The sequence below is a fragment of the Toxotes jaculatrix genome, chromosome 8 (assembly GCF_017976425.1).
Source record: "Toxotes jaculatrix isolate fToxJac2 chromosome 8, fToxJac2.pri, whole genome shotgun sequence".
Taxonomy (NCBI): Eukaryota; Metazoa; Chordata; class Actinopteri; family Toxotidae; genus Toxotes; species Toxotes jaculatrix.
In genome coordinates, this window is record NC_054401.1 from 24835734 (window position 1) to 24979912 (window position 144179).

At 40.8% G+C, this 144179-nt stretch overlaps 2 protein-coding genes across 3 annotated transcripts; both read left to right on the forward strand.

The window, feature by feature from the left end:
- Window positions 1-1433: 1433 nt before the first annotated feature.
- Window positions 1434-115046, forward strand: ascc3 (activating signal cointegrator 1 complex subunit 3). 2 transcript variants are annotated; one of them, XM_041044617.1, is made up of 42 exons: window positions 1434-1457; window positions 2279-2423; window positions 8175-8325; window positions 12262-12839; window positions 19347-19464; window positions 27616-27811; window positions 28454-28589; window positions 30519-30644; window positions 44352-44555; window positions 46185-46325; window positions 57873-58037; window positions 66729-66905; window positions 67191-67262; window positions 69800-69934; window positions 77534-77725; window positions 78607-78831; window positions 79691-79810; window positions 80273-80437; window positions 81010-81096; window positions 81340-81516; window positions 83125-83350; window positions 83541-83695; window positions 85383-85481; window positions 85600-85768; window positions 88137-88357; window positions 88972-89057; window positions 89262-89428; window positions 89532-89677; window positions 91575-91695; window positions 92142-92284; window positions 94524-94661; window positions 94835-94955; window positions 95153-95285; window positions 95926-96051; window positions 100470-100581; window positions 100704-100838; window positions 105529-105753; window positions 107992-108143; window positions 108762-108912; window positions 110945-111151; window positions 112033-112208; window positions 113050-115046. In XM_041044617.1, the coding sequence occupies exons 2-42, from the start codon at window positions 2334-2336 to the stop codon at window positions 113195-113197; spliced, it is 6612 nt and encodes a 2203-aa protein (XP_040900551.1). In that variant the 5' UTR covers window positions 1434-1457; window positions 2279-2333; the 3' UTR covers window positions 113198-115046. The 2 variants fall into 2 exon arrangements, with proteins under 2 accessions (XP_040900551.1, XP_040900550.1); XM_041044616.1 differs by having other exon boundaries at window positions 1452-1512.
- Window positions 115047-119690: 4644 nt separating this feature from the next.
- On the forward strand, window positions 119691-136939 carry sim1a (SIM bHLH transcription factor 1a). Its single transcript, XM_041044905.1, has 11 exons — window positions 119691-119865; window positions 124431-124513; window positions 125787-125876; window positions 125962-126070; window positions 126174-126259; window positions 127152-127351; window positions 127495-127601; window positions 127905-128052; window positions 134491-134659; window positions 135448-135841; window positions 136221-136939. Exons 1-11 carry the CDS (start codon window positions 119691-119693, stop codon window positions 136937-136939), a joined length of 2280 nt encoding a protein of 759 aa, XP_040900839.1.
- The last annotated feature ends 7240 nt before the right edge of the window (window positions 136940-144179 follow it).

Here is a 144179-nt window from a genome sequence, read left to right on the forward strand (position 1 = left end):
TTTTCCAGTCTTCAGCTGTCCAATTTTGGTGAGCCTGTGACCACTGCAGCCTCAGATTTCTGTTCTTGACTGACAGGACTGAAACGCTATGTGGTTTTCATCTGCCTCAAAGTTGGATGTGTTGTTCATTCTGAGACACTTTTCTGCTCATCACAGTTGTACAGAGTGGTGATCTGAGTTACTGTAGCCTTTCTGTCAGCTCCAACCAGTCTGACCATTCTCCTCTGGCCTCTCTCATCAACAAGGTGTTTCCATCTGCAGAGCTGCTGCTTCACTGGATGTTTTTTTTTTTGCTTTTGGCTCCATTCCGTGATAAACTCTGGAGACTGTTGTGTATGAAAATCCCAGGAGATCAGCAGTTTCAGAAACACTCAAACCAGTTTGGCGCAACAGTCATGCCACAGTCACTGAGATGACATTTTTGTCCCCTCTTTGTCCCCTCTTTCTTATGTTAATGTATGAACATTAACTGAAAGTGCTTAACTTGTATCTGCATGATTTTATGCATTGTGCTGTTGCCACATGATTGGCTAATTGCACAAATAAGCAGGTGTTCCTTATAATGTGCTCTTTCAGTGTATGTACAGCCATTTGTATATGTTATGATAATGTACAAATGTTTTTCATGAATGCTCCTAATATCCCATACATATTGGATGTTGTCTGCAGTTTTGTAGAGCAGGGTGGTGCAGTGATAGAAGAAAGAAATTTGCATGTGATTATGAGCACTATTTTCATTGCCACCATGATGATGATGATGAGCATGATGGTTATGATGCTTAAAATAAAAGGTATCATCATTCATACTATCGCTAGAGGTTATTTTTATTTCTACAAAATCATAAAAACATGTAGAATGAAAAAAAAGGGCAAAAATAAAATTAAATAAGTGATTAACTGTAGAAATTGAAACAGATTTTAAATGCTTTGTAGAATTGTTGCCTAAATATTTTCTATTTGCATAAATTCCTTAAAAGTATTCTCTCAGACAAGGAACCGAGGCTGAATCCAAAGGTCGACCCTTATGGACTTATGTCATACAGGGTTGACGGACATTTGATTTAGATTCAACCCTTTCTGTGGTTGCGCTCGATATTGGTACCAGGGCAACCGAACTCGTGGGTGGAGTTAGGCGTCGTATAGATAAGAGTACCCATGGGGGAGGGGGGGCTTCTATAACATGGGAATTGAATTCGAAAACAAGGCTCAGTTTTGGCTGCATCGATGTCGATTCCTTCATGCGCCGGCGTACCCCGTTTTAATTCGAATACTAACTTCGCCTATACGGGATCAGGTTTACGCCGGTGGAAGTTACAATCGAACATTGTGTGACGTAACATCCGCTGTGTAGGTGGGTAACGTAGTCCTTTTAGCTTTGTCTTGTGACAAGTTTTTGCCGAAGGAACTACAATACCCACATTATCTAGAGTGCACGCCACTTCTGTTGACATCTGCCGGTAGGCCCCTGCACACACGCCTGACAGTTCATTATATTACAAGGCGCTTTGGAAGGTATAGTAATCTAAATGTAAAGCTTTACGTTGATAAAAAAGACTCCGATTCGTCTCGGTCCGTGTTATATTGGCAGTTCTTTACAGTGCTAAAGCTAACACGGCAAAGGTAGTGACAGATAGGTTGACAAGCTAACATTAGCTAGCGCAACAGACTCTCATAACATCTTAAATTTTGTTGTGTTTAAAGTTTTAAGGGAAAAGTGGTGCAAGAAAACGTATCGTTTGCACAGTGATAAGTTCAGGTGTGACACGTTGGCTCTAGCTCGTGGCCCACTCCTCTGTCTGCAGAGAATAACGTTCGGGTCCTTAAAACACCTGGTTTGATATCACCATAGTTTTATTGTTAAATGACGTATGTTTTAGACGGCAGTCTTCAATTCAGCGTACACCCTGTTCACCAAGCAGTTTTAATATCCCTGCTACTCTGAGGTTTATTGCAGGTGCCCTGGTGACACCCCTATCAACTTAGCTAACGTTACTTCCTTGCAGATACAAATTACAGTTAAAGATTTAACGGCGTTTAGGTGTTTCATCTGGGGCTCATTATAATGCCGAACACACCAAAAGTCCCAAACGATGTCTCACAGTTCTTAATAATATTGTACTCTTAGTGTGTGATTCTTATTTAGGAAGGTAAGTTTAAACCGACAGCTTTTTTGCTTGGAGTTTGGCGTGTAGTTAGGCACGTGCTGGAAAGTCATATCTGTGTCTATCAATAGAGACCAGACTGCCCTGAAAGTTTACTATTTGTATCTTTCTGTCAGTTATTTGCAGAAATAAAGTGGAGAACCAGTGTATGGATGAGTTCTGTGGAGAACAATGTCTCCTCCACGGCTTACAGGTGCTCTGCGCTCCTTCTCCCATGTCAGCAAGAAGGAGGACTTCACTGAATACCCCTATGATCTGAAGGTGAGACCAACTAGTGAATAACTAGTCAAAACTTGTGCTGTCACAATAGATCATTGAATTTCATAAGTGCAAAAAAACAACAACACATTCAGCAGTTTCACAGCACCACTGTGTTTCTACTTCTATGTTCCATTGCTTAACAGCCACTGGATGTGGTGCTGACGCTGAAATTTAATTTTGCAGCAGGAACTTAATGAAGAGTCTAAAGGTGCATAAAACAGATATGCCATTAATATGACGGAATTGTTTACTAGTCGACTTTCTGACCCTTTAAATCCCATAGTGACCGTCAAGCACAGTTGAGGGTGGTATTTGTGGGACTGAGTCAAAATGCAGTACAGTGGTTGTGTTCATGGTAATGAAGGAGTACGTCAACCAGAGCAACTGTGCGGCTCAGTGATGTATTTTTCATAGTCTTTGGACAACAATGGGTCTCTGTGGCAGTAAATATGCAGTATCAGCTTTTAAAAAATTGGGATTCTGCTGCTACACTCTGTTGGCACATACTGATAAATAAATGAAAACTATGGATAGGGAATTGCAGTGGCACTACACCTCAATGATGCTGAAACAATGTAAATATAAACAGGCATTGATGTTTTATGTGATAACTAATGTGTATCTGATGATGCTGGCTAAAACAAATTGGTAGTTAGTAAATTAGTTAAACACAAGTAGTAGGAAGAAGACATTATACAGGCTGTTTTCACAGGCTGAGTGGTCTCACCAGTAAACTGTCTGTCATGTGTAAGTCGGTGGAACGTCCCTTTAATATGTGATATAATTCAGAAAAACCAAATCATTAATATCCATCAAGAAAATCAGAATCAAGTGAGCATCTTTTCCCAGACTAAATATTCTACCAGAGCAAGAAATGTGTTCTGCTTTGACACTCACTGGAGGGTTCCCTCTTTGGCATCGACTACAGCAGGTTGTTTTTCTAGCAGCTCTGAGCAAGCGAGTAATGGGATTTTGTATGTTAGTTGTATTACGGAAATATTTTATCTTTGATGACACAGCTTGCATACTGTTCCATTTTGGATCGATGGAATATCCAAAAACACAGATGGAGACAGTTGTTGGTGTGATAAACAGAGGCTGTAGTATCAGTGCTCGTGAAGAGTGATGCTTTGTACGTGCAGCTCCAGGGCACAAGACATGTTCTCATGATAACCTGCTGGAAAACTGTAAAGTTGTATGTGACAGTTAACTACATGACATATGCAATTCAAGTGGCTGATGGCACCTAGTAGCAGTATTAACACTAACCCACTCTACACTAAGCTGTAAGCTATTATAGGGAGTGAGAAATGAGTGGAGTGTTTTCCCAGGCCATCATTAGGCAGCACAAGTTCAGAGCACAGAAGCACCCCTCATCTTACATATTAATTACATTTTATTAATGCTGGTATGAAATTCCTTCTGTGGGCTATGAAAGTATACCAGAAACTAAATATAAGCCAGATGTCTGGTGATAAAACTGGTAATTAGATGCTTGGAATGTGTACATGCATGTGTAAAGCTTGAATCATACAAGACAGTGTAAAGTCCCAGTAAAGGTACCAACACAGCAATGTAAGAATACAAAAAAATAAAATAATAACTAAAAAAAAAAAGCATTAGAAGTAAAATTCATAGTCTTTTTTTTCTTTAATTTTCAGCCTTTATTGATAGAACAGCGCAGAGACAGGAAAGAGGGAGAGAGAGAGAGGAGATGACTTGCAGCAATTGTGCTAAGGACTCAGCCTTAATGATATGTGCTTAACCAGATGAGCTACTGGTGTGCTGTCCTGTATTCAAAATCTTTAGTAAAAGAAGCAAAATGCACTTCAGGTATCACAAATAAAATGCTTGTTCTGCAGTCAAAGCGACTATTAAATTATTAATACTGATGCAAGAGTATGTAAGCAGCATTGTACTGCTGTAGCCGCAGGTGGAGCTAGTTTATTTAACTACTTTATTTTAGGTTCAGATAATATGACCAAAAATATTATGTCAGTATTTTTTTCTTGTTGATCCATCTGTAACCACACTGCTGTGATCTAACAGGGTGACTGTGCAGATGAGGACTGACACAGATGCATTTATTGTAAATTCAGTTTGTCATCCTTATTGTGTGATTTTTTTTTCGTAACAACGATCAAGATTGTTTTATTCTCCAACCCTACTTTATATACACTGTACACTAAGCTGTAAGCCATTGTAAGGTGTGAGAAGTGAGTGGAGTGTGTACCAGACCATCAACAGGCAGCACGAGTTTACTAGTTTGGTCCAGTGGTTCCCAACCTAGAAGTGGGGTCCCTCCATAGGGGCCAAATAAGATAAACCTGAGGGGTTAGGAGATGATTAATGGAAGAGTAAAAACAAAGTTATAACTACAGAAAATTGATTGTACAGTGTGAGGGTAGCTAATGCTGTTTGCAGATACCAGGCTGGTGTCACGAACAGGAACAGTGCAGATGAATGAGCAGTCACAGTCCACATGTTGGTGTAATGATGATTCCCATGTAGGTGGTGCAGTTTTTTTTGTTATTCTTTCTCAACTGTTTGTCACATGTAGGCCTAAAAAATACAGATGATCAAGTTTCAGTCATTTTCCATTTGCCAAGGAAAGTAGCCGTGAAATAACCTAACCAGGAAATGTGTTCACATTTAGCCTATAGTGTGCACTTTATATCATTTTACATTCAGGGGAACAACAGTGTTTCTCACTTGTGTAAAACAGAAGAATTGTAAGTTCCTATGATAACTGAGTAATCAAAAATCACATCAAATTGAAATGAATCAGTTCTGGACTTTGTGACTCGAAATCTTTTTTTTTTTTTTTTGATTCACCAAATTGAACAACTTGTTAAATATGAATGGCCTCTGGCAGATTTCAGTCTCGTTCCAGATCACAGCAGAGGCTGCACCGATAAAGGTGTTAAATGACATTTGTTTGAATACAAACTTTAGTTTTGCTGCTGCTTGATCTTGCAGCATTTAATACTGCGAACCATACAGTTCTTTACTGGACAGACTGGAAAAGTGGGTGGAATTATCTGGTACAGTCCTCAGTAGGTTCAGATCAGATCTCGAAGGCTTGGGCTGTGTGTTGCCATTGGTGATCATAATTCTGAGCAGGTGACCAAGTGACTCTGATAATTAAAGTTATTGCTAAGCTTGTTTCCAGAGCTATAAAGATGAAAATCCATGTTAGAAATCTCGGTCTTAATTGATTCAGATCTGAGCTTCAGCAGCCACATCAAGGCAAGAACTAAATCAGCATTTTATCATCTCTAACACACAGCAAGAATTAGAGTAGCTAAGGGAATTAGAGCAACTAAGGAATTAGAGACACTAATTCATGCCCTCATTTCCAGTGTGGTGGACTATTGTAACTGTCTCCTGTCTGGTCGTCCCAGAAAGGCTGTTAGACAGCACCAGCTCATTTAAAATGCTGCTGCCGGAGTCCTAACAAGAACAAAGAGAACTGAGCACATTACTCCTGTCCTTAAATCTTTGCACTGGCTCCCAATGACGTATTGAATAAATTTTGAAGTGCTCCTGCTAGTTCATAAATCACCCAGTAATCTTGAGCCAATATACATTTCTGATCTCCGTGAAGAATATAAAACCAGTAGGGCTCATAGATCTTTAGGAAGGAGTCAGCTGGTACTACCTTGAGTCAGTATTAGGCTTCACGCAGATGGAACCAACTTCTTTATGATCTCAAATGAACCCCAACTCTGTCCACTTTCAAATCTAAATTAAAAACTGCAGTTCTCCTGTGCCCTTGATTGATTGGTTTCTCTACTGCACTCTTATTCTGTAAGTTGCACTGGGGCAACATAGCACTTATTACTGCACTTTGATTGCACAGTATTGCTGGTCAGTTATTATTTTTGTATATTTTTATTTTATTTTCCTTTTTATGCCTTACTTAGATACAACCAGCTGCTTATGTCTGTGAATGTTCTCATTCATCCAGGTCATTGTTCTCTCTCTCTCAAATGGAATCGAAGGCAACTGGACTTTGTCTGGGAAGACTCTTATCCAAGGGGCTTCATCAGTTCCTATGCATCGGTCTTTCTAGTCCGCACTAGTCGTCAGACATCCAGCTATTTTTTGAGAAAGGTCTGAGCACAGCTCATCCCCTTTCAGTTCAGTTTTCTGCCCTTATCTTTTACTTTGGACACAACTTCCACTGCTTAGCGATGGACAATGTTGGTAGGATTCTGCAGGATTGGATTGTCCGTTTTCACTGGTTTGCATTCAGGTACTTCTGCCTTTGTTTCCAATCTTTTTTTTTTTTGTTTTTTTTTTTGGCTTTTGCTTGGCATTTTACAACCAGCACTTTCCTATCTTTTAAAATCATGATCCCCTTATCTTTTTGATCTATGCCAGTGATTTTTTTTTTCTTAGATCAGTTCTCTTCTCTTTCTCAGACTTTAAATTAAATTGGGAGCAGTATTCAGCGATTCACTTTTACCTGGCTCACCTCCAGCTAAATCCTCTAAGCAGAAAAAGTGCTTCTCTGTGGAAAGGATGGCAGGTGTCACTCTGAGATTATCGCATAGCTTGTGTGTAAAATACTTAGTTTTAGAAGCCATGGAGATGGTAATTGTAATGGAGTCATTGTGTTAATGCTCATCCTCACCTTGCAGTCTTAACTGTCAGACCTGTTCAGATTTAACACCTCATTGCTCTAATGGGAGAAGTTGATAGAAAAAAAAAGTTATGCTCATTAACATTGACTTTTCTCCAACACTAATGAGAATGTATTGTAACTTTAATGTGAAAAGCACTTGGGAGGCATCAAAAATAGCATTATTTTGGTATCATGAAAAAAAAAAATCAGGCATTGCATTGGCACTAGTATCAAATACCATAATGATCAGACATCATGATGCCCATTTACAAGTATACTCTGCTCTTTACACAAGAGTGCTACATGACTCCATTTATCTGTTAATGGATAATATAATACTTGAAAGAGAATATTCAGTGACATTTTCTATGACCATTAGTTGACTGTTTCTAACAAACGTGGTGCATTACTGAGATGTAAACACAGAATCATTACTGTGATTATACTAACTAAACATCTCTCCTCTGAAGTGGCCATAAGCAAAGCAACACAGATGCTCTGCCCAAAGTGACTAGTCTCACAGTGTCTACTACTTCAGCAGGGTTATACAATTTTTTAACAGAAAATTGGAAGGGGTGGAAAACTTTACCAGCGTTTACCAGGTGACTGATGATGCTATTGAGTTAAATTATGAGAAATGTAGGATTAGGTGTTACTGGAGCTTCAGTTTGCTATAAGTAAAGTACATATTGAAAAGTTGGCCAACACTGGTGCATCTATGGAAATGTTTATTCATGTAACTGACTGTCCCAGTGATCTTTTAGTAAATGGGATAAATAGCAACAAACCTGGTGTGGTTCTTTAGCTCGATCACAGTGACTTGCCAGAATCATTTTGGTTTCAAGACATGCCACAAAAAAACGTACGTTGTCTTGACTGATTCTAGAGTAAATATGTAAGATGAATTACGCTATTATTACTATCGCTGTCAGTGACCACACGGACTGCACCACATCTTGTTTTTACAAATTATCTACACCGTGTTGGAAAACTATTACAGCACACTGGTCTTATCCAAGGGAATGTGGGCAGTTAGAAATACCTGAGGTTTATTAGCCCAGTGAGCGCTACAGTTCTCTTTCTTGAAAAGTAATTGTTTTTCTCCCTGTGACTCATGTTAGACCAAACGTCTGAAGAGACAGAAGCTGTTTGCCAGAGAGGGCCTCACTTGGCAGAAGATCGTCCATTTCTGCACCGAGCATCAGGACAAAGCTAAGCATCAAGCTGCCAGTCAGGAACTGAAGAGCTTCCTTCTGGCAGCCAAACAGATTGGTAATTAACTCCTCAGCCTCAAATCCATTGTCATTTCTTTCAGTCTATTTTCATGTGTTTGTGTTACACTGATGAAAACATTGTTGGGAATAACAGAATGTCATCTATTTTTAGACTGCTTGTATGAAAGTGAGCATGATGCCCTTACCAGCTGCTGAAATTATGCTATTGTTTTCATGCCTTTGGTAGAGGGGAATTAGGAATCAATTTGGGTTTAAATAAAAAGCATGTTGTTGTTTTATTAAACTCTCAAGTTAAAAGGTTAAACAGTTAACCAAATTACAGAAAACATATTTCTTTATTTAACTCTAGTGGCATGTTGTCATACTTTTTTCCCCCAGATTTTGAGGTCTCTGAGATTTCTGCCTCAGTGACTGGAATGGTGCAGAATAGCGTTTTTTGTTGTGCTCACATATTTGACAAAATAACCACACAAAAAAAGCCATGGAAGTACTTGTTTTGCTTTGAAGACTCTTCATTGAGGTCTGGGGATTATCCAGATTAACATGGACACTTTCTGCAGAGAGATGTTGCTGTTGAGTTTTTTTTAGATGTTGTTTTTCAGTACTTTGAGCAGCACGTACTACATTCACCTTTATTGAATTGGGGTGGAGGCAGAAATCTCAAAACCTGGACAAATCAATCCAAAACGATTTGCCTGATAACCATCACAACCACTAGAGCTAAGTGAGAAATGTATGTTAAAGCTATTTCCCAAATTTCCGTTCGGTGCACAAAGTTATTTTCTGTTTCATTGTATGACAAGACTGGATATTCTGGTGAGAAACTAATACATCGCATGTGAACATTTTACTGATATGTTCAATATTAGCATATTTGGATCTTGCCAAATGCCAACTGGGCACTGCATTTATAAACTGCAGCTCGGAAAAGATAACTGCTTTGCACCTGAACTTCTTCTCCAACCCTGTACCTCAACTCTGCCAAGCTGCAAAGCAGCTATAGATGAGTTAGAGATAGATGTTCCACCTGCAGCACTCAAATGCACAAGTACCAGTTTTTCAGTATTCAGACGGCTTCACTTTTCACACATTAGATTGTCTAGAACATGATTGGACTCCACCTCTGGCAAATTGAATTTATTGGACGTAGTTCAGAAAGGCACACACCTGTATAAGGTCCCAAAATTCAAATGCATATCAGGGAACTTAGTCAGGGAGGTTACCAAGAACCCAGTGGTCACTCTAACAGAGCTTCAAAGTCCACTGCAGCGATGGGAAAATTCTGCCAGAAGGATAACCGTCTCAGCAGCACTCCATCAATCAGTCCCTTTACTGTTAGAAAAAGATTCTGTGGTCTGATGAGACAAAAATGGAAGTTTTTGGGGCAAACACGAGGCACTGCTTATCACCTGTCTAATATCATCCCAACAGTGATGGATGGTGATGGTAGCGTTGTGTTATGTGGGTGTCTCTCAGTGGAAGGAGAGACCGCTCGGAGTTGAGGGAAGGATGAATGCAACCAAATACAGAAAGGTCCTTGTAGAAAACCTGCTCCAGAGCTCACCCAAAATGAGACTGGGGCCGCTTCACCTTTGAGCATGATAATGGCCTGAGGTATACAGCAAAGACAAAGCTAGAGCAGCTTCATGACAAGTCTCTAACTATTCCTGAGCTGCTCAGCCAAAGCACAGACTTAAACCCTGCTGAACATCTGTGGAGAGACCTGAAGATGGCACTTCACAGATGGTTCACATACAGTCTGATGGAGCTTGAGAGTAACATGGGTTGAGCCAGTGTGACCTTCCTGGAGAAGTGTGAACACTTTACGGCACTGCGTCAGTAGGTCACGCCACCAGTTCAGCTAGCTATGAGAAGAAGCTAGTTCAGTACTCTCAGTATGCACATCGTAGCAGAGGTGAAGAGATTACCGGTAGCTCAATGTGCTCTGAGGCAGGAGAATGCATATTACCCAGTCATTAGAAAGTTTTAATTATAGTTTAATTATAGTAATTATTTGCTGTCCATTCCCCTGGGTAAAAAAAACTGTCCATATATTTAGCTCATATATGTATATTTAAGGGTTTTTGTTTTTATCATCTCATTTGAGAATGCCCCCCCAACAAAATGAAAACAAGCTACATATACTCAATAGACAGGTGTTTGATAGCATGGTGTAGATGCTGTAATCCTTGCTTTACGACTTCAAGTGTTAGCTGAACTTAACAAGTCAATTATGGAGCTCACATGAAAGACTCTTAAATTTTCATTTAGTTTGTAGTCTTCATTCACGGCAGTATGTTTTTCCCCTCTTATTCATCTGTCAAGAGTAACAGTATTTGTTGTTGTGATGCTCTCAGCTGCTTTATGTGTTGAACCAGCCCTCTGTCTGTGTGACTGGATCCAGATAAAGAGTTGCTCTTAAGCGCACTCTCAGAGGGGATGAAAGCAGCCATTCTCTTCTACTGTGTGCAGCAACGAGCCTGATTGCGGTAGACTGCTCTAATTGGTTTATATCCTTGTCACATGTTTATCTTTCCTACACCTAACCGGCCTTCTTCACTATGGTCTCCCTCTGTCCCTCTGACATTTTTTCCTCTAATTGGACAATTACTCTATATTTCTTTTAGTTGAGCACAGTTCTGGCTAAGCATGAATTGTTTGGATATTATTTAAATGAGGTGCAGGGACCTTAAACGGTGATCTCATGCTGTAGCCTTTGCAGCTCAGAGGAAAAGCTGCTGATTCTTTTTCTGGAGCTATGAGTAGTGCTGAACTCAGATTTAATGGCCATACAAAACTGCTACCTAGGTACCGCCAATGATAATATAAATGGAGAAGGTGATTGTTGCAATCAGTAATAATTTGAATACTCACCATCATTAAAATCATAATAAATATCTCAGCTTTAATTGTCCCTCCGGGTTTCATTTATTCTGTAGTCAGGATCAGGATTTTACTGAGGCTTTCCAATTAGGCAAGGTAAGAAACTGACTGGGACACACAACACCAAGATAATTAGTGTTTTAGTGATGCTAATAGCTATAGTGTTGTTAGAATATATGGGAGGATCTGATAAGAGAGAGAGCATCATTAAGTGATATTTCTTTAGCAAAAATCCAGAGAAAGATTTAGATGGTTGACTTCCAATATTAATCTGGGGGACCTAAATGTTATTTATTTCATCATGGTTGTTCTCTAAAGGTTATTTATCTATATTTACTGGTCCAAGCTGTGTGAACCCCATTGTGTTTGTTTTGACCAAGAGACATGATACTTAATGACAAGGTCCCCTCAGTGCTCAGGCCCCAAGACATGAGGTACTGTACCCACAGATGGTGCTGTAATTAACAAGTTTGCATTTTGGTTCATTTCTCAAAAATGGTGTTGCCCATAAAGTTGGAATAATTTTGTTTTCAGACAGATTCCTCTTTTTATTCCTATTTATACACATTAGTAATCACATTGGAAGAGATTGAATGATATGCACTTTGTCTATCAAGAATAAATCACATTGGAAGAAAAGGGTTTGACCTCATATTGGCAAACATCACTATTCCTGAAGTGTTTTAGAATGACTTTATGCACATTCAACAATATCAGCTTTAAAAGTGCTTTCAAACAGTGATCAGTGCCAACACGAATGCACATGGTCTACCATCCAAGCTGAGTTGATGCAGGAGCTATTTTTACAATAGACTACAGCTAGCAAGCAGGATAACGATGTACCATCGATTCACGTTACACAGAAGCAAGCACACAAACTCACACTTCATACACAAAGCAGCTCTGTCTCCCCACTCAGCAATATATTACACATTCTACTGTGGTAAATTCATTCATTGCACAGGCACAGACACCACAACACTGTACAGCCCTGCTATGGCCCCCAAATTACTAAAACTGCCTCTGGCTTTGCTGACCATTGCAGTCATGATATAAAAGCCTAAAAATGTTGTGTTTTTTTTTTTCACAGTGGGGAATGAACATGGTCAGGAGGCTATTGAAAGTGCTGCTGTCTTTCTGTTTGAGACCTTCCACAACAAAGACCATGTGGGCACAGAGGAGACTCGGTCCATTAAACAGATGTTTGGCCCCTTTCCGTCGGCTGCAGCTGAAGCCGCCTGTGAGTGTGTGTCACGACTTGTGGCTCCACTTGGAAACTCCCGAGTGGAAGACTTTATTCAGACCCAGAGCTCCCATCACAACCCCCAGCGAGGCTCCACTTTCGGACGTAACATTGTCTTCTCACATGACTGCTACACATTGAACCCGCTGGAGGATCTGCCCTGCTCTGGTATCCATGAAGAAAATGAGAGCCTTGACTTTATCAACTTCCTCAACAACCAGCAGAGTGGGAGGAAGGCCACCAGTGAGGACGTGGCGTCCAGCTCAGGAAGACCTTCGAGCTCTGGGGATGGAACTATCCTTAGAGCAGAGGTAGAGAATTATCTGAACGGAGGGAACATGATCTCATCCAGCCCAGAGGAGCTGTGCACATCCCTGTTTGAGATGCTGGCCTCCCACAAGACTGACGATGAGCTGCAGAATGAGGTTTGTGTCATACAGTCTAATATATAGATACTGTATCTGATAAATTGTTCTTGGGAATTTCACTATATGATAGCTTAAAATCAGATCCTGACGCAGAATTTACAGGACTTTAATAAGGATGTAGCTTTGCCAATGGTAATATCTCATTTACTTCAGACCTTTAATTTAGTACTTGGTAGAAGCCCCTTTGGCAGCAATTACACAGTCTTATTGGACAAGTCTATACAAGCTCAAGCTCTGCACACCTGGATTTGGGCAGCTAATCCCATTTGTCTTGACAGATCCTGCCAAGTTGTCACTTGGGTGGCATGTGTCTGAGAACATGCAGTCTTCAGGTCTTTTCACAGATGCTGTATGGGGTATAAGTCTGGGCTTTGGTTGGGGAAACTCAAGGACAGTCTGAGACTTGTCCTGAAGCCACTTCAGGCTTTTCCTTGGCTGTATGGTATGGCTCATTGTCTTGCTGAGAGCACCCCAGTCTAGGGGGTAGTGTCCACTCTGGAGCAGGACTCTCTTTATTTGGCTTAACAGAGCGCCAACAACCTGAGTTATGTGCTTGAGAAAACATCCATGCATTTAAGGGTTAAACTACTTAAGGTTATACTGTTGGGTTGCTTAAACCAGTGCATCAAATTATATAAAATCATCGTGTTTTGCTGTGTCATAGACCTGTCAGAGGTTGTTTCAGGTTCTATTTTCCATCACCCTTCTCTGTTTCCATTACAGTTTATTCTCAATAAGGTCATTTTGACTAAGATTCAGTTTGTAAAAGTTCATAGCCTGCTGGCCTGCTATGTTGCTCTCTGTACCGTGTACATTTAACCTAAAAAAAAAAAAAAAATTGGTGTAGTTATTCAGCCAAAAAAATAAGAAACAACGAGGGGCATCTCAACTGATGTTTCAAAATTCTGTGTTGCAGTGGTATGTTTCATATTTCTGGGCTCCTATTGATTCTGTAACCTTGACCTTCAGCAGCAGGCCTTTGGAGTTCAGATACAGATCCAGATACTTAATGTATCATGTCATGGCTGTTAGATCAAGTCATCTTTGGCCTTTAGTTCTAGACATTTTTAGACATATCCAACTTTTCCCTTTGACCTTCATTACCAATGAAGGTCAAAGGCCCTTTGGAAATATTAACTCAACATGTGCACATAAAAGCAGAGGTCAACCTTTAACATAATAGTCTTAAGAATACTAATTTACTATTTTAACATTGTAGAGGATAGAAATATGAGATGAGACCCGGTTATCAGACTGAATGGACATTTCATTTTCACATCACTTTTTAGCCAAACATCTTGTTTATCTCAGCTGAGTTCTTTTCCCCAACTGATTAGTAGTGACTGGTGTGTCTGTCCCATAGATATCATTTACGTTTGACAAAGAAGCGCAGTTAACTTTAAATTCTTAGTGTTGATTGATTTAAGAGTTGTAATTTCTGTAAACTTACAAAAACCTGTTCCATCTTGTACACGCTGGTCACTTGTGGCTTGGTTTTTCCAACTAGGGAAACAGTTGTCAGTGAGCAGCAAAAGGCCTATTTGAATCGCTGAACAAGACTGAGAAGTGAGCAGTGAGTGGGAGGTCTGGAACCACACTAGAGGGAGAGCTGGTATACATATGTACGAAAAAACCTCTTTTTGTTTAAATCTCAGTTTTATTTTGATTCTTTTAAAACTGATTCTCACATTCAGTAAATAAAAACAGGGGCACCAGTTTCAGGCCCATCGTCTCATAGTCCAGTGCCAAGCCATTCACTCATGTCCTTAGTCCACTAAGTTGCAGTACGAAATGGAACTGGCAGTTAAATTTGCTGTCTGTCAAACAAGTGTTTTAAAATTTGCTGTTTGAATCAGAAACACCAACAGATGTCGATACACTCCTCTCCTGACTCGGGGACACTGAGATAGAGGGACTGAAAACAGCGCACTGCCTACACTGAATTTTCACTGGGATTATTACATTTTTACAAATAGCCCAGAATCATCTGAAAGATCACATAAAAAAAAAGTATCATTTTTAACATGAGCATTCACTAATTTATGTCAGATCAAGTTCAATCTAACTGTGAATGCTATTTGAAAAACTGAAGGGATGACTCATATTAATATGCAACCTATGTCTTTGTGTGAGGCGACAGTCAGCATCTCACCAAAAAAGGTTTCAAGCTCTTGAAATTAATGGAGGAAAATGTTCTGCTAAATGTTTTCAACATTCTTTTTGTGTTTAGTTATAAAACACATCTGCATATGCTCCGGTATAACTCTACAAAATAATAAGTACAGTCACCGCAGGAGAGAGATTTCCCATGAAACCACAGATTGCATTGACCTTGTACAACAGCACAGCTAAGAGAAGTTCAACAGAAGGCTACTTCTTCTGTTCTGATCTGCCTCCACGTCTTCCTGTGTGAGGCAAAGAGAACAGAGAGGAAATATGAAATAAAGGTCAGGATCAGGTGCTCACTGTAGGCCTCTGTTGTGTCTCATCATGTTGAAACCTCCAGCGGTTATTTGTCATCCTTTACATTTACTTATGAATCAAGGAAGCGCTCCATCATTCTGTCCCCCTGCATTTTCACTTCCTGTCATTCTCTATCACCTATACTTCAAGGCTTTTATGTTGTCCATAAAAGCCCTCAGCAGCCCCCCCCCCCTCCTTTTATCAATTGCTTCACCACAGAGGCAGAATTGTACAACTTCAGCTGGTTACAGTTGGTTCCAATGTTCCTCACGTAGCTGACATTTGGAAGTGAACTCTCCCACTGACATCTTTAGATGTAGAATGCCTTCTCTGTGTGAATGTGTGTGTGTGTGTGTGTGTGAGAGAGAGAGAGAGAGAGAGTGAGCGAGTGAGTGCACCTGCAGACTCTCCATGAATCTACCTCTGTGTGACTCCAAAGTCAACAGTTAAGTTTAAAGGCTCTGCACTCAGTGCCATTAAAGCTGACAATGGACAGAACCTGCTTCTTATTATTTCTCACTGGTGACCCCGGATTTCTGACATTTTGTGGCAGTTGCTGAGCACCAGAAGGAGGGTGGTACAGTGGAGAGCCATTAGGTTATGTAATGTATGCTGATTGGGAAGGCAGTGTCACACTGTAGGTTTCCATAGCCTCACGTTAATGATACAGTGACTTGTTAAATAAGAGGGAGACTGGAGCCTTTTGGACCTGGATTGATTGACTAGGAAAGGTACCATAATTGTATTTCCGTCTAGTCAGGTGATGCACTTGAGAAAGATGACTGAAAAGCTGAAGATTGGTATGTGTATTTAAAAATTAGGAATGATTCCAAACTGTACACTGTACGTACAAGGAGCACAATGCACTGTATTTTATTAGGACTAGGTATCAAAGCTCAGTACTTTTCAGGTACCAGCTTAAGCAAAAAAAAAAAAACCTGTCAAGTACTGAGCACTGGGATCTCTTAAACATACAGATTTTTAATTTATTTAAAGAGCATCTTAACACCCAGTTTTAGCTTGGAACACACCTTCAAACCCTGAACCTAGATATGAGTTACTAAATAATGGTATTTCTGATTAGTTTTTGGAAATGAAATTAGATTTTATTTGGGCATGTGACATATGAGTAGGTTGTTTTCTTTTGTTAAATAGAAAAAAAAATGTTGTACAGAAAAATATATCATTAGGGTCTAGAGGACCATCCCGACCCTGGCACTGAAGGTGCCAGGAACCTTTTTAGAGATTGTTATTATTATTCTGCAACAGAAACGCAACTCGGGAAAAATTGGCACAAACACCAGAACTAGTGAAAATTCCAAAGTTCTGTAGTGGGCATCCGTGGTGCAGCAAGTTAAGAGTGCGGCTTTGGACTTTGGACCGGCCTGAGATCGGAGGGTTGTGGGTTCAACCAAGCGCAAAAAAAAACCAGATAAGGTGGTGGTGAAGGAGGCGCGCCTCCCCTGCCTCTGCGACCACGGCTGTGGTGCCCCCTGAGCAAGGCACCGATCCACCCCACCCCAGCGTCTCTAGTACATGTGCATGCTTGTGTGTGTGTGTTTCGTTCACTTGGTTTGGTTAAAATGCAGAGAGTAATTTCCCCCGGAGGGATCAATAAAGTAATTAAATTAAAAAATTAAGCTCTGATGTGGCCAAAGGGCAACAGAGCCCACAAAAAAAATGGCCATGTTAAGATAAAGGTGCTTGGATGTTCATGAAATTCAGTGGGATCATTGTTATTATCCTTCTTGTCATAATACATATATTTAAATTGTCAGAAACTCAACAAAGTAGCCCTCATGGTACATTGTACCTAGACGTATGAAAACTGGTAGGCATGTGTATCATATCTAGATCCACAAAAAAGCCTCTCGGAGCCATGTCTTAAACCCAACAGGAAGGCAGCTGTTTATAATTAAGTGTGCTATTAAAGTGCACCTTTTTGACATTTACAGGTGATATACTTTAATGAACTTGAATGGACGTCAGGTGTGGTTTGTATAATCTAAAAAAATTTTGCAATACTAAATTGTGATGCTTCTTAGGCTCCCCAGTTGCGAGTTTGATGTGTTGGCAAGAAACGGGGAATATATATTGTCCAATGTGCCCCAAATTTCACGTTTGATGTCTTCAGGTCCCAACCTGAAGACATCTAGGCCAGTATTCAGGTATGGTCACAGTGCCGCTGACTGGTAACAGGAAATAAGCTTTGTGTGACAGTCGTTTAATTGCACAACATTTTCATTATCTGTTGATATAATGTTTAGCTACTTGCTGCCCCTGACGGGGTCAAAGTATTGGCACCAAAACTCATGTGTCATATTGACATAAATAATTAAAACAATTCAGACAATAGGAAGGTCCAGGGTTTCAGCGTTGTGTGTAAAATAAGATAATTACTCATCAGGCAGCCTCCAAAGGGTTGTGATTCAATTTTCCTTGATAATATCAATTTCATCGCATTGTTTGGCCAAAAACCTGGTTAGAGTTTCCTCTTCCAACTCTGGAAATATTGTGACATTCAGATTTAACAGTAGTCAGCTATTTCATCAGCAGCTTTCACCTGGGGACCTGTGAATGAGCAGAGAAATAGCCCATTACTAATAATTAATGCTCGGTTTGAAAAGGTTATTCATATATATTTCTATACTGTCAGCATAGAGTATCACAGAGGATGTATTTATAGTCTTGCATTTTAATTTACAGCGTTGTTTACGCCTTCAAGTAAATGTATTCATGTCTAATTTTTTTTTTTTCACAAAAGAAGGTCAAAGTACGTTTTACGTAAAACTAAACTTAACTTTGAAATTCTGGTATGCTTTTTTTTTATATTTAAATTATACTGTCATCATTTATCATTGTTGGAACTGAAAATTTGACTACATCAAATCAATTTAAAGTGCAACTTTTCCCCCATATTGGAGTTCATGTTCAGTTTCCCTCTTTCCAGTAATTTTTTTTTTACTTGTTAAAATTTACCAGCTGAAACACTGAGACTGCAATGCTGAATATTTAATCACAGATAAAGGAGCAGAGAACAGAGACATTTACACTCCTGACCTGTGGCCTTGCAGATGTGGAGTTATTACACAGCTAATGCTTTAAAATGGGGCTTTAATGTAGGATGGTAGACTGAACAGAATCCATCTGAAAGGGAAACTCTGCCTCTCAGACCCTGCAGAACCAACACCTGATAGTCCACTCCAAGGACAGAATTCATGAGAGTTCATCAAAACAAAACAAAATAAAAAACAAATAAAACCAACCTTTGAGCAGGAACAGGTGAAACCGCCTCCCAGTACACTCAACTCTAATAAAACAGAGACATTCACAGGAACCAATAGAAGTTTGGAACCCATATAAAAGAGACCACAGAGGGAAACAAAGATAACCCCAACAAAGACGATGGCTGACCTGACATCAAAGTGCGTCTGTTGTTTTAGTTCCCTGCTGTGTTGACTATTGCCTTCCCAAGGGAGGACAGACTGAAAGAGCAAGCCGTACCTCCATCCTGAAACCCATCCTGAAAGGGGAGGAGAGAAGATGTCGCATTGTTTTACAGGCCCTCAGGTCTGCTATTTTCCAATTAGAAAGCACCAACTTTATCATTGCTTCTGTTCCATCTCGCAGTGATGTTGATGACTTGTCTGTGCAGCCCAGTCTCTGCTATGCTTTTAATTGTGTGCTGCTGCTGCTGTGCACAGGATTTCTTGTTGTTGTTTTTCTGTCACTTGCTAAGTGCCAGGTGGCTATATTTGAGAGGCTAACCAACAGAGCATATTCTGTACCGGGCGGATGGTAATTACCAGGTGCTCAGCCTTGGCAGTAGCCGCGTGTTTGGGAGTGATGGTGAGCCATAGGATGTGTATACATGTTTGAATATGTGTTTGGGTGTTTGTGCAGTGGTATGTAGATGACTGTAGATGACTGTAATTTTGGCTTGCGGCTACTGATTTTCATTTCCCGGCTTCCTCTCTCTCTCTCTCTCTCTCTCTCTCTCTCTCTCTCTCTCTCTCTCTCTCTCTCTCTCTCTCGTTCCAGCTGTTCGAGCTGCTGGGCCCCGAGGGGCTGGAGATGATCTCCACCCTCCTCCAGCGAAGGGTCGCCATCGTCGACTCCCTCCTTACTGTCGCGCCTGATAGGATTGGCTTCCCACCAGGTGAGACAGCCCCATGGCAACCATGTCATCTCCATGGTAACACACACTCCTCTTGTATCAAATATTTGAAATAGTCATGAATATCAGATATGAATTTACTGTCCAGGACCGTAAGTATTTGGACAGTTGCAGTGTGTTTTGTTCTTCAGCATATTCAGTTTAAAATAATAAAATAATATAATAATATAATAATATAATAATAATAAGGGATACTACATTAAAGTGCCAAGTATTAGCTCTGATTTGGAATACCAAAGATAGTTGGTTTGCCAAAGTTAACCAAAGTTAGCCTGGTAGATGAAGGGGTGCACGATACCTGCACCCCTTGGTCTGAGCCCAGTGAGCTCCATGCAGCTTGCTGAAGCCCAGCCTAAAGGCAGAGAGACTGCACATTAAGCAAGAGCTGAAGCTGGCTGCAGTGACGGTCTGGGAGAGAATCACCAGGGAGGATACAAAGCATCTGCTGATGTTTATGGGCTAAAGACTTCAAGCAGTCATTGACTGCAAATGATTTTCCTCAAAATATTAATTTTTTTTAATGTTTAAATATAATTTTGTTTGACTTCATGTGTATTTGTCCAGTTACTTTTGAACCCCTAAAGTCTGGGTGCTATGTCTTAAAAGGGTTGTATCTCCCACACAGTTCTTTCAATATTTATGTAAAACCTAGTCACATTAAAGCAGAGACTCTGCACTTTAATGTATTATCCATATTTTTTTTTTTTTTTTTCAAATTGAATGTGCTCAAACACAGAGTCTGAACAACAAAAAAATGTCTACCTGTCCAAATACTTACTGTCTGCACTGTATGTAGATAAAAGTAAGAGAAAGAAACAGAGATTAACAGTGCAGACACACTGACTGAAGGCTGACACTAATGTTGCACAGGGAGTGTGTAGCCTCATAATCAGACTGAAGTGCCATTTCACTTCATGTTAGTAGATTTCTGTTTGAGAGGAACATTTTAAACGTTTTCCCAACCAAGAAAACAGCTGTCTGATAGCACGACAGTCCTGTTTGAACACCTGAATAATTTGTAGATGTGGACAGTGATTCAGAGACACAGTGCTTTGCAGTAAAAAAAAAAAAAGTCAAAGCTGAACGCTGGCACAACACACGCATTTGTTTTCAGGAATCAGCCCCATTTCTTGTTTACGGTGATGGTGGTACTCTGTCTCCAATATCCATCGTAGATTTCAAAAAAAAAGAGAAAAGAGAAAAAATGTTTTCCTTAGAAGCATTCTTACCTTCTTTACCATTATCAGGTTCAGACCAGCTGATTCTTTTTTGTAGATCCATGGTTACAGGGCGAATTGGAACTGTGCATGGTGCAGATTAATGTAAATGTAAACAAATATAGCTCTTGAAATTTTCCAAAATAAAATTCTAAATATTATCAAGGCCTCATTACATGTACAAAGCTCAGTTTTTAAAGAAAAGTCATGCAGTATGTCCAGTGCAGTTCTGACCGTTAAAACACTCCCTTTCTATTTCCATTATTCATTTACACCTGGACCACAAATTTAGAATCCAAACTGGATATTTTAGATTTACTGCTTTTTTTTTTTTTTTAAGTCAAAATTCAAATTTTGTTTTTGATTTTGTTTCCCTTGATTTAATTTGTGGTTTAGAAATCTTGGTACTATCTAAACATAAAATGATGTAAAAACTAAAATAGCGTTTGTATACAGTAAACAGAAAAATAAGGCTTTCCTGATGATTACCGTTAACTAACTTATGGTGCAGGACTTTACCCACTTCCTGTGGAAACACAGATATTTTTGTGAAATTAACAGATGCTAACTTTAAGTTACACCCCCTCTGCCTATCACTGTGGGTTTGTCGGAGCTGTGTAACGCTCCTGTTTTCTACATGGTAGTGAAATGGCTCAGTCCACTGAAAGGCTATTACCTAAAGATTGGCCTTTCACTTCAACTCAGTTCTTCATTATTTCTTTCACGTCCTTCATGCCATCTACCAGGAGCGCTGAAGACCACACTAAAGCCTCCCTTGCGGACAGGCTCTTTATTTCTGTCCCTGCTTTAATACCTCTCATGAATAAGAGAAATAATCGAATACCATACCATACTAATAGAGAAGAAGGCTGACATGCGCGTGGTGCTGCTGAGGCCTAAATAAGCTCAGGCTCTTGTGTGGAACAGGCTTACACTGGTTTTTTTTTTTTTTTTGTTATCTGCCACTCCGGGTGGCTTTAAGCTGAGTTCATTGATTTTGTTTGAGATTGTATTTCAGGAGGTTTGATAGTGAGCTGTACTAAAACAGCCCTCCTAGTACCAGCCTTCCATGCCTACTGTTATTTATTTATTTATTTACTTACTTATTTACTTACATACACACATTTCAAACATCATGCTCCATCCTGAGCCAGCATTGTGTCTCGACCCCCCCCCCCCCCCCCGTTTCCTTTGTCCTGGGGAGGCAGACTCCTCTTCTTGTTTTCCCTCTTCGTCATGTGCAGAGTGGAGCTGTAGGTAGTTCAAGATATTGCTTGAAAGATAGAGATGGATAATTTATCATTGCCAGAGCCGTCTTCTGATCCATATGCAAGGTAGGCATCGAGCAGCGGCTGAAGATTAGAGGAGAGAGCTCCTGCTTTGTCAGAATAATCCCTGCAACTATTTAAAGTCACACAGACTCATCCTTTAGAGTTTTTGCAGTGAATTTGAAATTCACGGGTCCTAAATATAGATTTTAACACTGGGTGTGCAACTTTAGATGAGCTGATTGATGCAGAGTAGTAACCCACACTCGCATTGGTTTGGCAGGTGAAATCACTAATGTATACCATTGCCTCTGATGCAGATGTAATATTAGACAGTGAAATAATGAGTGTAGCCAGAGATGTTCGTGATGAACACATTTGCAACCTCGACAAAAGAGCTCAGTCACAATGTAATAAATGAACTCCTATTAAGTCAGTTGCTAATGTTTAATAATTTAAATGCAATAGCTTGTTATCAGTGTTGGCACTGTGTTTGAAATTTTACCCTGCTGAGTTTTTGACCATCGTTGTGCTGCTGATTAATGTTTTCTGAGCAGGTTGCTGTTTTGTTACTGTGTGGTACAGGCACACAAAGATGCACTCTCATCAACACAAGCACAGGGGTGGCACGATGCTTACAAGTGGTGGCAAAAACTAGGGCTAAGCCAATAAACTTGACTTGGTTCTGAAATTTGGTCAGTCGGACCAAGGGTTATCATTTCCCCATTGGCTGTTTCTCTTTCAACATGAATTGGGTGAACAGATCCTATCATGTCATCGGGGGGGGGGGGGGGGTTGTTTACAGGCAGTGTTGCCAACCTAGCACCTTCGTCACTAGATTTACCAACTTCTCAGACCCATTCATTCATTCATTCATTCATGTATTTATTTTTAAAAAAGCACCTAGCGTCAAATCTAGTGACTTTCTGGACATCATTTAATTACTTTCCATAGAAGAGAGTCGCCACTATTGTCTCAGCAAGCGTTAATTAGTTAAGTAGCTGACCTGCTCTGACAGTGTGACTTGCATGCTGTGGTCTGACTTTATAGAACCTGCACTGCTTAGCTATATTCAGTCTGGTGTTATGTGTCACTTGGGAAACACCTGACATGTTTTGCTCTTGTTCCATTATCATGCAACCAGTACCAAAGTTGGTACTGAAAGAGGAGCTGCAGCTGCAGACCATCATGCTTGTTTCCAGCTGGGACAGGTGTGTGTGTGTGTGTGTGTGTGTGTGATCATGGCATGACAGCAAGAACTAAAACAGAGGCAGTCTTAAGGACGCAATGTTGTTTATCTGTCTGTCTGTCTGTCTGTCTGTGGACAGATTTTGTTAGTCAAATAGTGTCACAACTGTGCAAAACCCATTTGCAGACCTTCACAGGAGCCTAGTTGAGGTCAAAATGAAGGCCGAGCTTGAAGATGGGTGTGGTCTGAGCAGTGTCACCAGAAATGGGGGTAGAAAGTAGGGAGGGGGCCATTGGTGCTCCCATTTTACGCCCTTGGCCCACATTCATTTGAAGCAATGGATCACAAGACAGAACTTGGACAAATATGTGTCTAAAATACACGAGTGTGAAGTTAGAGCTCACCTTTATTCAGGCAGTGTATAAACTAATGTAAAAAATGCAGCAATATAAACATTTTACTATGTTTCAGGCCAAAGAAAAAAAAAAGCTTCAGTTGCGGTCACACCCGTATGCTGCTCCAAACCTCAGCTGATGTCATTGTGACAAACTTTTGATCAGTGTTAAAATTTTCACTTGCCAGACAGCTTTTGAGATTAGTGTTGCCTTGACGACAGAGGGTGAAGTCGGAGGGGGTTAAAAAAGGCTGATTAAATTTTCCACTATTTGCATGCCATCAGGAAGAGTGGGATTTAGTGGGAATGCCTGTCTCTTGCTGATTAGCTTTTAAATTGCAGTTTGCAGCTTGGCACTTGCATGTTTATCAAAGTGGCTCCTCTCCACATTTCAATGGCTGATAGAGGCGGTGGTAAATGGAATGGACAATTAAAAACACAACACGTCCTCCCATACCAAAGGTTTTCATCAGTTGCTTGATGAATCTGAGGATATTTGAAGTGAAAGTACAAGCACATTTACATACTGTAATATAATATATATGGCTGCCCCTAAATGTCTGTCCCCTGATTCTAACCTCATGTCCTCAGTCAAAGCATCTTTTCCTGCTGTGTCATTGTACAATGTTCAATATAACCTTTTATAAACCTGCTGTCTCAGATTTTTCTCACAGTAAAAACCTGCATTTAATGGAGATATAGAAGGGAATGGGAAAGGAGGCCAGAACTGTGCACTACAGAGTTTACCAATGCGTTGATGAATTGAATAGTCAGTTGACATAAAATTGATCTGCAAAGAGTTTGATAGTTGATTCATTGTTTAAATAATTTCTACAGCAAAAAAAAAAAGTCTCATGTTCACTGGCTCCACTTTCTTAAAAGTGAATATTTGTGGTTTTTCTTAGTCTTCTATGACAGTAAACTGACAGTAAACTATTCTGTGATTTTGGGCTATTGAACAGACAGCGCAAGATATCAGCTTAAAGAGTAGCTCAGTACCATACAATAAATAAAAAAAAAAAATCTACAGACAAGAAAAAGCAGGAAGCACAAGAAAATAACAAAATAAAATATGAAAAATGTTTCATGTCAAAAACCTTTCACTTTGCTATTAGTTTGTTTGCACAAAGTAATAGAACGTAATAAATAAACTGCTGTTCAACAAAATCCTTTACATTACAGGAGACACTTATATTAAGTGTTAATGTTATTCAGTGTCTGCTGGATATGTAAATAGGATTTTTTTTTGCTAACAGCTTTATATTTTTATTGTATTAGTGGCTCAGCTTCATATTATTTCTTTCTGTTTACTTACTTTACTGTACTGTTGCAGTGTAAGGAAAACCATTGTCAAAGTCTCTCTTTTCTGTAATGCAGCAAGGAGACAAACCAAGAGGTGGTGCCCGGCGGGATGCTGACAGCTCCACCCTGGTAGAAATAGCCTCCCATCGAGTGTTTGTGTTTGTGTGTGCAAATGCCTTTGAATGGGTCATTTAGCATATTTCTTTTTTTTTTTTTTTTTTTTTTTCCCCCCCTCGCTTAAGCGTGGTGCAGAAGGTGTCGAGGAGTATGTGTAGAAAACTGCACAGAAATCAGTTTCCCACACTTGATGTACCTTAGCAAATGGTTCTGACGTGAATTTAACAAGAAGATGATGCCAGTGTTTCTCTCTGACAAGCATTTTAGACAATCTCCTCAGGCCATGATCAGAACGGAGGCTTTTTCTCTGCTGCTCAAATAAAACCTCAGCTCACAGCTCTGAGTGTGACAACTAACACAGAGAACAAGAAGGCAGTGGACGCAGGGGGTAGGTTGCATCAGCCTCATTGCTGAGCGAGTTTGACAACGAGACAGTCAATTTGACTACCTGAGGTACTCGGGCAGTTTATAGAGTTTTTGACTGATTGGAATCCAGTGTTCTAAATAACCAGCAACTCTGTTTTATTCAATAGATTCCTTCATTTCTCACACCTTTTTCTTATACATTGACGATTGTTTTGACATTTTTCATTACACGTCATTCACATTCAAATGACTGTTTGACAACTAAAAAAGGATCACTTACACATTCAGCAGAACCTAAATTTGAATTTTGAGATTTCTGTATTAAAAAACAAATTAGAGACATTGTTACATGTAGGTTTTTCAGCATGAAAATGATATTTTTCACAGTCAAAGACAAAATTGAGGATCTTGTAGTTATGTAGGGTGATATAGTTTAATCTTCTATATATTTTGACTCTAAAAAGACTGTTTTTGAAAATCTAATCATGATTTTAAAGACTACAGTTTCAGATGTGTGAAAACACCTTGAAATCATCTTGTAAACAAACAAAATCTATCTTGGCAATGCTCTTCACGGTGATTATGGCGCCATGATCGCTTGTGGGAAATGAGAATCCTGGAGATTTGGAGGCAATCACTGTTTGAGACACATAACAAGGCACAATAGCTCCCTCAGAGAGAGGGAAAGTAAAGGATGGGGAATGGTTTAGACGGAGGAATTGGTGTATGGAGGGTGACAGAGTTAAAGGGGTTGGGAGTTGGAGAGGTAATGGGAGGGAGGGTAAGAGTGACAGGAAGAGGGGAGCTGCTAGAATGAGAGGGAGGCCGTGCAGCAGGTAGAGCTGCTAGACGAGATAAAGAAGAAATCATTCAGTCAATCAGCCCAGGCCCGTGGTACAATCATCAGATCTCATCTGTTTTCAAGAGCAATTCTGCCTTTTATTGAGCTGTTGTGCCTCAAACAGGGAGGCTGCAATAGGGAACATTAACCCCTGCATTGCCACACACACCTGCACCTGACATCAGCGGGCCATCGAGATTACAGCAGAAGTATGAATCAGTTTTTACCACTGGCTGACCCCATGTTGCTGTCTCAGTGTGACCAAACAGTTTTGTTTTTCACTCCAGGGATAAATAAGACTGCCTGCATCAGAGGATGCTTCAGATATTCAGCATTATAATATCTGTGCTGAAAAGCTTTAAAGTACGGACCGTGGCAGGTGTCATGTGGAAATGAAAGAAATGTGCACACAGATAAATAATTCATGCTCTTAAATTATTTTAAGAGCATGAATTATTTTATATTTATTCACAAATGACCTATTTTGGAATCTATTATTTGTGTAACTTAACTGAAGAAAATGAAGTTGCAGAATTCACATTTTAACATGTTAAAGGATGTCAAGGATAACGTGTTATTTCCATGCATCTTGATTCAAAATGAAACAGAACAGCATGAAACCCAAACTTAACATTTAGACTGACTGTTTGCATTGCCTTAGACACAGATACCTGCGTCTATCAGCTTGCCAGAAGTGAAACGATGTCCAGTGTAGCATCTAGAGCTAAATAGCTGAGCCAGGCTCATATTGGCCAATATTAGCTAATTATAGCAACTCTCCACCAGTCAGTTAGAACTGAAGAAGCTTTTTGGATGAGAGGTGAAAGGTCTTCAGCAACCTCAGGCCAGGCCAGCTGCCGTCGTAGGCTATAGCACTTGACCTTGAAATACCATGACCTGGATGACTGAGAATCTTCACAGATATTTAGAGAGAGAGAGAGAGAGGTTCAGTCCTCCTTCACTCCCTTTTTCACCTCCGCACAGCTGCCTAATCGCAGCGTGAGGCGGCTGTAAATGTCGGATTGTTGGTTTTGGAAAGTTACAGAAATGGTTGGACACACTCCCCTCATCTGATGTCAGAGTGGTGTGGGAGAAGGACGTCTGCAGAGCTATCTGACCACCTGACAAGCAGTTCAGATAGCTACAGAGATATAAGTCAGCTTCCTTTTAACAGTTTGTGATGAATGCACATACTGTGAAACCACTGAAACTACATAATGGTTGAATATAGTATATATGTGATGTTTGCATTGATGTTTCTAATGGATGTCTTACTTGAATTATACCCTTTTATATTCTTTTGCTGTCAGGTGTTTTGATAGCCATCAAATCTGTTTATAGAAGTGAAAATAATTTGGTCCAGTCCAGGAAAACCTTTAAGGTGATGGCATTTTTTTTCCTTTTTATTTACGAGATGTTTGTGCTTGTGTTTCCTCCAGATGCGAGCCAAAGAGTCGAAATGACCAAGCCGATCTTCGGGTGCCAGGTGACCATCCAGTCAGAGCAGGAAAAACAGATGATGAAGATGTACCGCAGGGAGGAAAAGAGAGAGAGGAAGAGAGGCAAAGGAACAGATGACAGCGAGTCCTCTGATGCTGTTATGACCTTCGACCCCAGAGAGATGAGAGCCCACCGGTATATCCTCTCTCCAGACTTTCTCTTGGTCTTTTTTTCCCCCTCCCTCTTTTTCTCTCCTGTCTGTCCGTTTCCACCTGTGCTCTCAAGTATCCAAACCAAGAACGACAAGCTTCTGAATTTTTCAGGACAACTTGGCTGGAGCTTTAATAAAGTGGGGAAAAAAAAAAAAAAAAGAAAGCACATCGATGCTGCAGCTTGCCACATCTTTTCTTGTGGAGGATTTTCCTCCAAGTTTAATTTCAGAGGATGAAAAAAAGAGCAGTGATCTGTTTAATTAAAAACTTAGCATAGCCAAATCCAGCACAGTGTGCAGGAAAAGATTAGTAGAGAGGTAAGCCACTTTAGGAGGGAACATAATGCCAAATATCTTTGCCTCTTCATCTGAATCATCCATCAGCTGCACTATTTATTTTTAAAGTGGAAATATGGATGGGGATGAGGGTTCATGCATGCAGATGTGACCTGCTCATTTTTCCATTGTAAACATGTTGAAGTGACATTGGTGACATTGGTATTTCCTTTTTTCTTTACTTTGAAAATGCTCTCTTCTTTCGTGCTCGCTATCAAGCACTATTAATTTACGGTAACCATCCTTCCTGAGTTTTTCATGTAAAGCGTGTCTTGTGTTTTCTTGTACAGGGAGCAGGCCCTTTTGACTGCACGGCGTGAACCTGTACTGAGCAGAGAAAGAGCCTACGAACGTATTCAATATCCCAATGTGTACGACATCTACGCAGAGGCCACGAAGATGCCTGCGTTTGTTGGAGGAGCCAGGGTGAGGGTGGAATAAGTGTTGTTTGGTGTGTGTCTGTGTGAAGTGTCCGCATTGTGCAATGCGTCCTTGGATATTCAACGCAACTGAGAAAAAGCTCTTTAGTTGGAGCGATGCAGCAATTTTCTGTCTTTCTGAATTTTTTGACTACTTCGGTAGAAGGTTGGTTGATTTATCTCCGCTGCAAGGATGATCCCACCTTGACACCCTTAAGAGCCCTAGACACAGTGTGATAACATCAATCTTGCAAGTTCATTGCATGTCACACTGTGGGAGATGGGAGACACAAAACCTCAGTGTCAGACTGTACGATACCAGTTTTGTGGCAACAATAGAACTGGTTAAAAAAACATTTTTAAAGTGCAACTTTAGGAGGGCACATACAGTGGCACATTATTTGATTCTATATTCTGTAGATATAATTTGTCTGGTTTCCCAAGTGCTTAATCGGCTGTGGGTGGTCGTGTTGGTCACGGTGGATTGACAGCCCAAAATTTCACCACGTTTCACTCACAATTAAAAGCTTTATTCTGCTTCTGCATTACACCCCATTAACAGATATATTAGCCTTAAACTTTTGCTTCCATATGGTTTATGGAGTATTCATTTTATTAGTCCACTTCTTAAAAACACAGGCCTAGATTGCTCTCACTGATTTTTATCAGTCATAAACTCCAGTCCTTTTAAAGCTGGTTGTATGTGAATTGCCTTTTACAAAAATGTTGTTAAATGATTGAATGATACATTTTTTAATTTAATTGTCATTGTAATCAACCTCAAAAAGTTAAAATAAATAAATAAATAATAAGATAAGCTTAATTTCTGCCCATATAGTAATCAACTAAGTAAAGCTGCTGCCTGGAGCTTCCACTGTGCCATTATACCCAGTGCCACTAATGTTACTCAACACAGAAACGTGCAGTCTCTTAGATAATTCCATGCTGTGTGGTTATTTTGTTAAAGTACATTTTTTTTCTCTCTCAGGTTGTTATTGCTAAATGACGTGAAATACCAGAGCTGTGAAATCAGATCGCTGACGTCCTCAGAATGCTTTGCTTTGTTGTTGCTAACAGGAACGAAACACAAGAGCAGAGTTGCTGAATTGATCCAGAATTGATCGTAAACCCAAATGTGAATTGATTCAACGTTAACAAGCTCCACACCCTGCCATTACCATTATTGCAGGGTGTATGTTTCATTTAAAATAAATAAATTTTTTTTTTTAGTGTGGTGCTGTCTGACTTTATTAGCCTGTGGATAGTGATGTGACATGAAAACACCTGGTCAACCCAAACTGGGGATGATGTGGTTTGGTGTTCTGTGTCTCTCCTTTTTTTTTTTTTTTTTGTTATGAATCCATGCGGCTCCATGTCATCCCTCCCTCTTTACTACTCCACAATGAATCTCCCAAAGCACCACACAGCACACTGCGATCATGATAACTCATATCACACTCCACAGCACCACAAACTATAACAAAGTGTTTTTCAAAAATGCCATCCAACCATGCCCATGAATCACATTACTGTATCACTGTCACTGTATACATCACACTATGCACAAAAAGTGTGTCAAATATTTTATTTGTGGGATTTATTGCCCACATTTTAATGTAGTATGGCCAGTTACTACATTATGTTTTATTTAATTGGGCTGTTAACATTCAGTAATTCAGGTTTATGTTATTTATTTATTTACTTCAGATCTTTAAAGTGTGATTAATCTACCCTGTGTTCTCAAAGGAACATGAAGCATATAGAAATCAAAAAAGTGAGATATTAGCTAATTCAAATAGTCATTTTTGCGACTATAAAATATCCTCCCAAGTTTTAGAGTGTGTTTTAAAATCCAGGTATGTTGAATCATAGAAGTTATTTCAGTTTTGTTTATTTTTTGTGTGTGTGTGTGTGTGTGTGTGTGTGTGACATTCAGCTGCTGCTCCCTGAGGGAATCCGCAGAGAGAACAATAAGATGTATGAAGAGGTGGAGATCCCACCCAATGAACCCATGCCTGTCGGCTTTGAGGAGAAGCCCGTCTACATCTCTGAGCTAGATGAGGTAGGAGTTTGGTTTTCTTTTTTTGTGTGTGTGTTTGTATGCTGTCGATATGTGTGTGTGTGGTTGTACACTCAGGTTAGAGCACCATTTTTGAAGACTGAATGTGACATTTCTGTAAATGAAGATATATAGTGTTTCTGCCACAGAAAACTCTTATAAAACATATTTCAATTAAATCTTTGAGTTTTTGTTATTCACAACAAAATGGATTCAGCAATGGGCTCAGTAGAATTCAGATTCAGTGAGTGAAATGCCTCTGCATTTTTAAGTCCATCTGTATGACTACAATAGGACTTGTCTGCATGTCTGTTCTGCTGCCAGGGGAGTTTCCTGATGCCCCAAGTGTGTGTATATATAAATATGTGTGTGTGTGTGTGTGTGTGTGTGTGTGTGTGTGTGTGTATATATATATATATATAGTCCCTGTTATCCTCCATGGCAGTGAACAGGAGAGGACTGTGGCTGTAATGGCCAGTGAGTGATGTTCCTTCTTAATGGAAGTGCTGTAGCTCTCAGCCTGCTGTCAGCCGACACAATGACCCGTCAGTCTGGCTGACACCTTGACTGACAAACCCACACTCATACTGGTGCAACCTCCAGCAGCCTTTACCCAGCCACCACTGGGCAGTATTAGAGGGGCCACAGGCTGGAAAAGCAGGAGTTCTTTTTTGCCTGCCGGCCCCTCGGGGGGGAAAAGGTATGGCTGGAGGATGGAGAATACTCCAGCAGAATCCACACACATCCCGGTCTTTGAAAGACTCTGCTGCCATCCTGTCTGCCCAAATAGCCTTTGTAATCCATCATTACTGCTTCACTAGTGAAGATACCCGAGTGCAAAAAGTCACCACTTCTTCTCTGAATTTGGCCTTTTGTTTTTGAAGGCCCTAAAGTACAATATCCATAAACCACCTCAGAAGCATTTTGTCACACTTCAGGGAACTAGCATTGACTGCTCATCTCTCTTAACCTTCCTGTCACTCATGCTAATGGACATAATGATAAACACGATCCAGCTTTGGTGAATGTGTGTGTGTGTGTGTGTGTGGTCTAACTGAGTGTGGACGAAAAGTGTGTGTGCCATGTGTCTTGTGCCATGACAAATTGATAAAAGGATGGTTTAATCACATCTACGCTGTTGCTCTTGTTGTTTTCACAGTTTATGATACTGGCTCAGGTGTGTGTGCGTGTGTGTGTGTGTGTGTTTACATTGTGAGTGCTGAGGTCTCTTCAATGCCTGTCAATTTCAATCCTCATCAGGGTGGTCTTTGAGGATTTGACCATTAATCCTTCCATTAGGCACAGAGATGTGTCCACAGAGACACAGGAGTCAAATAACAGTTTGTATAGATGAATAGCAGTGTGTGTGTTGGTGTGTTTGTGTGTGTTTCCATGGATTTCTTTATTTTTGGCTAGACTTTTTGTTCAGCTTTAGATGAACAAAAAGGTAAAAACTACTGTATAAGAAAATATGGTGTGAAGTTAAGCTTTTAGGAGACTGTCCTTGTCTGACTCACAACTTAAGTAACTTGACAAAGTTGTTTGGAAAAAGGTTTTTTTGTGTGTGTGTGTGTGTTTGTTTGAAGGTTTAGTCATCCACGGCTTCGGCGGTTGTAGTAGCTGCAAGTCAAAAGAACCAGGGACCTCATTTACCAAAGCACACACACTACAAGTTCACAACAAAATGTGTGCGTGGGAACTGTCCCAGAAACAAACAGTGATAAATGTCATGTGTTCTACATCCATCTGCTTGTGCATGTACAGGCTCATTAACATACAGAAATGACGCTAGGATGCCAAATATGGTCAACTACATCCCTTTCAAAGGCTTAGTAGTCACAATGGAAACTACATGTTGTGGACAAGGGTAAAAAACAAGAAGGATGAAGATGAAAGTTGCAGTAGCATTCCAGGAGAAGGCATGCAGGAAAGCTTCCCAGCATGCTTTGGGACAACACAGAGAGACTTATTTTCATCTCGTTGTTCATGTAAAAGATGTATAATGACAGTAAAAGGCGTTCTATGTTCTCATGATTTTATATGTGTTCCTGTACTGTTTCAGGGGTTCCTGCATTACAAATTGTGTATTACAAAACTGGTTTATTCTTCAAGCCAAATAATCCAAATACAGAGCTGGTGTCAGAAGGTTCGTTGTGTCTCTGCTCCAGGATGATGTCTCTGAATTTGGAGAGTGTGTGTGTGTGTGTGTGTGTGTGTGTGTGTGTGTGTGTGCGCCTCACACACTCTCCGGCTGCATAATGCCAGTTATTCATGAAAAGTGAATGATAAGTTTACATTTTTAAACTAATTTAAACTAATCAAATGGAGTCTTTTTAGTACAAAATTATAGCAACCAATAGCCCAATAGTTTTGATATAGATCAATACTGTTAAATTTCCTTTAGTACCGGTGTTGCTGGACTCTTTGATATAACCTATACAGTTTAAAAATGCTAGTGTATTTTATTTATTTATTTATTTTTTGCATCACTAGTACTATTACTACTGCCTGCATCAGTAACTAGTTGTTGTAACCTTGAACATTTCAAAGCTTTCTCCTCCATCTCCACCATGTAAAGTTTGGCTACAGGGACCGGATCAAATGAACAACCCAGTTTCTGTTTACCAAAAAAAAAAAATCATCCGCTGATATCAGCTGTTGCCTCACAGTCTGAAAAGTTTAGAGCCTTGAATAAAAGCAAAACATCATCCGACAGACACAGCGTCTAAAATTATGAAATACAAATTTACAAAATGACAGAACAAAAAACTGTCAGATCCATTAACGTACAACAATTACATGTGTAACGCGTATGTGTCACACTGGGGCTGAAATAATGAGAAGGAGTAGTGTTGTTGATCCAGTATCACAGGAAAGTTGAAAAATCGAAGGAACTTTTTCCGATAGAAAAGGTGCTTTCACACATGCACTGCAACCCTGAACTTTTCTAGACTCTACCCTGAGGAGCTGTGTGTGAGAACACAAAAGTCTGAATCAGCTGGACCAGACACCAGATGGACTTTACCTTGCCAGCCCACGAGTGCAAAGTCTGTAATGTCCGATTGAGCTGATGAGTGAATAGAGCCGGTTACTATCAGGAGAACTGGGTTTGTTGATGTTGTTACAATCTTTCCATATGCCCCCCCCCCCCCCCCCCCAAACAGAATTCCTAGTTGGTGTGAACGTACTTCACATGGACACTGTGTGCTGCATGTGTGAAAGGGAAATGTCCAGACCTGATTCTCCGGACATTGTCCACAGGTCACAGGAGACAGCAGCTAGACATAAATCAGTTTCAGGACTAGTTGTCCTGTTTGGGTATTGCTTTGTTTTCCATTAGGTGGGATGATTTAGAGTGAGTCAAGGAGATGCATATGTCTCCAGGGAGCTCCTTTCCTTTTTCTTTTTTTTTTTTTCCAAACATTCAGCCATTACTGAATCTCCTGCAAAAATATAAACCTACACAAATTCTCTGAGGCTTCATCTCTGTCTTCTCTTACTAAAGGCTAATCTCTCCTCCCCCCAAAAAAAGGCTTATCTCCTTTTTTTTTTCTCTCCCAGAGTTTTTCCCTAGCTCACTAGCAGTTTTCCCTTAATCTTTGAAAGTCCCTGTGTAACTGATATAGATTGATATGCAACCTCTTCTGCTGAGCAATGTGAATTATCCTCCGTCGAGCAGCGGCTCTGTTCATTAGCTTAAGCCTGGGCAACTCTGGAACAAAGTGCCTCACTACTCTAAAGTGCCGGCATACAATGCCTAATAAGTCTTTATGTGCTATTAGGAAGGCTTTGAAAGGCAGCATGAAAAGTCTGATGCTCCCCCTCCTTCCCGTTTACGCTTAGTGCCGATTGTCATTTATTGAAAGCTGTAATGGGAAACAGGGCTGTGCAAGCCTCTGTGCACCTTTAATAGCTCTTTGAAACATTAAAAATGGGGAATTTATTAGAATGCTTTTTAACTAATGAATCACGGTCTAGGCGCCCCACACTTTGCCACTGTGGTAAAAGCCTTCCTAATTTATGTGAATAAATATGTTACGGAGTGTGTTGTGTGTGAGAGCAAACGCCGCTCTTTAGCAGTCCTAATAGACCAGAAGTTGTACAGAAACGCACACTAGTGCTACTACATTGCTGATGTACCTCATGATATGAACAGCAGAGTGGACACTGCGACTCAAACTACAGACAGAAGCACTGACAGCACACACACAACTGCATTTCCTATGAACTAGTAATTGACAGGAATCCAGTCAGGCTGCTAACACTCTCTGAGAAATGACAGTTCCCACGGGGGAAGCAGTCTGTAGAGGGAACGGATTAAGGAACACAGAAAGCTGTGCACTTTAGCTGCTACAGGAGAGCCATCGTGGGTGTGGGTGTGGGTGGGTTGAAAGGCATAAGTAATGAATGACTCTTCCCTCCCAATTTGTACTGTATATCTATCTGCTGCTTGACACTTAAAACTTTCTTATGGCATGATATTCTACTCTGTGCTGTTTATCTCTCAGACAGTTATGGTATCAAATACTGTTTTCTGCGTGAAGAAAATCCACTATTCCAATAACTGTAGACTGAACTAAGACCCAGCATGAATACATGAAGAGGGGGTTCTAATCAAAGGACAGGTAAAACACTGATTGATGTGAGATTACCTGCACTATAATGGAGTATGGCACTAATTTCATCAGCACAACAACAGTGTCATGTCGTAGTCACCACTCTGCTGCTGCTTTTTTTTTTTTTAACAGAAACAAGGTTTTTAGTCACTAATTAATAGCAGTCACTTCTACTGGGCCATTTTTGGATTGGTGGCAATGAAAATTCTGCCCTTTTGTACTGTTTTTAACGTTTTAATGTGAAACTCCTGTGCAGGTGGTGTTGAGTGTCACTGTCAGTGACAATTGAAAGTAGAAATGACTGCAATTAGTACGAGTGCAACTTTTTGAGAAAGAGGAGCTCGGGTTAGAGGCAGGGTGCTGTTGTCTTGCTTTTATTTGCCGTGCCTGTAGTTGAAACAAGCTTAAATTAAAGGACGATCCATGGATTGATGCAGTTTAAACCAAATCCTCAGAAATCAAGCAGAAATTGAGGTTCTCCGTGGTACCACCTTAAATGTGAATTCAGTAAGATTAACATTGTGACGGCACTTCTTCACTAACACAACAAATACTCAAAATACTCCACCGCTTCAAGTTTTCCTGTGAGTGATGCTGCCTTCATGTTGTGCTCTGCCGTACTTTCACTCAGTGTTTAGCTACTGTTAATGAAACTCAACTTCCTGCAGATGTTTGACATTGAAAGTCCACCAGGAATCTAAAAGGATTATGCCCTTGGAGCAGCTGGAAAGCTTTTGATGTGAAACCAGGTGGAGAGCAGTGATTCACGTCTTTCTTTAATGATGGCAAATAATAATTTAAGGCATTACGTACTCTGCTTTTCTGGCCTCCTTTTTTTGTCTTGTCTTTTCCACCACTCAAATTGGAGGGTTCATATGTTCAAACGTGGGAGAGATGCAGTTAGAGGTGTCAGATGAAGGTGAGGGTGTACTGTCTGCTACTTTCAGCCTCACCTGATACAACAGGTGAGCAGGCCTGCTGCCATCAGCTCCCTCACTCCTTTTATTCCCCTGGCTTTCCCTTTCGAAGCAGCCTTTATGTGTATGCACATAAATATATGTATATATATGTGTGTGTGTGTGTGTGTACACCTGTATGTATACAGCCACAGCATTAAACCAGTTACCAGTGTTAATGTTGTGGCTGCTCTGTGTGTAAGCACAGATGAGGCAGAACTGAACAGCCATCCATAATTAATCCACCTTGATTGCATTTTCTAATCCAGTTTTGATATGGTTCCCCCAAAGCACACACGTGTGTTTGCTGAGACTTGCTAAGTAGAGGCCATGAGTCCTCCAGGCTCCTTTGAAGGATACAAGGGTTCACGACATTTACGATCTCGTCTGAAGGAATGGCAGTGCCGTCAAAGGGCACTACAATACATCATCTATCTGTCCGAACTGTCATCCATTAAAAGATGTGTGTGCATTGTGCTTCACTAAGTCTAAAATTAAATTAGACTCATCATGTTGTGCTTCATTCGTAAAATTTAGTGCCTGATCTCAGTTTGGTTTTATTATTTTGACAAATAACATTAAGTCTTAGTAGATTATTGTTAAGTTTAGTCTAAGCAAAGGAAGGACACTGAATTATTGTTATATATTATATTTAAATTCAATTGTTGCCATTGATTTTCAAAGTTTTTTCAAGTGGAAAAAATTGTGTGGAGGCATCATGAAAGTTTTACACGTTTCTTCAATCATATGAAGAAAATATAACCAACTAAGACATACTTTTGCATTTGATGACACTGGAAATGATGTTATTGTCCACAGTTTGCAAAAGTAGGCTGTCTTTCATCGTGTGTTGTCTCTCTGTGTCTGCCCGCATTCTTCATTTATGCATGTAATGACCTGAGGGATAATCAGTAATTATGTCCCTCTAAAATGTAAAATTTGAACATAATATTTCCCTGTTGTTTTATATGTTCCAGAAATTATAATGAATTTTAATGCTCATAATAACTGGAATGAACTGTGACTCTCCGAGCTCCCAGTTTAGTTCTTTACTCAGGTGAGGCTCATGGAACCATCAGCTGTATCTGTGCAAGACCGGTTCTTTCATAAGAATCTCATGAGAAATTTAAAAAAAGCAAAAATTCTCTGTAATTTATTTTTATGGCGCATCAAAACTCCCTCCCACCCTTTAGGTCCACAGCATTTGCTCCTGGGTAGAGCCACATGTTTTTTTTTTTTACTGGTAAAAACAGGAACGTTTTTATAATCCTGAGAATGATAACTTCAGAACAAAAAACCATGAGTAATAAATAAATTTAAACAAAATACTAATAATAAATAAAATAAAATGTTTGAGTGGAGCATTAATTAGACCTGAACGACTAATTGCTTTTCTATTAAAAACTGATTTGAGTGCAATTTTAAAAGTATGAGCCATTATTATAACAATATATTATATCATTAGCAATGTCTTATGAGCTGTTGCTAATTAAGCTGTTAATTACACGAGTTGGCTTACGTACAAAATACTCTTGGTTGCTGCATAGTGTATATGCTCTGGTTTATGTACCATTTTCCCTCAGCCATAGATTTTTTTTTTAGAGAAACAGGCACCACTCTAAAATTTTGTTTGTTTTAGCTGAAACTGAGTAATATGAAATACACTACAAATAGAAGATCTATCTCAGTATAAGCGTAATTGGATATGTTTATAGAAAACTATTGATGTAAACGTATTAGTATAATCTTTTGTGGTGCTGTGTGCACCACTTATACAGGTTTGGAGTTCACTGAAAACAAAAAACAAAAAAAAAAGTTAAAATCACATTATGGTGAGAAGAAAATGACAAAACACTATTAATGTTCGTTTAATTAGAAATATTACTAATTAGTTGGAAGCTGGAAGTTGTTGATGGGACCGAGGTGCAGGGTGGGCGGTCTTGTGTTGGTTCAAAGTTTTGGGGCTCATAAGGCTCTCAGTGCTTCTCCAGCAGGTGCTTATGGAAGAAGTGATGGATTACCTCAGTTTTTGCTATCTCCATCTTACTCCCAGCTCTGTTTCTCCCTTCTATGCCCCCCCCCCCCCCCTTCTCCTTCCTGCTGCTGCTGTTCTGTAGGGAAATGAATGGGCCTCCTGTTTGCTGCATCTGCAGCTCACTTTGTCAAACTCCACCATGCATCTGTTAAGGGTTTGTGCGCTTCTGAGTGTTCAGTTTGCATATGGATCCATAGGATTGGCTCTGGGATTTACAGTGTGTGTGTGTGTGTGTTTTTGCTAGTGTGTGTGTTTGTTACTCTGTTTGTGGGGGAGTGTTTGGCCAGGTCATCTAGTACTCTGCATGCAGGCTTGGAGCTGGCTGATAAGCTGTTTGCAAAAACTGGCAATTAAAAGTTGATCAGGCTGTCAATTCAAATGGAATGAAATGGAACCAGAAAGTAATTAAAAGGATGGCATGAAAATGACAACAATTATATCTCTTAGCTTCCCATTACTGATGCACAGAGGAATTTAATTAGTTTAGGAGCTTGTATAGTGACTCATACAGTAAACACACAATAACACAAAATAGAAGCCACCATAAAAAAAAAAAAAAAAAAAAAAAATCGGGTTGCTTTTGGTGTGTACACACAGGCTAGCTAATCTCAGTTTCACTATTAAACCCACAAACATGGTTATGGACAACACTGGTGTTTAGTTATTGCTGTTGAATCACTAGTGCAATCTATGTGGGTCCAATTAGTGTGTTTTAAGTGGCTGGTGGGTTGGCGGGATATTCCCAGTCCTCCCAGTTCGCCCATATGTCCGTAGGCTGTGTATCTGCAGTGTTAATGAGCCTGTCAGTTTCCATCCCACTCAGGGCTGGCCCAAGATGGGCTGATGGGCACCTTCTTATGCACACAGCATGTACTGCTGAGAACGACTGCTTACACTTCATAGACAGCGTACACAGCATACACACACACACACACACACACACACACACACACCATACACTCTCCTCTCATGTACAGCCAGAGATTGCTCACTGACCAAGCATCTTCATAGTCCAGGAAATGCTGTGTAGCATGGCAGGGTCCTGCTGGAACCACCTGGGTTTTTTTTAGAGATTGATTCCGCCCCAGACTCAAACAGCTGCTCTCATTAGGAATTTTTATTTAACCCTGCTCTTGAAATGTTGACCACAGATGTGTATGGTCCTATATTGGCCAGCTGGGCTCTGCAGAGATTTCACTCCATGATGTAAATGCTCGGGACTTGTTTTAAACAGGAAGGGGGGGGGTGAATGTAGCCAGGTGTATTCAGCTTCAGTGACGGGGATTGATTTGCAGATAAAGCAGCAGATCGTTGTCATGTTTGGTCCATGTTTTAGTGGGTTTTGGTGACTAGACTTCAGAGATCTGATTGTAACAAAACACAAAGCTTGTGAAGTCCAGTACTTGAGTGCTGTATCAGGGGAAAAGTGGACCAGTGTGCCTGTTGGCTCTGTTTTTTTTTTGGTTTTTTTTCCCTGTGAATTTCTGCTTTATAAAGTCCTCTCAACTCATGCCAACTTAATTAACTTGGCATCTTGCCTGGTGGTATCAGTTTGACTTTCTGGCTCAGGGTCAGCTTTCTCTTTGTGTGACTTAATGTGATAGTGATGAGTTCTAGTCACTGACTGATTGATCAGCTGTGTAATGTGATATAAACTAGACTGTTAAACAGCATAAAAGCTCTGGATAATAACGTGGTTGTTTCAGATTGGCCTGTTTAGAAAATGCTTCTGCCAGGAGCCGCCATTGTGAAGTGTTTGCGTTACTGTGACTTGTGTCTATGTAAAATGAAAGTGTTGTGCAAAATAAGATCAACTCTTTACTACAGCTGTAGGATTTCCCAGAGGCTTCGAATACAGTCTCAAAAACTACTTCAGGATTATAAGATTTATTTTCAGTGCTCTCTAAATATATACATGTTAATTAATTTTCAAAATGACCTCTTCAAACCAACCCTCTGGCCATCATTGAGTTGATAGATCAGATGTGAAACTGCCAGCACCCACAGCAAATGCTGGCAGATGTGATTTTTAATGTTACAGGCTTGAAATATTTTGCGTTTCCAAATGAACAGGAAACAGGAAAATATCTGCCCTCGCAAAGTCACATTATTAACAACATATATTACCTAAGAATGCAAGGCATTTCTGTTAATAAATGAATCAGGCTTTCAGCAGTTACAACGTGGAATAGCATCTCTCTTCCTGCTGAACACAGAGGGAAGAGCAATGCAATGTTATCATAATAATCTACTTTGAACTTAAAGGAGAACTGTGATTTATGAAAACATGTTTTAAGGTGGCCCTGGTTTCCCACAGGTTAAGGCACTAACTATGAAACAACGTGCCCAGTTTGGATATGGTCAGGAGCCACACACACACACACACACACACCACACACTGTTCAGCAGAGATTACTGGTTGACAATGACATTTTTATTTTTTTTTTTTTTTTTTCCTTTTTGACTCTGATATTCACCTTGATTTTGATTTTAACATTGAAAATACAGGCTGATGAATTCCCTGTTTTTTTTTTTTTGTTTTTTTTTTTTAATTTTTAATAAAAACTGAAAATAATGAGCCCCACTTACTTCCATCACGTAGGAAGAGCACCTCAGGGCCATTAAAAAAGCTGGACAGAATTAGCACAGTTTTACCCTGAGGTTCTCTGGCTGCTGAAATTCTTGATGAGCAAGGTTTCGGCAAAGTAGGATTTGTCCTATATGTTAACAGCTGCATAATGTCCAGTGTAGTACAGTAACTACCTTCCCACAACACTGACATCACACCCTCGAGACAAGTTTTGGCAGGCACAGCTGGATCTCCAATTGGAAGATGTGTGTGCATACATTAACATAAAAATAAAGCCAGAGAGGTTTTAAGGAGAGAATAAAAAAAAAAGCACTGAAGATTTCCAAAGATCATTAAATGATGGCAACTTTCTGTTTACAACATGTGTGCTTTACCTCAAGGTGAATACTGGGGCAGGCATACATTTGCATGAATTAGCATGTTTAAGTAGAGCGGGGACACTGGCTTTTCGTTACAAACAGACAAAGTCGATAAATCAAAATGAGGGCCAGTCGCTCAAGTGATTGTTGTGGCTCTCTGGTCACCACAGAGACACGGGAATGAGTCTGCACAAGCCTCTCAAAATAGGGTGTAGCTCATTGGTCCATAATTCAAGAATGAATATGTATAAGTAGAAGCTCAGTGGACTCGGCCCAGGGGGAAATAATTTGGTAGGAGACTGGAATCACCATCTTATCTCAGAGAGAGGTGAGGAAACCGTGCAGTCATTGTAAAGAGAGTGGGCTTCAGTGAAGTCCGTTCTGTACCTTTACATGTTTAGTCCTGAAAGGAGTGGAGTTAGAGACAGCAGTGTATGTGGAGTTTGAGATATAAAGGCACATTTGGGATTTTTCAAAACTGTGAGCTCAACTCCGTTCTGCTGTAAGCTGGATTTCCTTGCAGTTGGCTCTTTTTTAGCTATATGAGTCGACCCTTGAATTTTGCAATGTGCAGCCTTTTCCATTTGCGCACTGGAGCTGTTGTCTAAGCATGGATGTCAGACAGCCACTTTGTGTTTTCTGTACACAAAAATCAAAAACAGAAGTCTTTCATTTTCAAAAGTATTCAGACCCTGAATTCACTACTTTGTAGAAGCTTCTTTGACAGGAATTAGAGCTTTCAGTCCTCTTGGGTTAGTCTCGGCATAGCTTTCCGCACCTGGAATTGGCCTGTTTATCCCATTCTTCCTGGGATACTCTCAGGCTCCATCAGATTGGATATGAAGTGTCCAGACATTATTGAATGTAGATGCAAAAATGCCAGTGTTATCTATTTAAAGTCTAATCTACAACACCAAAGACGAAGGGGTCTAAATACTGTCTGAAACGACTGTTGTACATCAGTGGCTGTGCCAAACTGTTCATCAGAAGCCCCCTGGCTCTATACAGCACCTAACTGAAACCTTAGCCGCCCTTCACTCCTTCCAGCTTAAGTGGACTCTAATAAAGTTGCTCTTTGATGCATTAATAACCTCTTCCTCCCTACTGGGCTGTGGGGCCAGCTTCCGAACAGCACCCCGCATATCCTTGCCTGACATGCACTGTTTAATTATTTCTTTCTATGAGTGTTGGAGCGAAACGAGGGGAAGAGGAAAGTGATGACATACTTCTAATGAATCCTTGAATAAATAATACTGCTGTCTAAGCTTAAGGCAGCCTGAACCGACCTTAGTGGGGAAAAGGTAGAATGCGGAGGAAGGCAGAGAGAGAGGGTAAAATGATGAAGATAGAAGAAGTAGAGAACACACCTGGAAGTACAGAGACTTTGGTTGTACACCACAACCTGTTTACATCATTAGCCTCTGAACTACACTGCTACTTGGCTTTATGGCGGTCCCTGCTAATTTGCTAGAGCTAGAGCTTAATTCATTTCAGTCGGAGACGATAAAAGCTATCTAAATAATATAAAGAAAAAAAGAGAGCAGAGGTGTTGGAGTGTACAGCGAAGTCCTCAGACTGAATTTTTATAAAAATAAGATGCAAACACAACTCAGACTCACATTTTATTTTGCTAAAATCTCAAAAATACAATGAAAAACTTTTTTTTTCTTTTTTCTTTTTGGCTCGGGAAGCCAGCTCTTCATGTAATTGTCGAACCTGGATTAATTATTTTTAAATTGTTCATGCGGTTCCCACATTCCATCTGTTGTGTTGAAACTGAATGACAATTTACTTGCACCTCACCTGTGCAGCTGCACAAAACTGTAGATATAATTTTTTTTTTTTTAAATAAGATTGAGGGAAATACAAAAATCTATGTAAAGATTGAAGGATTAAATTTACACTTCTGCAAACAACACTGCTTATGTTTTCTTAATACAGTCAGTGTTAATCAATAGCTTGTTTGAATAATAAAACCATGTTTCTGTTGAAGTTAGAAAAATAAGTAAAAGCATTTTAGAGTCGTCCTCGTCGTCAGAAGACCCTGCAAACTGAGCTGCAGTGAACAGCGCAGTGCTTGTATTATTTTTTTTTAAAGATATGTTTGAAACAGTGTTATTATTCAAAATATAAATGTTGAACTTCTGAAGAAATAAAACCCCTTATCGAGCTCAAAGCTAATATATCTTCATTCGTCATCCACGATATGATCAGAACATAATCCGATTTTTATGTGGTCTTTAAATGTGTTTTCGGTCTGTACACATTCTGTTCCTGGAGGAAATGATTCACCTGTGCAGCAGCTGGATGTTTTCACTCTGCTGTGTGTGTACAGGGTTTCATTGTGTCTGCGCCTGTCAGCGTGTATGCGTGTGTATGTGTTTCTGGTTTTTTTTGGAGTGGTGGGGGGGTCGACCATTTCTCTGCTTATCAGGAGCAGTGTGAGATTGAGGACCATCACCCACACTCTGTTGCCATAGTGAAGGCAGGCAGAGGGCAGTTTGAGTGACAGCTGATCCCACCACACGTTTTCTCTTCCTTCATGTTGTTTTTTTTTTTTGGATGCCCCACTGTCTGTGCAGCTCAGTCGATCACACATCCTGTAACTGATCACCTGTCTGTATTCCATGTCAGCGCACGGGGTGGAAGGATCTGCAGTGTGTGTTTTTTGCCAGAGAAAATGCAGTTGCCCCCATTGGCAGCTGCACTAAATGTTTGACAGTGGCCCAAATCTAGTTGCCAAGGGCAACTGGGCAACCAATACTGTTTTAGCTGTGTCACGCTGACTGACAATCACCAATGACACTGATCGCTGCCTGATTTCTGCTGTTGCGCCCCCAAAACTTGACATAATACAGTTCACATACAGCATGAGCTGTGTATGTTTTGAGTAAATGAAACAACATCACACATTGTTATATATTTTTATATTGTACTGTGCAATAATATGTTCAGTTTGTAAAATAAGCTGATTCTTTCTTTAGGTCACAGTAAAAAAGAAGCTTATTTAATTATTTAAACAAGGACAAATTATATATTTTTTATTCTACGTGCTTTCCATTTACAGGAATTATGACAGCTTATATCCATCTACTTGAATTGTGAATGTGTTAGCCCTTATTCATCCTTTCCTTGTTTTGTTTTGTTTGCTCAGATTGGGCAGCTGGTGTTCAAGGGGATGAAGCGCCTGAACAGGATCCAGTCCATGGTGTTTGAGACGGCCTATAACACCAACGAAAACCTTCTGATCTGCGCTCCAACTGGTGCCGGCAAGACCAACATCGCCATGCTGACTGTTCTTCATGAGATCCGTCAGCACCTGCAGCCGGGCGGTGTCATCAAGAAGGATGAATTCAAGGTCTAACAGTGGCACACACACACACACACACAGACATAGAAAACAGAGGTCCAGAATGTGGGCTTGCTTGTTGGTTCCACGGTGAATGTGATGCATCCACGTTGAGTGTTCGTAGGAATCCCTTCACCTCTACTGAATGTAACGTGTTCGTCTGGCTGTCGAGGAAAATCACAGTCAGAATTAAAGAGAATTTCTGTGTAATGTCTAAAAATGTCTGCTATGACTGCTTAATATTTCCACTGGTACTGCACCACAGAGTCTCTCCACATGCCTCATGGAGATTAAGGCTGCTCCTTGCTGAGATTCACACGCCCCACGCAGAGATTCAGATCTGATCCTTGGAGCATTGGAAGCTGAGATTACTAGGACCGTTTAAATGGGACCTATCTGATAGTTTTAAGTCAAGGGCAGCTGAATTTACTTGATTATGTTTCTTCCAAGAGGGTTTGCCTGTTTTGCTGATTTGTTTTGCTTCTTTTTTTTTTTTTTGGCATTTAGCCTCAACGGTGATTTCTACTAGTATTTTTTTTTTCTTATGAATATAAAATTATCTGAACTAATCTGCAGCAGTCAGACATTACCCAAGTACAGCAAAATAAAATAAAACTATTCCAACTTTAGGAGATCATATTGTGTTTGTGTAGGACCCCTTCACACAGCAAGAAATTGATTGAGACTAGGAGATTAGGTTTTAATGGTTTAATGCAGAGCTGTTCAGCTGTTAAAAAAAAAAAAAAAAACATGTAAAATGCTTTGATAATTTGAATTTAGGCCCATCGTAGGTGTAAGTGTGCTCTGTGCTGTTGTATAATGAAGGAAAAAATTCAGCCCAGTAATACTCATTATTAAAGGACTGATATCGGTGGCCAAACAAACATGAGAGAGGAAGCCTTACCTAGAGTACACACCCACAGAACCACCACAGAACTTCGAACAGTGATTTTACCTCGTTTGTCTTGCTTTTCATCTAACTGACACAGGCACAGTTAGGCTTCATTGACTGGAGTGTTATTTCAGATCTTTTTTTTTTTTTGAAAAATTGGATGTGAAATTCAATTTAAATACAAAAACAGCTGGGAAATCGAATCTTAAATAAATGCACACAAAAAGTCAGCTATTGACAGCTTAGTCTAAAAATATTGGTAGATGTGTTAATAAACCCATAGACTCAAAATCCTGACACACACACACAGACACACACGCTCCTGATAAATAATTCAGGCAGCCAAAAGTCTTTGTTCTCTGTCATGAAGGCACACAGACACACACAGACACACACACACACACACAGACACACAGCAGTGCACAGTGCCAGCTAGTGACAATAGCCACTTTTCATACTTCACCGTTAAACTTGAACCCATGCAAGTGTCTGGCATTATATATCTCTATAAATTGTGATTTGTGTTAGTTGCCAGGGAACAAATGATCCTCCCTCTGTTTGCTCATTCATCACTACAGTGTCCTTCCAGTCCCTCTGTCCTGTGCCCCACCCCCAACTTCTACCTTCCTCACTCTACCCCTTTCCGTTTATCCTATTCATTTCTATGTCTCTCTCTCTCTCTCTCTCTCTCTCTCTCTCTCTCTCTCTCTCTCTCTCTCTCTCTCTCTCTGTCTCTCTCTCTGTAGATAGTATATGTCGCTCCAATGAAGGCCTTGGCAGCAGAGATGACTAATTACTTCAGTAAGCGATTGGAGCCACTGGGCATCACTGTTAAAGAGCTCACTGGGGACATGCAGCTAACCAAAGGAGAGATCCTACGAACACAGGTACACACACACTCTGTCACATGCACACAGACACAGACACACACACACACACACACACAGACACACACAGACACACACACACACACACACACACACACACACACACACACACACACACACACACACACACACACACACACACACACATCCTTGTTTTATTACATTTGTGGGGATCCATTATTGACATAAAGTATTCCTTATTCCCCTACCCTAACCTTAACCATCTCAACTGGAAGCCTAACCCCAAACCTAATCCTAACCCTAAAACCAGGTCTTAATCCTCGAACAGCCATTTGAACATGTGGGGTCCAGGATTTTGGTCCCCACAAAGCTGTTGGACCTCACAAGTCGAGTGATCTCCTGGTTTCTGGATCACAAGAATATAGTAAAACAAGCTCTCTCTCTCTCTTACTCTCTCTCTCTCTCTCTCTCTCTCTCTCTCTCTCTCTCTCTCTCTCTCTCTCTCTCACACACACACACACACACAGGCATACATACAGTTACACAATGAGATCTGTCATGTTTCCAAAAAATAGTTCAAGCTTAGGGGACATATGCTGTCCCACCTCCAGGTTTCCTCCTCTACGCACATCTATGTGCTCTAGCACCCCCAAGTGGATTGGATTGTAACATTTAATGGAGGCCATTTCATCATACACACCATTCTGCTTAGTATTAGTCACAAGTCTAACTTCTCTATATATATAATTTAATTGTCAGCTACTGTAGCAGTGGATTTACAGTTGCTTTCATATAGAGAACAAATGATAAAAGGGGCCTGCCAGGAGCTCTTTAAGTGTCTGCTGTTCCTGTTCCGTTCTGTTCTGTTGACTGGAATCCTAGTGTCCTCATTTGCACAGAACCTTCCTGTTTTATGTCACTGCATATATTTTTCCAGTCATTTGTTTGCTGTTTGTTAGGTTTTTATGGTTGTGTACGTGCTGTACATCATTGGAGCAGTTCAGTTAAACAGTTCAGGTCTTTTCCAGTAGCTCTGCGTTGTGGACTTGTGGTGAGTGGGTCAGGTCACAGTTTAAAGGATAGTTAGTGACATTCTATAGCAATGAATGGCTCCACTAACAAAGTCATGTGTTGCACAGCATAATAGTGTCCAGTTGTTTTATAAAATGACTTTTATTTTTATATATTAAATCAAACCACAGCCTTATATTTGTGACCCAAAGATTGCTGTCTTCATTTGAAAGCAATAGTGAGTGAGTGAGTTATATGGGTCTGTACAATAAAATGAAACAAATGAAATGATCTTGAAATGAGATGAAAGATGTTGTGGGTATAAAAAGACACTGGAGCAGATTACATGTAAATCACAGGCAGTCCACAGGGTGCACTGATGCTTCAGTTGAGCTGTGCCTGCATGCTGCAGTCACAGTTGTTTTTGTTTTTGTTTTTTAATTCATTGTACAGTGCTTGCTTGTGTTCATGGAGGTTCTCTCTAGTACAGCTAATGCTCTCTTATATTGTGAAGTGTTTCTTCTTTGCTTCACCTTACTGCCTTTATTAAGCCATCATACTGTTCTGCAGGTTTGTTTGTTTTTTTTCTAGCTGACCACAGCAGTTCCTTATCTGGCTGCGCTGTGCTGCTCTAGTTTGTTCTGTGACAGGACCTACAGAGAGGCTCTGCTGGTACTGCAACACAGTCCAGATGCTAATGATAAACCTTCTTCTTTGCTTTTTTTTTTTTTAAGATAATTACTCAGTGTCACGCATCCATCATCGTGTCAAAGGTCAGCTGTCAGGTGTTTTGTCTTGTGCCTTGGAGAGTTTCGGTTTCAGTGTTTTTGAGTCTGCAGTAAATAATTAATTACAGGACCTCACCAGTGTTGATGGTAGAATTCAGTGAGTCATCTGTTTTCCCATGAAACTTTTTTTTTTTTTTTTGCTTTTTCTTTCTCTTCACATATTTACCATATTCCTTCTTATTATCGTGTCCCTGGTTTCCTTATCCAAACAAATGGCATGTCCCCCCAAGGCCCTATTCATATGAGTCCCCATAACATTATGGATATTAGATATTATTTAACTGATTGTATATTAATGACAGGATCAATAATTTGGTTGTCATTGGGAAACCTTAAAACAAATGTATTCTTCTTTTTAGTCTATTTCCCATTGTTGCTGGAGTTTCCCAGGTGTCAGTGCAGTGTTTCCCCTAAACAGAGCCATCTCTGCTGCAGCGTAGGTGTATGAAATATTCAGTCACAGTAAGAGTTTGGAGCCAGACAGGAGAATTTATTAAAAAAAAAAGAAAAAAGACAAAGTATATCACAGGATCAAAAGAGAACACAATCGCAATCACTTCTTCCTCATCTATTAAATATTATTGTGCAGAAAATTCATTTGAATCAGAACAAATTCCAAACCCATCGGTGGATGACTGTCCAAAGAAGCAGTGAGCAGAGTATGGGCAGTGTACTCAGTTGAATTTGGTTGTGATGGATGGGGGTTGAAGAGGTGTATAGAGAATATAAGAAGCCAGAAGAGTGATAGACAGGGATACTTAACCCAACCCAGGTAAGGAGCAGTTACATCAGCAGCATCAGCAGCAGATCACAGAGAGGATAGACCAACTTTCATCCAAACCTGATCTTCGGATCAGCACACTTCCTCAGCACTTGGTCGTTCAGGGAGGTCCAGTTCTTTCTCACAGCTGCTACTCTTTTTCCTTTTATGTACTTTGCTTTGTAGAGGTTAGATGTCCAGAAACTGGATTAAGACTTGGTTATCTCCTTCTTTTGCCTTTCTCGTTGTTCTCCTCTGTGATCGTGATGCTTTTGTTTTACCCTTCCCCTGGCTCACAGGTGTGGCTCATTTATCTCCTCATCTTCCCTACATTCCCTCTTTCTTCTCAGTTATAAAGGGCAATGCTGTCCTTTTCCTTTGCTCCTTTCTGCCACAACCACAGTTTTACCGCACCTACTGCAGAATCATAAATCTTAAAAAAAATCATCATTGAATTGGTTCATAAAGCTGAGAAACAGAGTTGCTGTCACAGATATTGGTCAAGAGCAATTTGGCAAGACAGTATATTTTACCACTGTATTACCTGTGATAAAGTCATGTCTCATACTTTTTGACACAGTTGTAAACATGGCTGACCACATGTTTCTAGTCTTTATCTGTCCAGTTTTGGTGAACCTGTGTCCACTGCAGCCTCAGATCTCTGCTCTTGGCTGACAGGACTGGAACCTGACGTGGTGTCTGCTGTTGTAGTCCATCCACCTCAAGGCTGGATGTGTTGCTCATTCTGAGATGCTTTTCTGTTCACCATAGATGTACAGAGTGGTTATCTGAGTAACAGTAGCCTTTCTGTCAGCTCCAACCAGTCTGACCATTCTCCTCTGACCTCTCTCATCAACAAGGTGTTTCTGTCCTCAGAGCTGCTGCTTCACTGAGTGATTTTTAGTTTTTGGCTCCAGTCTGAGTTAAACTCTAGAGACTGTTGTGTAAAAATCCCAGGAGATCAGCACTTTCAGAAACCAGCCCATCTGGCACCAACAGTCATTACAGTGAACATTAACTGAAGCTCCTGACCTGAATCTCATTGATTTTATACATTGCACTTCTGCCACATGATTGGCTGTTTGGATAATTACGTGAATAAGCAGGTATTGGGGGTGTTCCTAATAAAGTGCTTGGTGAGTGCATTTGTGTTTTATGGGCTCTGAGCCCATTGGCTCTTCTGTAGAAATCAGTGTGCCACAGACGGGGCAGGGAAATTGTTAGTAGGTTTTTTTATGGGATGTCTTGACAAAAACAAAAATATGGAGAAACACCAGCGTCATCATTGAAGTCACAGGCCCTTAAACTGTGGTGGTGCAGCCAACTTAGTAAATGGTTTGGGAAACTCTGGGATACATTACTGCCTTTAATTGAGGAGTCAACCTATCAAAAACACATAAATTAACCATGAAGTTGTTTATTATACATGTGAAGAATTCTCCAATAACTGCCTTAAAAACATACATCATCATGTTGAATGATACTATTAGTTTTGTGGTGTTTCCCAAATCAGATTTTACAACGTCTCTCTTACAAAGTTAGCTCTTTCTGAGCCATTGAAAGGGATGAGAATAATTTTGTCAGTGACAAAATTAGCCAATTATCTTCACTTATGGTGTTCAATTTGCCAGTCAATGAGATGTTTTATTTCTGTTGAGTAATCAGTGGGTTGTTGAAGTAATTAAGTACTGAGCAGCAGATGAAGTACATTTTTTTGTGTGTTTTATGAGGTTTTTTTTTTTTTTTTTGTACTGATGAAACGTGAACTTCAGATATCTTAGAGAAACCACCCCTAGGCACGTTTACATTTTTTCTTTTTCTCAGCTATAGAAAGAGGATGGGATGGCATGGAAGCTGCAGGTTGAGCACATATTTAGCGAGAGAGCAGGGCTCCTCCAGCTCAGAGGGAAGTGGAGGTCGGTGGATCCAGCATGAAAGACTGAACAATGAAAATGAGACGGCAGGGGAAACATGCATATCTGTTAAAATCCAAAGAGTTGGATTTGCCAGATTGCACAGCTTAGAGTTAAAGTTTATAAGCCTTATGGGGCTTATGAATACGGAAAAGGAAAGGTTGGGGTTTGGTTATGTGTGTGTGTGTGTGTTGGGTGGGTGGGGTGCGGGAGGGTTCGGGTGGTGGGGGCGTTCTCTTATGAAATGAGGCCAATTCCAGCTAATCTGGAGGTGTATTAAAGGTGTATTAAAGTGGCGTTTCTATCAGGTCGTGTGAAATGATTTCACAAAGAGAATGATTTGTCGGATTCACTGCAGCTCTGCAGCAATCCACATTCTCTGTTTCACATATCCTTGTTCAGTGTTTGCCTCCCACCCCTCCATTTGAGTGCGTTAGTGTCAGTACATTCACAGGGTGGATGATTGAAAGGGCTGTCCACACTTAACAGGCTGGAGTGATGCCACACACTGTAACCGTGGTTGTCTTCCGTCCTCACTTTTTCTTTCATCATGCCCTTTTGATGAGCGTGGTAGAATAGGAGTTCAGGCTTCTGACTTCAGCTGCTTGCAAAGGTGTGTGAAAAAGGCACAGCACTTCTGAAGGATCAAAACTCCAGCTACACCTGCAAAATGAATTATCATGATCCGCATGTTTTGTCCTGTGGCTTTCATCGGGGTCATCACACAGCACTTTACAAAGAACAGTTAAATGAGACAAGGTTGAAGTAAAACAATAAAACAAACGCTATTGCATGCAAGTTCATCCGAAGACATTCTCAGTAGTGTTTATTGTAATTTTTCTAAAATATCTCCAAAGTATATCACAGTTACTGGTACAAATAACTTATCGGTTTTTAAATGTTACCATTTTGTGGTAATTTTGTCAGTAGATACTGGACAGGAAGTTGGAAGAACTTTTATAATCTTTTTGACAGTGAGTTGACTATACAATAATCTTAGAGCTTCCTGTAATGTCACACAGTTCTGCCAACAGGCTCCACTAAAAATATTTGTTACAAGGGGCTTATTGGGAGTGAGTGATAAGTGAAGTGATAATGAATCCAACTCATATTTGACACACTGATCTTTACAACTGCAAAGACACTAGAGATATTTTCCTGATTCCTTAGAGTTGTAGTGGACATTTGTCATATTGATTGTAGAAGAATGCTGATTCAGGAGTTGTTAGTCTGAGTTTGTATTTGCAAGTTACAAAGCTCTGATTGGCTTGGTTGTTTTTTTCTAACTGAGCAAACAATGAGAATAATTGCAGAACAATTTGAATCAGTTAAAAAAAAAAAAAAAAAACGTCAGATGTGGGCAGTGATTCAGAGCGCTGGAACCAGGGCAGCAGAAAAAACTGCAAGGATAAAAATGACAAAATTCACAGGCATTTTTAGTTGAGTTGTTTTTGGACAAAAAAGAAAAACGTGGAGATGTGAAAAAAAGTTGAAAGCTCTCATAAATGAGGAAAATCTGTTTGTCCTTGCAATAACAAGATCGCTGTTTGCTGGAAAGAACGTCTCATGTTAAAATATGGGGTTTGAGTTGAAACCCAGCACAAACAGGAAGCTGGTCTGTTCAGCGGAAGAGCTAAGGATCATAATTAATGGTGTAATGTATCATCACTTTGAACAGGCTGCTATGGACCTGTTGTACTTATTAAAGTGTATTCATTTATTTTCTCCACTCTTCTTAATACCTAGTATCATCCACTGATCTTGAAGAAAAGAGCAGCTCTCATTGTAATTAAATGTTTTCTCATATTTAGCTAATTGTAAGTGGTATTCTCATGGGGGATGCAACATAAAGACACACACACACACAGCTATAGATGACAATGCAGCATTGAGAAGGTTTTCATTCCAGGCTGCCTTGACAAGCTGTTAGTTGTTCACATATTGCAATCCAGTAAATGTATTTCTCTTAGCTCCCCACTCCATCTTCCTCCCAGCCACCCCATCTTTCCACATCCTTCTCTCTCCATGGCTGCGAGAGTTACCATGGAAACAGAAAGGGTTTGGAGGGATGCTGCCATGTGGATGCCAGTGTGTGGGTGGGTGGCATCCTGGGACTTCCAGGCCCTGTTCCTTCTCTGTCCAGAGAGGAAATATCACTTAATGACATCCAAGAAGGAGCCGCCTCACAGCCAGACAGTTTTCTGGTAAAGGGAGGACCGGAGGAGAGTGTCAAAATTTCTTGGTAAAAATCAAGTCACATACAGAGAAATTGAAATAGCTGCTGATGTGTTTCAGCCAATTTTGCCCTCATAATATTGGGTTTAAAAAAAGAACACGAAAGAACAAAACGGTGGGTGAGAGAAAGTGTAAGGGCAAAGCCCTCAAAAGGCAACTCAACTATTACAAGACATTACTGAAATATCAGGCTGTATTGAGTCATAGCACTCACTGTAAAGATCCAGAATATTTTTTTTATAGTTCACCACTTGTCAGACAGACACATGGCAACATGATTAATTAGTAGTTAAGTGCTGAAAGTTAGTGAGATCTGCCGTGGCCTGTGTTGTGCATGGCTGCACACACCTACCACTGAGGAAAACGCTCATCACTCCCACTACACTCATTAAATTAACATAAAAAGTGTTCAGCATGAAGGGAAATTTTGCCATCTGTGGAAATGTACAGTGTTACTTTTATGATTTCGAAATGTTTTCAGTTTTAAAAGCAGTTGTGAGGAGGAAAGGAAAATAAACTGTGCTCTCAAATGACTAATTTAGGCTCTTGAATGACTTAATTTGTGCACTCAGACTAATAACATAAACATACACATGTGGGGCCGGTGTGACAGGCTTCCTTCCGAAGTCCCCCGAGTGTGATCAGCTCCAGGGTATTGTGGCCGCACCGGAGGACCAGCTGTTCAACCTCCTGTCTTGTACGCGGACTCGTCAGTGTCAGGGGTTTAACAGTTGGGTCTCCAGAGGTGCACTGGTTGGTGTAGAGTTTAGAAGAGCAGTAGGTGAGAGCATACATCCCTGAAGGGAACGAGTTCTGACGGTATGGGTGCTGGATATGATTCTCCCCATCCTCACCTGCTGCTTCCTGTCTGTAAGGAAGTCCGTGATCCACGGACAGGTGGAGGCGGGCACAGGGTGTCAATGTAGACTTATCAAACACACAGTAAAAACACATTCAGGTTGTCAGCCACAGCCAGTTGATGATTCTCCACAGTGTGGATGGATGGTTTTTCTGTAGCTGCTGATGTCCTGCAGATCTCTCCACACTGACGCAGAGCCCTTGGCTGATAATCTGCCTTCCACCTTTTCATTGTAGTTTCTCTTTGCTACTATGATCTTTTTTTTCTACTGCATTTCTGACAGGGTTCTACAGGATCCTGTGCCCACTTCTTTAGGCTTTCTGCTTGGCCTGACGAAGCTGCCTCTGATTTTAGCTGTCTGAAGCTGCAGCCTCAAAAACACGCCTATAGTTCCAGCTTTGCCTCACCGGTCCATCTTCCTAAAAGTCACCAGACAGTGATCAAGGAGTCCCACAGCTGCAGTGGCAGAGCGATAGGTGTCCTTTAATACAGTGTAGCCATTGTACAGTGTGCTTCTATCGCTGGTGGGACACTTAATGTGCTGTCTGTTTATGGGTAGTTTATGGCTGAGGTTTGCTCTGTTGAAGTCCCGCAGGAATAATAAGAGGGGACTCTGGCTATGTTTGCTTCACACTGGTAACCTGGTCAGGCCAGGTGTTATAATGCCTGACATGGCATGTAAACATCAACCAGAATAACAACTATATATGTATGTTTATGTATATATTTTATGTGGTGGTGCACATCTGTAAGTAATCTGAATTGATAAAGGCAGCTTAAAGTCCATCTCCATACCTAAACATATGGTAATATACTCCTGTGAATGCTGCAGGAAATGTCACTGCTGTCTCCCATATGCTGAACATGTCTCAACCAAAGAATAAACAATGGAAAAACCAGACATTCATCTACATACTTGTCAGGCACTGGCAGTAATATATATATAAAGAAAAATGTAAAACAGTACTTTGGTCCGTTACACATTTCTGATCTTCAGGCTCTGTGCTTCAGTACATTGGGTTTGAAATAAAATAATGGAGACTATGTTAACGTGCCAAATTGAGTAGATTAAATCATTATAGGAAGAACTCTGTTGGAGATAGTGTCCTATTAAAATCCTTTGCAGTCACTGACTTCCTGAAGTCTTTGACCCGTAGACATCACCAGACGCTTCATATCTTCCCTGGCGATGCTCTCTGAAGCCTTCACTACAGCCACCTTCAGCTCTGTGCTTGTAGTGGGGTCTCTCTGGTTTTTGTCTGGTCTTCAGTAACTGGAATACAGCTGAGTTGGATTGAGATTCAGATCAGGTGACTGACTTGTCCACTCAACCTATTCCACCTCTTCACCCTGAAAAGCTCTTTGGTTGCTTTGGCTGTGTGTTCAGGATCGTTGTCCTGTGACTTTTGCTGAATTTGACTGAATCTGAGTACATTGAATATTCCTGTATCATCAGTAAATCATCAATAAATGGCAGTGTGCCAGTTCCACTGGGGCCGTACATGCCCAAGACATAAAAGAACCACAACCTTGTTGGACAGGCGAGGCTTTGGGGGTCATGAGCTCTTCCTTTTTTCTCCATGCTTTCATCTTTACATCATTTTGATAGAGGTTGTTTTTGTTTCATCGCTCCATAGAACTTAATTCCAGAACTCCATCCATCCATTATCCTTACCACTTATCCTTGTAAGGTGGAACCAATCCCAACCAACTTGGGGCAAGAGGCAGGGTTCACATCACTTTTATTTTGTTTAAGTCGTGGCAGCTCATTAAAGTTATACGAAAAAGAAAAGGAAGCGTTTCCTTTTCCTCCATTTTGTTTTCCTTCCATCCATCCTTCTGTTTTTGGGCTGCTTATCCCGGGGTCGGGTCACGGTGGCAGCAGGTTGAGCAGGGCAGCCCAGACATCCCTCTCCCCATCAACATTTTCCACCTCCTCCTGGGAGTGTTCCCGGCCTGGGAACAGAGAGATATAATATAATCTCTCCAGCATGTTCCGGGGCCTCCCACCATTTAGTTTCACCAGGAAGTAAATACAAATATGATTGGAAGCTGCTCAAAAAAACGTCTCTGCACTTTCCCATATAACACCACTTGCTATGGTGCTTGGCATCAGTATTTCTATAGTATTCATAAGTGCATGCAAGTTTATGGGTTCAGGGACAATTTGACTTTCAAGGTTAGAAATCAGCATTTTTTATATATTAAACTACCAAATGTTCTGTCCTTTCCAAGAGGACATAATATTCTGACACCTTAGGTTGTCAGTGGTTTTTTGTTATCGGATTTTGATCTAGTCTGTGAAGGCATCACTAATAACACCTTTGAAATGGCCCCTGCTTGCACCTGCATGTGACAGTACCACATTCCATTAATCTGAATTTGACCAAAATGAGGCGTGAAGGTGATTGATTACCTGTCTCGAGCAATTTTCACATCTAGATTTGGATTATTTATTGTTTACTGAAGTGAACAGTGGCAGGCTCAGAAGTAGGACAACAGTGCAAAAATCTTTTCACATGCTTTAAAGCTTAGCCACCATCTTGAGTTCATAACAACGTCCTGCTCTCCTGTCTTCTTTTTTAATTTAAATATATAAACCTGGATATATTCCGATATATCCAGGTTTCCTGTTCTTTTTTTCTGAACAAGTTTATGAACTTTACACTTCTGAGGCATATTAACATGAAATATTAAGAGTCAGTGGATAGAGAGGATTGATTTCACTCCTGCTGCGATCGATTGATGAATTGGCTAAATGGCACCATTCAGCCAAACAATGGCATGTGTGTTGATTTTTTTTTTTTTCCTGCACCTCCTCGTGTGTGTTTGTGAGGCAATTAAGAAAGCACTTTAGCCTGTGCTCCATTTGCCAGAGCTTCCATTTAGATTAACCAGTAGCTCCAATTAGGAGCGGGCGCTTCCTTTTTTCTGTGAGCGCGCCAGTCTCTAATGGCTGGATAGATTGATTTAAATGCAAACTAGAGAGGATGTAAGAAACTGCTTTTACAGAAAGAGTTTAATTGGAATTTGCATACCCCCCAAACACGTTGCCAAACAGTTCACACACCATGAATTGCTCATTGTGGTATTTTCCTTGAAAGGAGAAAATAAATGTGTTGAAAACATATGTGTAGAAGTGTTGATACGGTTGAACATAATCTGTCTGATAGGGATACCAAAATAAAAGCAGCTATAGCAGCAATCACATCTGATATATTTTGTTGACATTGTGGATTATAGGCTGACATTGCCATCTGGTAACCTTTGTAGCCTGTAAAACTAATGTAACTTATTTCACAAGATGTGCGTTATTTTCTGTGTAATTTTTCTCAACAATAATCTATAAAATAATCTCAATATCCTTGGTGGGATCATAGAGAATTGTAGGACTGTACACATAAAGTTCTGGCAGTAGACAGCAAGAGAAGTGTGAGGGGGCCTGAATCTATTTCTGGGCAACCTCTAAAAGGATATGCAGGGAATTTAATATCGGACTTCATAAAGTTAGTCACAGGAGACTGTAAAAGATAATAAAGAAAATGGGTCAAACTTGAGCAGCTGAGACCAAGATATTTTCTATAACTTTTAGTATCTAGTTTGGTGTAAAGGATCATGTCACTTTTTTAAGCCTGTCTTAAAACAGTACTCAGTACTGTTTATTGCGAGTACACTGAAAGCATTATTTGTTGTTGTAATTGTTCCCTGTTTAAACACTGATGCAGTGTAATCCTTTCTTAAAGCAATGTCATTGTAAGAGATGAGGGACAAAATCACCTTCTGAAGTTTAGTTTAGCTGAAGTTCATATAATGCTGAATTAGTTTGTTCTAAATTCATAAAATACTAATTCTGTAACGAAAGAATAGTTATTTAACTTTCTTCCTGCTGTATATGTTTAGTCTCTCTTAAACTGTAAATATGTTTTTGTTGTTGCAGCATATTCTAGTAGCAAAGTTGTATTAAATTGGTGTTACAAAAATCAGGTTACTGTTCTTACTGGCTTCATGTTTCTATTCCAGATGTTGGTGACGACTCCAGAGAAGTGGGACGTCGTGACCAGGAAGAGCGTCGGAGATGTGGCTCTCTCCCAGATCGTACGTCTGCTGATCTTGGATGAAGTTCACCTTCTCCATGAAGATCGAGGACCAGTGCTGGAGAGCCTGGTGGCCAGGACCATCAGACAGGTTGGTCCTGTTCCCTGTCTACCTACCACTGTGTTTGGGTACTGTATGTCTGGTGTCTTACACGTTACGCCCCTCAGCTGTCTCTGGCATCCCTGTAAATCCCTGCAACATTTCAGAAATGTAGGACATCATTTGGAGGATGCAGCATATAAGAATAACATTTTCTCACGTTGTCTTAATTCTTTATACATTTCTATTTGAGCACAGATTTAATAACAGCACGTGGAGGTAATTAAGGTACTTATTAAGTCCTCAGCGCCTGACTGCTGCCATCTGAGTCAAAAGTTATAGCACACGATACACAGTTTCAGATTCTGTGTTCAGGATATCAATATCTCCAGCCTCCATTGCAAATAAACTACCATTAATCTGCTCTGAAATCATTGAAATCATATGCTCTGCTTATAACTCCAGCATTTGTTACAATGTTTTTAAGTTGTCTTTAGTATCAGAGTACTCCAGTAGCAGTTGTCTGTACTTCAATGGGTTCCCTGCATACGGTAAACAGTATAAATTTAAACAAATACAGGCTAAAAACAGGCCTTCCTCTTTACACTCCCAAACAACCGCCAAATTTACTGCCATGATTATCCTTCAGGTAAGACAAAGAATGATAATCCTGCTAGTAGATGAAAAACCATTAATATTATGATCCATGTTGCACTATCAATATTTTTTTTTTTTGACATTACATAACCTTAAAATGTTCCTTCAACATGGCTCTGATATTCCTGGAACGCTGACACTCACATTCACCCTCAGTGTGACAAACAACGTTTCAAGCACAACAAACTTAGTGCTGCACTTCTTCCTTATCATCTCCCTAAGGCAGCAGTGCACGTCTAGCCATTTCCCACGTTTACGCGTATTTGTCCACTAAATCTCCCTATAGCTCTTTGTTAAACGCTGTACTGAGGGCTGCAGAATGAGGTGCAGAGGCAGAGTGGGATTAGAGGGAGACGCACAGCATGGATGTGTGGGAGAGAGAGTTCAAGGAGGCAGGGCAGAGCAATTAGTTAAACCAGGGAGTTATATATTTAGATATATGTACCATGTTGATTAAAAAGGGTTGGCTGTGTTGGTTCCAGGTTGTGGTAAGTAACATGTAGTGTGCGTTGAGTCTCAATTATACATCATGTACACGGCCTAAGTAGTTGGGAACCACCACACTAAATCCAGTTTATGCTTTGATGCATCAGTGTCTGCCATCTAGGTCTGATACACTGTATAAAAATAATGCATAATGACTTTTACTTCTGATACTCAGACACATTTTGCTGAGGTATTAATCTCTGTACCTTTGATTAAGTACCTCAGTGATAACAAATTACCTGTTACATGGATACAGTGAATTATTCTGATTTCAAAGTGATTAGAAAAGTTAGCAATGTGATTTCTAATCTGTACACGAACAGTTTACTTTATTTATGGTGGCCATACAGTGGATTCAGAAAATATTCAAACCTCTTCACTTTTAGCACACTTAATTGTGTTGTAAGTTTAATTTTCAGTGGTTAAAATTGTCATTTTTGTCCATCAGTCTACACTCAATAAGCCATAATGACAAAGTGAAAATATGTTTTCAGAAATTATTGCAAATTAATTTTTAAAAAATCCAAAACATCATTCAGAACCTTAATTCAGTATTTTGTAGAAGCCCCTTTGGCAGCTATTACAGCTTTGAGTCTTCTTAGGTATCGTCTCTACGAGCTTTGCACTCTTGGATTTGGGCAGTTCATCCCATTCTTCCTCTCAGAGATCCTCTCAAGCTCTGTCAGACTGGATGGGAAGTGTCTGTGAGCTGCCAGGTCTCTGCACAGACCTCAGGATGGCAAAACATGAAGGGCTCTGAATACTTTCTGAACTCACTGTGTGTGTGTCTTGTTCTCATCGGATAATTGACATCATGCCGTGATGTGAGTAAATAAAGAGCAGACTCTTCCTGTAAATCAGTTAGGATTGCCAAGTTGTTACTTCATATTTGGTCTTTAGTTACTTGAGCGCCAAGTTGGCCGGTAAATTAACAACAGCACACTTTTCCTAAAGGAGTCCCAGTAACATATCATAGACGGCGTGAGTCCTGTCCCACTGGCACCATGCTGCTGCAAGAAAAAAAATAGTCAGCGCACTGTCTGTGAAGTTGATTTCCCCTGATGGTGACCGGCAGATCTCTGTGCAGGAGCCAGCCTGGACATTTCACATATTAAGAGTGCTTGTGTGAATTCAGACGGGCAAACAGAGTGAGGAAGCCTCAGTGTCCCCCATATCCCTTCCTGATGAGCTGCTGTCATGCGCGCTCGTCCATGGGAGGAAATTAATAAATGGAGAAGATGTATAAGATGTAAAGGGATATTTTTAGAACCCACCACCACCACTGACTCAGCCATCGTGCCCTGTGAATTCCATTTTGATCCTGAAAATGTCTCTGTAAAGGCATCCCCTTTTCTCTCTGTGCTGGGCAGCGGATGAGATGATTCAATTAATACCTAGTTTGTGAAAGATTTGATTTTGCTGCTCTAAACATCCAGGAATGTGTGAAGTCTGTGTAGGTTTGAGACTAAAAGAGCAGGTGTCTACACATGCTACACCACAAAATAAACAGAACAGTGAAGACGAGGTGAATATCGGTCAGATTGGTAACAAACTCGAGAGCAGCCGTCCCTACACATGACTCATGTGTCCAATTATGGCTATTTATAGAAACTCTTAGTTAATAATTGATTCACCTGACCTGTAAACCATCATCTGCACTAACATCTCATCATCTTTGTCATCGTTGAACTTCATAAAGGTAACAAAAGAAGGATTCAGCAGTTATACTGACAGATTCCGAACACTCTGAATGATAAAATGAAAAGAACTGGAACACAATAATAAAATTAGGAAATTATTTAAAACTCTAGAGGAGACATAATTAAGCCAAAATAAAAATAAATAAATAAATAAAGGTAGAGAAGAAAGTGGTTGATTGGCATATAGTAGTATGATGAATGGACGAACGGTATGATGGACCAATTCTCAGCATTATGAGAAGTCTTTAAAAGAAACGATAACAGCTGTATGCTAAAGGGCTCAGACCAGAGAGAGGAAGGCAGAGTGGAACAGAGAGGCAGAAATGCGGGGATGAGCTGCTGCGCTGTGCATCGACGGAGAGACCTCTTGGCGGGGTTAACTGCAAGGTAATTGAAAACTGGTCCGTACATGTGACCGCTGTTTACTCGGTTCACAGCCCATTTATCTGCAGGTTTAGCTGATATTACTGAAGAAGGGCTGACTGGGTGTTTTGTACACCTTAACACCTCTGGAGGTTGCGCTGCAGTGCACAAGTTTGAAGCCTCTTGACTGTCTGTTTGCCAGCAGACTGCACAGGTGCTCAGAACACAGACGTAGAGCTGGACTTCAGTAAACACTGAGTCCTCAGCGCTGTCGCTCGTGCAATTAGGGGTGTAACAGTACACAAATCCACGGTGCGACAGTGGATGATTCCTGACTGACTGCACCTTCTGCTTGTTTACGGGGCAGCCACAACAGACTGGCTGAAATGTGACTGTAGAACATAGTGGTTTGTCTCCAGCCGCTGTAACAGACTAATTTGAGTGATGCCATTGTAAATAGTGAAACAGGTTTAATATTTTCCAGGGGTATAATGTTTCCTAAATTCACTTTGACAAGTTGCCACACAGTTTTCATTCCACTTTTCCTCCAGTGTCGCCATAAGTTACCAGGAGAGCGTAACACTTCCAGGCAATAGATTTAAACGACATCCCAGCTCTGATTTCTTATGTGCTTTCAGCATACATCAAACTTGTTTTTGTTTCCCCTCGTAGAGGCAACGACCCATTCCACAGGAGCTGCGACTTTCCATTTCTGCCGTCATATTTTATTGTTGAAAGTGAACACAACAGGACGTGGACACAGTTTCCAGAACCTCCTTTGCAATCCAATGCAAATCAGTGGAAAACCCAAGCCATATAACCTACCTGGGCATGGGATTGGATGAAGAATAGGAACTTAACCTTTTTAGGGTTACATTCCCATTGCACTGTGATGTGCCAGGAGAGCTAACAGGGTCTAAAGATAAAGGATATTCAGTTCAGTAGGTGACGTTCTTTGGACCTTTTCAAAAGAAATAATATCTGTTGAATCCACTTTGTATTTAGCTTTGTCTTGTGAAACATGAATTCTACAGAGTGAAAGTCCCAGTGCAGGAAAGGAGAGAACAACAGAAAAAAATGGAGGGACCGTTGGAAGAGAAAGAAAGATTGGGGAAAACAGACATAAAACAGGAGGAGGGAAGTAAAGAAGGATAAAAAGGAAGAATAAAAAGAGGAAAGAAAGAAGGAGGAAGGAGTATGAGTGATTTAAAAGAAAAAGTTTAGCAAAAAAGAAGAATAAAGAAGACAAAAGAAAAATAAAGGCATCGGTCAGTACATTTTAAAAAGAAGTGGAGGCGAAGTTTAAAATAAACACACAGCATTTTAGCTGTGCTTAGTGGAATTAAAGGCATTAATGCAGTGGTTTGCAGCTTGCAGGTTGAGACCCCTCCATGGGGTCACAAGATAAATCTCCAGGGCTGGTATGATTATAATAATTTCCTAGGAAGTCTCCTGGGCCGAACTGTGTAATTTAGCACTAGGTACAAAAAACAGTAATCTCTGTGAAGGTAAAGATTAACATAAAACTTGGAAATTATTCGAGAATTGTTGGACTTTTAGAAGAAAATATTGCCAAACTTTAATCTTTCCTTTTTTTGTGTGTGTGAAATGGTTTCACTTCTTCACATTTCAAGTATTTAGCTATAAAAAACAAACAATTTCAAAAATTATTTAAAGGGGAGAATCAATGTTGGTGAAACTGCTCACATCTCATAAGTATGCAACCTGTGATGAGATTTTAAAAGTTGACACTGTTCCACTGAAGAGATTACAAACTAATAGAAGAGAGGTGGACTGTTGTTTTTAAATAAGTGTGGTTTTATTCTATAGTCAGCAAATGGCATGATAAACTCAGACTATTAGTCTTTCATTTCCATCATTTCTCACTTGTGCCACTCTTTAGCTCTTAGCTCCAAGTCCATTAGTCCCCACTGAAGACATCAATGTCTAAATACAGATCACAAATGTATAGCTTAATTTAAAAAAAAAAAAAAGTGCCCAGTGCTCCTAAAACAGTTAAACTACAGGATGTGTTCATGAGGGAACATGTCACCTGGTGCAGTGGTGTGGTTCTGATAGGCTTTTAATAATTTTTGGACAACAATGGAGCTCTGTGGCAGGTTCTGTCAGGCTCTGGATATACATACAATACTTGGTGAGATCAGTTCATTTTTAGTTTTGGCCTGCACACGGGCTTGGTTAATAAGAAGATAAATATAGAATACCACTACCCTTAAACTCTAATGTGTCCTGCCAGAATTTTGAACATGGTGACCTGGAGTATAAAAGCAGGTATGGTCTGTTGCAGAAGCTGCAGAGGATTCTAACTACAGAACATGTCTGACTTACTCTCATTAATTATATCTATATGTGAGTGGCACAGGGGCAGCATGCTTCTGTTTGTCCTTGAGTAAGTATTTGTAAACAGCTCGTGGCTCAGCCTCCAACAAAAGATGCTGGGTGCCAGCAGCACGCCTGGCAGGCCCTCCCCCAACCTTCCTTCATCTCTCTGTCCAATTATTGCCACACCTGACGGACCGCTATAAGTGATTGTGCTGAAGGAATTACGGCGGCCGCTTCTGATGTGCTAGGTGCTTAAAGTTCACGTCTTCAGACACATTAATATGGAAATCCCTGTAAACTAAATGGTATTTGTCCCCCTTTTTATGCTAATATTTTCAAACTGAGACAGTTATCACTTTGATGTTTTGCTTTGGAAGAGCTTTGTTTTGGACTACATTTCCTTGGCTGGGTTTACTTCCAGCAATTATGCACTGCATTCCAGATAAAGTCCTTCTAACCTTTAGCACATAGGCCTTTAATGTTGCTCTGTTGTAGTATTGTATTTATTAAAGAGCATGTATGCTCTACTTAAGCTTACATCAGGTGTGTCTTTTATAATGAGGTGCATTAGGTACGTGGCTTTTAATGCCCATAAAATGAGCATGAAATGTAGTTTTTATGGGGTTGAGTAGTCCAAATGATTGTTATCTTTGTTCGCTGTCGAAACACATTCTTGTCCATATTCTCTCCTTGAATAAAGAGGTGACTTCACTCGCAGCTCCCCAGGGAGGGCCGCCTCCCCGGGGAGCTGCGGTTGCCAAAACAACGAGAGTCTGACAGCGGGGCTTCTCATCTGACGGCCTCACTCCAGGGGACGCAGCAGAGTCTTAAGGCTGAGAAGCATCTCTGAAAGCAGGCAGGATCTGTGGCTGTGGCTCCTCGGCCCATCATAGTCTGATTGAACTCTGCTACACTCACTTTCCTTAACTAGACTTGTTGAATAGCAATGAAAGCAATTTCGTTGGCCGGACGACAAAACTGCCCCGATGCTGTCAAAGCGAGACTTACCGAAGTACAAAAACAAAATCATTTAAAAAATGATTTCACTCAGTTTGGTGTTCAGTTACGGCTACAAATTGAGGCTTGTTTCCGCTAAAGATGAAAAAGCAAACAGCTTGATTTAGAGAAAAAAAACAAAACAAATGCAGACCAAGGATAAGACTACCTGAAGGGTCAGATTGCTCAGTATTACAAATTCACATATTTCACTTAGCTCTGGTCATATGAAGGAAGATAATATTGACATTTTTCATAGTGATTAATTCTTTAACAGAACAATTATTATAATATTAATAATTGTCCAAAATTGTTGCTAGAAAAACATATTGCTGTTGATTTTAAATGCAAATCTTTATCACTGCAGCTTCACGTGGCTGTGCAGAGCTGCACAGTGAGTTATAGGGGGACTGTTCCAGCTGCCCACATCTTCACTCTTTCAGTTTACTCTCCCCTCTCATGGTACTGTTTTTGACTGCAGCCAACGGCAGACAGACACAGTCAGTGACTAGCAGGTGAACACAGTGGAGCATTTAAGATCTGCAGAATCTGTCCATTTAGCACAGTATCCTCTCATTTCACATATTTCACACTAATATGCTGATGTTATTTTTATTCCAAACAGTTGTTTCTTTGTTCTTCAGCTTAGTAGTTTTTGGTAGAGGCAGGAATCAGTTGTGAGTGTGTTGTTGTCTATCCTGCTAGAAGGGGCTTGGAAGTCCAGGCATTTCAGATGTGTGTGTGCGAATCCGACGATTCTGACAATTACTGATACTCCTTTTCTTTAGTTTAATGTGGGCATTCCTCTGTAGCTTTGTGGCGTGCATGGATCACAGTGCAAAGCCACAGAGGACTGTACAGAAATTGGAAATGTCTAATTTTAATATTGTGACCTATTTTTTTTTTTTTTAATTGAGCTCATTAACCACTCTGATTCTAAATTCAGCTGTTAATTACATTTTCCTCATGTTGTCCCAGTTTTTTTTTATGATGCCACAAACTTACCTGAAACATGGGATCTTCATCTCTTTTAAAGAGAAGCAGTTAAACACATGTATTTGCTCAAAGTAAAAGGTAATATAAAAAAAAAAAAAAAAACTACAGACTGTGACTCTCTGTAGGTGAACATTATGTACATCTGCAGTAAGGAGGTTCCACAGTGCTGGTGGGAATGTGTGGTGCAAGCCAGGTCTGGGAGTGGCTGGACCTTATCTTGATGGGATGGTTTGACAGGTACTGCATCACATTAAAGGCCTTACCAATCTTCCTTGTCACCCCCCCCCCCCCCCCCCCCCCCCACCGCCCCAGAAATCTTATTGAGGTCTTCTCTGTTGCTGACAAATTTCCACTGTACCATCAGCCGGTTTCGTTCTTTTTGCTTTTACCCCCCAATATGTCCACGCATTAAGGTTAGGCAACCTATATTTTCATCAAACTATGGTCATTACTAATACATATGTAATATGACATGAAAAATAGGATTAGGTAGCATCTTTGTCTTAAAGCACTACCACATCTCAGTGTTGCTCTTTTAAATAGATGCAGCTGTGCAGACCTACACATTTACTGTAAATCCTCAAGGATATATCCTGTATTTACCTGCAGAGAGAACCTCTACATTAGAGTCTCTATGCTCCTTATCTCCGCTTTGCGCACAGATGTTTCCAGTGGTGCAGTTGTCCAGAGGACATAATACCTCTCTTTCCTGAACGGCTTTTAATTTGAAACTTCTGTTTCAAATTAAAAATGTTGTCTTTGACGATAACATCTTTACTATGTTGTCGCAGCTCAACAGCAAAAAAGAAAGAGCAAAACCTCTGGAACTAATTAGTGAATAAAATTAGTGCTGTGGAAATGTACTATACATTATGCTAAGTTTGCCATTTCAATTATGAGTATTTGACTTGATTGTCAAACACCCCTGGTAAACATACATAATTCAAGATAATTACTATCCCTGTGATTTTGTGTCTTAATGGTGGTGTATAACGAACACTGTGTGTTTCACAGAGTCACTCCAATCCTCTCTGACTTTTTTTTTTTCCCCTCACTGCACACATTGCCTTTTCCTGTCTTGACCAGCAAGTCAATGTCACTTCATCAAAGTCATTTCAGGAACCAATGCCTTCTGCCTGGATGAATGCAGAGGATAGAGTTTGGTGTAATTGTATCTCTGTGTTGTTGTGTGATGAGTTAGGTGGAGTCCACCCAGAGTATGATCAGGATCCTGGGCCTATCAGCCACCTTGCCCAACTACCTGGATGTGGCTGCCTTCCTCCATGTCAACCCCTACATTGGCCTCTTCTTCTTTGACAGTCGCTTCAGACCAGTGCCCCTTGGACAGACCTTTGTTGGCATCAAAACCACAAGCAAGGTAAACAAATGATCAGTGTAATTACAAACCTATGGAACTGTGGCAGTTTTCACATGCACAGATAGTTGTTGTTCTTCCAGGTGAGACATACATAGACACAATATCAGAAACAGTGAGTGAAACTACACTACAATTAAGCCAAAGTTACATTTTAAGTTATTTTTTAAACAGTGTCACCATTAAATGATAGTATATACCTGGGATTCATTAGTTACTATAAGGAATTTGAACGTTGTAGTAATCAGTAAAGTTTAATTGCTCATTGGGATTGTGTGTCCTGTTCAGATCCAGCAGCTTCATGACATGGAGGAGGTTTGCTACAACAAAGTTCTGGAGCAGGTTAAAGCCGGTCATCAGGTAAGGGCTCTTCCTTATGTTTGATTCCCTCCAAAAATATACCCAAGTTGTTTTCAGTGATTCAAATAGTTTTGGTGTTGTGCTCATAGTTGCATGATTAAGAATTCAAACATCATCTTCCTGCGCCAGTGCCAGAAGGATGAACACGAAAGCTGGTGACTAGCAGTGACTAGACTACCACTGTGTTACCACTGTTCCCACACAGTGGTAACACAGTGGTAACAGTGGCATAAACTTTTGCTAATGCTAACACAGCTGAGTATTAGCGTTATTGAAAACTCTGCCTCCAGCTGATTTTATAAAGGTTCTAGCTGATATGATTTTTTCTTAAATAAGCATTTAAAATGGTCTTAAATATTCATGTAATGTTTACATTCTGTATATGATTTAATCCTAAAAGACTCCCAGCCAAAATGTCAGTCTTCATCGACTTTTTTTACGGGGGGTGTTGCAGGGTAGAACTACTTGATTCAAATGATTTGTTTTGGCATAATCTTTGATTGATTTTGATTATTACTGCAGAAAAAAAACCATACTTGTACATGCAACACAGTTGTACCATTTATGCTGATGATATTTTGTTCATGACTTATAAAAGAGAAAATTATTTGACGAAAAAAAAACAGAAGTCTAAATGTAACACAACCTAATGCAACTTTGGAAGGAGTTGCTTGAGTGTAAACTTTCCCAAACCAAATAAAGAGCAGAATGAGCTGATGATAGGTTGAATTTAATTTTGAGTACTTCCTGAACATGACGACAAATAATTCTTATTTAACACAACAGATATTATGGTTTTACTGAAGTTGTCACAATGAAATGTTTGGACGAGGACAACATGAAGAGGCAGAGAGCGATGTGGGTGTAGCGTGAAGAATGCAGCACATCTTTAATACAACTCCTATTTCCCTTGAAAATATTTCTCCGAAACTTTTTCATGAATAGAAACTCCTGCAGTAAATATTTTTGTGAACTTTTTGGAATGAACACCTGCTATCTAAAGTCTCTGAAGTCCTTATCTCCCCCAGTGTTACCCTCCACTTCCTTACCCCATCCCCCCCACCACCACCCTCCACTCATTCAGCTTCCACTCCACAGCCTGAGAAGGCCTATTGGGAGCATGAGAATTGTGAATTCAGACTTTACCATTTAGCTCCCATCTGCTACGGGGTTGAGCTCCCTATTGATCATGGTTGTTATCCTGTCTGCATCATTTTATTGCAAGTGCACACACAGGCACACACACAAACACACACACACACACACCCTTTTTCCTGCTTGTCCCTCCTTCCCTCTTCCTCAGAGACACACTTAATATGAGTCTTTCTGTACCCCTTGAGAACTTGCAAGCCAACTTGATTGTACTGCACCACTGACAACTTTTCTTTCTTTTTTTTTTTTTTTTAATCTCTGTGGTTGAAACGATACAATGGTCCCGTCCAGCTTGTAGGTTGAGGCCGCTGAGGCCACGGCTCAGCTGGGAAGGCCTCTCCTTTCGCTGAATATTAAATTGTCAAGAAGTGGCTGTGACATATATTAATTTCATCTGGGAGGATCTGATGGATGAAATTTCCTTTCCCGCCTCCCTCCTGGTGGGAAGCATGCTGCCAGAAAGAAGTTTAATAAGCGGAGAAGCCGGCGGTTACTGCCGACAATGATTCCACACAGCTCAGTAGTGCTGATAAAACACCTTCAATAAATAACATTTGCTGCAGTGGTCTCTTCGGACCCACTGTGTTTGGAGCATACACACATCTGGGTTGCTGCATATGTGTGCATGTGTGTGTGCAGGCATGCAGTATTTTTTTTTTTTAGTCTTCTAGCATATTTCAACACAAAAAAGTTACAAGTAGCAAATAAAACCTGTTTTGGGTGGAGATTCATCACCTGACTGTTGTTGTACTTAAAAAGTATTGAACCTATCCTTCAAGTCAAACAACTTACCCAGGGATAGAGATGTGGGGAACATAATAGAGTATATACATACAGTCACACCACAAACTGAAGGAGAAACCAGAATAAATGAGTGAAGGAACATAATGAATGCAGATGATTCCATACGGGGCGCCAATGCTCATCAAATGATTTGATTAAAATTATAAAAATGATGTGAATCATATTCCGTGGGCTTCACAGTCGCCAGATCTCAATCCTATGAACACTTACTGAAGATTCTGGACTGCTGTGTTCGGCATCGCCCTCCACCGCCATCATCCAAGCACTAAATGAGGGAATATCTTTTGGAAGAATGGCCCTCCAGCAGGGTTCCACACACTCAGAGAACCTATGACAAAAAGACGTATTACTGTTCTATAGACTTGGGATGCAACCACACCTTCATGAGACACTGTATGTCTATGGATGGCTGGAAGAAGGGTGGACCCATCTACATGGGGTTTGGGCAGTAACTGCTGAACCGGTTGACTTTAACTTGAAATTCTGGAGATTAGATGATTTCTGAACCAGCCGAACTTCTCTGCAGAATCATATGTTGTGTTGATGTGACCCACTTCACCTTGTATCTTTGTTTGTTTCAGGTGATGGTGTTTGTCCATGCTCGTAACGCTACAGTGAGGACGGCCATGGGGCTCATCGAGATGGCAAAGAACCATGGAGAAATATGCTTCTTTCAACCAGACCAGGGTCCAGACTACGGCCAGTGTGAGAAGCAGGTAGAGACGCTTCCAACTTTTTGTCTTTAATCCGTTTAATAGCAGAGAAGTCGCTGATGTTCTATTTCAGCTTCTTAACAGTGTTTAGCAAGATTGTTTTCTTATGCTCATTTAGATAGTGATATTGATAAACCTTCATAATCGTCTTCATAATAGCCTTAGCACACATGCATGTACTGTGTGTATATGATTAACGGTTAGCAGTTAGCACTGTCAGGGTATTTTGGTTTCCCACAGAGTCGTTTCAGCATTTTCCAAGCTTGAAAGTTCAAGTTCTGGGGCAGCATTCATTAGACATGATGGTCTGTGATGTGGGTTTCAAAACTGATTAGAGAAGAAATAATAAGAGGTGTTTTTTTTTTCTTTTTCAAGACAAAAATATGCAGAAACAAGCTTGCACATGTAAAAGTGCAGATTAAATAATAATAAGAAGTTTGACACATGTTGCTTTAGAGACACGTAGAAAATTATTGACATACAGCAAAAACAACGGACAGAAACAATATGAAACTTTGAGCCACTTTTTTTTTTTTAGCTGTGAAATATCTAAAAATACAATGCAAATTATTTTCAAAAGGAAGCCCTTGTGGCAATTAAGATTTTTTAGACCTGAATCCATGCAGACAGACTTTCAGGGACCAACCTGCTCCACATTCTTATACTACTGCACATTTACACTGAGAGCCACTTACTGTTTGGTTATGGGAACTGAACTGACAAAGCCAAAGAGAACAGATCTGACAATACAAAGACAATAGAATCCTGATTCACTGCTCATCATTGCTGTTAACTGTGCTTTTGGTGCTATATTGCATGTGTGTGCAGGAATGAGAACAGTGTGTGTGTGTGTAATTAATGGTCACTGTGCTGTGAGAGTATACAGAGAGGGAGCTATATTCTCCCCCAGAGGACAGTCAGTCAGATCCTAACTCCCATATTTGAATCTCCTGCAACAGAAGGCAGAGTGATAAATTTAGTAACCTTTTCCTTTGTTCCCTGGGGCTGAGCCAAGATTGATGCGCCTCTAATCTTCCCTCTATTTAAATGGGATATGTATACAAATCAGATCACTTTTCATCCTTTCTAAAACTGGAAATAGAGACTAGAGATTATGTCGGGGGACAAAAAAAAAAAATGCGCGTCGTGGCCTGGTTAGTCTTTGAAACAGTACCTTAAAAGCAATTGTGCAACTGCGCCTACAGTAAATGTACATTAATTAATCTGCACTAACAGTGCATTAATTCACTCCTAGCTCTTCTGCCTGTGTCCCAACACAGTATTATGTGAGTATTATCCGCTCCATTAGTCCGTCTTTGAGTGTTTGTCAGTCTGGCCTGCTCCGGCAAAGGAAGGGGGCGTCAGGTTGATTCCACTCTAAGCCCACACAGAGATAATGCACAGCTTATTTGCACTCTGGAAATTGCGCCCCCCCCCCCCCCCCCCCCACATTAATATTTATAGATGTTTTTTAATCTCCAATATGCATATGCAGTAAAATAAAGCACCTCTAAGGTCAGTCATATAATTTAGCATTTATTTATCCAGCTTTAAAAGTCAGAAGTGATTCCACTATATTTAGTCTCTCCTAATGTTATTTAATTGGCTTTATCTCAGGGGTTAGAGAGGCTGTCAATCAAGCTTAGAAATCTTAATGCACCCACTCCAATCAATTCCTGTTAACTACTGTTTTTTGGTGAGCCAATGGCTATGAACTGCTGTTGAGTAAATAATGGAAACATTTGGAAAACACTATCCAAAATGGCATTTTGTACAATAGTCCTACATTACTGCCCTTTGATCCTATGTGTTCACTTAGCATTTAAATAGTGTGTTGTAAAGAAAACATTGTGTATGTGTGAAAGTGAATCAAGATTGGTGAAACCAAAGGAGAATCCTTCTTTTGTCCATGAGTTTGTAAATGGTAATGACCTTGTTATGGTCATCTGGGAGGTCCCTCTCGTTGGACAACAGCAGGACGTCTGAGAACCGTCCTGCTCCAGCACCTGTTTGTTACCTGGGTCTTGATCAGCTTCAGTCTGGAGAATAATCCCACAACAGATACAGCTGACAATAAAACAATCTGAAGAGGTTGTGTCTGAGCAAAACTAGTAATTTGTAGTGTAATAAAGGGTTTCTCATTCTAGACAATTACATTATGTTATAACCAGATCTAAAATCCTGTTCATATGCAGTGCATGTACAGCTAATTAGCACCAGATTTGTTTTGAAACGTAGAAACATAATGCCCTCAGATTCTGTTTCATAGACATAAGGAGGAATGTAATGAACATAAGATGACATTTACAGTTACTGAAGTGTGATTACTGAAAATCAACCGGTAGCACAGTACTGCTTCCCTACCAGGAGCCAGTAGTGTCTGTGGTGCATTTTGAGTTGCACATTTAAATGTTAATTGTTTGCCTCATGCTCGACAACTTGGAATGCTTGAGGAGGCAGAAACTGAAATCACCAAAAACCTGAAAAGAAAGAACTCCAGCTGCAGGTAGCTGTTATTTTTATTACTGACTCATTTGCCAGATGTTTTCCCGATGAATCATCTGGTCAGTAAAATGTCAGAGAAAATATCTGATGTCTTGTCATTGTTACATGTTTTGTCCAACTCACATCTAAAAAGACATTCAGTTTCCAAAGAGATTCAGTTTACTGTCGTATAAGACAAAGGAAAGCCTGAAACCCTCCTGACGGAGAAACTGGAACCAGTAGATATTGGGTAATTTTTGCTTTGGAAAGTTAAAATAGGGCAAAGTCTTCAGTATAGTGAAATAATAATGAAACAAAAATATATTATGTCTGTAAATATTTTCAGACTTTCTGATTGCTCTACTGAAGATATTCTCCTTTAGAATTAGGTCACAAATGCACAGTTTCATTTTTCATGTCCTTAACCAGCTGGTCACTGTAGTTTTCAGAAAGGTTATTTAAACAGCAGATGAGCGGTGCATGTGCTTTCATGTTGCATGGTGCATGCTGCCTCGACCTGCGTGCAGGAAACTTCAGCCTACGGCTTTCCCCAGAGTGTATTGTATCCAAAAGCCCCTGTTTGACTTTCATTTGCTCCAGGCTCTGACAGTCCAGCCTCTACCGTCCTCTCACCTCTCTTCTCTCCACACCCCTGTCATCCATATTTTTTAATATCCAGTTCTCGAAGATGAAACCGAGTGGCTGGTACCAGAGGAAAGGCAGCTTTACTGTGGAGGTTAAGAGACACCTTGTGGTCCCATGGGTCCATTACACAGATAATAATGCCGACCTATCATGGGGTTAGCGAGGGCTGGAAAGAAACACCTTTAGCACTGTCCTTGTTTCAGTGGTGGGCATACATGACATGCTTACATGTCTGTTAAAATAGGGACGCAGATCGCTTAAGAAAGAATTAGCGATGATGTAAAGGCAGAGAAAGAGAACAGATATACTGATACACCTTCATTCTGCTTGTGAGGACATCTTCCTCTTACAACTCTCCATCTCTGTAGTCTTTAGATGTTAGAGCTTTCATGTCATTTTGGTTGACAAGACACACTGATGCCTGTGAGGTGTGAAGCCTCCAGGGACTCCGCAGCAGCAGCAGCAGCAGCCAGAGTGGGCTCATTAATGTTTTGATAGCTTTTTATTTGTGCTATTTTTAACAAGTCTTGTCCACTGCCAGTCCCTTTCATTGTGTCAGATCTTTGACAACGTGTCATCTTGCCAAACCAGCTTCCCGGTGCTCTGATAAACAACAGCGAGCCACATCTCAAAGTCTGGTGGAAATTGAAATGACACAGTGGAGTGACAAACACACATAACACAAATGAAAAAAATAAAAACATGGTTGACTGAAATAGAAAAAAAACACTTTATAAAATAGTGGGACAGTGTGAAGAAAAGCGAGCACGTCTCCATCCACTCTGACTATTCTTGTATTGCTGCTCATCTGCAGTGTCATAGCCTCAGGGAGAGGCCTTGCGTGTTATCATGGTGGCGCGTAGCAAGTCCATTTTCCTCTTTAATTACTTCTTCATCAGCATTTAAAAAAGCTGACAGGAGAGAGAGAGCTGTTCTCCTGTGCCACCCACCATGTTCAAGAACAAAGGACTGGTGTCACATACTTGTTTTTTTTTTTTTTTTGTCTTTTTTTTTTTTGTCTAGACAAACAACACATCAACAAACACACTCATGCAGAATAACATGACCCCTATGCCTGCTTCATTTATTCCAACTGTGTTAAACTTTAAATTAGCTTCCAAAAATATTTGAACTTTCACCCCAGATTTAGATGCGGCTTTATGTGGTTCTTGCCGTGGCCCCTTCACGTCTCTGTCACAGTTTAAATGACTTCTTCTTTAAGCATTCCAGCAGCAGAGTGTCTTAACCAGCACACACACTTTCAACATTGTTTAGACGTGTTTTTGACGATATATTTATTTAAAAAATATATATATATTATATATATATTTAAATATTTATGTATTTTATTTTTTTGCTTTTCAAGCAAGTTGACAATACAAAAATGAATTTCACACCTCAGAGACTCAAGCAAGATAGACCTGCAACGTAAAGAGCCGATAGAAGTGGGACAGTCTGCTTACTTTTCTCATGACTGCAGACTTCAGTGGCGATAGATCGTCTCCGGAGTCAAACGCGACACAGCACTGACTCGTAAGGGTTATTTGTGGCATTTTTCAATATTTTCTAAAGGTTGCATCCAGTTTCAGCTCAGGTAAAAAGGAAGAAAATCAGTGCAGAGAAAAAAGGAAATGTCTGGGCTTATGTAACATGCATCTTAAGGCCTTGCTGTTTAGAGGCAGGGAAAAAAAAAAAAGGAAGCAGAGAATCGACATTTATACAAATAATGACTCAGCCTGATCTATCACTGCCAGCTGATCACCACAGCAGAGGAAACTGACAGCAGTGGAGAACATTACAGCAAACGAATGCGTTTAGAATGAAATGAGCTCGACACAAAAGACGATTCACCGTTGCCTCCTGCCTGAGTATTTTTCAAGACCGCAGCCAATGAAATACTTTTCATAATTTCATAGGTCTGTTTATATTTAAATCTGTTTACAGCAACAGTGTTGTCAAAAATGTAAGAACTACCAGAAATCTCCCACATTTATTTCTGCTCAGAGCAGGAGGCAGTTTCCTTCGGCAGAGCAGTAGGTTTAGTAAATATCCCCTCAGATGGAGCTAAAACAGGAATGGGATATTAAGAGAAAGAGGCAGGTTGGGATAGAAACGCGGAGTAGGAGTGGGTGTGAGTGGAAAAAACTCATCCACCCACTCTCTCCTGCCTATCTAACATTAACAGCCAGGCTTTTTTTTTTTTTTTTTTTTTTTTTTGAGCACCAAACATTATGACTATCAAGGGCCACTAAACGAACAACAGTTAGCCACCCTGTCTCCATTTAACTAAGTAAATGAAGAGTTTTGGTGCTCATGAGAGTCGGTGTTGGTGGTGTTGTTGTTAGACAGAGGCTATCTATCCGCCACTGGAGCCACGGTATCATTTGCCACATTTCTGGTGTGATTTTTACGGTTTGAAATCTCGGCTGTGAAGCTGTGATAGGTTGCACAAAAATACTGATGCTGCCACGTTTCTGGAAAATGCTTTTTTTTCTTTGCTCCTGTACATTTCTCAAAGATCAGATGCTCAAATTAAATCGTCAGAAATGGAAAAGCAGTTAGTTTCACCTAGCTGTGTTTAGTGAAGTCCTTAGAGAAGGTTTGACAACCTCCTGAATAGTTTATTACATCTCTGGTATTAGCTGATGTCCTTTCCGTAGTCGCAGCCTTGATAGACAGTAAGTGGAGCCGGCATCTGGCTGTCTGTGGACAGAGTGATGCTCTGCAGCAGGAGCAGCACCGAGCAGCAAGGCCTAATGGGACGTGATCAGGAGCTTAGGTCACTGTCCTCTCAGATACAGCCATGGCACAGCAGACATCAGTGCTAACTCACCTTAGATTAGAGGCTGGAAGCATGGCTGTAACACACTCTGACACCTCAAAGCAAAGCCTCAGCCGTAGCATTTCAATTACCCACCTTTCCCTGCTGGCGTGGATCTCAGCAGCGCAGTGCTCAACCTGGCACTGAGGACTCTCACCAGGCCACAGTTTGCCCTTATTTTCAAACTTATATGGCTTTAGACAGCATAGCAGGATTGCTTTTTGTTCCAATGCATCTTTTTTTTTTACGGGACTGTCATCTGAATAAATTTCTGCTCCAAGCACGGAGATGGGAGTGGAAGTGTAACAGCATAACAAATACGCTTCCAAAATCTCTTCGAAAGTGAAGATGGATTGTTCTAGATCTGTTCAGAAGATGCTTAGAATATTTGTGAGTGAAATATTAAATTCTTCAGAGTGTTTCAAACAAATGAGGTTGTACAACAGAAGTGTTTACACGTACCTGTTCTGAGAGTCCACATCCAAAGGTGGGGCTGAAGAGTGGGCGTGGTTGCGTGATTTGCACGTACAGTCATACTTCCCCAAAAGCATCTTTCAAACTGAACCAATTCAGCCTGAATTAAAGATGCTGTATGTGATGTCAGTGAGACAATGCTCTCCTGACCCTGATTCAGTCATCAGTGCATCTGGCATCTTGCTGCAGCAAACAAAAAAATGGCCGCTGGGAAACAAGTGAGGGATCATGTCCTTGAATCAGCATTAGCCTCTCTCCGACTTGTTGCTCTGTGTGCATTGTCTGATTATGTTTACACAAACGCTGCCGAATAATGGTGGGAACCGCTAGCAACACAAACTCTTGTATAGACCAGAATTGGCCAAAAAGACAAATACAAAATGAAATAATTACTGTTTTCACATTATGGAGAAAAAAAAAACCCTTTCATCAATTAGCTTTGCACTTATGTGACATTTTCTCTCGTCTTCAGTCAGACAGCAGTAGACCTGCTGCACAGTTGGGTACTTAAGGTCTCTGTCCTTCACCTGCATCCACAGGGTTTGCATACAAATCCAGAAATTCACTGCCACCCAAAACATTCAGTCTGTGTGTGTGTGTGAGTGTGTGTGTGTGAGTGTGTGTGAGTGTGTGAGGCAGACAGCTGCTAGCAGTAATGGGCTTTCTCTTTGCGCTGGAGAGGCCTGCTGGGTATTGACCTCCATTTAGATGCCCGGAGAGAGAGATAAAGCCCTCTGATGACGGCTCCCCTTGAGCCTGGCCAGGTCACAGCCCTGCTGTCAGTCACCGGCACACATCTCGATCTCACTCAGCGTGTGTGTGTGTGCCTGTCTGTCTGTGTGTGTGTGTGTGTGTGTGTGTGTGTGCAGGCTTTAAGCTCCAGATACTGTTTGAATCTACAGCGATGGCACCCCCGTGCAGTTAATTAGAATCCGTCTCAATAGGCTGGTAATACCTTTTGTGAAGCCGAAGCTGTTTGCACATTTTAATGTTCTTGTACCAGAGTGCATTGTATACTACATTGTTTTTTCTTTTTTATTGTGGCTGTTATTCTGGGAAAAACAACACCGACCTTTGATATCCAAAATACCCAGTGCTCCTTTCTTTTCCATTCATTCCCTCAGCCTCTCCTTTTCCTGTGTATTTAAACCTTTAACCGCTCTTACCACCTCTTTCAGATCCAGCGCTCCAGAAACAAGCAGATGAAGGAGATGTTCCCAGAGGGCTTTGGGATCCACCACGCTGGCATGCTGCGGTCTGACCGCAACCTGATGGAGAACATGTTCTCCAAAGGCCACCTCAAGGTGCTGGTCTGTACTGCCACCCTGGCCTGGGGAGTGAACCTGCCGGCCCATGCAGTCATCATCAAGGTCCTTACCATTTGATTTTCTTGGTTCCTTTCTTTCTTGCTTGTATGTTCTGGATTACCAGCCAGGCAGGAAGTAAGCAGCTGCCCCCAGATTCTCAGACCTTCAGGGATCTCAAACGTTTCAAAGACTCTGCTGTAATTTCATTAATTACAAGTTTCTTTGGTAAAACACAACACTGGAGTATAACTGTAATAGACAGGGACTTTAAAGTGACTCCTTAATTTAGTTCCTACTGGGGATGTAAATCTCTCTATATGTTTGTAACAGCTCAAAAATATGTAGTTTCAAGTGTGAAGTAGTGATGAACGAACATGTCACCCAGTACAACACTGTCACTGTTGTGCTTTTAATAGCTTTTAATCCTATTTACCAATTTTGAGTAATTACAATAATATAAAAAAAAAAAAAAGAATGAACCTGCTTAAACTTGGTTGGCATCAAATCTGCTCGAGCCCAGTGAAGAGGCAGTCTGTTAACTGACCATTACATTAAATGCACGACCTTATCCATGACAGTAGAGTAGCCTTTAACTTATATACTGCACAGTTACCATAGCCTTAGTTTCCATAGTACATTTAGGATGCTATTTGTGGTGCCAGTGCACAGAAATTCCAAATTGAACATTGATTAGGCATTTTCATTTGTTTTAAGTCCATCTGAAATTTTGATTAGATCAGATTAGATTTAATTGCTCTTACACTTGTCTGTAAATTACTTACACGATTAAATACTGAGTTCTCCTCTTGTTCTGTCACTGCAGGGGAAACACCATTTGTAACAAGTTTTCTGAGCACAGTTTAAATCAGCAGCTTTTTACTCACCTGTAATGACATATGTTTCCAGTTCTTTCAATCCTCGTCGATCTCTTATGTCTGGAACAGGGTACTCAAATCTATGACGCCAAGCGCGGTACCATGGTGGATCTGGGCATCCTGGATGTCATGCAGATTTTCGGGCGCGCAGGTCGTCCCCAGTTCGACAAGTACGGCGAGGGCACCATCATCACCACCCACGATAAGCTGAGTCACTACCTGACCCTGCTCACTCAGCAGAACCCCATTGAGAGCCAGTTCCTGGACAGCCTCGCCGACAACCTCAACGCTGAGGTCAGTCCTTGTGCTCCCTGTTTGGACAGGACTAACACTGAAGTTGTCTTTGTTCTTTCAATTCTATTTTCAAGTCTTTTCTGAAAAATAAAGGCAACAGTGAAGAGGAAGGCTCACAGATGGATTTTTGGTGGAACCATCATTTGCTGTGTTGGGATGAAGATTCAGTCAAATCTCGACTGATTTAACCGGAGCAACTTTCAGCAAGTTGCATCATCCCGTATGATGTTGGGGGGAATTTAATTACATGAGGTCCCAGTGTAATATTACACCTGTGTGGGTTATAAAAAACCTCCACCAGTCTGCATTACCTGTCTGCATTTTTTGTATTACTGTTGATGGGTGGTACTCTAACTTTCTTTCTTTTTTTTCTGGCATTCCCTCACTCAGAAGCTGAACTAATTTTAAAAGGGTCCGTGTTTAATTTTAGTTCAGCACAATAGCATCAGCAAACTGTTGTTTGTTTTCCCGATATACAGTCAAAATGTAATACTCAGTATTCATGTTCATTCAGCTTAGTTTCATTCCATAAGGGGAAGAGGAATGAAACAAATAATAAATTACGTAATGAAAGTCAAGTAATGAAAATAAAAAAGTAAGAAAAAATAAATGATCAAGAAATCAAGAAAACTGAATAAAAAGATCGTAGAAAAACAGGTACCATATTTTTTTTCTGCTAATTGTTGACCACAATATGTGCTCTTTAAAAATAGGGTATATCAGGTATATCATATAAATTATGGTTTTGGTGGAAAGACAACAGAAGACTGGACACTTTGTGTTGAGACTGCAGTTTCCTCATGTGTCCACTAGATGGCGACAGAGACCATTGAGTTTCCTCTTCTCTGTCCTACTTCAGATTGCTTTGGGCACAGTCACCAATGTGGAGGAGGCGGTGAAGTGGCTCAGTTATACTTACTTCTATGTTCGGATGAGGGCCAACCCCCTGGCATACGGCATCAACCACAAGGCTTATCAGGTCAGTGATCAACAAGTGCTACCGCTCTTCTTCTGCTGTTTATTTATTGTGCAGTAAGGTTGTGTTCTAGATTTGTGTGCATATAATAATGGAAGTACATGGGTAACAATAAAAATGAACAAAGGTAACAGTTAAATAATATAATGGTAAACTTTCCTCTGACTGACTGAGTGAGCCTCATGTATTAAATATTTCCTAACAAAAGAAACACCAGATAATTTGAATGTTTCCTACACAGGAGCAGAATGTAGCTTCTGAAGATTGATGTTTTTTTTTTTAATTATTATTATATTATTTTTATTCTTTCTTCAAAATGACCAAAATTTCAAAACAAAATATAGAAATGAGAAAAACCAGATATAATGCTAAGTCTCAAGGAACATATGGAACATAGGTAAATATTTGAACCCTGTATACCTTAATGCGTGGGTGGCTTCAAATGAAACATTGAAATCGTTTCAGATGGATCCCTCCTTGGAGCTTTACAGGAAGGAGCTGGTGGTGGAGTCCGGCAGGAAGCTGGATAAGGCCAGGATGATCCGCTTCGAGGAGCGCACGGGCTACTTCGCCTCCACTGACCTCGGCAGGACCGCCAGCCACTTCTACATCAAATACAACACCATAGAGGTAGACTCACTCCTACATCAGATACAACACCATAGAGGTAGACTCACTCCTATATCAGATACAGCACCATAGAGGTAGACTCACTCCTACATCAGATACAGCACCATAGAGGTAGACTGTGAGAAATGCAGCTGAACCATGCAGGGTTTCACCACGTCCCTGGTAGACCTTTCCAGCTGGAGTTAGCTCAGTGTGAGACCACCAGTGCCATGCCAAACACAGGACAGATTTAAATTGCTGGGTGACTGGCATATGGATAGACATGAAGTGACAGATATGACAACTGAGTGTATTAGTCGGCTGTTACATCTTCGTTATTTGTATTGTGTACTAATACACTGAACACAGCTTCCATCATATCAAGGGTCTATCCACAGTAGATAAAACTTGATTTAGACTTGAGTTTATTTCATATCGGTGTGTAGACATCCTTTGTATGTGATGTACAACTGTATAAAAATGTTCTGCGCAGTACATGGGTCACATTGATATGAACTTTTCTCGTGGAACACACCAGTAACATATTTTATTCATATTTTTTTCTTCTGTTTGGTTCCCCTCCACCTGTGAAGACGTTCAATGAACTTTTCAACTCTCAGCGAACAGAGGCTGATATCCTCAGCATTGTGTCCAAGGCCGAGGAGTTTGAGCAGCTAAAGGTGAGAGATCATCACATATAAGCTACAACTACGACAGTCAGGGCTTCAGCTAAGCCCTGAGATCTCAACAGAATAGTTCCATTTACTGTCCAGATTATGGTTCACAATTAAAGTGCTAATTATAAACCTGTAGTCACCCACCAAACAAACTGAACTGAGCCCACACTAGCAGTCTGCCCACAGTCTGTGACTGCAATTCACTAATACAAAAACATTAACGATGGTGGTGATGTATGTTGGGAGGTTCGTGAGGAGGAGATGGAGGAGCTGGAGCAGTTGCTGTGCAACTACTGTGAGCTGCCGGCTGCAGGCGGGGTGGAGAACGGCTACGGCAAGGTCAACATTCTGCTGCAGACGTACATCGGCCGGGGGGAGGTCGACAGCTTCTCCCTCATCTCTGACCTGTCGTACGTGGCACAGGTGAGGAACAGGGAACACCACACACACACACCTGCACTGCAAGATACACCAATATATGAATAAATGAAACCAGCAAATGGCAGATTTGAGGGTTAAATATATTCTGTCAAATGAATTAGTAACAGATCCAGGTAACAGGTTGTAGGTCCAAATAATGAACAAAGCACAGTTATTTACTTACAGTCAATACGGTAATTCAGCGGCCAAGCATCGTGACTTTATCCTGTTAAAATGATGAGAAATCTATAAATGTATTTTTTATGTATGTGTTTCACACTCACATCAGAAACAAACACTTCTTCCTGCTTTCCTCAGTCCTCATTTCCGTCCTCACTCTGTCCATTTTTCTTTCATTTCTCACTCTGTCTGACTCCATGTGGCTAAACACTTAACATAGCTTGGACGCACTCCCTCCTGACACTAATAGGACTCATTTCAGATACGTGTCTGCATGGCAACTATAGTGGAGCAATGAGGATTTAAAATCAAGTCCACAGTCGCACACAAAGTGACAAACACTGACTAATTGCTTTAGCAGTTGTGCAACACTAAATGTTTCTACAGCTTCTGCAGCAGTTTAGGTCTGCAGCAGCATCATGGGAGTGTCCTAACACTGTATAGTCAGATTCAGAGCAGTTACATTTTCTTGTCCCTGGTTATGCAGTGTTAAAATGCTCAGTTATAGACAGAATACAGGCTTCTGTGTAGTTAACAATGATATCAAGGTGGAAAGAAACTGTTCGAGAGCCCCTATCAGGGCCTGTCTGTTTTTTTCACTATATAAACAGTTTTTATTGTTACTCTAGTTGTTACTGTGGTTATTGATTTGGGGGGGTTTTTTTGTACCTAATACATTTAATATGAAGAAAGTGGAGTAAATGTACTGTTGTGAAGTTTATAGTTGATTTTACAGTGTTGAAAACACAGGTAGTAGTTATAGTTTTGCAGTGGAAGTCAGAGAACATAGTGGTAGTGGTGGTGAAGCCACTGGAAGTCAGTTGAAGTGTTTGACAGATGGGCTGCAGCAGTGCTTAGTGGTAGTTAATACAGTGGAAGGCAGTACTGTGATATGGAGTAGTGGAGTGTGAACAAGGATTAACAGGAAACCTTTTTTTTTTTGGTCCATCTCTTCTCCCCGGACTTCAGACTTTCCTGTGTCTAGCCCAGATCTCTCAGTCTCCCCCGCCCATCATCACAGCCGGATTTAAATAATCTCCCATAACAGCGCGTTCAGACGTCACTTGACAATCAGATCACATTAACACCTGACCAAATTAATCACAGCATGGCCAGATTTGAGCAGTCTATCAGCAACACTGCCACCTGACCTCCCCTCTAGAACTGACATGCAATCCATCAGCGAGCAGCTGTGGCCAGCCCGGACATCTGAGCCCAGCCGGACCCTTCTCGTGATCACATATGATTAATCAATAGAATACAGCATGTTGTACCATCCAGCTGCTGCAAGTGACTTTTTCAAAAAGTTTAGTGTTTAGTGAGGAAATAATCTGTCTGAAAACGCAACAGTAATTTATGTTATTCTGAGATGCTGGATGCTGATTCAGCTGATTTTTTTTTTTTTTTTGTCCCTTCTCTGGATTCTTACAGAATGCTGCTCGGATCATCAGGGCATTGTTTGAGGTTGCTCTGAGGAAACGGTGGCCGGCCATGACGTACCGACTTCTCACCCTCTGTAAGGTGATCGACAAGCGGCTATGGGGCTTTGCCCACCCTCTTCGCCAGTTCCCCAGCCTGAGTCACGTTGTGCTGAACCGCCTGGAGGAGAAGAAGCTCACTGTGGACAAACTAAAGGAAATGAGAAAGGATGAGATTGGTAAAAACATCCAGAAATGAACCTCACTAGGTGTCAGGCTATCATCAATTAACCAAAGACTTCTTGGACAGATGTTTCACATTAAATGTTCTGAATGCACTACATCAGATTCACTTATAATAATTATTAGAATCACATTATAATTATATTATATTATAATTATGATTAATGCCCATTGTATTGTTCCCAGGTCACATGCTGCACCACGTCAACGTCGGCTTGACAGTCAAACAGTGTGTCCATCAGATCCCCTCCATCACAATGGAGGCCACCATCCAGCCAATCACTCGCACCGTCCTACGTGTCCGTCTCGTCGTCACACCTGACTTTCGCTGGAATGACCAGGTAAACGTGGACGACCTGTACAGTTACATGCGACCACACTGCTTCTGTCTGTTTCTCTTGAAACAGTAAATTTCTAACTCGTCTTCAAACCTTTGATGTATTTAAGCTCAACATAGCTCACAGTTTAGACCGAAAACAAATCCTTAGAAAAGAAGAGTTGTGAGACCTTCTTCATCTTTCATTACAAAATCTGTCTTTCCTGTGTCTGACATTTGCACTGAACACGGACTCATGAGAAGGAGTGGTGAAGGACATCATGGTTTTCTTGTCCACAACTTGTTCAAGTCCCTGCGTAACCTGATAACACAAAACAAACAGGTTCCTTCAATATACTGATTTATTCAAAAAATAAATAATAATTGAAAACTTCTCTAACCAGTCCTGTTCTATAACCCACTGCATCAGACACAGCTAAATGTTGCTTCACTGTTGCACTGCTGGCTCTTCATTTCTCTACCAGTGGCAGCATATTTAGCTATTTATTTGCAAAGCAGTGATTGTTTGGAACATACTGAACACAGAGATCAGCAGTGGAGAAGTGGATTACCCTGCGAATCCAAGCTGATTGACTACAGCTGCTGTCCTCCATGAAGGAACAAGCTTCAGACTTTTCAGAGCCACATTTTAAGACTCAGAATGGCTCAGGGTCTGGGAAATGTGGACCAAATATTTTTTTTATTTTCAATGGATCGTAAATTTTGGCTTTTTTGGCCAGACGTAACCATTAACCCTCCTGGGGCATTGCACGTCAGCAAGCCCGGGGAAGGATGGAGTTTTGAATTCAGCGTTTGTCTCCTCCTCCTGTCTGTTCAACATCACATCCCAAAGCTACTTAATGACACAACTAGCACAACCACGGTCACATTTTCACAATGAGAATAAGAAGAGCAGCTCCTCCTACCTTGTTATTCCTGAAGCCATGGAATCTCCATCTGTCCTTGAGAGCCAGAATGCCTCCAGACCTCACCAGCACGTTCCACCTCAGTGGGAAGACAGACCAGAGGGGATCATGGGAAGCTTAGTCTGGAGTTTGTCGTGGAATCTGAGCAGAATAGGAAGCTCATTGTAGCGGGGAGGCTGTATATGAAGATGAATGTTTATGTCCGATTAGCGATGCATGCTCCAATCATGGGAGAGTGGTAATGGAACACTGGCTGGCTTAGCTCTGATCCGGGCTGCAGAGCCAGGACACATGTAACGACACATGAGCCGCCTTCCTGATGGCACCCAGGAAAACAGACCACACTCACTCATTATGATTCATATCGCCAAAACCCCGAGAGTACTGTTTGTTGTTCTTTATCCTGAGATTAAACTGGCAGTGGGTTTTGAAAATCTTGTTAATTGTATTGAAAACATTCGGTTCTGATATTTTGTATTATCATTGTAGTATTATTTAATATTTTAGAATTTGAACTTTTTCATGTGCCCAAATTACACAATGATGTAGCATTTGCTGTGCTTTTCTTTTACCTCTATCCGCTGTCATCATTAAGTTTATTAAAACTTTATGACGATTAAAGAAGATTGAAGAGGGTCTGTCAGTGGGACTCAAATTGGACTCAAACTTCTTCAAAAATCGGGGTGTTTTAAAACTTTTGACTAGTATTTCTAGTTTTATTTTGTCATTAAAGCCACTGGAAGTGCAGTGTGAGAAACTGAAATGTCCTTTCTCTCTGTGATTCAGGTCCATGGGTCAGTGGGTGAGCCATGGTGGTTATGGGTGGAGGATCCCATCAATGACCACATCTACCACTCTGAGTATTTCCTTCTGCAGAAGAAACAGGTCAGATCTTCATCTTCAGTATCTTCAATATATACTTACTTAGTATCCTTCTATCAACACCACGATTAAAGTGTGTCCTGTAACTTGTGTGTGCATTTGTGCATGTGCTTGCATCTAGGTGGTGACAGGAGAGCCTCAGCACGTAGTGTTCACCATCCCCATCTTTGAGCCCTTGCCCTCCCAGTACTACATTAAAGCGGTGTCTGACCGCTGGCTCGGGGCCGAGGCCGTCTGTATCATCAACTTCCAGAGCCTGATCTTACCTGAGAGACACCCCCCACACACTGGTACACACACTCCACAACTAAACACACATTCATAAGTCTCTTTTTTTTCCTGTTGTAGTAGCACCAACAGTTGGTGGATTTAATCTAACACTTCCAGCTGTTAGATTCCAGTTGCTGCAGTCCATTGTTAAGAGCCAGTCTGACTACTTCCTACTGCAGTCCAATTTTTGCTCTATTACAAGTAAATGTTACTGCATTTGAAATCCTACTTGAAAGTACAGAAGTATTATCAGCAAATTGTACCAAGTATCAAAGGTAACAGTACTCACTGTTGCAGTAAAATATCCCCTGTGAGTGATGTTTTATTCTATATCACGTTATTATATTAATACAGATGCATCAATGTGTCGGCATCATTTCACGACTCATCAAGGTGGAGCTAGTTTTACTTTATATATAGATAAGTTCTAGCACTAGTTTGGACCAGTGGTTTCCAAACTTGGGGTTGGGTCCCTCCGAAAGGTCACAAGATAAATCTGAGAGGTTGTGAGATGATCAATGGGAGAGGAAAGACTGATTCCATTGTTTCTGACAACAGCTTTAATTTTACTGTTTTTGTCAGTATCCAGGAGTCACAGCTGATGCTAACTAAACATTTCCTGCTGTTACTTCACACTAAAAGCTTTCTGCTGGTGAACAAATGCAAGTTATTGTAACTACACCATAGGAATGCAGTGTGCTTATCGCTGTTGTCTGAGCTGTTTACAGTTACCAGTACCAGTAGAGTAACCAAGTGATGACTGTAATACACCCTGACTGAAAGAGAAGAAGAAATCTTCCTGAAAATTCTAGTGTTGTCCTCAAATGTAAATGACATCATCTAGTTTAGCTTGCTTATTGTGGACAAAGTTTCACCGCTATAGTAACAGATTGTCAGGACAAACCAATGTGTGAGAGACTTCTCTAAAAATACCTACTATAACTTACAGCCAGCTTAAAACTGTGGCTCACCACTACCAAATGGCTTAGCTGGTTGGAGGATGGCTGGAGACATGAAAACCCCATGTAGGCTGGAAGACAAAAGCATCTAATCCTCCCTTACCCCGCTCATTCACTCCTCCAGACTGTAAGAAAGGAACAAGGATACTATTTCTAACCACATTTCCTCTCAGTAAGAGGAGACACAATTACAGCAGCTATCAGGGAAAAACCCCACAGCACATAGATCATATCACAGGCTGAGGGAAGGCCACTGTTCATCCAACGTCTCCAGTCTTTTGCTAATAAAAAGTTTCTTATATGAAACTCTCAGTTTGTCATGTTCTATTATACGTACAGTATGTAACAAAAATAAATCCGATTTTTGACCAAGTTTAATTTATTTAACGAGCAGTGTTAACCCTCACACAATCAACTCTGATGACATGCAACCCCTGTCCAATATTGTCCAATCACATAAAGTTTCAGCTGTTCTCTGCCAGGCACCAAACAGCAGACAGCCGTCACTGACTAGGTAGAGAACATAGTGGAGCTGCAGAAGCAAAAGAGCAGGAAGCAGATATTTTTCTCCAGAGATGGTAGAGAACCAAACAGAGCTAAAAGGAGAGTGAATGATAATGTTGCTCTGTGTCTGCTGGATGTGTAAATAAGCAATTATCTGCTAACATGTACAGCAGCTTTATAGAATGATGTTATTCCAGCATTATTTTCACAGCTTGTTCTGCTGCCCCCAAGTGGCCAATAAATCAGTAATGCGGCTGTAAGATCCAGTGATGGGAGCACTGTCACAATCATAGAGAGTAACACATAAGATGTCCCTTGTGTTTCTAAATGCTATAGCAACATGTTTGCCCACATTTTTATTCAGCATATTAAAATCTCTGCAGCCTCACCTGTTGTAACTCGACAATCAAAAACCACAAAAGGGTAATTTCCTGTGTAAATAAATTAATTGGAGAATAATGCCTCTATCTCGGTAGATGTATTTACAAGAGATTTTTTTTTCAGTTCATCCTTGAAATTCAGTTTTCTCTGATAAATCAGGTTCTTGTAGAAGCTGAAGGCAGCTGAATAGGTTTTGTGTTTCAGCCCAGTGTTTATCCATTTTCTTTGTTTAACTGTGCATCGGCTGAGGTGTGTGTGTCATTCTCATATCTACATATTCAACATCAGTTTAACACTAACTGCATGACATGAAAGTGATAAATGAACAAACTAACTGTAACCTCAGCTACATTGCTGTCAGTGTGTTTCTTATACCCGGTGTACAACACTTCTCTGTGTGTTTGTCTCTGAAACACTTTGTCTTTGTGATTAATGTTATCTTATGGTTGTTAGTGGATCTAAACATTTGCCATATTACCCATTTAAAATAGTAGGTGGCTTTATTTATAGTTTTCATTTTCTCCCCTTTCTCTTTTCCTGACAGAGCTGCTGGACCTGCAGCCGTTGCCGGTGACGGCTCTGGGTTGCCTGGAGTATGAGAGCCTGTACAAGTTCACGCACTTCAACCCCATCCAGACTCAGATCTTCCACACTCTGTATCACACTGACACCAACGTCCTTCTGGGGGCACCGACAGGCTCTGGAAAAACCATCGCAGCAGAGATGGCTATGTTCCGGGTTTTCAACACGTATCCAACCTCAAAGGTTAGACCAGCTGGCTCCATTACTGCTGTAATCAAGAGAGTTTTCATTAAAGGAGTGCTCTGACTTGTTGCTACTTTCTCTATTGGTGAATTTTGGTATTAGGTCTTTTTGACATTAAAAAAAAAAAAAAAGAGAGAGAATCATCAGAAACAAGACTGGATCGTGTTCAATCCGTGTAAAAGTGTAAGTGTGCAGGGAATTTTCCAATTAGTCAAATAGCTACCAGCAACTACAAACTACATCATCAGGAAGGTCCAGTCAACAGCAGGTTGTGGGAGCAAACAAGCAAATGGAATAGTTGTGGTGAGTACCATACGGTGATGAAGACACGTGACTGCATGGTTAATCAGTGGTTAGCACTGGTTCTCCCTGTGGGTTCCCTCTGGGTTCTCCAGCTTCCTCCCACAGGAAGACATGCAGCTTAGGTTAAATGGTGACTCTAAATTGTCCATAGGTGCGACTGTGAGTGTGAATGGACATTTGTCTCTATATGTCAGCCCTGCGATAGACAGGGTGTTCAGGGTGTACCCTGCCTCTCACCCAAAGTCAGCTGGGACTGGCCAGCCAGTGTTCCTTTTCATTAAATGAGTTTGTATTTGTTGCTTCTTTTACAGGTGGTGTATATTGCTCCTCTTAAAGCCCTGGTTCGAGAAAGGATAGAGGATTGGAAGATCAGAATCGAGGAAAAACTTGGGAAGAAGTAAGTGAAAACAGAGACAGTGTTACAGTTTGTTCGATGACATGACTGCTGTCATAACACAGGGTTTTTCAAAGTTATGTTTGTGTGTAAACAGGTCCTATTTTATGTTGTTAGTGAATGTACTGACAGAATGAACTTGACAGAAAAGGAAAAATGAAAGTAAAGAACAGGCGTAAAGTTTTCCTTGTCCTCATTTGTGTGTAGAGTGGTGGAGCTGACAGGCGACGTGACTCCAGACATGAGAGCCATTGCTCAGGCCGACCTCATCGTCACCACACCAGAGAAGTGGGACGGAGTGAGCAGAAGCTGGCAGAACCGAAGCTACGTTCAGAAAGTAGCCATCCTCATCATCGACGAGATCCACCTGCTGGGTAGGAGTCCACAGTAAACTTCAGCATTAGTCTGTGTGAATGAGATCAATTCTTTAAGCTCAGACAGCTCTGACTGCACTGTACGATTGTGTCTTGTTTCCAGGTGAAGACAGAGGTCCGGTGTTGGAGGTCATCGTGTCCAGGACCAACTTCATCTCCTCCCACACTTCAAAGAGTGTGCGAGTGGTCGGTCTGTCCACGGCTCTTGCCAACGCTCGAGACCTCGCTGACTGGCTGGGAATTGGACAGGTCAGAAACCATCTCAGTATCAAAATATAGAGCAGCTCTAGTTTTTTGTTGTTTTTTTTTACCATAAATATCAGAACATCTCTTAAAAACAATCTTCAGTATATTTCTGTTACCTTCTGACCCCTAGTTCTTCGGCCAGGTGCAGGAATCATCTTCATAAGATCCCTTGTTTTGATGAATAGTCAGATTGGCTTTTGTGTACCAAGAACCAAGAAGCTGCAGTGAAGCCGGCCAGAAACCACAGTCTTTGCCTCGCTCTGTTTCTTTACGGTTCATTTGTTGCCAGCCTCTTCATATCTGATTGAATGTACATGATAATAACAGTTAAGATAAACAGACTTAATGTTGTAGTTTTCCTCTCATATCGTCTTCAGTCCGTCTCTGGATGTCATGCTGAAGTTCTAATCGTCAGGAATGACTGTAGCGGTGCGGATTGGATGAGCTGGGCCGTCAGCTTGAAGCAGAGAGGAGCATAAAAATAACACAAAGTAGACTGAACTGATTTTACCAGCATGATTTTGCAGTGCAGCACTGACATCAAAGCAGAGTTCTGATGACCATCCTGATGCTGTAATTGCTTTCTGGTTCTGGGATCTCTCGTTTTCAGTGTCTGAGGACTGAAGCTTCTCTCCAGCTTCCACTGACTCGGCCAGATGTTCAAAAATGTGTTTAAGATTTGTTTATTATTTTTGTCCCATTTTTTTCTTTGTTGAAAAGTATTGGAGACTGCTGTCATTTAAATGGGCTTCTTTTCCTTTTGTTTTTTTACAAGAATGTTTATTGCACATGCATGTGTGTCCCCCGGCAGAAACACACATTGCTCCACAGCACTACCAGTGGTCAAAAACCCCACAGCGTACCTTTAACTTTCCCACTTTCCCAAAGATCGGTAGCCCAAGCTTTTCAGCTGGGAGCACTGACAGGACTCCTCAAAAAAAAAAAGAATGAAGATGATGTGTTTGAGCAAATTCCTCAGTCCAAACTTCCACTTGTACACGTTAAATATCAAACTCTTACTGTCAGATTTTTACTGAGCACAGTCATCAGCCTCAGAGGATGAACCTCCTTCATTTTTGACACTTCCTGACCTTCCTGTAGTGCGGCCCTCAATCTAAAATGTACTTATTTCGACACATTTGCATATTTAAATAACTCCATGGACTATCCTCTAGTGCCCCCCCCTCAGAATAAACTGTACAGTATGTTGTTCACATTATTACCTAAAGGGAACTTAACAGGAGGGGCTTAATTCAGTTTAGGGAGACTTCTTCACAAAAGCGTATTCTCATTCCAATATAACTGTAATTACACCTTCTTTTTTTATTTATGTCTTTTGGACCATCAAGAAATTCATATAAAGTCAGGGACTAAGCGTATTTTTGCATCATCATTCATACATGATACATTTCAGAATATTTTAACGTGACTCTTGCTCTGCTGCCAGTTGAATTGTAGGCTGGCAATCAGGATTGGCTGTCCACCATCTAATAAAGCTTACTGCCGGGCTGCTGCTGGGGACCGAGCCGCTAAATTTGTAGCTCCGCAATCCATTATCCAGGCTTTAAAGATGTGTGTAGACATGCAGCAGCCCTCAAACAATACACACCAAACAATGCAACACACTCTTTACGACACCCCATAACACACTCTGAGTTTCAATTCTGTCCATACACTACCGCATAACACCTTATCACACAATAAACAGCAGCAGACACATCAAAGGTTAAACACAACACAGTGGAGTCCAGCAGTGACCCGCTGCTCAGTGCCTCAGTGACAGACAGTTCACATTACAGCCAGATGGGGCTACGTGTTGCCAGCTGCTCACATTAAATCTCTTTTCTTTTCTTTCTTTCTCCCCCCCCCTCCCCTTCCCCCTCTTCTGTGTGTGTAACAGGTGGGTTTGTTTAACTTCCGCCCGTCTGTTCGTCCCGTACCGCTAGAAGTTCACATCCAGGGTTTCCCAGGACAACACTACTGCCCCCGCATGGCCAGCATGAACAAGCCGACCTTCCAAGGTGCAGCTCCACACTCACATTTACATGATTTACACATTCTGCTTGCACATTTAAACACGTGCGCACTTGATTTGTTTTTGGCTCTTCATGCTGCTTGTTGTAGGTAAAATTACTGCTACATCTTTACGGTGCTGTTCAAAAGTTTGGAGATGCTTGTTTTCCTGCAAAATGATCTCATGGTAAAAGATTATTTGAACTTTTTGAGAGCTGTTTTCTTTTATGCTAAAAATGCAATCCCCCATGTGTAATTCAGATTTATTAAGACCAGAACCAGGAGACCAGGAATCCCATACTACACTACGACACAATTTCCTCCTATTTAACTTTTATTAAAAACTACAGCAGCCAGCTGTTAAAGAAAATTACTGATCCTTTAATAAAAAAAAAAAAAAAAAAAAAAACTGTAACTATTTATTTGTTTTGTGTTTTTTAACTTATCTTTACAGCGATACGCAGCCACTCCCCGGCCAAGCCGGTGCTGATTTTTGTCTCGTCGCGACGTCAAACTCGACTCACTGCCCTGGACCTTATTGCCTACCTGGCCACAGAGGACAACCCCAAACAGTGGCTGCACCAGGACGAAAGAGAGGTATGCTAATGTTGTGTCTACACAGGAGGCGTAAAACAAGGGCAGCAGCATCTTCAGTTTTCCATCTGTGTCACAAATGATGCATTCAGGCAAGGCACTGAGTGTAGGTCACCTTTGTTTTAGCAGCCAACACACAATCACTGTTGTAACGTGCATGAAACAGAGGACAAACAGGTGGTGTATACATGATCTGTGCAGACAGCTGGATTGATTAAAATAGAAGTGTATCTCCTCAGTCACATGCTTATGTACGCAGGTATGAAGCTCTGTGGTAAAATAGATAGATTCTAATGTGTATTTTCACGGGCATCCTTCTCTTCTTCTCTCCCTCCTCCTCTTGCTGAATTGTGCTGTTGCTTCACTTCTCTATCTATAAGTACTGGTTCCAGTGTAATTACAGATGAAGTTCGACCCAACTTGTACTGGGAAACGCCTATGTCATCATCCAGTACATTGTCTCTGCACAATTTAGGATCAGTTCAAGATGGGAGCCAATTACTCCTCCAGGTTCACAGTTGAAAAGTATCCTAGTATCATTATCTTTTTTTTTTTTTAACTGTTCTTTTAATCAAAAAATCAAACAGAATTTGTAGTCTGTAGTCTCTGTGTAGCTGGGCAGATGGCTATAAACTAAGCACTGTTTCAACCATTTAGTCTACTCCTACATTACAGTCTAATACTGTACAGTATAGGTCTGCCATTAGTCCATATTTACCCACTTAGCAGCAGAGCATAATCTCCTGTGAACACATACACAATCAAAAGACTGGAGTAGTGACATGATGCTAATCATTGTAAATTTATATTATACACACATGCTGGCACCAGCTGCCAGGACTCCGACTTGCTGCCCAGTGGTGTGATGCTTGGGGGCTGAGCAAGTTTTAACCGTCTAATTTTCGAGTTTTAATTTCCTCTGATGTGGGGGAGTGGTAACAAACCATGCTCACTTTGATTCCCATGGGAATGAGCCTGCAAAATAGGATGCACTCGAACTGAAAGCCGAGCACACATGGGACCGCCTCACCATTAATATTAAGCATATTATGTTATACTGTAGTTTAAACTGTTGTGTTGTGTAGCAGTATAGTGGCGACACCAGACAGTAACTGCCCAACTGGAGCTTAGTTTCCAGACTGGCGACATGGTTGGTGTCCCCCCCCCCCCCCCATTTTAAACACCCCATGAACATGTCTGCTGTGCCACCTTCAGGGCAAAAAGGTCAAGTCTGCACACAAGTTATTTGGATTTGAATGACCCCGTTGAACTTCCTCTAGCGCCATCCTCAGGACAAACTTTACACACAACTTGGAAGGATTCTAGGAAAACAATGCATCCACTAGGGGCTGCTTGTGAGCTTTATGTCTGTGTGAAAAAGTGAGTATAAGCAGACTATTTTCAGTTGCATATGATGAAAATAAAAAAAATAGCAAAGCATTACTGAGCTTTAAATTGTGTGCCACTGGATCATAGATCCTCTGTGTCCTATACAGGTTGAGGGCTGATGTTCTAGAAGAAACGATACCTGCTCATTGTATAACTGGCAGAAATAGCAAATGGCTTGAGGAGAATTCACTTCTTCACAATTGTTTAAATCATCAGCTTCTGTGTTTCGTATGCCTTGAGTAGTAGTATTCATTGAAGACATGTCACAAAGTCCAGAGTTTGCTCTCCTGAGCCCTGCAGATACTGCTGTCTCAATGCAAATATGTGCTATCTTATAACATAGGCCCAGTTTCTATATGTATGTGCACAGCCCACGGCCTCTGTGTGTGTTCTGCTGATATATGCCGCTGCCTGCTGCTTCTCTATGCTTGGCCCGTGTAGCAGCTCAGCTCCCTGCTGTTTGACTGACAGGCTTCTGGTGATGGCTGCTTAACTCTCATCGGGGGTCACCTACTGCCCCGAATCCCCTCTCTGGCCTGACAGCTCTTTCTTCCCTCTGCTGCTGCTGCATGAAACCCCCAGCTACCTCTCTCAGGACAGGACTTTCACTCTCCCCTTCTATTCTCGTACTTATTATTACCTCACACTGTATTTTTGAATTGATTAATTAGAATATTTGAAAGATACACTGGGTGGGGCCTATTTTTTTGGTTAGTGTGCCCAGAAAGACATGAGATCTTTCTGGGTTGAAGACATTAGATCTGTATAGTACAAGACTAGATGTCTACCAGCCGGTGTATAACTGGATTCATGTCCGTCATTGATCTGTCATTGTGCTCTGGTTTGTCTGTAGATAGAGGACATTATCGCCACAGTGAGGGATTCCAACCTGAAGCTGACTCTGGCCTTTGGGATCGGCATGCATCACGCAGGCCTGCATGAGAGAGACAGAAAGACTGTGGAGGAGCTGTTTGTCAACTGTAAGATCCAGGTACATCTTCACCCTGTTCACCTGCACCTTAGCTTCGTCGTGTCAGCATTAAAACAATACTTACTAACATTCTGTGTAATTTTCATAGCTTGTACATTTCTTATTCATTTAATCTGTGTCAAGTTTCCTCCTGTTAAATCATGACAGTAAGTTTTCATCATCTCTTTGCTCAGGTTTTGATTGCTACCAGTACTCTGGCCTGGGGGGTGAACTTCCCTGCTCACCTGGTGGTCGTCAAGGGAACTGAATACTACGACGGCAAATCCAGGCGCTACGTGGACTACCCCATCACAGGTACACATCCCAACACACACCGTTAGGTATTTTCTCACTTTCATGTTCATGTTTCCGTTTGTTGTGTAATGGATTATCACTAAATGAAAGAAATCATTGCTTTAAGCCAACACCAACTGAGAAGCGATATTTCTAATTTTGCCATCACAACAATAGTTTTAATTTGTGTGTGTGTGTGTGTGTGTGTCTGTGTGTAGATGTTCTGCAGATGATGGGGCGAGCAGGTCGGCCTCAGTTTGATGACCAGGGCAAAGCAGTTATTCTCGTCCACGACATCAAGAAGGATTTCTACAAGAAGTTCCTCTACGAGCCTTTCCCTGTTGAATCCAGGTAACTGTTGCATGTTTGTTACTTTGGTTATTCGGATTTTTACCATCAGTGTCTGTTCTCCAATGAGAACACCCCTGTTTGGCAGTGAATAATAATGAAGCCCGTCTGCTCCACATTCATACTAGTGCACAACACAGGAGTGCTTCTAAATGTACGCGCAGTCCGCACGAGACACACGACACTAAAAACTGATTCTGCACGAGAGATGAGTCTGTATACGGTTTACCTACAAAATAATTCCTGTAAGCGTTTGATAGCAAGCTTTTGGTTGAAAGTTCCACTATGACACTGACTTTCAATACTGATACCACGTTTCAAATACTGAATGTTGTTGAAACATAAACAAAGATACAGCAACTTTGCCTGAATAACAGTCGCCTACAACTGGCAACATTTTTGATTTGGTTTAGGAACTGTCAGGTTAAAAAAAAAATAAATAATAGGTTTACGAGTCTGTGAGACTGTCCCCGACTTTCTCAGTTACCTGTAACAGCCTGTGGACTGACAAAAAGTATTGACGTTAAAAATCCAGTCCTAGATCTGAGTATTTAGGACCCAGATCTAAATCAGAATCTATCCTATCGTGAATCAGAATCTCATAGGTTCGTTTTCTCTCTGTGATTGTGTGTTTTATCCTAAGCCTCCTCAGTGTGCTGTCAGACCATCTAAACGCAGAGATTGCTGCGGGCACCATCTCATCCAAACAGGACGCTATGGACTATATCACCTGGACCTACTTCTTCAGACGGCTGGTGATGAACCCCAGGTTAGGACAACCTCCTCCAACCACATATCATTACCAACAGCAGCAGTTCATCAGATCAAAAGATAAAGGAAACACACAAACACATGCACACATTCTTGGTCTACTCTGACAACCTGGGTTGAGGAGTGCCGTGTTCTCGAGTCAAACATCTGCTGTGTAGACAGAGACCATTCCAGAACATTCCACCCTGTTGGTATTTGCACGGCTGTCAGCCCACATTTACCGATCAGGCCCTGACAGAGGCCGAGCAGCAGCAGGATTATACCAGCGCAGGTATGTGAAACCAGATATTGATCATTTTGGATTCAAGTTGGGAGTTTGCACCAATATTCAAAGTTGAGCATTTTGAGTAAAACAATGACAAGGATTTAGTGTTCATCTATGATTTTATTAGCAGAAAGCCTCAGACAGCATTTATGGTCATCTTTTTTTTCTGGCACAGACTGTGTAAACAGAATTGGCCCCGGACCATAGATATCATCCCTCTGCTGTATTTCTCCAAACAAAAATCCTCAAAAGTAGTTTCAATCTCACTAACACCACTGAGACCTACTATATTAGTACTATTATTAAATTATTATCAGTGGTTCTATTAGAATTTTGCTGTATTATCATGTGGTATTGCTACTCTATTATCATTTGGTGGTATTTATAATACTACAATCATTCTGTTAGACAGTCCTGACAACTAATGAATAGACTTTTTTTATTAAATACATCGGATTTGTGCTTTTGTGAATTTCCACAATTTCATGAATATACTAATAAAATCAGAGTATCTGCAGGTTCTCAATAAGTCAAAATTGAATTTAATTCCCATCCATCAATTTGAGATTATTTGGTGTTCATGTCTCAGTGTTAGCAAGCTAAGCCTGCTACCTCTACTTCCTCCAGCTCCGCCTTGTCGATCCCAAGCCATATTTACTTCAGATGGGATACAGTGGGGTCCAAACGTCTGGGACCACTCTCATTTACTTGATAGTAGAGTATATTTTTCCTCCAGCTTGTTCTGAGCCTGCCTGATGTCTCCTCCAAGTTGGACTTACCTGGAAAACATTCACAGAAAGGCGTCCAAGAGACATCCTAATGAGATACCAAAACCACCTCACCTGGCATCTTTTAAGGCAGAAGAGCAGCAGTTCTGTACCCAAATCCTTCCATATGTCAGAGCTCTTCACCATATATCTAAGGGATAAAACATGATTTTTTTGTGTTTCTACCCAATGCTTAGCACAATAGGTGAGGATTTGAACATACTGACCCTCAAGGGTTAGTTGCTGCTCCCAAAAGGGGGAATCAGTTTTCCAGAGTAAAATGGTCTCCAGCTTGGAGGTGGTGATTATCATCACCGCTACTTGACTTCAACAGAACTACATCATCTGCAAAAAGCAGATATCCATTCCTGAAGTCACAGAACCGGATGCTCTCTCCGCTACACCTAGACATTCTGTCCATGAAAATCACAATCAGAATCAGTGACAAGAGACAGCCTTGCTCTAGTCCAACACCAACTTCTTAAACTTAAATCCAATCATGAGAACAAAGCTCTTATGGCTGTACAAGGACAGGGTGGCTAGTTGCTACATCCCCTATTTCATAATGCACAGCAACCCAACAGGATACCTGTGCATGTGCCCCAGGGGTCATAGGGCCTTCTCTGCTGACAAAAGGTGAATACAAATCTTTGAGTTTTCGTTATTAGTAACTAAAGTTACTTGAAAACCTAGCTAAACCTAATTTCAGATTTTGTTTGCGGATTTGATTCAGATTCCATCAAATGCCATTGATCTCTTACCCACTGTAACTGTATCAGTGGATAGTGGTTTTGACAGCTTCTATAAGTTTTTCTAAAAACAGATAACATTAAATTTTAAACGTACAGAAAAACTGTGATTGTGTGTAGCAGTATTCACAACAAAAGACGTAAACAGGCCTGACAGTGTTCTTTTTATTACAATACTTGCGCTTCCAATTGACGTTAAGTTAGACAGGCATTCTACTAAATCAAATCAGAATGTGTTTCCAGTATGAGAAACATATTTGGCCTTTATGCCTGCTCTTTAATCACGAAGTGTGTATCAGCACTCACATTGAGCTTCACGTCACATGAAATGATATTCGATATCTTAAATTTTGCCTGTTAATGTACTGATCCCCTGACACCGTTATCTCCGTGCGGCTGTGTTTTATACAGCTAATTTATCACTGCCACACCGCACACAAAGGTACACACAAACACACCCACAGGGTCCCATGGGTATCGTAAATGTCTGCAGGCCAACTCCCTGTGCCATCAGGAGCCTAATGGTGATGATGTTAATGGCCATAACTTAATCAGACAGGCCCTGCCACCAGTAAAGATCTGTGAAATGTGTTCAGTAATAAACACATTCAGCGCTTAGAATTGTGCACTGTCAACATGTGGACCAATGAGAATTAAAGAAATCCATCCATTAGCTTTACCGCTTACCCTGTCAAGTTCGCGGGGTGGAGGGGGGGCTGGAGCCAATCACAGCTGGCATTATGTGAGAGGCAGGGTACACCCTGGACAGGTCACCTTTCTATCACAGGGCAGACATATAGAGACAAACAACCATTCATGCTCACATTCACACCAATTTAGAGTCACCAGTGAACCTAATCTGAATTTCTTTGGACTGTGGGAGGAAGCCAGAGTACTCGGACAAAACCCACGCAAGCAAGCTCCACACACAAAGGCCTCAGCCTTCCGGCAGGTTCCAACCCACAGGCTCCTCGCTGTGAGGCGGCACTGCTAAAAAGAAAAAAATAAATGCTTACTATTAAACACACAATAAATATGCTCTTACTCTTGCTGCTTCCAGGCCGCAAGAGATTTCTCCTCCCTGCTCGTAACTATGTCGTTAATAAATTGTATGATAATCATGACAAAATTTCCTTTATGCGATATGAGAGGTTGGTGATTTTTCAGTTGGGGCCTGGTTTGCATGAATTATTCAGATAACTGTATGTAAAAATAACTTCCATGTAATAGTCTTCCTCCACCTGTTAATTATCGGTATCCATCCTTGTTAAGATACCTTTTTTTCCCCTTATTCCCCTTAATGTTTTCAGCATTTTCAGTTTATGTTCATGGCCATAGCTGGTTGATCCTGTAGGCTTAAATATGTCTGTAAATAAAACGCAAAGAAGAATGAACTTGCAAACCAGCCAACGTATACTGCAGCCCAAAATTACTATCACTCAAACATATAACAAATAGATATACAACAAATCCTCTGAGCAATATTTCATTTCCACTGTAGAATGAATGAGCATGTTCTTATAAGTGTTAATATTTTCATGAGATTAACGAGAATATTTACATTTCTGCCATTTTAATAGTATGGAGTAGAATTCAAATAACTCCTGGTGTGTAGATAGAAATAAAAGTCTGATTATAATTCATTACTTCTTGTATTCATCTTCAGATGAAAACATAAAATATGGTCATTAGCCAGGTGGCACTCAAATAGCACAAATAACCACCAGCAGTGGTGAACAGTTCCTCCAACTTTTCCAAGACATAATTTACTTTACTTACAGTAAAAATGTACACAGGTTTTTTGTTTTTGTTTTTTTCACCTCTGGAAACACACCTTTAGGACTTTTTAGCATCTGTTTCTACCAGCTTTAATGAAACTGTGCCTGGTTTCTTTCGCTCTTTTATTTGACTTGCGCAAATATTGGCATTATAAGCTAATGAAGATTGTCTTTGATTACATGTCTGCTGAGCCTCATATGGTAACTCTTTCTCAGCAGAGCTGAGCATGGAACCCATTTTAGCCACTGGTTGTCTTATTTCAGATAATAACAGTCTAACCTGGGAGTCATTTGCTGGCAAGGGTTGGCCAGTTTTCTTTCAGCTGGTGCTTTCCCTCTGTAGCACAACAGTGTGTACAAGAATCTATCTACAGTAGTACAGTACGGTAGTGGCAAGTCGTTTTACTTTACTGCTGTTATCTGGGTTTTCCATTACGCCCCAATTAAATTCCATCATCAGTCAGGTTTTATTATCAGTGTTACTTGAGGAAAGAAAAAACCTCAATAAAGGAAACCGCTAACCAAGTTTGTTATAACCCTGCTTGGAACACTGAGGGATCTGGTTAAGGTGATTACATGGCACCGTATCCTGTTAGCTAGCATAATCAGGTTTTTTTTTTTTTTTAAACAGGGATAAACCCCTGGTCATAGAAGAAAATGGCACAGTGAAGTTCATAGTGAAGTTGCTAACCAGACAAAAAGTTCATGGTTTACTCAGGAGACATATTTGCACCATTGACTGTTGTCTCATAATTGTCTGCAAACAATGAATATACTCCCACTGAGCAGGTTTATGGATGGTTCAATAAACCAAAGTCTCTTTTTTGTAATCCCACTCTATGTGCTGTGTTGTTTAGTTATTACAACCTTGAAGACATCGGCCACGAGTCCATTAACAAATACCTGTCCAACCTGGTGGCGAGAAGCCTGCGGGACCTGGAGTGCTCCTACTGCATAGAGATAAAAGAGGTGTGTGTGTGGTATTTTTTTTAAGTAAGCTTGTAGTCGTAGTAGTAAAATGAGTTTAGCATATTCGTTCAACATGAGACTGCCAGTGTTTTGTTAAACTTTTGTTTCCACTAATGCTCCAGGATGATCGGACCATTGAGCCGCTGACTTACGGTCGCATTGCGTCCTACTACTACCTGAAGCATCAGACCATCCGCACGTTTAAAGAACGGCTGAAGGCCGAGCTGTCCATCGAAGAGCTGCTCTCCGTTCTGACCGTGAGTTTCACACTTACAGCAACTGTTGTTTTGTCACCTCTTGCTAGGTCCGTCTTATCAGCACCACATCTTTTTTTATATGTCAAGTCCTTTTACACCGAAACCTACGCGATTAGTGCAGATGTGCAAAAAAAAAAAAAAAACATTTCAGACTTTGAGAGACTTCTTGATATTCAGGGCTGTGCATTCAGAGAGGTCACTTATACCAAGGTCTGTCTTTTCAACCAGCAATTCCCTGTAGACCAAACTATACATTGACTTTATGACTTTTTCTCTATAAGGTCAGAACTAATATTACACCAAGATGCTAAATCTCACAGTCAGTGAGATACAGTGCATTCAGATATCTGTGAGCCCTTTTAATTTTAATCAACCTATTTAGTGAACCTTTTACTTTTTAATCTTCAGTACTGATAAGACTATAGGAACCGGTTTACCTGTATTTGATAAACTAAATACATTAAACTGTAATGCTGGGGTATTGGGGGATTAAGGTTTTTTAAATGTGTGTATACTTTTATACACCAGCTACTCTAAAAAAAAAAAAAAAAAAAATTTGCTGACCCAGCTGTGCACACTAGACTTCATGCATTGAGTCAAAAATCAGTGTTGTGCAGGGGACAGTGTGTAGACTGACACAAAAGTGACTGTGTCTTTACCAAGAACCTGCTTAATGTGGTAGTCACTGTCATTTCTGGTAAATACACGCACAAAACCAGATTCAGACCTTGTAGGCTGCCAGCAACATCAAAACTTTGTTGTCATGTCAGGTCAGTGATAAAGATAAGAGGTGTGATCTAAGGGATGGACAATAATGAATTCAGTAACAGAGCAGGAACAAGTGCTCTGCCTCCTAAAACAAGACCATAGCAGAACCTGATCCTGTTGGAACGCTTGATCCAAGGTCTGCCTTTATGTAGAGTAAATACATTCAGTTAGGACCAGAGCTTAGCACATGGTTTTCTGATTAAAGTTTAAGGGTAAATGTTTCATTAAAATTCAGGGCTGTAATATTTTTTTAACACATCTTCATGTGCTGTACCTTTGTATGCAGTCGGGGTTGCACAGTGTCTTTGTACTGTGTTTTTCATTTTTGTTCATGGTGTGGGAAATCGTTAAACTTTGTGCGTGCACAGGTGCAAGTGTGAGAGTCAAGCAATTAAACAGATCTGCTTCTGACAAACATTTTTCCAATTAAATGTCTGCCAAAATAAATACATTTAAAAAAAAAAGTAGTTGTAAGTACAAATAAAAATAAGACTGTGCTTATTTATTAGTGCAGTGCTCTAAATATTGATTATGTCAGATATAAATAAGAATTTGGTGTTAATTGTTTTGAACAAGTACACACTTTGACAGTGTTTCCTTTTCTTTTCTTTATTTTTTCTTTATTTCTTTTCTTTTTCTTGTCCTTATGTTTTTGTTTGTTTGTTTTTTTGTGTTGTTTTTTTTTGTAGTAGCCCTGCGTCTCTGCCTTCAGTATTTAGCGGCTGTAGATCTTTATGTAACACAGCGGCACATTTGCAGCTTTTTAGAAATCCACTGAAGATCTGTGATCAGCCACAGAAGACATGACTTCCTATATTTTTTCTCTTTCTGCCTTTTGAAAATACAACATGGACATCAAGGAACATTCAAGCAAACACACACACGCTTTACTCCCTGCTATCAAATTAGCACCTTTGTGTGAGCTTCATTAACTCTCCTCATTCTGGAGGTTTAGTGTGATCTGTTGCCCTCCTCTTTTTACTTGTTGACCTTGTGCGTCCCAGCAGCGAGGTCGTCCACACGCTGGCTTCTGATTGGTGGGGTCAACGCAAGAGATGGTGGTTTCACACCTTTCACTGAGAGGGGGATGATGACATCCTCCTTTTCTTTACCACTGCTTCTAATGGGCTTATATATCAGTCTGAAAGGATTTGTGGTGCATTTCATCACTGTGAAAAAGCTTCTTTTATTTATTTCTTTTGGGAAGTGGAAAAAAAAAATCAACTTTTTTTTTTTTTTGGTAAATGTGCAGAGACCTCCTGCACTTATTTAAAATGAAATGAATGCCATGTGTATTCCTTGATCATCTCTGCGTGATGATGCAGATCTGGAATTTTTTTTCCTAATTTTACGCTAAAGATTGACCATTTATTGTGTGTGTTTTTATGTTTTATTCATCTTTTAGTGTCACATTAAGTCCATTTGATGTGTTCAGTGGTTGAACCCAGCTTCAGTAATGATGCTAACATATGGTGGGGAGGCTACTCCCCACCACAGTTAACATCACTCTCCTTTTGCACACATGTAGTTGGAAGCAGACCAAGGCATTGCCATGCTTGGCTGCCTCCCTCCCCAGCAAGCTGCGATACAATAGGCCAGTCACCCCAGCGTCCCATCCACTCCCCCTCTGTTAGCTACAAAGCACTGGCATGCTCCTCCAGTTCCCCCTAATTGCTGCAGCGTGGCCACTAATGAGCAACACCCACGCTTCAGTACACCACCACCTCCCACTCCCTCTTTACACACATTTTTCTCCCTGAGCACTTTGCTATCACTTTGCGTGTTTTTCTCTTTGTTTTCTTTCCTGTTTTATTTGTCCTTTGCTTCCCAAGACCGCAGTGTTCCCACAGTGAAATCATTTTGTTTATATTTCAGTTTAAATGGATAAAACTGCAATTTCTGAATCATCAAGCAGCACTTGGTAACCCATAATGACAACATGAAAACATGTTTTTAGAAAATTTTGCAAATTTATTACCCATCAAAAACTGAAACCTCATTTACAAAGGTACTTAGATCCTTATTTCAGTACTTTGTAGAAGCTCCTTTGGCAGTAATTACAGCTTAAAGTCTTCTTGGGTAAATCTCTACAAGCTTTGCACACCTGGATTTATTCCACTCCTCCTCTAAAGGTCCATCAGAGTGGATGGGAAGTGTCTGTGAGCTACCTCTTCACAGATGCTCAGTGGGGCTTAAGTCTCAGTTACAGAGAAACCTGTCCTGAACCAGCTCTGATGTTGTCTTGTCTTCCCTCAGAGCTGACCAGCCCCCCTGCCCCTGAGAAGCACCCTTCTATAGCATGATGCAGCCACCACCATGCTTCAGTGCAGGGATGGTGTTAGCCAGGTGATGAGCAGCACCATGGCTAGGTTTTTGTCCTGACATGTAGTGTGAACTGTGGAACTTTATAAGTCCAGTCAATTCAGTTTTCCAGATCTCAAATGAAAGCAAAGAGGATACACCATGTGGAGTGTCACAGCAAAGCCTCTCAATACTTTTCTAAATAAGAGATAAATGCAAAATCAGAAAATTGTGCAGCGGGGCACCCTGGTGTCCTGGGGGTTTAAAGCCATGTCATCATACCGTCCCCAGTTCAAACCCAGCTGAGGAGCTTTGTTTAATACCAAGCCCAATCTCTCCCCTTCATTTTCTGTCTGTTTTAACTGTCTGTTCTATAATAAATGTCCAAAAAATAGACTTTAAAAATAATAACATAAATTGTGAAACATTGCAATTATCAGTTCCACAGTCTAAAGCTTTTTTTTTGTCAGCCAAAGACCTAATGGTTAATTTACAATGATAATTTACAAATAGAGAAAAACCAGCAACCCCTCACATTGGAACACCTGAAACCAAAGAATGTTTTTACATATTCACTGGTTATCAACATTGCTGTTGATAGCCAGTTAAGTTCTGTTGATTAAGTAATGAATTGAAACTGAACTGAAACTGTTTTTTTTTCCCCCAGAAATGTGTAATTTTGTAAACCTTGAAAACATGTTTTTGTAGCAGCTGTACTGTGGACCTGACCTCCACCACACGTCTTAGCTGTGTACACCTTCCTCTCTTCCACTCTTTCGGATTTCTCTCTGCCATGCTGCTCCTGCTTCAAAGCTTCAGTCTCTCCAGGAGCTTCATCCCTCCTCTGTGAATGTTACTATCAGAGGATGTGAGACAGCGTGGAGTTGTTGGTTACGTCTGCTTAAAGATCTATAGTCTTTCCTCCAGCACATCCATATGCAGACACAACAGCACTGAGGGATAAATTATTCAGACATGATTCCTAGTCCTGCTCAGGTCCTTTTTTTCCCAGGTCCTGGCTTTTGAAACACTGGCTTTGGTCAATGATGGATGGAGCCTTAACAATGCAGGCCCGTGGGGGGGAGGGGGGCTGTGACAAATGCCTCCAGCATAGCCTGTTGATGGGAGTACATTAGCCAAAGTTGAACTGGAGTGAATTAGAGGAGAGGAGCGATGCGTGTCCGTGCATCACTCTGTATAACAATTACAAACAAGGCTGAGCACAATGAACGCACACCCTCAGCACAAAGAGGAGACTGATGGACCATCATCATCATTTTACCTACCCAGTGACCCAGCGTGTGTGTTCACTGGGTCTTTGTCAGTCACTGTTTAGGATTCGGAGAAATTTCCGTAAAATAATTTGAAGAATTCAAACTGTCATTCCAACCCTATGTAGATTTTTATAAGCAGGTTGGCAGGGTTTTCAGGTCATTAGGTCTGCAGAAAAGATTCCCCACATTCTTTGTGGAAGAGGGAAAGCTGGTTTTCCAAGCAGGGGGAAAAAAACAGAAGAGCGGGGAGGTAAATGCAGCTGTTAGAGTACAGATGCTTAGATTAAAAAGGTCTGAGCGTAGCATGCTGTAGACTTCCTGTTTCACTTTTGATCTCTGTCTCTCAGGATGCAGAGGAGTATGCCGAGTTGCCCGTCAGACACAACGAGGACCAGCTGAACAGCCAGTTGGCTCAGCAGCTCCCGCTGAGGGTCAACCCCCACTCCTATGACAGTGCCCACACCAAGACCCACCTGCTGCTGCAGGCCCACTTCAGCCACGCCCAGCTACCGTGCAGCGACTACACCACCGATACCAAGACAGTACTGGACAACGCCATCCGAATCTGTCAGGTAGGCATCTGATACACAGTGTCAACAAATTACTCATGGGAAAACTGATTATTGAATCTTTGAGTCATCACTTTAACACAACATGAAAACAAGCGATAGTGATTCAGACTTTAGGAACATTTGTACAGAAGCTGTGGATTAAAAAGACTTATTTCCAGGCACTGGGTAGGACACAGAGGACCTTTCTCAACTGGCCCGGTATATCACACTTTTACCACACCATGGAGTGCCATGTGTGTTTCTCCTGCTCCCTGCCAGCAGAGGATTAATATACTGATGAATTATATTTTTATTGTGCCAGCAAGCTGGGCCAAAACATGGTCTCTGCCCTCAACCAAGCTGTAGCCTTACTCTCAACTGGTCAACATGCTAGTGAAAATGAGAGTATGCAAACAAATCCGAAAAATGAATATTGTGTTCAGGTAGCAGGGGCCTGCCTGTGCCCGTTAGCCAGCTGACTGTCACTTTCACCAGTTAAAGTGATAAATGTCACCAGTGGCAGATTATATCAGCTGCAACTAAGAGGACAGGAGACATCAGTGTATAACACAAGTGTACAGTTGTTTGTGTTTGTGGTTTAACAAACCGACAGAGATGAACATGCTCTGGTGACAAGATCAGCTGACGGTGTCACATCAGTGACTATAGTCTGAATCTCCCTGTTAAACTTTAATGTTTATCATATCAGAGATTTAAGTTTTATAGTTTCTGTACTTCAAGTATTTAAAGCAAGTAAGTGTTGTTTTGATTAGACTATTTAGATTAGTTTCAGTTCTTAATAATGGTTTTACATAATAAGAATCTGAATATAGAAATAATAGGTTTCATTAATTAGGGATAATTGATGAGAATATCTTCCCAGGAGCCGATAAAAGCTGGACTCATGTAGCAACAGGCTAACCCGATGATGGACTAGTTATTTCATATAAGAAACATTTGATTTTTGTTGCCATAAAATTCCTCTTTATATCCAGACCTGAAGAGTTTTAACTGAATTATGAAGCACGTTTAGAAGCATAAACATCTACCAATATTAGCGGAGTCATTGAATGAGGTAAACATGAGGTGAAATGGCGAGAGAGGAATACGTAACTAATAGATCTGAATTATGTGCAGCACATGAAAAGAGAGCACATCTTGGGAGGCGGTGCTGTGCTGTAGATGAAGCACAGAATAAAAGGGGAATGTTAAACATTAGTAGGTGATTTGTAGTTGAACTTACTGGTCCGTCTCGTAAATAACATGATGCTCAGAGGTTATATGTAACCCCTGAGGTTTCTCATTGTCTGGCGGCCATAACGGCTCTACTACTCAGCGTTCATATGGAAAGTGACAGGAGACGAGGTCTTTGAAAAGAGAAAGCTTAGCGCTTATTGCAGTCATCGCTGAGTCCTTTACACCTGACAACACCTCTTAACTTCATCACCCAAAGTTTCTCCGTGCAGGTTATTTAGCATCTAAGGTGTGACCTGCTAGATGGTGTTTGTTTAGCTTCTTTGTATGTTACTGTTTGAAGTTAGGACCATGGCTGATCGTCTGTAAGCCATTGTCCACAGCTGAGGAGGGGGGTATGGGTGTGCGTGTGTGTGTGTGTGTGTGTGTTTGTGTGGATGTATGTACATGTGCTTGTGATTTTCCATGCTGTGTATCTGGCAGTGATATTCCATGGCTCATGGATGTGGTTACTTCTCTGGTGTCCTCCTGCTACCAGTTACTGAAATGGTTCTGGTCTTCACTTTCTTTATGGTTGTTTTTTATTGAATGAATGTATATTTTTATTGAGACCACTGCACATAGAAAGTGAGTGTGACTGTCCCTGGAGATTATTTTAACTGACAGGTCTATTCATAAACCTGCCTTTTTAATTGCTGCCTCACTCAGAACTCCCTCATCCCATGTCCCTCCCACATCATATATGTCAGATCAGTGATCACTCCCTTGGAGTTTCTCAGTTTGGATGCACCATTCATCTATTCTGCTCATTCATCCATGGAAAAAAGCAAGAAGGCCGGCCCCCTAGTCAGGCTAGTTTTAGTCCACTTTGTTACAAACTGAATCAGATCCAACTGTCACCTCATTTAATTTGTGTATGCTGCAGTAATTCTTCTTAAATCTTTAAACTCTTAGGACTTTGAAATCATTGCTTTAAAATCACCACTGAGTTGATTCAGTCAAAGTGTATGATGCATTTAAAATAAACTGTATTTAAAATAAACTCCTTCTTTTCCTTCTCCTTAGGCAATGCTGGATGTAGCTGCCAATGAAGGCTGGCTTGTTTCAGCCATCAGTATCTGTAACCTGGTGCAGATGATCGTCCAGGGTCGCTGGCTGCACGATTCCTCATTACTGACAATGCCGCATGTGGAACAACACCACCTCTACCTGTTCAGGTAAGCAACATCACTTCACCACAGGTACAGCCATAATGCCCGTAAAGTCATTTGTATGTAGCTCTAGCAGGTGGCTAATCTGCCTGGTTGTTGTTGTCCTAGCTGCACCCAGCTGCATCAGTGAACATTACATCTCATCATGATTCATTAATGTCTGAACAGCTTCTTCATGTCATCTAAATAACTCTGGGTATGAGGAGTTCCATTGCTTTAAGGCCGCTGTAATGACAGACCGGACTCAGTATTGTTTGCACCATTAGCAGCTGGTGTGTTTTCTAACTATTCCCAGCCTTATGTATGGAAACCAGCAAACATCCTCAGTTACAGTCTGAAAAAAAAATCCCACGCAGGTTCAAACACAAATGCAGTCACACATATAACACCTAGTGAGTTAATGCTCAAACCAAAGCGGAGTAGTTTTCCCATGCACACACAGCTTATGAATTTCCAGGCCTGCATCCTGCAGCGTCATATAATTTTGTTCAAATTCAATAAAAATGTGTGATGAGAAAGGAAGACCCGCAGGCCCACTGGTGAAAGACAGTAGGAGGTGTGGGGTAGGATTTGTTGTGATGATGCCTCATGACCAAGAATTTCTCTCCTCCAATCACTCCACAGGAAATGGGCAAACAAGAAGGGGAGGAGGGACATGGGAGACTTCGGTGGACCAATTGAAGGACTTCCTGAGCTGATTGCTGCCTGCAATGGAAAGGAAAGTGTTTTCGCTGCTATTGTTGGACAAGAGTTTCATTCAAGTCAGACTGCCCAGGTGAGATTACAGATATTATAACCCCAAAGCACATCGGGAATATGATTGTCCCTCAAAATCAGTAACCCTTCTGGCCTGGTTCATACCTGGAATAGACCCAGTCTGTATTGTTTTGATTTCTTCTTCTTTTAATTTCCAGCAGACTAGACATAGAAAGTGATTGTCTGCCTCCTGCTGGTTAAAAACAACAGCAAACGAAAAGGATGTGCTTGTTTAGAGCAGGGAAGTGAGATCCGATCACAAGTGGTCACTCGCAACGTATGTGGAGACGCATTCTAATGCCAGGTGTGAACTGACATACTTCAAGCTGTCCACTTGTGATCAGATCACCCAAGTGATCACCCCCCCCCCCCCCCCCCCCCCCCGCCGTGTTAATGCCAGGTCTAAACAGGGGCCTCAGAGAATGGTAATTTACTCCAGAGGTAAAGAAAACAACAAAAACAGATTACATGCACTTGAATATTGTACATTTAGCAAAAATAATTATTCAGAATGGGCCTTTTACTACATCTAGCTTGAGCACATCACACATATTATCACACACAAACACATACACACACACACACACACACACACACACTATTATCATTGACGTGCCATGAGCAGTCTTGCCACTGTGGTCCCAGATACCTCCAGGATCCCCAATTACAGCTCCATTGATAGGGTTTACAGCTCCAATTTAAGTGCTAATTGCAGCTGTAATGAGAGTGTCCGGGCACATCGGCAGGCCCTGTGGCTTCACCCAATCAGTGTCCCTGCTTTCCCCCCCTTCCCCACCTTTACTCCCCCACCGCCCCTACCACCCCCACAGTGTGGCAGCCTCTCTAATTAAATAATTAGATGTGCAGCAGTGTTCCTGTCTGACTTGCTCAGAGAGAGTAATCCTCATATAAATAGCTTTTGCCGGGTGAATCAGAGAGGTTTTTCTCTCCACAGCCTTCAGTACACTGCCATACAAACACACACACGCACACACACATCTTCTTTCACCAGTGTTACTCTCTCTGTGCCTTTATCTGCTTTATGTCTTTCATCCTCTTTGTGGTGGAGCTTTGGGTTTGGGTTGAACCAGCTGTTTCTCAGATTCTCCATAAAAGCACTTAAGAGACACCTAAGACCAGAGAAGCGTCTGCTATAATCAGTTCCTGCTTTTATCAAACAGCAGACTTCCCTCTGTCATAGCTGATGGATCTGTCCAACACAAACCTCCTCTTAAAACTCTCATTTTCTTTTTTCTCAGAATTCTGTCGTTCCTTTCTGAGTACCACTTTCATGCCATATTAGAACGTTTGAGGGAACACTGTGACATCTCACTTTGGGGGCATCTTATTCTTTTCTGAGAACAATCACACCAGTTTGTGATTCTTATACAGATTTTAATCTAATTCAAGAACAGACAAATTTCTCCACCCCACCGGCCCAATCAGCAACCAGCAACAACATGTGTTTATAAAAACACACCCAGTCAATGTCTCATCACTGTAACAAACGGTGATCCAATCCGAGACAAGAAAACATTTCAGGGGACTAAAAAAGCGTGGTATAAGGAACAAAAGACAGAAACTGTACCAACATGGAAATTTGGTAGTTCCCAACAATATGGTTCGTAGAATGCTGTGCAGGTTCCCAATGCCAGGTAAAGTGAAGTAGGTTTGCCATAGTTATCATAGCTTGCACTGACTCCCTGGTATCTTGGAATTGTCACGGTTCTTCTGGACCTAACTTTTAGGGTTTAGTTTAAAGAAAGTCCGGTGTTGGTTTAGTTTGGGGGACTAAACAACCAGACTGATACCACTTGAAAATATGCAGTCTGACTCTGGCAGTTCATTTGTTGTGTGAAATTAAAATGTGTGTGGGAATTTTCCCTGTAATTGAAAAGGAGGTTCATTTTAGCTTAGCTTTGTTAAATTAATCCTTCAAGTCACTAAAATTGTCCAACAAGTCATTGACCCATCACCAAATACAACTTCATGTTTACACGTCCAGGTTAATTTGTGATGAAGCAGCGTGAATCTTCTTCTTCTCCTGTCAGGCTTGGTCCTTTCTGAGTCATCTCCCGGTGCTCGAGGTTCACATGAGTGTGAAGGGCTGGTGGGAGGACAGCCAGGGACAAATGGAGTATCCCTTACCTGCAGCAGGAGCAAACCTGAGGGAGGAGAGCAGCTGGCTGAAGGTCCACGCTGACCAGGAGTATGTTCTGCAGGTGTCGCTAAGACGCATCAATCTGGGCCAGCAGAGGGTCAGTACATCCAATATCAGTACCCCACTGTCTATCCATATATATGAAGTGATGACAGTGTATCTGCATAGCTTGTTTACACACCAAAGAGTCAGATCTTAGAATTAGAATAGCTCCTCTCTGAAGCTGCAGTAATTCATATTTTGATATTAATAATGTATCATATGATCAGATGTAATATGATCAGGGTCATTGGTAGCGATGAACTCACTGTTGATTATCACCCCACTACGTTTCCTTCAGCTAGCCGTTTAGCACCTTTTAGCTCATTGTTTTGGTTTTATGGTTCACAATAAGCTGGTTTCTAGCATCAGATTTTTTTTTACAGGAACAACTGTAAATTTTTTAAAAGTTAAAGCTCAGTCAGACGGGGAAACAGTGCAAGGATTAGCGTTTTCATTAAGTCAGCGCAGCTATTATCCAGTTAAACAAGTTGAATTGTAATTAGGTGTGGAAGAAATGTTGTAAATGAAAGAGCCGTTAGCTACACAAAACTTAATAATTCAAACATCTGTTGTTAATCCTTGCCTCATGCAGAGTAATTAACAATAAGAGAATGTACCTCTGGGTTCTTGGTCTGTTAGTTAAGTAGACGTCTGTGTTACACTGATGTAGCACAAAAGAGCTCAAACTCACTTTTTCATAATTCATATTTCTCTGTCAGCTGTATTATATTGTCCAGCGTAACAGAACGTTTAGCAGTGTTTTGATTCTAGCATCACATCATGTTCAGCAGATAATCCCTGTCATGGTATACCTGCATTGTGCTTAGGTCACATAAAGGCACCTCAGCTTAGATCTTATAATCAAATAAACTTGATATACTCAGTGTGTAAGCCTCTGTAGCACAGTGGAACTGTACAGTGTGTCTGTTATTTCAGAGGAAGCAGGACAGTAAGGCCCAGGCTCCCAGGTTCCCTAAGGTGAAGGACGAAGGCTGGTTCCTTGTCTTAGGGGAGGTGGATCGCAGGGAGCTGCTGGCTGTCAAACGGATGGGATACGTGCGCAACCACACCGCTGTGTCTGTGGCCTTCTACACGCCGGAGAAGACTGGAAAGTAAGAAGCTGTACAAAAAGGAGATTTAAACACAAAGACAAGCTTTCTCCACACACTCGAGGGGGGACACCCCTCACGAGCCAGTGAAACAACCCTGGTCAAACTTTAGGCCAGTTGCAGACCAGACAACTTGATCTGCCTCACAGACACTTTGGATCAGTAAGCAGAGCATAGTTGTCACAGATTTACTGTCGAAAACACTTTCACCTTTATTGAAGAATTTATGACAAGGCTGCAGGTTGTGACATGGTCCTCACCTTTTTTTTTTTTTTTTTTGAATGAGATGTTTGACATAAAAGCATATCAGTGAATCTGATTTTAATTCGCAAGGAAAAGCAAGAACTGAATTAAATTATATATCATTCACACAACTAGTTGTTTCAGCAGAATTTAAAAGACTGTTTCTTCCTGCTGGTTTGACTGTTTTGAATTCCCCACTTCATTAAAATAGAAACTAGAATGTGGGAACGAACCAAATCCCATCAGAAGATGAAAGCCAACAATGTGTCTGAGTCTGTCTCTCAATACTTTCTGAATACTGCACCCACTTTGTCACAGTCAGCTCAACAGAGTGGAAGATGGAAGCTGGACACATTATCAAATGTTTAGTCCGACAGGAGGAAACAGTGCATTTGTTTGGGGACTATTTTCAGAGGCGGATTAATCTACACTTGGTGCTCTGGTTAGTATTTGGAGCATAAGTGTGGGGTATGTGGGACTGAGTCAGAATAAACTACAGTGTGTGTGTGTTCATGATAATGAATGAACATGTCATATACTTTCTGGCCTTTGTATCTACTCATGTGTTCTAACTGTTGATCCACATCTCTTCTGGTTTCAGGTACATCTACACACTGTACCTGATGAGTGACAGCTACCTGGGTCTGGACCAGCAGTATGACATCCACCTGAATGTAACACCCCCCAGTATCTCTGCCCAGGTCAACACAGAGGTGTCTGACTCAGTGACTGACATGACCCTCAGCTGAGGAACAGTGACCAAAAAAACCTCATCATCATGAGAAGAACAGGTCTAGGAACATCTTCTGTGATCAGCAGATGAGTGTGATGAATCTGAAACACAGTGACTTGTGTTAAAGGGGGAATTTTCTGACATGATCCACTGTCGTCCAGTGATTTTTTTTTTCAGCGACGGGTTGGAATTTATGGATTTGCTTTACACTTTTTTTTCTATCAGCTTCACTTATCTACCTACGCTTCGCTCTTACTTAAAACTTGCGTATTGTGACCGCACTGCATTCTGGTCCATTAAGGCTACTGTTAGTGCAGAAAAAGATACACTTGTGCCTCATTTACTGTGGATTTCTGTGATTTCTTTAATATCAGTGAAAGAAATATGATATTTTAGTTCTTTAAACATATCTTAAGTTTTCATTTAATTGATTGAATCTAATTTAACTCTTAATTACGTCAGGTAACAAACCGCGGCTGCAGTGACGTCTCAGCAGGTGTGTAAGGCGTCATTAAAACGAGATAGCACGCACACTTTGAGGCCGTATCTCTTCAGAGACATTGATGGTGTTTCACTTAGTCATACACACAGAAACTGACAGCAGCAGTAGTAGTAGTAGTAATGAAAGAAAGAAACCCCACCTACTCTCACACCCCCACCTTCTCACCCAGCCAGGCGTTTCCCCAGATTCTGCCTCTGGAAAGGAACCATTAACCAATCCGAACAAGTGATTCCTTTGAGGCATCCCAGCACCCTTAAGGTTGCAAATTGCCTGAATGTTGCTATGTTGAGTTCGGTGTCCACAAAGCTCAGCTTCAGTCTACAAGCTTCCACTCCTCCAAAGGCCACGTTTTGTAAGCCACGGCCATTAAAGGGGGCAGGCCCTAAAATCTGACAGCAGTTATGACATTTTGTATTCCGCTGTAGTTTGTCTGGGAAAACTGAGCTCCATAACATTTACTCAAAAAAATCAATTCCAGTCAAGATACGTGACAGAGGCCATCGCAGAGTAAACAAGTCACTTGTTTCCCGAGGAGAGGAAGGCCAACCATTGCATTCAAATTCTGAATCTTTCTTGCTGTTCTTGCTGCCATTAAACAGTTAGCTTACCTGCTCCTTACCTGTGCTTCCAGCATACACTTTTAACCTGACAGAATAATACAACAGCTGTTATCTGCCCTGTGTGACTCAGTGTTGATGTAGCTGTTGTTTAGCTGACCAGAAGTGGATGATGGATCCAGAAATGCAATATATAAAGATATGGAACGTATGTTTTAGGATTAAGGACACTTCCCCCAACCCATGTCACTCTGGTAGTTATGGGGTAAGGGCTGAGGTGAGTCTTTGTTAAAAAAAAAAAAAAAAAAAGGGTAAATCTCCTCCTCCCTCGTGGTGTTCCTCAGCTAAAAACTTGTAATCAGATGCGTCAGTCACTGATGCAGTAATGAAATGTATGACTATGTAAAAGCCTGGTATGATTTTCACACTTTCACCGCTTTGACTTTCTAGCTCTGGATACTGCATTAGCCTACTGAGCTAACAATCAGCGATGAATGAGAGAATGCAAAAGTACAGCATCATTTTAGGTTTGGGTCTCTAGACTGATGAACTCTAAACCCAGCTTCTGTTGTAGAAATGTAAACATGTCACTTCTGTACATCCCAGCAGGGGAGGTGGAATAGTTTGGCACAAAGCCCTGATGCCAGAGTAGATCCTAAACCTGATACATTGTTAAACATATCACAGTCACTTTGACATTGGAGCAGGTCATTCTCATCCATTCATGTTGTCATACACTGCAACTGTTGCATTGTGGGTAACGTAACTGCCAGGTTTTGACAAGCAAGAAGAATGTGTGGAATAAAAAAGACAATATCTCTGATTCTGCTCCTCTGATCATTCTTTTAACTGTCCATTGTAAGTCCAACATTGTTAGTGCAACACTAAAGTGATGGACTATATGGTCTTTGCTTCCCCCCTGATTTCTGTCAGCAGCGGTGCTGTTGTTCACGTGTCCATGAGCGCACAGCAATGGACCTGTATTTGCGTGCATCAGTGGAAGAACAGCTCAGAAGTGTTCGAAATAGGATTATTCATGTTGACCTCGTCATGTGTGTTAATTCACAGGAGCCTTTGACACTTGAAGGGCTGTGGAGGCCCACATCACTGTAGTTACAAATTACCCCAACACAGTAAATGACTTACACTTCATTGAACATAAATAGAAACAGATAGTATAAACTGCACCATCACTTTGCAAACGTTCACTTCGTTTAGCTTATTTCTGGAGCTTCTGTTATATTTCTACTAACTTTGCCTAAGAAGTTAGCTCAGTAACACCGAGTCACCATAGGCCACTTTTACTGAGCGAATTGTTCAGCTGCTGCACACGCAGTTTCAAAAACCCTGTGTTGGACTGCTAAACAATGACGTCACTGTGCCTGTGTGTATTTGTTTGTGGGTGAGTGGTACGTTCCCCTTCATTTCATACTTGCCCCACTCAGCTGCATGCAGTTACAGTGGTTACATTTACATCGTGAATAATAATGAACCATGTGAAATTTCAGCGGCAGCGCTGACAATTCAGCCAGAACATCAAAGGAAACACTAAAGATTAAAGGGTTAGCCAACTAAAACACTGAAGGCCAATACAGCAGGATCTCTGTTTAAAACAGGCTCCCATCACGACATAAAGGCCATATTACTTCCTGTACAGGCCTTTTTCCCAGCAGACACTTTGACTCGTCATAGCAGAAAAAGCACAGGTGTTACTCATAACATTAACAATGGCTCTGTTCTGTTTACGTGTCCCAGTAAGCCATGGCACTGTGACAGTGAAGCCAGTATGCACAACACCAAGAGTCTGAAACTGAAGCGGCTAAATGGAACACAGCCATCATTAATTTGATTATGCACACATGTGCCTTTAATACTCTGACATACAGCACGTCCTCTGTGGAAAAGGTCTGGCACACAACATTGTCACTGGCATCTTCAGTGATGGACAGCAGCATCTTAAATATAAACAAACTGTTGGATACTGGGACACTGAGCTAATGCTGACAGTTACAGTACAGGACACAGTGTCAGTCCCCATTTACTGCTTTGGGATAAACTCAGATTCAGTATCTGTAGCTACAGGAAATAACTGCACTAACAACAAAAGGTCGCTCTCACAGTAAGTTCATCATTTAACTTTTATTAAATACTTTAAAGACACTACCAAGAGTCTTTTAAGTCTGAGTCTAAGTCCTGATAGTCAAACAAAACCCAAAAATAACGGATAGTTTGTGTTTGGACACATGTTGAATTTTCCAGACAGATTTTGGTATTTTTAGACCAAATATGTTCAAATTTGACTGTTTTAGCCCAAAAACCTTACATTATAATGAAGGCATTTATTATCCTTCACCACAGCCGCATATGTGGCTGTGTAGAGAAGGCTTTGAAAACCATGACTGTGAAGATAACATTCACAGCCATAATAATAATAATAATAATAATAATGATAATAATAATAATAATAGGAGTTAAAATATGGGGAAATCCTGGAATAATTTATTGCTTTGTTTTTAATTCCCAGAAAATGTTCAAATTTTTTTCTGCAGCAGATCAGGTTCTTTTTGGTCCCACATATGATTCTAATCCGTCCTCAGGAGTTGTTAAACAGACTGCATCTGATCACTTGAGTAGAAAACTGAATTATATTTTTCTTTTTTTTTTTACTAGTCAGACAACTCTCTGTGCAACTTGTACAGTCTTTCTGTGATGAAATATTTCATGGTCCCACATTTGCTGTGTGGTTATTTCACTGAACAGATTTAAACACAAATATGCAACATCAAAGCACAAAACTGGAAAACTGGAATTTGTCACAGGGACCATCTTTGAGACGGATTATGTCAGATGATGTGTTTCTTTGTTGCTGCATATTTCCAAATACATTTTCAAATACATTTGCACAACTTTGTGCGTTTGGTAATCCAGCAAACAGTACACACCTACCAGTCTAATACTAAATAATAATAATAATAATAGTAGTAGTAGTATAAGAGTATATAACATCATCATAATGATAATTTCTGTTACTTTATATGTTGAAGAAAAATCCAAATATTTTCACATGGGTTTATGGGAAACTTTCTATCTAGGATTTTTTTAAAAATATAAAATCATTTCAGGCTTTATACTACAGTCTCAGTTTTGCCTCTAAGAAAGACATATAGAAATATGTACTATTTGTTGAAACTTCAGTTGATAACGTGTGTTTCTGTAAATGCCTGTATAACACTGAGCACTCGGCAGTGAATCCTTGATCTTTTACAAATATAATTAACTTGCATATCTGGGCTTAGTCCGCCCTGACTACACGGAGGCTTAATCATATGGAGTATTTTAGATCGTCAGATTCACATTTTTCCACAGACGCAGTCTAATTACCAGAAAATTTGGAGCTGAAGTGAAGGTTAAACCGGCGTCAACCATTTGGAGCGCCTACAGCACCTCACCGCAGGCTGGATCCTATTACCGGCTGGCCGCCCTGGGACACTGTGAGTGCCCGCTTCACCACCACCATCATCATCATCATCATCATCGTGTCCTGCATGGTTTGGAAAAGCACAGTAACCTAGAAACTCAGCTTGATTTGCAACAGCATGAAAACATTGAACACTTCGAATAAGCTGGTGATTTATGAAGACGCTGGGAATTATAATGTATTCAGAATTCATTAGCCTGCTCCTGAATCCTGAAGATGTTTTGATAAAGCTCAGGGAGATATGAAGCACTTACACTGAATCAGCCATAATGACACAAAAACACATCTTGCTATTGTTTTCTTTAAGTGATAATGTAAAGTGTGACCTAAGACTCAGGCAGGCTAACTGAATCACTGTTTTTTTTTTTTTTTTAAGTTCTGGTATAATTCATCAGAGAGTGTCAGTCCTGGGTGAGTAGCACAGGAAATACGAGCTTTATTGTGAGTACAGGTAGAATAAGTTTCAGTAAATGTTACCAAGAAATTGAGAACGAACCCTTGAGCATCAGGAATAATCCGTTGGGAGATTCAGATGATAAAATGAACAGCCTCTTTCCGCTTTTTACATTTTACTTTTCGTTTTGAACAAGTTTAAAACTTTAAGCTTCAGCTTTAAATTTGCCTTTAGAGGACACGGACAGGCTTCAGAAACCTGTCCGTGCGTCCTGTACGTGACACATAACAGCACGAGCTGAATAACACGTTGGATTATGCTGCGGTGCAGTCTAGTGCATAGGTTAGAGGCCTCTGCGCCGGCAGGGATACAAATTTAGGTAGAGGATTTGTGCCAAATGCCATTCAGAAATCTGACTGTTCTTAGCAGCAAATGTCCCAAATTATACAGCAGGACTTGAACTTTCTTAAGGGAAATTTACGTTGGTAAAGTCAACATGTATTTACCAAAAATTAAAACACTCTGCTTCAAACTGCTAAAAAAGTGACCCCATATTTCGTTATATGACTTGCGAAAGAGACAATTTTAAAAATTACGAATATTGATTAAATTCAGTAGTTCAGCAGCCAATATTTATGCCGAATGAAAGAGAAACTCCCACAGACTGAAAACCCGTCTTAAGGTATTTTTTTATTTGATATGTTTTTGTTGACAGACGATGCATTTTTTTTTAAAGTGACATATTTTTGAAGGAGTTCTGTATACCATTTTCTCAAAGAGACTGCACGCGGGCTCTGGGGGATTTTTCGATCCAGCTTGGGCCAGAGGTGAACAGTTTTACCAGCCAGTCACCGTTCCTCGTGGAGCGCGTTGTCATGACGATTAGCCAATTGGAATGTGAGCAGGGTGTCCAATCGTCCAATAGAAACAAAGCTGCTTGCTTTGGGCGGGTCTTCGAGCCTTCACCACTGAGGCGACTCTGGATGAGCTGTTATCCATAAAATCACATAGGATGGAAGATATGCGAATGTGGAGGATTTCGGAGATTATGCTCGGACACTTTCAGACGCAGCAGGCGCCACGTTAGCAAACTGTCAGCTGTATCTGCGCCGAGGTAAGTGGACAAACACACATTGTGTATTTGTTGTTAAATGGGACTTTAAACTACAGCCGCTTATTATTATTTTTGTTTGTGTGCGGAAAGGTTGAAACACGTTTCCTGTGTCTCCAGTGGTCCCACGGTTCCCTTTAACATAAGGTATGGTGGACCCAAACGTTCGGTGAGCCCTCCAATGGGCTGACCAAAAAAACATCACTTTAAGCCTCAGAAATCCAGGAATTAGCCGCGTCCCGCTTGTCTTCAATCAGCGGAACACCTGGAAATATGGGAGTGTGTTCACGCGCCAGCAGCTGTGGATTTTAGGCCGAGCAGCAGCAGCAGGAGCAGGAGCAGGAGGAAGAAATAAAAGTCTAGTTTCATGTGTGGAGACATCACAGCTCCATGAAAATGCTATGAGACACCAGGACACCGACTGACCGCAGCAGGACTGAGAGAGAGAAAGTCGTAGAGAAGACAACATGAAGGAGAAATCTAAAAATGCTGCCCGGACTCGACGGGAAAAGGAAAATAGTGAATTTTACGAACTGGCCAAGCTGTTGCCGCTGCCCTCAGCCATCACCTCCCAGCTGGATAAAGCCTCCATCATCCGGCTGACAACAAGCTACCTGAAGATGAGAATAGTCTTTCCAGAAGGTAAGAGGAACGAGTGGGAATGTGGGAATGACAAGAAAAAAAAATTCTTATTACTTTAATTTCAGTTGTTGCCAATATTGCTACTTTTAGTAGTAGCAGGTTAGCAGTAATAGTATGAGGAGTAGTAATATTTTAATTTATTGGTGCTGTGGCATATGAATGATATATCTATATATCTATATATCTATCTATATCTATATATAATATTTTATATATTAGTTCCCTTTTATTTTTTTTACTACAGCTTCATATATTTTTGTTTGTCTGAGCTTTAATTTAAAGAAAATATCAAGGTGGTTAAAAATGAAGGAAATGCTGACTAAATTACTAAATGCTATTAAAATATTATTCTTCGCGGTGACAACTAAAATATTATTATATACACATATGTAATATGTGTCGGTCAAGTTAATTGTAATTTAAATCATAATCATCATAAACTATCGCAGGGCTCTTCTCATACAAAACAGGTCTGGACCGTATACTCTTTATAATATTACAGTATTTACAGAGACCCAATATTTCCGCCATGCCAAGCACTTGGCGACAGTGACAAGAAAAAATAAAACATAAAAAAATGAATAAATGGAAAAACCTGCCTTTCAACAGGTAGAAACCTTGAACAGAACCTGGTGGGCGGGGCGCAGGAGGAGAGAGGACAGAGCACAGAGCACGTTCCACATTATAACAATGACATTAATAATAATAAGACAATAATATGACTGATAATAAGACTGGCAATAACAATAACAAAGCTTTTGATAATAGGACTAATAATAGGACTAATAACAATAATTAATGAGACTCGTAATGGGGGCAGTAGGTGGTCCACAGCAGCAGATCCGGACTCTACAGCTCCGGAGGCAGATGAACCTGGAGAGAGTGAGACAGGAGGAGGAGAGGAAGTACAGGAGAGGGAAGAAGGCCAGTTAGTGACATGTATTAATGGGCGTGTAGAGATAAACAGATGAATATTGTCCGCAGTTTATCCTCCCTGAGTGTATCAAGACGGCAGCAGAAGTCTCCTGTGTCCCTCTCTGTCCGTCTGTCCATGCCACCCCCACACACACACACCACCCCGCAGCCTGCAGTGATGTGGTTTCTCTCCGGGCCCCCCGGCGGGCCCTGCCAGCAGATTATCCGCGATGAGGCTCCATCCTGCGTGACTGCCGCAGAGCCGCGGATATTAGTATGATGTGCACATCTGATCCCTCAAAACACGGAGCCCCTGGTAGCAGTAAAGCATGGCTGCGGTGCAGGGAGAGCGGGATGACACGAGGCAGCGACGAGACGCGTCCTGATCAGATCTGGTCTTTGATTATTTATATTCTACGCGCTGATCGCTGTCAAAATAAGAGCAGAGGAAATAAGCTCGATACGTGATCTAAATGTAATTCAGTCATGGCAGCGCTCTCTGCACAGTTCATGCCAACAACCGAGGCTGAAACCTGCTGTGGGTCAGGTTGGTAACCAAAGATCAGCCAGTTTCAGTAAAATTATTTTAATATTTAAGTTAAAAATCAGTCAATATGTCAGATAGGTTTTTTAGGTAAATATAAATATTGCTGCATAAGCATATATTGCTGTGCACACCAAACATCAGTGAATCCCATAAAAGTGAGGCCGGAGTAAAAATTAGAGATTCGCATAAATATTGGATAAAACACTGCACAACCTTTGCCCTCAGCCATGTTGTCCATCCCTAGCGAAATTACATCCCACACCACAAATATGTTGCTAAATTGTCTCCACCGAAGCCACCAAAGAGATTTAAACAGAGAGGAAGGACATTTCTTTTTTTTAAAAATCATATTTAGAGTACATTTGCTAAATTCAATCACGTTTATTTATAAATTGCAGTAGCTTCAAAATCATAAAAGTAAAAAATAAAAATAAAACATAAAAAACCCTGAGGTTCACTTAGCCCTTTTCTGACGGTGTTTCGTTATTCTAATAATAATAATAATTGTTATTATTATTATTTTACTTAATGTATTTATTTTTGAAATATCGTTGTTTGTGTGTATAATGGCCATAGTTCGAAATGAGACGCTGAGAGGGTTCAAGTGAGCAGCCTGACTTTTCTTTGTACTTTTCTGTAGTTTACTGCTCCACATGGAGCTTTTTTTCCTCAGCTCTGATTGGATGAGTCACTTTTCAACACTTTCAAACCGTCACTGTATCAGTGTCTGTTAAAGGACTTCAAATAAAAAAATATGAATGCGCTGCTGTCCCCGAATTATTATTATTATTATTATTATTATTGTTATTGTTATTGTTATTGTTGTTATTATTATTATTATTGTTATTATTATTACTCCAGTTCATGATTTGTGTTATAATGTGTAATAGAAACACAGCTATGTTTTAATTGTCTACTGAGATTTAGTTTAAGTGGTAAAATACTGCGCAGCCGTCAAACCTAGTTCTGCTGTTGAAACGAAACCTTGTGGAACCAGATCATTTACCATGAACGGAACATCTATCTTTATTTAATGCTCTCATCGTTTTACTAAATTCATTCATTTATTTAGGGACATAAACACGTCTTCCAAGGGGGTTTCTATCGTTAATTTATAAAAATTTCATAAACATTTTTTTTTAAATTAAAATAGAAATTAAAATAGAAATTAAAATAGAAATTAAAAAAATAGACCGAGTGGTTCCCAGCCTGGGGGTTGGTTATGTTTATGTCGGTTACGTTTTTTTTTTGTTTGTTTGTTTTTTTTACTTTTCTATTGTTTTTGCTTGTTTTCTTTTTGTGAACACCAGATACTCCCGCCTCTTTAGGCCTTTAAATCATTCACTTGACGAAAACAATGAGCTTTTAATTTGCGTACAACTGCCGTTTACTCTGTGGCCATAATGTGCGGGGCCCCGAAAAAACAGGGTTTTTTTTTTTTTCTTTAATGGTTAAGAAGCGAAAAAAGGTTGGAAACCATTTCTCTAATAATGTAAAATAATAGTAACAATCAAAGTTGTGGGTAAAGGAGTTCTCACATCTTGTCTAAAGTACAATCCGATAATGGAAATAATTAACTAGTGAATAACACCTTGTTAAACCTCGTGTTTAAATAGTAAATGTAAATGTGAAAATAAATGAACACGTGGAAACGCCGCTCACCTCAGGTGCTTTAAAATGTCATAAAAGTCCTGCACGTGCTGTCTCAGCAGGTGAGCTCTGTGTGGTCAGTGTCTCGGGGCCTTTGGTTACCTGCAGCAGGTCAAGTGCAGCAGCTCAGGGTCCACACAGGTTCCGTAGTGGATCGAACAACAACAACAACAACAATAATAATAACAATAACATTGTTATGCCTGTGTGACTTTCACAGCAACCAAACGATTAAACCAAAATACAATAACTAAAGACTCATTTAAAGAGAGACACCCCCTCTTCCTGTGCTGAGCGGACAGTGTTTCACTCCATGTATTTAATCTCATAAGCAGCGGACCTTTAGCTGTTTTCTGGTTCTTGCTTCAGACGGAAGAGCTGCTGATTGATTGAGTGAGAGCTCTGTCCCTGTGGTGTTTACAATAAAGCATTTAAACGCATTTATCTTTATATTTATCTTTGATATGAAATGGAAGCCACTATTTTTTTTTTTTCCTTTTTTGTTTTAAATCATTTGTGGGGTAAAGTGATAGTGTCTTCTCCGGCAGACGTGAGCTCCATATTAGTTCCATACGAAGCAGGGGAGGCGGCGGGGCGCTCTGATCCCCGCATGCCGCCTGTTTATTCTGCAGAGCGGGATTTGCATTTCAATAGGGAGCGCTGCTGCACAGACAGCTATTTGCTGTGTTGGCTGTGGTTCTGCGCCTTTTCACACCACCCGGGATGTTATTATTATTATTATTTTATTTTATTTTATTTTTTACTGCTGTTGTGAAGGGTTTATGAAAATATTTTCACGCTGCAATATTTGTAACGATCCGGTTCGAAGTCCAGTCCAAGTCTATTTTTAGATTTGGTGTATTTTTAGATCTGAAGGCTCAACACGTTGTAGGAGTTTGCACTGGACTGGGTTTTCGACTTGTGATGGTCGATTCTGCAGTTTAAGGAGTCGGCCCTTCAGTTAACCGAATTATTTAGTACATTAGTTCTTATTCAAGCAAAGACTTTCGTCAGTTTCTGTATTCTTGGTTTTATAGCATCAATATTTCTGTTTATCTGATCACATGATGCAGTTAAATGCTGTGTACAGCCTTATAGCTCAAAGTCTTTTCACTTTGTTTGCTGAAGGATAAAGGAGTAAAACTGTCTATTATTCTGTAAAACCAGCTCATGGGCTGATATTTGTATATAGATTTTTACTGCCACTATTATTGCTCTTACGTTTACATTATTTCAGTTGTAGTGATAATGTGCTTAAAATAAAATAATGTTTGTAAACTGAATAATCTTTCTGTTATTCATAGCAGACATTGGAGTGTATAGACTAAACTGTACAATGCGGCCCTCTCCGGGTTTTCAGACATATTGTTTCCCCTCTGCTTTCACTGTAAACTAAGAAATGTTCTTTCTTCTAATTCTATTATTTCCTCTGTGTTTGTGATTTGTTTGCCAGGCCTCGGGGAGTCCTGGGGTCATGTGAGTCGTAGTAGTTCTCTGGATGGAGTCAGCCAGGAATTAGGCTCCCATCTCTTACAGGTACTTAATGTGGTGGTTTTGATGAGTATTCACACTTTAAATGCAACAGAAAAAAAAAAAAAAGAAAGAAGTGAGCTTTGTGGTTTGTAACTGACTGAGACAAGGTCACTTAAAAGGCTCTTATGGTTCATTAGAATGAGAAAAAAAATCACCCAAACAAGACATTTTTATTTTTCTTTATTTATTTATTTTTTGAATTCAACCATAGGTAGGCTGTGTTTGTGTGGTTTAGTGGCTGCTGCCATCTGCCTCCTGCTGCCTTCATTCTTGTGAGGAGTGAAATGAGCTGAACACATTCCTGGTCACGCACAGAGCCTCAGTCTGTCCTGCAGCCCCTCTCACATCAGCAGCAACACAATAGAGCGGGGCTGCAGGGCTGCAGGCTGGCCAAACAGGGCTACACAGCTGTAGGCCAGCCATAAAGAAGCACAGGTTGGCTAGTCCCAGTCAGACAGACATAGAAGAGGGACAAACACAGCTTCATGTTACCTGATCAGGGCTACAGGATCGAAGAGGACCACAGGGACAGAGGCTGTCAAACAAGTCTACAGAATCATCAAATGGCAACAGGCTATTCTAAAGTGGTTTCATAATGAAATCCAGGTCTAGGTGTAGGTCTTGTCTGGGTCATGCCTTGTTTGACAAATAGGACTGTTTGTTTGGGACGAGTGTCTACAAGTTAGTCAGAGAGGGTCAGAGCTTCTAACTAGCAGCTAAGGAAATAAGCTACTTGATAAATGAGCACTTCATTTCTTTAGAGGCTCAAATTATTATTATTATTATCAGTCCTGTTCCTCATTATCATTATTATTATTGTTAATTAATGTTACAAATTCTAATAATAGGATATTCTTCCACTCAGTTTCCAGTTTGTGAGGTAGTCGATACTGTTCACTGACAGTAATAAATTCTATATTTTCTAGTGTAATGAATTCAACAAAGAGTGAACAGGTAGGATTTTGTATTTAACTGCATTAGTTTGAGCTACGTGGACCTATTAAAATTGTAACTGTTCAATGCTCTGGCTCCTTTAAAGCACATGCTAATTGTGGGTGTTTTATTTTGTTATTTCTGCCTTTCTTCAGATCATTATTTTGTCACGATGTTGCAGAAATCAGTCTGTCTGCTGTAACTCTGCACACAGACGTAGTGCATCCACGTTGTCTGTGGAAATGGACTCAAGACAGTAACACTGATTTTACTGAAAGGCAACTGTTTTTTTTCTTTTGTCTGTATCTAACAAACTGACACTGATTTTCATTGTTCCTTTCAGACGTTAGATGGTTTCATTTTTGTGGTCGCTCCAGACGGGAAAATAATGTACATATCAGAAACCGCATCAGTCCACTTGGGTCTGTCGCAGGTTGGTGTGACAAACTGAATATAACGTCCTCCGGTATGTTGGGCCTGATGTGTTATAGTTCTGAGATGAATGTTCATTTCAACAGGTAGAGTTGACAGGAAACAGCATTTACGAATACATCCATCCAGCAGACCACGATGAAATGACGGCCGTCCTCACTGCACACCAGCCTTACCATTCACACTTTGTTCAAGGTAATCATCAGCCCAGGCACTGTTATACTGTATATGATATGGACTCATCATACAGCATAAATAACTTCTTTTTTTTTTCCATGTTTTTTTTATTCCTCTGCAGAGTATGAGATGGAACGCTCCTTCTTTCTCAGAATGAAATGTGTCCTTGCAAAAAGAAATGCTGGTCTCACCTGTGGAGGCTACAAGGTAGTAAGGATGTGATGCTACACTGGCATGAACACAACTGTCTTTATTGTGTTTGTACTTTTTAACTGACACTTCAGAAGAATGAATAATGGCGTGTCCTGGTCAGCCTTATGTCCAAAAAGGAGAGGGATCATACTCTTGGGAAGATGAACGTGTCAAATAAATTTTGTGGCACCAAGGTTGCTTGATTTTGGAATTTCTTCTTTAAGCATGGAATTTTTGGCCTAATGGTGCCATTAGATGAACAGTCAGTGGGTTACCAAAACCATTAGGGTTTATCTTCTGAAGACCATGAATATGCACATCAAGTTTTATGCCAGTCTGGCCAGTATTTTGCTTTGGCTTAAAGTGTCAGACACTATAGGAAATTAAGGTGATTCTTGACCATGGCAACAATAGTTGCTCAAACAATCTGAACTCAAAGCCCTCTTATTTGTTTGTTCCAGAGCTTTTGGTTGCATCACACAATCTTCAGCCACAGATGGAGCTTGCTCAGTTATCATGGAACTGTTCAAACTTTCCATTCATCATAGCACTTGTAGGAACTGTCATCCATGTTGGCTGAAAAATGTTCCATCTTCCAAATTTTCCAAATACCTACACACTTATCTTGTTCCCAGTTCCTTTTATTTCTAAATAGACATGACAACCTTTCAATGCCAAATGGTCCAGGTGCAGTTTTTTTTATCTTGATGACTGAAGAGTGGACACTGGGAAGATACATTAGCATCACAGGGAAGCACAAAACAAGATACAGGTTATTAGCTGAGTGTGCATTCCTGTGTTGTAATCATGTATTGTATGTTTGGTTCAGGTGTCATCATGACAGTACTGGAACATGTATGGTCTGATACTTACACTTCATGTCTCCTTCTGTGAACTCTTGGCCCAGGTGATCCACTGTAGTGGCTACCTGAAGATCCGTCAGTACAGCCTGGACATGTCCCCATTTGACGGCTGCTATCAGAACGTTGGACTAGTGGCTGTGGGTCACTCGTTGCCGCCCAGCGCTGTCACTGAGATCAAACTGCACAGCAACATGTTCATGTTCAGAGCCAGCCTGGACATGAAGCTCATCTTCCTCGACTCGCGGTATGTTCTGTACGACACTGTTCTGTATTCACTTACACACAGTGGATTCATTTTGTGTGTGGGTTTGAATGTGAGTGTGTGTATGTGTAGATATGGAAAGACTTCATGACCCCTGAGAATGTGTGTGTGTGTGTGTTGCTCAGGGTTGCAGAGCTGACAGGCTACGAGCCTCAGGATCTAATAGAGAAGACGCTCTATCATCATGTCCACAGCTGTGACTCCTTCCACCTGCGCTGTGCTCATCACTTGTGTGAGTTAGGTTTGTTTTAACTGTTTTACCTTCTTACAAATTCTCTCTCTCTACACACACACACACACAGTATAAACACAGTACATTTTTAAGTTATGTTGCTAAATTATGTAATTGTATGTTGTTTTGTCATGTTTATGTTCCATAGCAGCTCATGTATATAGCATAAAATACATTCATGTGTTCCAATATCATTATCGATTTAACTTATTTCAATCATTTATCAGCTGTTATTTGTTTTGAATTTATTTCCCTCACAGTAATCATGCCCTGTTATTTCTTTCCCCTCTTTTGATCTTCTAGTGCTCGTCAAAGGTCAGGTCACCACTAAGTATTACCGTTTCTTAGCCAAGCAAGGCGGCTGGGTCTGGGTTCAGAGCTATGCAACCATTGTGCACAACAGCCGCTCGTCCAGACCTCACTGCATCGTCAGCGTCAACTACGTTCTCACGTGAGTGTCTTTGTCTATTCCTAAATGCTGCTAGATTCACCTTTGGTGATATCAGTCTGACCACCAGACTAAGATTCAGGTTTACTTGAGACAAACAGTCTACTTTGTCCCTACCTGCTGAGCAGCTAATGCTAGTTAGCAGCTGCCTCCGGATATCAGGCCGAGGTTCTGTCTGGAAACACAAACAGGAGGAGATGATGTGCTTTTTTTGCTCTATCTGTGCTGAAACTGATAATTAAAGTGGACGTCTGTTCTCTGCTTAGTTGAAGCATCTGGTGTTATCAAGTACAGCCTTTCAGGTGGTGCACATGTTTTGTTGTTGATACCTGCACCCACATAACATAACCATCTTTAGCCAAAATTCAGTCCAGATCCAGAAGTGATCTTCTCACAAATGCAGCATATTTGGCTGCTTTCTAAGCCAGCCTCATGTGTTAGCAACATTGCTAGCAGTAACTAACTTTAAAGGATAAATCTGGTGATATAGAGCTCCACTGTTGTGCAAATATTATACTATATACTGTATCTATGTATCTAAATATACATGAGCCATTTTAATAGAGTTATATTTATAAACAGACAGGGAAGGGAAGTCAGAAAGTGTTGAAAGTCAAATTAACTATTGTTGGTTTTGGTTTTTAATTGGATTTGATGGTAATAAGACAATGGAGGCAGCACATCAGCTGAAAAACATGTCTGAAACATGTCCAGTGCAGACAGGGTCAGGCCCCACATTTAAGAATAAATTAAAGATGACTGAAGTACCTTAAGTGGTTTAGAGAACTGATGGATGGCTGGAGGATTACTAATGTGACGCCCACTACTGATCATCCAGCTATTCTGACCTATCGGCAACTTGTGGACACATTCAAGTAACGTGAAGCTTGAGTTTTCGTCTTTTTAATCCAAGTTGGAAACAAATGTAAAACCCTGTCACAAAAAGCTCTGTATAGCTGAATTACTGTTGTATATAAATTTGGGATTTATATATGGAAATGTTACAGAGTATGACTTTATAGATTTATAGTTGTATATATGTATTTTAGGACACCTGGCAGTTGTTAGTCAGATGGGTTTGGTGCGTGGCCATAGATTTGGGTATGGACGGCAGGGACATGTTCCTACCAATGCTGTACTGTCCCTACCAGTATATTTACCCTCTTGCCATTTTAACTCCCCTTTGTTTAACCGGTAAGCTCTTTGCAGAACTGCACAGATCTTAGCATCTTGTTGTGGGGGGATATTCAACTATAATCCGGCAACTTCAGACTTCAGTCTGCATTGTGCATTGTTGACCAGCTGCAGCCTGGCTAGCAGGAGTGGAGCTGATGATGAGCAGATGGTGAATCTGAAACACTAAGTATTTATAGTTTAAAAGTTTCATATGTTACACAATAGAAAATGTCTTCACTGGACAAAATTAACATCAGCTGTACAGACAGGTGAGCTGCAGGCTCTCAGGTGAGCTCTGATGTCATGGTTGAAAGATCTTGCCAGAGGCTCAGTAGCTGAATGAACAATAATACATGCTTTCTGATATAATAATATAATATAAGATGAGATTGAGCACTGTTGTGACATTAAAAAGAAATCTATCATGTCAAGATTTCCATTATTTAAAAAAAAAGTAAAATATCTGTTAACATGAGAATAAATCAGAATTCAAGTCCAGTTTCAGGCGAGTTATATCAGCTAATAAAATTCAAAGAAACTTTCTGCAGAGTCAGACTCTTAATGTGCATATGTGTGTGCATGTGGATGAGAAAAGAGAGCTAGAGAACAAGTGCATTTATTATTTTGGCAATTTGACAAAAAAAAAAAAAGTCCCTACCAAAAACCAAACCTATGCCCTTGGTGTGGTGTGATATGACTGAAGTGTGTGGCAGCTCCAGGGCAGAGAGGGGTGACTCAGATCTCTGTGGTGCTGTCGTTTTCTGCTTTGATAAGATAATGAGTATTGATACTAGAGATTTACGCAAACAGCTCCTGTGAAGCAATTAACTGGAGGTTAATTGGAAATATGACACGTGTTTGTCGAAGCCTGGTTTGCAGAATCTGGCAATAAAGAAACTTTGTCAAGTCATATTCTGTTTTCTTTAGTCTTCCTCGTTGGAGGCTGTGTTAGAAACAAAGGAAACGATTAGTGATTATGATTATCATTTCTTTTAGAACGATCCTGCTTTTTCTACGTTGGACGGTGGGAGAAATTCCTGCCCTATCAACTGTGTCTGCTCTCTTGTGTGCCAGCAGTGTCAGAATGTCTGAGCCCTTTGTTACTTTAAGTTTGCTAAGAGTGTTCATGTGTTGGTTGTTACCTGTGGCGGCCTCTCTGTGCTGGAATCAGTCATCTGGTAGAGTTTATCTAAGACTGGCAGCTCTGCCTGCAGAGTATATAAACAGAAACAGAAGCTGAAGTCTGACTGGGCTGAGGTTACGTTTGCTGGGCCTTTGTCCTGCGTGAACAGTCCGACAGCACCGTGTTGCCCCTCCCCCCACCACCACCTTCTAATAAAATGGCAGAGTCTTTACCTGCAGGAGCCACACTCTTATTAGTGAGTGAAGGGCTAGCATTTAGTTTTCTATTATCCCATTATTTTATTACCCCTGATGTGCGTATTTCACAGATGTACATGTGAGGGAAAAAGGCCAATTAAACCTCCATTGAGCAGCACGGCTGGCTGCATTCAGATGAAGAGAACAGCTTGACACACATTTCCTCTTCCTCCTACATCAAATCCATAACAGGTTTGTGTTTATGGTGGTTTAATTGATAGGCTGTAAACTTGATGAGTGTTTATGGCCTCCAGCTTGCTGTCAGGGGAATGAAGCCTTATCTCCCTCCCGTTCTCCTTGTTCCTGCTTTTGTAAATCTTTTTGAGATGCTGTATGGATTGAGCCACAGTGTGACGGTGGAAACGCGTCTTTTTGGCATATTACATGGGACAAAAGACGGACAGTTGGAGGTAGGCAGGAGGTAGGCTTTTTGTGTAGCGTCGTTATCAGGAGCAGGGGTGGTTTGCCTGGTAGCTTTAGTGTGTATAGCCGTGGATAACACAAGTGATAAGGGCACTTCACCTGCATGTGAACTCCCACTGTGTGTTCAGCTCTGATAACCTGTGCACCTCCTGTCCCCGGGTCTGTGGACCTGCCACCGCTACCACAACCTGACAGTGATTTAGCAATTCTTCGAGTAAAGCCATGTCTGCAGCAAAAGCACGTAACCACATGCTTTATTTGTCAGACTCTCACAACACTTACACTGTCTGTTTAATCAGTTCTGTTTTAGCTCAGAGTAAACTCGTCACTCTGCTGTCTTACGCACGCACTCCATCCTATTCTGTTGAAGTGAACACAATGTCGGAGAGCCATGCAAACATGGATGATTCTACTTTTTGGCACATTTAGTGAGCTTAACAATGTATGTGTGCATGAGCAAAACAACGACTGGCCAGGGCTCTACCTGTTACCTTTATGTTGAAAGTCCTTTAGAGCCCTGGTTCCTAACCTGGGAGTTACGATGTCTCAAAGAAGAAGAAGAGTTGTGAGATGACTAACATGATAAGAAAGACAAAAAAGATCAGTTTGGCACAAACTTATAATTGTTTTATTTTTAAGATGATCTTTCAGGCATTTTTCCTTTACTTGAAAGTCAGAGAGGGAGGAGCACAAAGGTCCCCTGGCTGAGAATCAAACCAAGGACATTGCAGCCATTTGGCATGTGCCCCAACCACCAGGCCACTGGACCAGTAACCAATAGCAACAATCCATTTAAACACAGACTTTTCGGGCTCAGCCTTAAGTGTGTGTGTGTTCACCAGATGTCTGAAATCAATGAATGTATTGACCCGAGTATATGTATAATCTACCACCAGCCTCTTTTATGGATACATAAGAGGCTCGAGCTGAAACAGTTAGCTGATTGGCAGACAATTCTGGATAATCAGTCAGCTGCTTCAGTCAGTTTTCAGACATGTATGCCAAAAATGTTGTTACTCCAGCTTCTGCACTGGAAGGATTTGCTGCTTCTCTTTGTCTATATATGATATTGAGTTGAAAAGGTTTGGTTGTGACCTTGCACTCTGGGAGAATATAATTTCATTTAAATGGACATTGCAAGGACACTTTAGCATGCGGACTGGAGGAACCAGGGATTGAACCCCTTCTGATAAGGGGGGCGATCCCCTCCTGAGCCACAGCCGTCCCGTAGTGGTGGTATAGAGCATTTGTTGCTTTTGTAGTTTCTACTCTCATGGATTAATCCTGAGTTCACGCTTACAAATGTGTTTAAAATGCACTTTAATCAGTCTTGACATTTTCAGATCAGTGTAAAACTGTGAAAACTGATTCATCTGATATAACAAAAAAACAACAACAACATGGTAACATGGCTAAAAAGAATTTCTAGGCTGCCAGCATCATAGTCACAGTAGCAATACTTGAATGTGATATTTTAGGACTCTGTCCAAATGTAACTGATACAAATCCTATGAGATGTAACTGCATGTACAGTGCCTTGGTGTTTACAACCTGGAATTAAAATTGATTTTTCGGGGGTTTGTACTGTTTGATTTACATAACACGCCTTCCACTCTGAAAATGCAAAAATATTTGTTACTGTGACAGCAAATACAGCTGCAGCTCTCTCGGGGTATGTCTCTATTAGCTTAACACATCTAGCCACTGGGATTTTTGCCCATTCTTCAAGGCAAAACTGCTCCAGCTCCTTCATATTAGATGGGTTGTTTAGGTGTAGAGCAGTCTTCAAGCCATGATACAGATTGTCAATTGGACTGAGGTCTGGGCTTTGACTTTGGCTAAGAGACACTTCAATGTTTCTCTTTAAATCACTCCTGTGCAGCTTTAGCAGTGTGTTTAGGGTCATTGTCCTGCTTTAAGGTGAACCTCTGTCCCAGTCTCAAATCTCTGGCAGACTGAAGAGTTGCCTGTATTTAGTGCCATCCATCTTTCCTTCAGTTTTCACCAGTTTTTTTTTTTCTTTAAGCAAACAATAGCTCTTTTTCTGGCCACTCTTCCAGAAAGCGCTGCTCTGTGGGGCTTAAAGTGGTCCCATGGACAGATAGTCCCATCTCTGCTGTGGATCTTTGCAGCTCCTTCAGTCTTATCTTTGGTGTCTTTGTTGAATCTCTGATGTTTGATATCTGACTTACCTGCTCTGTGAGGTTTGGTGGGCGGCCCTCTGTTGTCAGGTTTGTAGTATTACCATATTCTTTCCATTTTCTTATAATGGATTTAGTGGTGCTCTGTGGGATGTTCCTGTTTTTGTTTTTTTTTTTATAACCCAACCTTGATCTATACTTCTCCACAACTTTGTCTCCAACCTGTTTGGAGAACTCCTTGGTTTTCATGTGGCTTGCTTTGTGGTCAGGGGGATTTCAGAACAGGTACATTTACTCTGACATCATGTGACAGATCATGTGATCACTTCAGTTGCACACAGGTGGACCAATCAGCTAATTATGTGACTTCTGAACACACTGGATGAGCCAGATCTTATTTGGGGGCTTTATACCACAGGAGATAAATACATATGCACTCACAACTTCTCCTTTCCTTTTTCTTTTAAACAAGCTTTTTTTTTTCAGTTCACTTCAACGGTTTGCATTTGTTTGTTAGATCTATTACATAAAATCCAAATAAAAAATCAATTTTAATTCCAGGGTGTAACGCAACAAAAGAGGGAAAACACAAGGCACTGTATGTATGAGTTTGTGTTTTTGTTTGCGTGTAGAAAGATTGAGACAGAGAGGAGATGTGTGTAGAAAATGGATCACTATTTGTCTCAAGTAAACCCTGTCCAGGTTTTCTGTTGTCTCAAACTTGATTCATCATCCATTGCAAGATCTGTAGAACACTTTAGCGAGAAATCAATTCCAATTTCCCAGTAGTGAGACGTCCAAGCTTCTCCTATGGGCCTGATTTAGCCAGACATAGCCTTTAATCTCCCAGTGTATTTGATTGAACAGCTTTCCCTCTGCAGAGTGTTTGTTGAAGGCCTTGCTGCAATCCTTCTGGTAAAACAAGCATCCCAACAGCCATTCCAGCCCTCTTAGCACACCCCCACCCCTCCCAGTAGTCACACTCACACACACACACACACACACACACACACACACACACACACACACCCACACACACACACACACACACACAGAAACACAAACACACATCTCTCTGCATGCTGGCCTTCTCAGCACCATGATGAGGCTCTAATTCCTAAACAGATGTTAATGGGTTTTTGCACCTAGAGAAAAACCAAACACGCAGGTACACACAAGCTGTTTGCGCTCAGCATTTCCAGCTAACTGGGAGCTCTCCTTGTGTGGCTGTGGACCGTATTAAATCTATGACATGCAAATGCAAAACACCAACAATATTGCCGTGAATGCACAACATTGCAATTTATGTTTGTGTCTTTAGGGAGACGGAGTATAAAGGCCTGCAGCTTTCTCTGGACCAGGCTACTTCCAAGGCCTCTTTCCCCTACAGCAGCAGCAGCACCGCCAGCGGCCTCATGGACAACTGCAGAACTCCCAAGAGCAAAGTGTCCCGGCTCAAGACCAAAGCTCGACTGTCACCATACACACAGGTCAGGATTCATTGGACTGTTATTTGTGTGATGCAGACTAATTTTTACTTCACCTGTCAAATCCAAACTTTAGTATGTGATTGTGTAGCTAACATGCTCAAAACTGAGGTGTGCTCAACTGCACAAGAACACCTTGATAGCTGAAGGCAGTGAACAAGGATAAAAACTCAGGTTGCAAAGAGGCAGGAGCACTGTGCAGCTCTTTTGCTGCCTATGAATTACAGAGTGTTTGACACTTCATACATTTTCTTCATTGCTGCACAGCTGTGTCTTTTGTAATGGTTATGCACAGTATGGGGAAAAAAGTATTTCTGGGTCCAAGTATGTCACATGACCTAGTGATGTCAGAGTGATGCCACTCTGCTAAATTAAACACAGGTTTGTCCAATTAGTCCAAAAGAAAACCTCTTCCTGGGGAACAGCGCCAGGATTTTTTTTGTAGGATGACTAGCACTGCCTAGCACCAACATTAACCCAATTCAAGCACCATAATGATTTATTTAAGTGTTTTTATGGCACTTGCATTGTTACAACAAACAAATGATGACAAAAAAAAAATTCAAAGAGGTGTTCACGTTCATAATTTGCTTGTTTTGGAGCTTGTGATGGCTGCAGTGTCCTAAACAGCTGCTTCTGTTGCCTGTACCTATGATGTCCGTATTAAACATCCAGAAATATGGCCATCTGTTCACAGTCCCTGTTCAGCTGAGAATCTCAAATGTGGCTCCTCATTCAAAGGCTTTCTATTATCTGTTCTCTTGTTCCCACACCAACCTCTCTTACTGCAGTATCCTAGTTTCCAGACAGAGCGCTCAGAGTCGGACCAGGACAGTCCATGGGGCAGCAGCCCCCTCACTGACTCAGCCTCCCCTCAGCTGCTGGAGCAGAGTGAAGGCCTGGATGCCTCCTGTGTGTACAGGCAGTTCACCGATCCTCGCACACTCTGCTACAGCCCGTCTGAAGAGCAGCATCACACGCACCTCCACACACATGGTCAAGGTCAGCGTTGCGAGCGGGGTCGGTGTGAGGCGGGCCGATATTTTCTAGGAGCACCTCCGCCCAGCAGCAACGTGTTGTGGGGCACCACACGGTCCATTCTACCAATAAGCAAGAGCTCCACGGAGAGCCACGACGGATATGACAGCAGCATGCCGCACATCACAGCCATCCACAGCTACAATGGTGAGGTCTAAGACCCTGCTCATATCCACTGTAAGCTGTAGAATTCTTGATAGTTTTACACAGAACCTGCTGACAGCCAGTATTCTGTGCTGGTATCCTTCTACCTTAGCTACATCCAGAGCCCCCTGATGGATTTGGGTTGTTGAGTGGTAGTATTGTCTCAATCCATGACAGTCAATACAGTAAACACTCACTTAATGCACTATATGCAACTGTTGCGTAACTAGCGTCAAGCTTGTTTTCATTTGTTGATACCAAAAAACCCAGCAGGATTAAGAGGAACAGGTGGAAGCCAAGAGCAACCATGGCTGCCAAGAATGATATTAATTCCTGTGAATGTTCCCACCGCACTGACTGTTTTCACTGTGTCCTCCTGCAGGCCAGGGACACTGGGATGAGGACAGTGTGGTCAGCTCTCCAGACGCAGGCTCGGCCAGTGACTCAGGGGATCGGTACCGAGCTGACCACTACCGCTGCAGCCCGCAGGAGCCTAGCAAGATTGAGACGCTGATCCGAGCCACACAGCAGATGATCAAGGAAGAAGAAAGTCGACTTCAGCTGCGCAAGGGCCCTCCAGATTCCCCACTGGGACCAGCCAATGGACTGCCCAAGGGCCCTGGTCCATGCTTCACTCCCGAGTATACTCAAGGGTCCCTGCCACTACAGTCTGTGGTGTGTCGAGGGCTAAGTCAGGTGATCAGCCCTGCCAATAGCCCCGCCCCCCTATCCAGGCTTAGCAGTCCAGGGTCTGAGCGCCTGCACAAGCCCAAAGACTACCTCCAGACAGAACTGTCCCCCTTTTCTTTGCCATTACACCACCCATTTGGTCGGTCGGGCCCATGCTCAGCTTCTCCAACCCTGGCCCCGGCCCTCTACCCCTCCCACACACACCCTCGGCCCTATTTGGATAAGCATACAGCCTACTCCCTGACAGGCTACGCCCTGGAGCACCTCTATGACCCGGAGAGCCTCCGGGGCTATTGCACCTCGGCCAGCACCGGCCCCACCCACTATGATATGACCCCACACCTCCGCATACCAGCAGAGCAGACCCCTGGACACAAAGGCACCTCTGTCATTATCACCAACAGCAGCTAACACTCATGTAATGTCCGCAGTATGGACTGCAGTCACATAGCCCGAGCTGGTTAGCGCTGTTACAAGTGTTTTTCATTCTGGATCCTGTTGGCTTGCTTTTCCATCGTACCGATCAATTCCGATCCAAATCGAATCAATCATCATTTTTATAAGTCTGCAAACAAACATGTCAAGCAGTGCATTTTTCTCTAAATGGGTGCTATGTGAATATTCTCAAGAGGGAACAACACTCTCACATAATAATAGCAGTGCCTGTAATTCTAGTATAGAATGCTTTCTCACTGCAGCTTTTCTAAGATTGACTTAATTACTTTGATGAATTTATTTGTTTCCTCAGCCCCAAGTTTTAGAATCGGTCGGAAATGGAGCCAGTTACAGATTCTGAAACGGACCTAGAGATAGTTGGACCTGATCTGAACAGAACCAGAGAAATTTAAACCCAGTCCAAAGCCTGTTTGACCCACAAAGATAGAAAAAAGAGAGAACAGCAGCACAGGCACCAGTTAATGAGCAGCCATGATCAACAACGGGGTTAGGGTTAGCTAAGCTAGGATTAGCAAGTGGAACCATGAGGACCTCTACTGTGTCTGCTGCCATTTTGATTGACATGTTTATGTACATTTTGAGACACTTGCTGAAATAAATGATGCTGTCATTATTTGGAGGACAATCTCTAATATGGACATAAATATGTGAACAGGAACACATTTATTGATGTGACTTCTGTAAACATTTGACCTGCATTTTTCTATGGCTCTTTGATTTTTCAAAGAGGGAAAGTAAGACATATTATAAGTCACACTTGAGTGGAAAAAAAAAACAAACCAATGTTTTGGTCAAAATTGATCAGTATGAAGGAAAAAGAATGGAAAACAGGACTGGGTAGGAAACGGTTGGATTCTCGCTTTAACATCTGTCCCTGTTTCTAGGTTTTCAACTGTTCCATCACTTTTAGTTTCACCGAGCTTTGTAACTTTTTGCACTATAAGAGATGGAGGTCTTGTGAGGAGGTCTCCTTCTTTTTCAATACATATGGATGAAGAGAAATGACAGGGTTGGGTGTGGTGCATTTTGCATTTGGCCCTGCAGTGAAACGCTTCACAGACTAATATGCAAAGCCATTCTCTAGATGTTTCTTTGACTTTCTCTCACGTTTGTAATTCTTCAGGAAAGTAAACACAGACACACTCATCATGTACGTGATAAATATGATTGTACAGTGAGAACAATGGATACTGACTGGTTTGTCTGACATATTTTAATGGGTGACACAGGATGTCTGCTGCTTCATGTTGAGTGATGCTGGTGGAGACCAATCATGGCAAGACGACAAAATGACCTGATGTGCTGTCCACAGCATTCTGTGCACCAGAAACTAAAGTACCATCCAAGGAAATGACAGAAGATGTGGGGAATATCGTATGTTTTCCATCCTGTTGTCTGTGGTAATCATTTCTGAGTGACTGTAGGAAGACTGACACTTGTGACCATATGCAATTTGACCTGTTGGAATGGTAAAGCAGCATAATTGCATTCATTATAACCATATCATCCTGGAAGCAACTGTTAATTATTGTTACGTGGGCATGTTTGTACAACAGAATTTAAGTTTTCTCCTGGATTTTCTTCTTCATGTCCTCTTCAGTCCTTAGATGAACCTATATTTATACAAGTTTTTGGATTTTTTTTCCCCCTCCCGTTTTGTCTATGCCTGAAATGTGCTCCATCTCTTAAAGTTATTTATGGTGTACTGTAAATATGCTCAGAAAAGAAAATCCCACATTTAAGCACATGGGCAAAAACTGTATTTATTGAGTAAATGTTTCTTTGTGATTTTGAAATAAAGCTTCAATCAAATCCTGTCTAACTGCTTGTGCACTGACTGTGTTTACGACTGAAGCAAATTCTAAATGAAGACAAAATAAAACTCCTTTTGCAGAGATGAGTTAATGCTTTTTCATGTCTAATGTTTTTAATAGATTCTTCAAACGTGGCTGTTCATACACAACAAAATCAAATTTTTATTGAGCAGGAGAATCAACACTACCTGACTAAAACAACATCAATTCACCATGTGTAAACCACATTTCACATGAGAAAATATCGGTTCACGAGTGGTAAATTCACATCTAGGTATGTATATCAGGTTTATCATGTGAGAAAGGATTTCAAATGTGATGAAGTCACATATACACATGGTTTATTAATCAAAAGTGCATTAAGTTCATATACTTATTCAGACCCATGTGGTTTTATTTTAATTTTAATTTAAAACATAGTAAAAATGAATATTTTGTGTTTTGGGTATGTTTCACATGCTTTGATATAACAGACGCTATTTTCCCACGTGTAAAACACATTTAACATGAACAGATACTGCACATGCATGTGGTTACAGACATTTCATGTGATAAATTCACATAATATATGACCATGTGATTTCAGGTATTTCACAGGAGAAATGTCACACCATAAATGTAAAAACATCAGTTTTACAGGTGAAGCACCTTTCACATGTGGTCAGCTCACAACAGGATACAACAAATTCTTATATAGATGGGATTTTTGGCCATTTTACATGTGAGACATGATTTTTACACGCTCTTTGTTGTTTAACAACATATTAATATACATATTAATGATGAAACACATTTCAGATGTTGAATATGTTTATTACAAATCGAACAATTTCACAGGAAAAAAATTAATTCCATTTCACATGTGAGCAAAACTAAGATCATACAGTTCTTCACATGCAGAGTGGAATATACTGGCAAATGTAATATTTCACATGATGTTTATCACGTGTGGGCGACCGTTTCACAAAGAGTAAATTCACAATTTAACATTTCATATGTGAAAACATGAAATTCATATATACATATTAAAACTGTGAATGTCATGGCTACATAGGGTAGTCATTTTCATTCCCATTACAGCAGTCTGGTTATGATTCAGTTGGATGAATTTTAGATGTCTATTTTTTTTTCTTTTTCTTTTATTTTTTTTTACTAAAGTTTGCTCAGGTTATGTGTGGCTGCACTGGCAAATAAAGAACGCTGATGGAAATCAATATGGCAGAATCTCCAATTAAGCCTGTAGATTTGTTGGTGTGTAGGGGTCAGAGATGAGTGCTGGTCTTCTTTCCAGCCTGATGGACGTTTTATGGTTTGCTTTAGTCATCTCAGTCTGCTCTGCTGCTGCCTTCTTCCAGGCCTCTGCCTCGCCTTTCACTCCCTATTAAAAGCTTTTCATCCTGCTGGTTATTCCTCACTTTAGCTCTTCTTTTAGCAGCTTCTGTCCTCTCCAGCAGGTTTTTCACTCACTGTCACTGAGGCTGATGTAACTCTGCCCATTAGGTACAAACACGTTGCTAAGAAACCAGCAAGGCAGCAAGAAGCAGTGTCAACAGCAAGGCTGAGCTGTGAAGGGCTCCGAGGTTAGGTCAGTATAATGTGGTGCAGAAATTAGCCTTTTGTTATGAACGAAAATCTGATTCTCAATGTCATTCACATGTAAAATGTTGTTTTTGATGTAATTTGATGTACTCAAACTACACAATAGTTTATTATCAAGTTATCATACTTAATTGCTTCTTTTCATGATTTTGTGTTTCAGGGAAGACGAAGCTCTACAACACAGGACAAAGAATCTGTGAAGGGGCCATCCAAGAATATCACTGGTCTATCTTCAAATGTAACATCTATCAAAGTAAGAAGGTTGTTCTTTTCAGCATGCCGTCCAGAGATGTGTTCCAGTTCTTTGATTCTTAACAGGTGTAGAGTGTGAATTGTTCCTTATCCTATAGTAAATGGTTAGAAAATGGTTTGTATCCACATATTTACTGTATAAACCCTGTCTCCTAGCGATGATGTTTCTATACAGCTAACTTGTAGGAAATGTAATCTCTATCTGAATTATGTTCAGAGGCAGTGTATTTTCTGAATGAATGAAACTCTGCATTTATGCTTCAACAGCTGCAGAGTAGCCAGGAGGTGGTTGGGACTGATGGATGGTTGTACAAAGCACACCAGAGACCAGGATTCACAACTTCCCAAATACATAAATTAACAACATCATTTTTTTATGTTAATATAAAACACAACCTGTCACAATCACATTTAAATGTATTTAGTTTAGTTTAATTTAGTTTTGTCAAGACTAGCCCCTAAGGGGGCTGTTTTTGGGAATCCTTTTATGTTCTGAACTCTTTTGTGGACTTTTGAACTTACTGCCCTTGTGTATCTTGTCTTGTTCTACTTCCTGTCTTTGTCTTGTTTCCCTCCTTTGTGATTGTCTGCCCCGCTCTAATTGGTTTCACCTGTTGCCCCTTACCTTGTGTATTTAAGTCTCGTTGTTTCCCTGTGTTCTTGTCAGTTCGTTTTTGTCTCATGCTTCTGTCTCTTGCCTTTGCCACATATCCTTTGCCTTGTCTTGTTCCTCGTCTTGCCTCTTGTCATCTTATCCCCAGTTAGGTTGTGTATTTATTTGTTACTTTGTTTCTTGTTTGGTTTTAGCTCCTTGTTCCGTCTTTCTCCTCGCTGAGAGTGATTTTGCGTTTGCATTTTGTATTTTTGTTTTTGTACCTTTTTCCCCTTTATGGGTGATCCTTGTTTGAACCTTTGTTAGAATAAAAACTATTATTATTTTTGATTACGTCTGTGGGATTGTGCTTTTGGGTCCAAGTCCTTGCCTCCCAAGTCTTGACAAGTTTAGTTTAGTTTAGTTGTATGGAAACACGACTGAGTATGGAAACAGTGTATGGCTGACAGTGGACATAGCAACAATGGAAATCTGGGCCCTGTGAATATTGTCTCACTAGGCCACTGAAGACAGGGACTCTAATGCAAAGGGAAAATAAAAACCCACATTACTGGCCTACACACTGAGAAAGTATCACTGATTTTCATTATAATGTGGGGATCTGTGGCTCTGGAGGCTGAGCATGTCACTCACTGATGGCAGGGTTGGAGGTTCAATTCCTGTCTCTGAATCACAAATGGCTCTGAAAGGTCAGTCCAGTGCATTGCATGGTACTCCACTGTAATTGGTGTGTAAGGGTGCACGTGAATGTCAGGCAAACTTGAAAGCCCCCCAGTGGTCATGAACCTGATATACAGGAAGGCAAACAGATGAAGAGGCCGAGGTGCAATCACACTGTGTGTTTGGATGTATGAAGTATTTACAGTATTGAAAAGAGGCTGGGCATTATGCTGTATTGCTGAACCTCTCAGTGGTCTCTGTTGTTGTCCACTTCTTTCCAAAACTAAAGAATTCCTGCAACTTTTTCTTTCACACAGTTTTCTGGAAGGACAGACATTTTTATTTCACATTCGAAGGGCTAATTCAGAACATGTTAAGCCTTTAGTCCAGCTCAAAAGCTGGAGAAGTGTGCCAGAAGTCTCAAGTCATCCACATATTCATTTAGCTCATCTTCCAGAGTGCTTCATATCTTCCTCCACTCCTTCCTGCTCTGGTTGAGGACCTCACCCTTGTGGCTCTGTTAGACTATCATATACAGATGCTCCTTGTCTTGAACCATCATTGGAAGCCCTTCCTGCTCAGAAGTCCTCTGTGAGCTCTTATTCTGATAGATCAGTTTCCTCTTCTTGTTGTCTGTTTAGCTGCTTAGCCTCTCAGCCTTCAGGTTTAGGTATTTTCAGTGTACAGGGTCTGGTTTTGCTCTTTAGCCTGAGACAGAGAAGTTCTTACAACCAGGGCTGGATTACCAGCCCATCAAATAGGGCAGTTACCCAGGGCCCTAGACCCCCAGGGGCTCCAAATATCCCAGGTTCACTGCATGACAGATGGTTTTGTTGATTTAACTAATTGCAAAAACGTTTAAGCATTTGCACCAGAGAAGTAACTAATTAATGACTAACTAACTAAACATAACTTGCATTAGTTGCTAATCTTGTGGCCCTGTCCAGCAGAGGAAGCCTGTCAAAGGAACTCATCTGATTTGAAAAAAAAAAAAAAAAAAATCCAAACAGTAATGCAAGAACAGAATTGGTTGAAATACTTTGGAATATATATAATAAAAAAAAAAAACCTGTGAATTATGCATTAAGGCTTTAACCAGAAACACATTCCAGTAACATGATTATTTTTTCATGCACTCATCTCTGCATTTCTGAAACTGAGCAAGCTCTAGAAAAGATTGTAAACTTTTTTTTTTTTTTTAACCATTGAGAACCAACTTAAGCCCACACACTATGTGGAGACTGGAGACTGCCTGTTGCAGTCTGGAGATCATGAACCTGGCTGACTGACTTGACTCAGAGAAGACGCAACCGGTAGACTATTGTATCATCTTCATAAAGATGCACTTTAGCTGTGAGCATGCCCTTTCCAGTGCGCTATATAAAAATATACAGTACAGTAGAATACCCAGAGAAGCTGCTCCATTTGCAAACCTGACAGTGTGTGGGCACCAATGATCCAACAGCAATCCAGCTGGCGTGCAACAACTGAGCTAAAATTTAATCCCAGACACCCTTTTAGATAACAGGTAAATCAGTACTAATTCAGTGTCAGTTGTGATTGAAAATCTAATGTCTATTAATAGTGAGCACAACAAGTGCTTTCAATCTCCAGTTTCCAGGGTCTGGCATCAGTGCAGGTTCAATAATTCTGCCTGAAAATATTTCACTGTTGAATTAATCAGATTTTTGCTGTTTGGGTAATAATGTTTTGCCATTTGTAATAATGGCTGCCACCAAGTCGCACACTGAAACTATAAACACATGTCAAACTAATAAAACATGTTTGCAGTAGTCACCAAACACACAAAAACACACTGACAGTGTTAGCACACATACAGCACAGCAAACATTTCAATCTACCTGCCACATCTTTCTGTTTCTGTCTCTCTCTCTGATCTTTTATTGATAGTTTTCCCACCTCAGTCAAGGGTAAAGACTTTTTTGCAACCCTTGAACACCGACCTTCATGGCTTGTAAGGCCTTCAGTAACACAATAGGATCGCTGTCTTTGTCGTTACAACAGGTGAAACACTTGAGCCTGACAGCTGTCCTTCACTTGTAGCCTGTCTTTACAGCAATGCATGGTAACATGTGGTTGTTTTAATAGGACTGCCCTCTCTGAGTGTTTCCTGACAGTTTTGTAAGTTCAGTTTTTCTGTTTCTTCTTTCGTGCGCTCCCCGAACACCTCCCCCACCCCTCCGCTCCCCCTCTTCCCTCTGGCCTCTCTGCAGTTAGAGGTAGCAGTGCATGTCTA

What these genes read in the sequence shown, in the direction of transcription:
- sim1a (XM_041044905.1), top strand. Translation starts at nt 119,691, where the DNA reads ATGAAGGAGAAATCTAAAAATGCTGCCCGGACTCGACGGGAAAAGGAA. An exon ending in GAGAATAGTCTTTCCAGAAG is followed by an intron (nt 119,866 to 124,430) that starts GTAAGAGGAACG and finishes TTTGTTTGCCAG; the next exon opens with GCCTCGGGGAGTCCTGGGGT. An exon ending in TAGGCTCCCATCTCTTACAG is followed by an intron (nt 124,514 to 125,786) that starts GTACTTAATGTG and finishes TGTTCCTTTCAG; the next exon opens with ACGTTAGATGGTTTCATTTT.
- ascc3 (XM_041044617.1), top strand. Translation starts at nt 2,334, where the DNA reads ATGTCTCCTCCACGGCTTACAGGTGCTCTGCGCTCCTTCTCCCATGTC. An exon ending in ACGATGAGCTGCAGAATGAG is followed by an intron (nt 12,840 to 19,346) that starts GTTTGTGTCATA and finishes CTCTCGTTCCAG; the next exon opens with CTGTTCGAGCTGCTGGGCCC. An exon ending in AGGAGTTTGAGCAGCTAAAG is followed by an intron (nt 81,097 to 81,339) that starts GTGAGAGATCAT and finishes GTATGTTGGGAG; the next exon opens with GTTCGTGAGGAGGAGATGGA.